This window comes from Syngnathus typhle, linkage group LG10, assembly GCF_033458585.1.
Source record: "Syngnathus typhle isolate RoL2023-S1 ecotype Sweden linkage group LG10, RoL_Styp_1.0, whole genome shotgun sequence".
NCBI classification, from domain to species: domain Eukaryota; kingdom Metazoa; phylum Chordata; class Actinopteri; order Syngnathiformes; family Syngnathidae; genus Syngnathus; species Syngnathus typhle.
The window spans coordinates 8,918,874-9,021,345 of NC_083747.1; the positions used below are offsets into that span (position 1 = coordinate 8,918,874).

The 102,472-nt window shown below is 40.5% G+C and overlaps 8 protein-coding genes across 17 annotated transcripts; 3 read left to right on the top strand and 5 right to left on the bottom strand.

Annotated features, from left to right (window-relative positions):
* Nucleotides 1–3,159: 3,159 nt before the first annotated feature.
* On the top strand, nt 3,160–4,607 carry pou3f2b (POU class 3 homeobox 2b). Its single transcript, XM_061289271.1, is given in 2 exon segments — nt 3,160–3,329; nt 3,331–4,607. Coding segments are annotated over 2 exon segments (1,311 nt in total). The 5' UTR covers nt 3,160–3,260; the 3' UTR covers nt 4,573–4,607.
* Nucleotides 4,608–10,578: 5,971 nt separating this feature from the next.
* Nucleotides 10,579–20,840, bottom strand: fbxl4 (F-box and leucine-rich repeat protein 4). Of its 3 annotated transcripts, none has more exons than XM_061289154.1 (9): nt 20,498–20,840; nt 18,827–19,270; nt 18,238–18,565; nt 17,682–17,926; nt 17,249–17,462; nt 15,334–15,405; nt 14,036–14,160; nt 13,725–13,912; nt 10,579–13,515 (listed from the first exon to the last, which is right to left on the bottom strand). In XM_061289154.1, exons 1-9 carry the CDS (start codon nt 20,512–20,514, stop codon nt 13,352–13,354), a joined length of 1,797 nt encoding a protein of 598 aa, XP_061145138.1. In that variant the 5' UTR covers nt 20,515–20,840; the 3' UTR covers nt 10,579–13,351. The 3 variants fall into 3 exon arrangements, with proteins under 3 accessions (XP_061145138.1, XP_061145136.1, XP_061145137.1); XM_061289152.1 differs by having other exon boundaries at nt 18,827–19,477; XM_061289153.1 differs by lacking the exon at nt 20,498–20,840 and adding an exon at nt 20,330–20,491 and having other exon boundaries at nt 18,827–19,477.
* An 11,258-nt stretch (nt 20,841–32,098) lies between these two features.
* On the bottom strand, nt 32,099–41,480 carry faxcb (failed axon connections homolog, metaxin like GST domain containing b). Its single transcript, XM_061288396.1, has 6 exons — nt 41,221–41,480; nt 39,039–39,174; nt 38,667–38,863; nt 35,354–35,571; nt 34,675–34,791; nt 32,099–34,552 (listed from the first exon to the last, which is right to left on the bottom strand). The coding sequence occupies exons 1-6, from the start codon at nt 41,478–41,480 to the stop codon at nt 34,230–34,232; spliced, it is 1,251 nt and encodes a 416-aa protein (XP_061144380.1). The 3' UTR covers nt 32,099–34,229.
* A 2,632-nt stretch (nt 41,481–44,112) lies between these two features.
* Nucleotides 44,113–48,189, bottom strand: coq3 (coenzyme Q3 methyltransferase). 2 transcript variants are annotated; one of them, XM_061288398.1, is made up of 6 exons: nt 47,932–48,189; nt 47,577–47,714; nt 46,793–46,892; nt 45,563–45,829; nt 45,135–45,196; nt 44,113–44,630 (listed from the first exon to the last, which is right to left on the bottom strand). In XM_061288398.1, exons 1-6 carry the CDS (start codon nt 48,123–48,125, stop codon nt 44,516–44,518), a joined length of 876 nt encoding a protein of 291 aa, XP_061144382.1. In that variant the 5' UTR covers nt 48,126–48,189; the 3' UTR covers nt 44,113–44,515. The 2 variants fall into 2 exon arrangements, with proteins under 2 accessions (XP_061144382.1, XP_061144381.1); XM_061288397.1 differs by having other exon boundaries at nt 45,135–45,294.
* A 1,007-nt stretch (nt 48,190–49,196) lies between these two features.
* On the bottom strand, nt 49,197–56,010 carry pnisr (PNN-interacting serine/arginine-rich protein). 3 transcript variants are annotated; one of them, XM_061288392.1, is made up of 12 exons: nt 55,852–56,009; nt 55,315–55,408; nt 55,060–55,233; nt 53,755–53,999; nt 53,279–53,441; nt 52,770–52,960; nt 52,544–52,681; nt 52,370–52,469; nt 51,781–51,834; nt 51,111–51,305; nt 49,952–51,020; nt 49,197–49,507 (listed from the first exon to the last, which is right to left on the bottom strand). In XM_061288392.1, the coding sequence occupies exons 2-12, from the start codon at nt 55,400–55,402 to the stop codon at nt 49,474–49,476; spliced, it is 2,451 nt and encodes an 816-aa protein (XP_061144376.1). In that variant the 5' UTR covers nt 55,403–55,408; nt 55,852–56,009; the 3' UTR covers nt 49,197–49,473. The 3 variants fall into 3 exon arrangements, with proteins under 3 accessions (XP_061144376.1, XP_061144378.1, XP_061144379.1); XM_061288394.1 differs by having other exon boundaries at nt 55,315–55,422; nt 55,852–56,000; XM_061288395.1 differs by lacking the exons at nt 49,197–49,507; nt 49,952–51,020; nt 51,111–51,305; ... (1 more) ...; nt 52,370–52,469; nt 52,544–52,681 and having other exon boundaries at nt 52,819–52,960; nt 53,819–53,999; nt 55,852–56,010.
* Nucleotides 56,011–57,324: 1,314 nt separating this feature from the next.
* Nucleotides 57,325–75,928, bottom strand: usp45 (ubiquitin specific peptidase 45). 5 transcript variants are annotated; one of them, XM_061289051.1, is made up of 18 exons: nt 75,639–75,928; nt 74,975–75,085; nt 74,571–74,740; nt 74,342–74,442; nt 74,048–74,148; nt 67,898–68,049; nt 66,701–66,796; nt 66,326–66,456; nt 63,114–63,201; nt 61,294–61,375; nt 60,900–60,991; nt 60,735–60,791; nt 60,503–60,613; nt 59,746–60,388; nt 59,529–59,626; nt 59,338–59,424; nt 58,992–59,133; nt 57,325–58,690 (listed from the first exon to the last, which is right to left on the bottom strand). In XM_061289051.1, the coding sequence occupies exons 2-18, from the start codon at nt 75,075–75,077 to the stop codon at nt 58,560–58,562; spliced, it is 2,385 nt and encodes a 794-aa protein (XP_061145035.1). In that variant the 5' UTR covers nt 75,078–75,085; nt 75,639–75,928; the 3' UTR covers nt 57,325–58,559. The 5 variants fall into 5 exon arrangements, 4 of the variants coding, with proteins under 4 accessions (XP_061145035.1, XP_061145034.1, XP_061145033.1 ...); XM_061289050.1 differs by having other exon boundaries at nt 58,992–59,136; XM_061289049.1 differs by having other exon boundaries at nt 59,719–60,388.
* Nucleotides 75,929–76,265: 337 nt separating this feature from the next.
* On the top strand, nt 76,266–78,747 carry tstd3 (thiosulfate sulfurtransferase like domain containing 3; the record flags this gene model as incomplete). The annotated part of the gene is made up of 4 exons (XM_061289059.1): nt 76,266–76,563; nt 76,695–76,868; nt 77,507–77,666; nt 78,222–78,747. Coding segments are annotated over 4 exons (690 nt in total), but the record flags the coding sequence as incomplete, so codon positions are not given.
* A 7,305-nt stretch (nt 78,748–86,052) lies between these two features.
* On the top strand, nt 86,053–91,352 carry prdm13 (PR domain containing 13). Its single transcript, XM_061290164.1, has 4 exons — nt 86,053–86,220; nt 87,331–87,462; nt 87,559–87,679; nt 89,838–91,352. The coding sequence occupies exons 1-4, from the start codon at nt 86,053–86,055 to the stop codon at nt 91,316–91,318; spliced, it is 1,902 nt and encodes a 633-aa protein (XP_061146148.1). The 3' UTR covers nt 91,319–91,352.
* The last annotated feature ends 11,120 nt before the right edge of the window (nt 91,353–102,472 follow it).

A 102,472-nucleotide genomic window follows, 5' to 3' on the forward strand; every position in this document is an offset into this window, starting at 1 on the left:
TTTTCCATCAAAGTGCCGCCATCTGTTTATTCTTAAAGGGGTGGTTTGTTCAATAAGTGAAAGGGATTCCCACGACTTAACACTTGGAAAAGCGGAAAACGTAGTTGGCAAAAGCAGCATAGTGGTATTCACTTGGATCACTGATACTGTTGTATTCCTATTTTATGGTCATAGAATCTTTTTGTGGGATTCCTTTTTTTTTTTGTACCATTTTATTCTCCATTCACTGACCACAACATTAGGTACATCTAAACCAAAATGCCTCTTCAAGCGATGCTTGATTTTGAAAAGTTTAATTTCAGAATATTATTGTAGTTGTAGTTGACAGTAATGTATTACTGCACTGAAACGGTGTTTCTAACAGTTTGGCTAGTCACAATAGAGAGCGAGAGAGAAACTTTTAGAATCATGGCTCAGTATAATTACACAACTGCAAAAATGTATTCTTTTCTGTCAAACGTTTTGTAGGCCTAGGTTGTTGTCGTTTATTAGACTAAGAACTTTGTAACAAATACATTTAAATGTTTATGCGATCTGTGGTTCTCAAGCTTTCAGTGGTGTATCCCCTGTGAAATATTCTTTTCAACCTCATACCGCCAAACTAGCGCAAAGCATTTTTGGATGGGGGAAAAAAGGACTTAAAACAGTGTTATGCCATCATTATCAGATTTATTAAACTATGAAACTCAATTTGTATGGCAGACTCTCTTATATTTGGAAATAAAAAGATACAACAAAAAAAGAAAGAGAAATAGCTTCATTAAAAATAAGGATTTGTTCACATATAAACAAAAATATTATCAACATGGGATCAATATCTGTTCTCAAAAAGAAATGATTCACTTATATTTACATTTTTTCAAATGTTTGGCAGGTGATCCTATAGGTGGAATATGACCATTCTGGTATGGGGAGGACATTTTTAGGATATAATAGCCTGTACTGAATATAAATCATAGTATCAACTTGGATTTTCCTGAAATATTGAGATCAATTAATGCTTATTTTGAAAAGATTGCTACTTTTTAAAGATATTTTCAAATATTACGTACACCCCCTGGAGTGCCTATTTGAGAACTTAAATGTTTCAATTGGCTAATTTATTTTCCTCAAAGTTAGTTTGTCTCATAATTTTATTACAATTTCTTACTACATGATCAAGTTTAATTAAATATTTAATTGTAGTTTTGTCCATTTGAGTAGTTTTTAATTTACATTTTTGTACAAATGAAGAACCTTGTCGATTGATTTATTGATTTCATTTGGGACTTGCCGCTTTTTTGCATACATGTATATAGTGAATTATTGAAGTGTTTTACAATGAAATTGTTGTTTACCTTGGGAGGTGTTGGATTCTTTTTTTTTCTTTTTGCTTTATCTCACTGCAGTGTGAGGAGCAGCTTTGAGGAGGGACATAATCTCTCATCTTTTTGATTTCCTTCTACTTTTCTACCTCTCAGGGCTCCATGCGCTTTCCTTCTCCCTCCTTTATCCCCGTCCAGGCTTTGTTCCCACAGCAGAGAGCCTCTCTAAATAGAGGCTTTTAGATAGAACAGGAGCATTCAGGGAGGGGGAAGGGAGCAACGCCACTGCTGTTGTTTCATTTACGTCTCCCTATGGCAACCAGCAGTGGCGAGCCAGGAATGTCGGCCTCTCCGGACAAAGTCCTGCTCCTGGGGCGGGATGGAAGCCTGCTCCTTCTGTTCCCTCTGCTCTGGACCGGAGGCCTCGGTTTGGACATTAAACTGTCTCTTAATTTATTTTGGTGTGTTTGTGCTTCACTGGGTGATGAGCAGCCAGTTTTCCCACACGCCATTAAACTTGAGTGTTTTGAATGATAGAAGTGCTGAGATTATTTTAAAGATCTCTTTTGGTGACGTAAGGGGGCTCTCACAAGTTTGTTTTTATAACGGTAAACTTGCAGAATGGTGTACAACTAATTTGAGGTCATGTAAATATATTATCAGTCTCATCATCACAGGGAAAGTGTGTTTTTTCTTATTAGACAACAACAGTTAGTTTATACTTTTTCAAATTGAATACAAAACATCCATTTAAATGTTTTTGAAGCTTTTGAAAGTTAAGTAAATAAATAAATAAATAAATAAATAAATAAATAAATAAATAAATAAATAAATAAATACATACATACATACATACATACATACATACATACATACATACATACATACATACATACATACATACATACATACATACATACATACATACTCTGTATATGTTTGCTTAAATGCCAATGACCAGCATTTAATATGTTTGGATAGTTCTTTTTCAAATCAAATACAATTATTCAAACACAAATACAATGAAAACAATTTACCCTGAGGTCCTTTTTCAAACGTTTTAATAATAAGACAACAAATAGTTGTCTGGCCATTACACTTATACGCACATCGCCACAAAGCTATATTTTCAATCACGTATTATATTGTTGTTGTTGTTTTGTCTTAGAAAGATTATAACCTGGAGTTTCCTTTAAGCTATTTACTAATTATAAAACATACATGTAACTTTTTATTGCTTTTTCAAATGACAGCCGGTTTTATTTATTTAGCCGACTGGCATTTAGAAAACATGTACAACAATGGCGCATCTTTAAATAATCCTTTTAGAATTGCAAATATTTCAAGTTTTAATGTCGCATACGTGCTGTTTTGAACCATTTTTAACTACTTTGTCAGTTTGGGACTGAATTGCATCACAAGTTAAACATTCCAAACTTAAATGCAAGGCAACTTGAAAAATGATTCAGTAGCAAAAGCTGCCGTACAGCAATATTTCCTTGAATGCAATATATTAACAAAACTGACTGCTTCTACAAACATTTAACGTGACAATCTACTGTTTATCGACACGATGCAGATCCAAATTAAAGATCTATACGCAAATAGATGAGGATGTTAGACACGCACCATTTACTACATGCTCAACACGACAATATAGTGACAGCGATCGATATCCATCATCAGCACTTTTCTGGAACTAACAGCTACACCTGCGACGTCAGTCATGACAGTGCGTGATAATCCAAGTAAATCAACTCTCTCTTACAGTTGCACTGCCTCTGCCGAAGCCGCCGCTGCGCTGCGCTGCGCTCCGCTCCTCCATGCTGCACTCCAACGCTTTCCTCCACTCAGCCTCCTCTCACACCCCAATCACCAAAGAGAGAAACGCGTTCCCCGCGGCCAATCGGCACGCCGTCGCCCCTAGCAACGACGTCCATCAGTTTGGCACGACCAATGAGCGGGCGGGGCGGAGCGGCGCGGAGATGCAGGTGAGCCTCGGCGTCCACTCGGCAGAGCGCCGGGGAGGGAGCCGCCTGTAGGCAGCAGACGAGAGGATGCGTGCGTCAAATGCGAGCTGGTTCTAATGCGAGCTACCAGTCCGGCTCCGAGCGTCATGGCGACCGCAGCGTCTAACCACTACAGCATCCTCACCTCCAGCGCATCCATCGTGCACTCGGAGCCTGGCAGCATGCAGCAAGCCGCGGCGTACCGGGACGCGCAGAGCCTGTTGCAGAGCGACTACCAGCTGCAGGGCAACGGCCACGCGCTGAGCCACGCTCACCAGTGGATCGCCGCGCTGTCCCACGGGGAGGCGGCCCCGTGGTCATCGGAGCAGGACATTAAACCGGCGGTGCAGAGCGCCCGAGACGACATGCACAACTCCAGCAGCAACCTGCAGCACCAGGCGCGAGCGCCGTCCCACCTGCAGGTGCACCAGGCGGCGCACGGCGGGAACCACCACGACGCCCGGGCATGGAGGACCACCACGGCGGCGCACATTCCCAGCATGGCGACCACCAACGGCCAAAGCTTGATCTACTCGCAGCCGAGCTTCGGCGTCAACGGTCTGATCCCGGGGCCGGGCGGCGGCCAGGGGCTGCACCACCACAACCTACGAGACCCTCACGAGGACCACCACAGTCCGCACCTTAGCGAGCACAGCCATCCGCCGTCCCAGCAGCATCAGCACCAGCACGGACCGAACCACCACCACGACCACTCGGACGAGGACACGCCGACCTCGGACGACTTGGAGCAGTTCGCCAAACAATTCAAGCAGCGCAGGATCAAGCTGGGCTTCACGCAGGCGGACGTGGGGCTCGCTCTAGGGACCTTGTACGGGAATGTGTTCTCCCAGACCACCATTTGCAGGTTTGAGGCCCTGCAACTCAGCTTCAAAAACATGTGCAAGCTGAAGCCTCTGTTGAACAAGTGGCTGGAGGAGGCGGACTCCACTTCAGGCAGCCCGACCAGCCTGGACAAAATCGCCGCACAGGGCAGGAAAAGGAAAAAACGGACCTCGATCGAGGTCAGCGTCAAGGGGGCTTTGGAGAGCCATTTTTTGAAGTGCCCAAAACCCGCAGCGTCGGAAATAATCTCCCTGGCGGACAGTCTGCATTTGGAGAAAGAAGTGGTAAGGGTTTGGTTTTGTAATAGGAGACAGAAAGAGAAACGGATGACGCCTCCTGGAGGAGCTCTGCCGGGGAGCGAGGACGTGTACGGGGACACGCCGCCCCACCACGGGGTCCAAACCCCGGTTCAGTGAGCTCCGCCTCGCATCTTGGAGCGCTCCGACAGGACTTGGCCGAAATTTTGAGTTCTATATAAATCACTGGACTATGAACCGAGTGTTTTATGTATAATGAATAGCAGTGAGTACGTACGTATACACAGAAGGAGAGCAGAAGAGGGGGGACGGGACGACCCCCTTCTCATCTCTCTACAGAGCTCAAGGAACATCAACCTGTGTTTTCTTCTGTTCTGAGGATACCAGCCGAGCACTGTGAGTCCATTCGACGCAGTTTCAAGGTGTAGCCCCCCCATTGTGTCATGGAATTAGAACAACAGAGGGGAGGGCAAAAGGATGCTGTTGTTTTCGACGCCAAACGTGCGCACCCGTTCTTAAACAGCAGAATAGCTTGGCCACTTTATCAACAACACATTATTTCCGTGTGTGGAGAGAAAAAAAAGATAATAATTTGAGAGAGAGAAAAAAGCAAAGGCGTTTTAGATGTGTAGCTCCATGCAGCAGGGATGCTTGCTGCTTGATTGGATGCTGGGGGCCACTAAAGAGTCTAGCTCAGGGTGAGCATCTGTCAGCTTTGCATTCATTTTCTTGCGCGGAGACAGCAGGCCATCCAGCTCCTATTTATTCTACAATAACTGAGGTCAGTCTGTATTTCATCATCCAAAACAAACACGGACCAATGTTACCATTAAGATATTGATGATTATATCTGTGTGGCTCACAGACTAAAACTCATGGCCGTGGCTGTGATCAGCTATCAAGAGGATAATGTCTAGCTTATTATGAATAAAAAAAAAAAAAAAACCAACCCTCGCCTATATTCTCCTTTAGATGCCCAGCTTCCAAAAAGATTTGTTGCGTCATCCGCAGGTCAGGACGGACTCTTACTTTCTATAACATTCACTTTTGTAAATACTGTACTTTAAATGTCATCGTTCCATCTTTCTTTTTTTTTTTTTTTTTTTTTTTTTTACACTGGGGCACTTTTTTAATTATTCAAGAAACAGACTTTTTCAAATCCAGTTTCCTTCGTAATACCTACTGCCTTGTGTTTGTGTATTATTTATGACTCTGCGCATTCGCCGGTGCATTTGAGATATTTTTTTACGTCATGTAAATTCCGTTCAAATCGTTTTAGGAGTTCTATACTACTGCAGAAAAATGTAGATTCAGTTACAGATTCACACGTATGCTTTATGGAATGAATTTTAAAATAAAAACCATTAGTGTTTTTAAAAATTCATCACAAATCACAAGTGGGAGCGACTGAAAATAAGTTAAAAAGAGCAAGTAATTCGTCCCCCCCACACACACACACACAAAAAACATAGGCTATTAATATGACCCCAAAACCAGCATTTGATCAAATTATTATTATTATTATTATTATTATTATTATTATTATTATTATTATTATTATTATTATTATTATTATTATTGCGCTATTTGTTTTCGTTTGTTTCATCTTCACTGTTTTTCATCAGCCTTCTGTTTTATATTTGTATTTGTCTGTTTTTGTAATTTATTCTCGAATGAACTTTGTGGAGGAAACAGGACGATACAGGTAAAAACGAAGTCTTTGGTTTCGTAGGGAACAGTATTTTATTTCAATTTTCACATCTATATGTATATACATCTTTTTGTTCCGTAGATGGACTCTTATTTTATCCTAAAATTTCGAGCATTTCTGAGGGGTGTGTTTTACTCCCCGGAGTTTTTCTTTTAACCCGCGAGAAAGCAGGAAAACCCCTCGTTACGATGAAATGTTTCTTCACCAGCTTTAATCAATCGATTCAAGTCCAAATCCACTGCAAGTTCAAGTTATAAGATTTGGATCTGCTCTGCACCTATCTGCTTTTTTACCTGTTTTTCGGGGATAACAGTTTTTTCTCTTTCCTTTTTTTTCTGCTATTTTTCAGTTTGTTTGTCTGTCAGTTTGTTTGGTTATTGGGGGTTATATGACGTCATATTCACTGGCTGAAACTGGGGTTACAGAGATGGTTAATGTGTGGGTGCTTCATGACTTATATGAACAAACGGACTTGCACATTTTTAAATATGGGGTTGATATTAAACAGCTTTTTTCCAATGTAAGGACTAAATGTGTTTTTCGGTCAAAAGTTAGCTCATTCCTACCTTTATGTAAGGCCAAAGTCTTGAATATTGTTTGTGCTTGTGCACCAGGTTGCTTTTTAAAAACGGACTTTCTCATTATTCTCATTATCAGGCCCGATAGATGGAGATCCAAATGACCCTTTTATCCTTGAAATTAAACAGTACTAAAAAGGCACTAAAATTAAATTTTAGACATTAAACATACCTTAAAACATCAATTGAACGCTTTTGAGGTATTATGGCCGTTCTTTAAAAATGTTGGATGGTTTAATTCCTTCCAAACGCACAATGGGATGTTATTCCAGCCACAAGGCAATACTTTCCCATGAGAAAATAATAATAATACTAATACTAATACTAATACTAATAATAATAATAATAATAATAATAATAATAATAATAATAATAATAATAATAATAATAATAATAATAATAATAATAATAATAATAATAATAATAATAATATCCAGTTCAGGGTTTTGCCCGATGTCAGGTGATAGGCTCCAGCACCCCCCGCGACCCTTAAAAGGATAAGCGGTGTTGAAAATAGATGGATGGAATAATGTTTTTTTTTCCACTGGTCTAGACAAACTGTCAGGAAAGGTGGTTATTTTGCAAGTTTACTTTCAGATCGCACCCAACATACATTGAATTAGTAAGAGTAACAACGTTGACTGGAGTTAATCTGATCAGAAACAAATTAACAAACACGGTTATTAAAATTGCAATAGTTAAACGAATTGACACAAGGATGCCCCAGGTGCGTAAATGCCATCATTTTATACAGACTCAGAAATAATGATGTCTTAAATAGTATTTAATGAACTCATAAAACAATATGACCTTAAATATGACTGTCTGTAAAAAGTTATGTGTTGTGGTTTCTTATTTAGTCTCATTTTCCACCTCAATTGTTTTTAAGGCCTTTTTCTAATTTAAGGCAATTCCAACAGATAGTCATTTTCTTTGAGAATTAATAGTTTCAGTTCACCGATTAAACACGCTTTTTGAACTAGCGTGTCTATAGAGGCTACTGATTTTGTTACAGGTCCGCTATGTGCACCCCTGTTATCCAAAGAGTATACCCGTGCGCCCTTTACATGCTCGCTGTAGCAAACGCAATTAATAGTGCGTCACGTTAATTACACCTTCCTCTTTATTTAGGTGAAATCTCCCATTAGACTTCCAGGGTAGGAAAAGTGCAGTGTTTGTCTTGCTGAGATGGTTTCAAAACATTGTGAAGGAGTAGTTGGTGCTGTAGCGCCACCTACTGATTCTATGTGGCCCTCTAGCTGGCGCTGATGATGCGCGCATTGGAAAGAGTATAGTTACAGAATGTTTACATAAAGCAAACAATATCATCCTAAACATATGAAAAGAAAATCCTGTCGTTTGAATTTTGAGTTTATTCTGAGGGGACAACAATGACAAACTAAATGAATGTAAAACAAACAAACAAGCAAACGGTGCAAAACAACTACATCCAACCCCAAACTATATATAAAATAATTGATGAATGAATAACAATAATATTTATTGTACTTTATAATCCATCCATCCATCCATTTTCTGATAAAACTTAAACAATACACTATGCATCTGTCTTTATAAGGGAAGTAACTGTGACACGATCAGAGCAAATTCATAAAAATCAAAAACTATCAGTTACTTATAATTTCTATATAAATATGTGTATACATATATGGAATTTCATGGTGAATATGACTGATTCTGTATTAACTGCATGATAGCCAAATGCTTTAGTCCTGAAAACTTTGATAGGATGAATGTTATATATCATCAACTAATTGCCTACTAGTCCACAAAGTTGTCCACAAAAGACAACACAATTGAATATTCTCCTCCAAAAGTCTCAGAAGATCATTGGAGACACGTGTATGACACTTTTAGGTTCCAGCTTCTCAACTCTGACACTTTGCAGCATACTTCTTTCAGCCCCAGCTCATCGTAAATTGATTATGTTTTGGCAGTGGCTTGGATCAAGCAGGGAATACTCATCTCTCGCCAAAGACATTTTGACAAGTCAAGGTAAGACAAGTACAAGGATGGAATGAAATTAACTCTGGATTTAGGAGTTGCTGGCATGCTAGAGTTGAACAAGCAGATTTTTTTTTTCCAATTTATTAGGAATACACGGTTGCGAAGTATACGAATGCTGACAAGCACAGTTTAAGGAAAAGAGTCCAAACATGAGCAAAACATAAAGTCTTCTATGGTGCCGCACGATTGCTATTTAATTACTAAATCTAATCTAATGAGTTGAGTAATTATTCAAGCATACAAATCTCTGAAGCAGCTGTCAAGAAATAGCTGATTTTAAGAGAACTGCAATGCATGTTTAGTAGAGTATCTACAGTATCTTTAGTTTTCATTCTAGCTTGGTATTTGTTTTTTGACAAGTGGGAAGATGCACAAAAGTTGGTCAAATCATCCCTTTTTTCGATATCACACAGACACACACACACGTTGTGGAACTCTACTAGGTATTTGACATTGTTGTTGTTCCATCTAGCTCAGACACTGCAGCTAATTACACCCGGCACACTTAAGCACACAAATACGTGCGTGCGTTCATTTGTAAACGAGTTAGCGTTTAATTAGAACTTCACATGAACTTTTCTGATCAGTGGAGCGAATCGTGTCACCCCATCAGTGAGTTATTATTCCGGCTATAATTGCGCGACATGCTCATCTGAGCTCCGATACTTCCAAAACCTCCTGAGACACTGGTGGTCAAGTTAAACCAATCAGAACAGTCAGAGCGTGGTGGATAATAAAAGTCTACACACCCCAGTTCAGATTCCTGTTTTTTGTGGGATACAGAAGATGAGACCAGGACATATAGTAATTTTACTGTGACCTACAACCTGTATAACTGAAATGGAAACTTGTTGAATTTCCCCTTTCGTGATGAAATAACTAAAACTAACTGTAAAAAAAAAAAAATGATTAACTTAAGACTAAAAACAATTTAAAAAATAATAATACTGCAACTAACGATAATCATAGTGAAAATGTTCTTTAGTTCTGTCTTTCATGCTTTATATTTATATCACATATGAGCTTTGGAGTTCATTTTAGCAGTGCTCCATTTATATAGTATTGCTCAACTCTTTATTACTCATATGCACTGTTCCCTCTTGTTCTGTTTTTCTGTGTTTGCTACTCGAACCAGAATTTCCTGAGTAAGTAATCCCAAGGGATAAATAAAGTTGAGTCTAAGTCTTGACTTTCACAAAGTTAAAACAAGATTCCATTTCTCCCCATCACTTAATCTTTTCCTTGACTTACATTTTAGGGTAGGAAGTATGCCTCAAACAGTAGATCCATAGTCATCTCTCACAGCTTTAACAAGTTAAAAGCTAAACAAATAGACTGTGCTTTGGATAAAAGAGCCTCATAACCAAAAGTGAGCGGGGAATCAGGAAAACCTCCACGAATCCTGTCTCCATCCTCACACTGAGCACTGACTGAGGAATAATCATTGGGGAGGCAGCTTAAATTAATACTCCAGTTGAGGCCGCCTCATTCTCTGTCATTAGGGCACATTACAGGGCCACAATATACATCATTAATCCAGGCACAAACAATTAATTAAAAGGCAGTTAAGGAGACAAGCTCGTGTCACTTCTCCCTGCGGTTTTAATGGACTGCAAAACAGCAGAGGACAAAGTGGAAAAAGATCATTCCGCTATTTGCTTCCAGTCAGTCACCCTTGCTAATGGCTGCACATGTCGTAGTTTTTGCGGTGGATACAGAAATGACAGCATCTGCTTGCTCATAAAGCCAGAGAATGGCAAATTGATCATTTACATTACATTTGGATAGGATGACTTCCACTGTTCCACTATTCATGTTTGGATCTTGATAAGAAGTGGACATAGTACATCAGTCATCCATGTGGCTTTTATTTGACTCTTGATTATTGGAAAGTCCCCAGTGTCATCACTACAGCGGTACAATTTTCCCACGAACAAAAACTGGGTTCAAATACTGAACACATTTAAATCAGTCAGTGGTCAGTCAGTGCTAAAACATTAACTAAATAATGAGAGGTTGCCAACAAAATGTATGAGATTACATATGATGTGGCTGTGGGTGGTTGTTATGAGGTAGAACAACAATCCCCCAAAGTTGAGTTGCTGGAAATTATATACATTATGAGTATAATCAATATGTCACACTGGGTTCATAGGAATGGAATCGCACCATTTTCAAAATAATAAAAAAACAACCTGATACATCACAGCTTTGAGTAAAGCTAATTTATCAATATAGTCATTGGTAGTATGCTTGAGTTATATTTGTTGTGCTGATTGGTAGCAAACTTGGTACAAAAACAACATCAGCCCCCAAAATTTACAACTACTAGTGGTCAAAACTGTAGGACAGAAATGTCTTTAGTTAAGACAAACTTCTCTTTGGCAGCTAGGCAACTAAATGTCAGACAGCAGTGAGTGGCAGATCAGAACAAAGTACAAAAGAAAAGAGTGTGTAATCTTAAGAGAAATACTAGCTGTCCTAGTTACTTTATTAATTAGCATGTCATGACTAATGTTGTTTGAACGAAGGTGTCTTTGGTGATGAAACTCAAACAAAGTGAATGGATCAGTTATTCTGACCAGAAATCAATTATCCATGTGTGGGGGGAAATGAGAATCGCTTAAGTAAACGTACAATAACGTGTGTGAGTAAAAATATTTAGATTTGGAACAGATAACAATTGTTAAACTTGTTTCATTCAAAGTAAAATTTCTTAACATAACCGAATTGTTTTCCTTCATGCAAGTCTGTGATTTGATGAAAGAAAGAAAAAAAAGAGAAATATAAATTGAGTTGTTGTAGTTTGGATATCATTGTACCACTTTTCAGTCTTTTTAAACTGAAACGTTTAAATGACCACATTCACAGCAACACTACTGGATAATGATGCCTGACGTTGCATTTCAACTGAATGAAGTCCTTTTTCAAATATGCCATTCTTCCCACAGCATTCACATTTAAAATTAATGAGTACATATATACAATGGATATAAAAAGTGTTGTTTTGTGATGTTAAAAGGATTTATCATTCCAAAATTTCCTCCACCATTAATGTGACCTAACCTTTAAACTCAATTCAAAACAAAAATATTTGACAGAGGGGAAGTGAAAATTGACTACAAAAACAATGTGGTTGCACAAGTTTACTCTCACTTTTGTGGCATGTGGTTTTGTTCAGAATTGCTCAATCACATTCAAACTTGTTGATTATTGTTATGCAAAGTCAAAGTAGATTTTTGAAAATTTTAATTTTGATTCAACACAGCGCTATTCAATCTGTGTTCATGGAGGACTATAGAAATACAAGTACTTACTGATCATTGACTGAATTTACAAACATTTGGTCAATTTTAGATGAAACAAGGTCTCTAAACAAGTAATACATCAAAAGTAATTCTTGATTACTTATTAATGCAATCTCATTGCTGGCGTCGGCCAAAACCTGATGTCTACAAATTTGGTCAAATTCATATTTAAAAAACAAAACAAAAAAAACGTATGTACTTGTTTAACCCAGTGAGGCAATTGAAAACGGTTTCTCATTTACGTCAGTGAATCTATGGTTGACTAGAATTGCAAAAGGTATGTTTGGCAAAATAAAAAAATAAAAAAAGTGGACCTAGAGATTTAGTCAAGAATTATGAACAGTTCCAAATATAGAGGTCTGTTTTAGCACAAAACTTTCTATCTTATGTTATGAAGCTGAAGAGGAACTTGATCTTCCACACATCCAAATCAACTGAAGAATGGCTTCACCAGAGAGAGATTAAGATTCAGTGTCCAGACCTTAAACTGATTGGACATCTGCAGGGGTGATCTGAAGAGGGCTGAGTATGAGATGCCCTTGCAATCTGACGGGTTTGGAGTGTTTTTTGGGAGAGTGGGCAAATATTTCCACATCAAGTTGTGCTCCGCTGATAGATTCCAGGTGCAACTATATGTCCTAAAGGTTTTGAGTTTGATTTTTGATTGAGTTGTGCGGGTTATATGACGCATTAAACGTGGAGAACATCACATCTATTCACATCACCAAAAGCTGGAATTTGGACATCCCTGAGTCTTTTTATATCCACTGCAATAGCATACATGATTCCTGATAACTAAAACAAAGTGGCTAGATGGTACCATCAGAACTGAGGTGTCAACGATGTTTGCACAAGATAATAATGGTCAATTTGAGAAGGCACTGACCAAAGCCCTGATCATTCTTCATAGAACAAGCTGGAGGTCACCATGAAGTTCTGCTGCTGCTTCGCAGCATTTTGTAACAAAGAACTTTTTTTCTTATTTGTCTCGAGTGATGTTTGAGTGACCATCATTTTCTAACTCAAAGGCTTTGTTGTTGGCCTTTTCACAAGTGGTGTTTCACAATCAAGAAATGCAGTTGCTTCACTGTGTCCAAAGATAATTGAGTTTCACATTTTATAGCCCTCTGGAGAGGAGTTTGTGGTTGTTTCTGTTCCATACCAATCCAAAGACCGTCAGCCCCAGTTGGACTGCCTTATTTAGTGACCGCTAATAGAAGATTTTGTGATACTGAAGCGTCTCTCCATCTTCTGCAGTGCATCACTTTGCCTCCTCCGGCTTCAATACAATGAGAAATGAGACCACGCTGCGGTCAATGTGTGAAACTTCTCTTGATTGCTACACTGGGAAAGAGGCTGGATAGCTCTTGCGCTAGCCTTGTGTCTATCTGGGAGCAGAAGGAAACATCCAGGAGACGCAGCTGCGGACACGACTGGAGGAGTTTCTTCAATGAGGCAGCACTCACAAGCCGTGTACCTGACAAGTCACAATGTGGATACCTAGTCAATAAAGTTGTGATCTTAGATTATCTTGATAGAACAGACATGCTCAAGGGGCAGGACATAACCTGCTGCTGTTGAGTCATCACAGCTACGCTCATGTTTAATGAATGATTTGTGTGACCGTGTTGCGTGCCATGTCATGCGCAATGCTTCTTCGGTAATATAGGAAGAAAATCATTTTACCCAGTATGTCTAGATGTTGCAGCAATGGGCAGCAGGAGGCCAACTCCTCGACGTCCGAGTCACGGACTGTACGATTGGCGGTGAGGAAGAGTTTGCGTAAACGTGGTAAGCTGCGGGCAAGGTGCTGGAAACATCCAGTGCTGCTCTGCAGTGTGGGACTCCAGCCCAAGTCCAGTTCCTCTAACATTCTGAGAAGTCACAGATCAAACAAGAAACAGTGGTGCAACTGATTGCACTCCAAATATCACAGCCCACCTCAAGCCAGGTCAGCTTTGAAGTGTTGCTAGGAGTCAGCGATGAATTTCACTTACCTGCAGCCAGAGACAAGCTCATTTAGGCCACGATCTGTCAGGTTTCTGCAGCGCCACAGGTCCAAGGAACAAAGTGAGTGGCAGCGAGCAGCCAGCATACTGGCCACAACATCATAGTCTTCAATCTGTACAGAAACACTTTGAATCAGGGTACATTCAACTATTAGCAAAATAATAAGAACTAGGCACAACTTTAAAACTGACAGACAAACTGAAATGAAAACAAAATTGGTGAGTGAGGCTGCCAATATGCCAGCAGCATCAATAAAAGAACTACAGGAATATTTGGCAAGTAAATTTGGGCACTAAATGTGATGACAAAGTCATACGTCTGGACAGCGACTCGGGACTTGAGACAAAAGAATCATCTTCAAGAGAGAGGATTTGTTTTTTTTTAAAAGAAGACCTAAAATTATGCCTCATATGTTAATGAGAGAAATGTAAAACCTACCGTAATTTTCGGACAATAAGTCGCACCGGAGTATAAGTCGCACCAGCCATAAAATGCCCAAAAAAGTGAAAAAAAAACATATATATGTATATAAGTCGCTCCTGAGTATAAGTCGCCCCCCACCTAAACTATGAAAAAAAACGCGACTTATAGTCCGAAAATTAAGAATTTGCAGAGCACAACCGATGGTAAAAATTAAAAAATATAAAGTTTCATAATTAAAACCAGACTACTGCGGACCACAATGCAATGCATACTTACACTAACATATACACATTAAGCATTATTCTTTACCAAAATGGCATAAAATACATTGATTCTGATACAGGTCATATTTTTACCTGCTTTTGGAAAAGTGTAAGGTCCAGTCCACCTTGTGTATCTAAAGTTAAATATTTTGTATGTGTTTACTGAAAAGTATAAATGAGATCAACAATTTTGTTTCCCCCTCCACAACAAAATCCTTTCAGCTATCCATCTCCTCACAATCCCATTTCTCCTATCCAGGGTCACCGGGAGGTTGGAGACCATCCCTGTGGAGTTTGGCTAAGAATAAAGGTGAACCTGGGATTGGTCAACAGGCCACAGGATTAATATAATTTAACAAAAATGTATTTTATTCTGGTAAACACTCTAGTCTGTCTGTCCATCTGTTTTGTCTATCAAATTATGTCTGTCTGTCCATCTAAATGGAGCATTGCGATAACCGGCCCTTCAATCAAACATCTGTTAATGTATCATGTTATGGAAGTGGTGCTTCCTGTCACAATATTAGAGAAGTTTCCCATTTCACAACTAATAATGGCTTATTCTAATCTATATTGGTGCTTGTTGTGTTTATTCTCACCCTGATACAGCTCCCGAGGTTCAGGTGTTTCAACTCGATGCAGAAAGTCAGGATGCTAAGAATAGCTGTTTGCTACAGAGACAACAAGGAGGGAAAGAGATGTAAAATATATATATATAAACTGTGCACAACCAGAACATAGTTCTATTTCAAGAACCCCTCCAGACAACATAAGATACAAATACAATAACTTACAATCCTGGTTTGAAACTCATTATGCTCCCACAAATTTCTTGCACATGAACTTGTTAATGGACATTCAAAAGATTAAAAATAAACACAGAGATACTTGAGATGAAAATGCACACGGATGCTAAAATATGGTTGAATACTGTCAGGCAATAGTGCAGCAACTGTATGTGAGGATAGCTTTCTTAGCGTTCTTATGCTGGCACATTTATGAACAGTGAAATAGTGTCACTGTACTACGTAGACAAGCTCAACGTAGCCTCTGGCATCTTCGGTGAGCGAGACGTTTATGTATTGAGTGACAAGATCATGACAGCCTGACAACAAACACACTGCTCATTCTGTCTGTCTCGCTGTAAACAACCAGCAGGAAACTGCATGCGCGCCTCCATCCATCCATTGCAGAAACTCCACTCGTGTATACAAGGCTTCGGTAGAAAAACATGACAAAGAAATAAAACCACTAAAATCTAACACCAGAGTCACAACTTTTATCTTTCAGATAATCCAAACATGAACACTGTAGTATATCATCGAGAGTGCCTGTGATCAGTGTTAACTGACTGCTTAAAATCAATCAACCTACTCTGTAACACGTGCCCACATTGAATAAACACATATTTATAAACATAATAAATAATAAACAATAAAAAAACAATGCCTGAGTTGTATACAAAGAGGTAAGTGGTTGTGTTTAGAAGTTCAACACCGACTTAAAAAAGCTACGTTAGCTTTGATGATCCATCAAAACCATATTTGAAGTATTATTGTGGTTGCATTAGCCTCTTTGGCTTTTGCTGTGTGACAACCAGTTTAACCTTTTCCTCTGCTCTGCCTGTTTTAACCATAGTGTACTGACTTGTGAGGCCATGCCACAATGGAGACATAAAGTTCCTCACATATCATACATAGCACAATGGCAGAAAAAAGGACGTTGTTGTTCAAGTGACGTGTCACTCAGCTGTCTATGGCAGAAATCACACCAAAAAATCTTTTGACATCAATAGTGAAAATAAGAGTACATGCCGTATCTTTCGTTTATTTTTTTTTTAACTTGTATGTTAAAAAAAACAACTGTGTTGCATTTTTGAAATAAATTACGTAACTGTTATTGGGAACATTTTATTTGTGCCTCTAACAAAAACATTTTGAACTCTGAAAAACAGATGCTAGGTGGAAGCTTAACTTCAAATGAAATAGCTCACATCTATACGAGTCCAGATGGATGGAAGAGACACATGGAACTCAGAAACTAGAGGTTGCAGACCTGTGCACTAAACAATTCATTTTGTCCATATTATAATAAGGGTAATGGATGGTGATCACGTCCCAAACCGATTTTAATAGCTAGTAAACTAAGAACTTGTATTGATGCTGATCACCAAACTTCGGAGTCACATTAACCAAACCAATTACATATTGAAATAAAATTCACTCCCATTGCTCGCTTTACCGTGAAGTATTTTTGATCAGAGTCTAAAGAGAATAATGAAAAATTGTGGATTTTCCATTTTTGTGTAAGATTGAAAAAAAAAAAGGGTCAAATTAAAGATCGTAGTTTTCTTGATAGAATGCGGCAGATCAAATTCAGGGTTCCATGTTAAAAAAACAAAATATGTACTGTATAACAAAAAGCTGTCTTGCCTGGTCGTGAAGTAATTGCATACAAACAAGGGCCCTTATATATTGTGTAGTGTTTGTGTGTATACGTTCCGACCTCGCTTACCTCAACCTTGGTACGATAAAGCACCAGTCTGCGGAGGCGTGTAAGTTTAGAAATGTGTGTGAAGGCCTGTGGGTGAAGCCGGTCACAGGAGGCCAGGTTCAGCTCTTGCAGCCCTGGACAAGTCTGGGCAAGAACCTCCAAACAGGCCTCATTCAGGAAGTGGCAGCAAGACAGCTCCAGACGCACCAGACTGAGCCCACAGACCTTCATGAAACTGTGTGGGTGGGGGAGGCAGGGGGAAAAAAAACAAGAGATGAAACAAAGCATAGCTGCGATTTTGCCAACTGCTTAACTCGAATCAAGTTTAAGAAGTAACACACATACTGTATTGAAAGTATCATCCAATTTAAAAGGAAGCTCAACTTGTATGCTTTCTTTCTAAACTTTTGCTGTTCAAGGCCATTTTCTTGAGAACTCATGCTGACAGTCTGACCTGCTGAAGCTATTAAGGGTGAGAGCGCCGCGGTTGCCAGTCCAAGAAAGGTTGAGCCTCTGGAGGCGTGTGCAGCGGCTCTGCAGGTATCCCAAGGAGGTGTCACTCAGCCTGGCCCAGTAGGGCTGCAAACTCAGCTGGGTGTACTGCAGCGGGTCACAACAGTGCTGGTGCAGCATCTTACAACTTTGGGCCAGACGGCACAGGTCTGGCAAGGTCAGGTGGCTGAGTATTAGTTGAATGAGCTATGGAGGGGGTGGAGGGGGGGTCAGAGAAGAGGGGAAAAAAATGGAAAAATATTGAGAAGCAAACAAAACACAAACAACAAATATCGAGCAGAGATGAGCGCACAATGGTAATTTTGGATTAATGTCAAAAGGAAAAAAACGCCACAACAAAAAGTGCTGATTGACTTTAATTGGGCATTTCTCAATGATTTATACGGGAGGTATTCTCAAAATCTTTGGGAACGGTTATAAGAGTTATAACCATCAAAGTCAGGATTTAGTTTCAAATAGAATAGAAACCTTTCCTTCATCAGTTCATCATCATTCACCTCATAGGGTAGTTTGTCAAAGTAGCCGTTGCCTGTCCTGCAATCCGGACCCTGTCTGAATGAACCTCCCAGATCAGAAAGATCCTCCTCACTGTCACTCAGATCAATCATGTCGATGACAGGCATTTTGTAGAGCGCGAGCATAGGCCTTTCTTTCACGCCACGTAGGATTACGGCATCCAGCTCAGTATAGTAGTCCAGAAGAGAGCTGTTGACCTCCAGGCGTAGCAGGTTGGTGGGGAAACTGATGTGCTTGATTGTAGGTGAAAACTGGCGAGCCTGGGGTGCCAGCACCTTGGTGGGCTCCCCCGCCCACAACACCTCCCACCTGGATGAGAGACATTAGACGGGAGAAATGATCAACGTTAAAACGGCTGCCAGATTTCTGGAGACGACTGTCTTTGCGATCGTTTATAACCCTGACAAAAAATAAATAAATCAACATTCGGGCCATGGCAATTCTTCATTTCAGTAATTCTCGTAAACAGAGCATACAGTATGTAATTGTCTCAACTGGTAATATTCATAACACAATTACAAATTCTAATTGCGACCGCTCATATTTTCCAAAATCAGATGGTTGCCTCACCTGACATCCGTAGGTTGATTTTGGGAAAAGGGGTTATGTGAGCAGGCCAGAATCTGGACAATAGCCCCAGGGTAATAAGTCTCAAGAACCTCAACAGCTGTAGGGTAAACAGGCTCTTCAAAGCCCAGCTCAATATAATCCTGGCTGTAGAAACCTTTGGGGGTGCGTCGGAAACGTGTTGGAGCGCTGGCACATTGTTCCCACCAAGTTCCATAAGTTCTGAACACCGCAGTCTGTGTAAAGTCCCCAGAGCTGGGGTAGACATTAGGCACACCAGCCAGGTTCCACATAGTGTAGGACATGCTATTCTCACTGCCGTAATGAGAGCTGAAGTCCAAAACCTCCTTGGTGTACTGCTCCACCTCCACACTGACAGGCAATATCGCCCGTTGGCCAGACTCCACTGCTCGTCGACTGGTCAGAGCCTCACCACGAGTCCCACTCCTGGAGCGTCGCCGCAGACAAATATAGTAAAACATGCTCAACAGAGTTAACATAGGGAACTCTAGGCTGTTGGAGGCAGTGGGGAAGAATGAGGACTAGACGAAGGAAGAGCCTGCACCTACTAGAAGCACAATTGCTCTAAGGTGATTTGTAAAAAAAAAGAAAAAAAAAAATTTGTGCAGGTTAGGGCCTGGCTGCATGCATGACCTGTAGGTTAGAGACAAACATTCATGAGTGAGAAGTTCTGATACAGAATATTTCCTGCCTGGATCAACGTAATGCACATTTCTAAATCCTGTTTAGATTTTATTTTACTTAATCACGTTTTGCTGCATGCATGACCTGTAGGTTAGAGACAAACATTCATGAGTGAGTTCTGATACAGAATATTTCCTGCCTGGATCAACATAATGCACATTTCTAAAACCTGTTTTTATTTTATTTTACTTAATCACGTTTTGATTAGGAATGGATCCTCTGTGTATAGTCACTAAGCAGCTCTTTTGTGATGTAATTAATATTGCATTAATAACTGGTTATAGGTTGTAGCAGCACAGAAGGGGAAACAAGTGCACAATACAGTGCACTTGGTGACACATAGTGGTACAATCAATAGTTGTCAAATATAGTGAAACCGTAACTTGTTAAATACCGTAAAGGGCAATTTGATCACGAGTCTCCCTAAAATCGAATTCTGATGATTGGGTTACATTACGAAACAGGTTTTTTTTTTTAGGTTTGTTACCAAATACCAAACGTAGACGATCTTACAAGCAATAAAAATGCAATAATGGTAATAACGCTTGCTGTAATTTGGTATAATTTTTGGCATGCAACGTAACCACAATGCAAAGTCGTTGATCACCATATACAATGTAAAATAAACTGGAATGTATAACAGTGATCACACAGACATTATAAAAGTGTTTTGGCACCACATGTTTATTGTATGCGAAGCAACAAGCATTGGGAGTGTTCGCTTCTTAGTGCCAAGTTGTGTGAAAACAGCTGATGTTAGTTTTTGTGTTAGCTAGCTAGCCTACATTGTTGTTAGCTCACCTTTCAAAACATGGGCAGTTAATCAACAATCAGAGAGAACGGAACACACATGAAAAAAGTACTGTTGAATTTAGATGGATGTATACATTCATTGGGGTGAGGGTAATTATATTTCTTTTCTCAAATCAAAATACATCAAACGTTAGTGCTGCATTCCGGGGACATTACCTTGTGATGCCTTCCATAACGTAGGACACTCCAAACACCCCAAGCACTCGTTATAACCGCAACCTTCACAGTGCCATGGAAAATGTGTAGAATTCACTGATCGTCGATAAATTACATATTTTATACGCAGATCCATATATTAAAATATATCGCATAAGGATACGGGAGAAAATTATTCGTATTGCACTACGAAATAGTTAGCTATTCGAAAGAAATATTATGATGGGGAATCAAACATGTTTCGTTATATTCACATTGTTTAAAATAAGAAACGATTCGAAAGTATCACCCACAACGGCAGGAAGCAACATACTATCGATGACAGCTGAGTTCGAAAAACAAAAGATCAACATCCGGTCGGTTAAAGAAAAGCATTATGGGAGTAGTAGTTTTTCTTGTGCATTAGTTTAATTCCTTGCAGACATTAAAATCCATATTCAAACAAGATAGCTATATATAAATCGCTAAATTGTGTGATAGGTAAGAGCCACTTTGTTATCGTTAGGAATGTGTCTTAAAGCAAATGAAATGAACAGCAAGTACATTTAAGAAAAGTTTTTAAAAAAGTGTATCAACATCTGAGTGTACAAATACTGTAGTCTAAAAAAAACATTTAAAAAGAAATCACACGCTACATTGCAATAAAAGGTTTATCAACATCAAATAGTGTACAAATACTAGTCTAAAAATACACTTAAAAAATCACACTGTAAATTGCAATGAGTTTTGTATTCTACTGTAGATTGCATATTTGAAGCAGAAAAGGCATATGGTATCAAATCTATCACTGCAAGTGACTCTCTTTGGCAATTTGGATGGGAGGAGCCGAAAGCCAACCACTACTATTGTGCTGGAGGAAAACGCTCCATTTACATTTCCACCGTTTAAGACCGAAGACTTTTTAAGACCATTTAAGACTTTTCACATTTTCCCCAGCTCACTGTCTTTTGTGTAAGGTGCAAGATTGAAGGATGAGAGTTTGCCGTGGACCTGAGAATTTGCTCCTGAGGAAGGCTGAAGTCCACCAGCCGTAACTGGAGTGAGAAGATTAACACCCAAGAACACTGCCAACGCGGGAACTGTTGCACTAACATCGCCATGCATCAAATTATTTGAATGACTCGCAATAACCTGGTTCGGGAGTTGGGTTCCAAACGCAAATGCACCGATTATAAATGTAAATGTAAGAAGTCTATGATCTTAGTTTGTGCTCTCTGACAAATATTGTTTTCACCCAGTTTGAAATGTTACTGAGTATGCTCATTTTCATATACTGATTGATTTCCTCCTCTTCTTTGCTTGAAGGAAGTAATTGAGACAATTGTAAATCAACAGCTTCTTCGCTGACGATTGAGTCATTTTCTGTGGTTGGCTCCTCACTCGGGTTGTCATCATCTGGGAGAGAAGCTGTCTCTGAGGACAGATCCGGAGATGGTGACGATGTGAGGGACACTAAAAGATCAGAGCGTGCACTGATTTCTTCAACTGTAACATCTATAATGGTCTTTAAGAACTCTGGTTGAAAGCTGTGGATGCTCTCCACCAGTTCTTGCACACTGAAAGCCTGTCTCACTTTTCCCTGGATTGACAGGACCAAATTGTCTCTTATGGAGTAGGAGAATTGGATTTTGACAGAGGACAATGTCAGTGAGACACGGTCCAACACAGCCTGCGTCACTCCGACGGCCATTTTGCTAAGATATCTGGATGGCATGGTAAAGGGGGTGGTTGGAGGAGGCAACCAAAAGCTCTGCAGGACTTTTGGAAGAACCTTTATCACCATCTCACGTGAACTGAGTAGATCCACACAAGTGGTCTTCTGCTGCTTCAAGCTCTCAGCAAACTGTTGAGCTTTGCGGAGGATCCTATTATGTCTGGAGAATCATAAAAGCAAACATTAATACACATATTTGATGAATACTGCATGTACTTGAGCTGATCAAGGGAGACTCACTTTAAGTAGGGAGGGATCATCGCAGGAGCATCAAGGAGCCTCCTGGCTTCAAAATCAATGTCTCTCATCTTCATGCTGCTGTTCACCTCAAAAACCTGACACACGAACAAGATGCAATGAGAGGCTCCGACAGAATATTTAGGATTTTTGCAAGTTTGGAAAATCAGCATTCTTAAATCAAGCCAAACAGAACAGACTCTATCCCCCACTGCATTGAAGAACATCAGAAATTATAGAACCTTCCAACAAACCTGATCATAACACAAAATGTGTCAACATCAACTTCTGACTATAATTTTCGTGCACAAGATATACATAAGTAATGCAATTAATGGGGGGTATATTTTTGAAAACTGCACTTTGTTCTTGGACAGGTCATCATTTATTTTCTATTCATGATGTGCTAAATCTCTTTTGACTTAACTGTGACTCTTGGACAAAACATCTTTACGTTATTCTCTTGATGGTTTCTGTTCATGTCTACTGACAAATAAACTAAAGCATGTGCAGCAGACAACTGAATGCAAAATGTTGGGAGACTTTTCTTACCAGTTTGGACTCAGCCTCAAAACACTCTTCCACATCGAACTCCCAAAGCCTGCAAATACATGGTGACAGAATATCAGAATCATGCATATTCCCTCTTCTACAACATAAACATGCTAGCATGAGTGCCATGTAGCAGAGGAGTTTATACTAACTTTACTCGAAGTGAATTATTTGTCTCCTCCACCAGCAGGTCAGCCATTGCGTCAGCAGTTACCTCAGATGGGATCAGGTTATTCTGCTGGAGCCTAAAAAGTTCTGCCAAGACTCCTATCTAATAAAAAAAAAAAAGACATTATTTTTCTGCTCATGCTCTTGCTTTTGTATTTTAGTGCAAACTTGATAGCTGGGTCTTACTTGTAGTTTATAGGAGACAGCATTCCAGCAAGTCTGCATTGATTGTTTGTATGCAGGAGTGTCAAAAAACTTCTATAAAGGAAACGAGAAAATACTCATATTAGCACTTTACTCACAGTTTCAAACATACACCTGGATATAGTACATACCATAAGGGGTCTGTAGATCCCAATGCTACCTTCAACAAAATCCATGTTGGCGTTGTATCTCAATCAGGCACTGACTAAACTTTTCTTTCACTAACGTGCGCCGAGAAATGTACGGAAAAGCCCACATGGCAAAGATGCTATTCGTCATAGGTGACGTTCTTTTCTCTTTGATTGTTGCTAGGCAACCCGTTCCGCTGTCGTTTGGCAGGGGCGGAGTTCCTTCCTTATCAATGTGAACGCGTTGATTAAATAACATGGATTGGTTCGTGATTGTCTGATGAGAAACTACTAACAAGATGACTATATTGTTGACCAGATCATATTTTCTGTCTCTGCTAATCAGCAACAAGAAATGCGTCGCTTAAGAATTAGATGCTGTGTCGTTTCTTGGATTAGCTAGCAAGTAGCTGCTACAATTAAAATAACAACACACAACTGCCGTTAGAAACAGCTACAAAGAAAGATAACAATTGCACAAATTCTATATGGCGATCGTTATTTTCACGGTTGATTACATAGAAAAAATATATATACAAGGTTAGAAGGATTTTGCTAGTGTGAGTATTCCCTTTCAATAAAAGAAGTGAATAATAAACCTCACCAAACATGTCATTTGTGTCCATGCTAGTTTTTTTCCCTTTTTTTCTCTTTTTCGATTGGGGATTGGATGGGAACAGCGACCGTGCAAAAAGGTGTTCCTTTTAGGACTGCGCCTGATTGGATAACCTGTCAAGGAAATTGAGCGACTCAGCTGTGTTTTGACGTTTCAGTATATCATACATAACCAATCATTATTTAATAAGCTCACAAAAGTGAATTAGTATGATGAGGAAAAAAGTATTTTATTTTGGGAAACATCAAACTGAAATTGATGAAGAACATGAATGTCTTATCATCCAAATATTATTCTTTCTACTTTCTCATCGTGACATAATTAATAAACAGAGTTTGATGTAGCATATTTGTTGTTAATGACCAAAATCATGCATTTATATAATTCATATGTAAAAAGGGACGTGACAATCAGTAACAACGTTTGATTATTATTCAGATGCTTTTTCTTTTTTTTCCCCTCCATTGATCAATTAATTGTACAATACACACCATGCAACTTGGGGAAAATGTTGACACCTGTGAATTTCCTGTGATTTTCATATGGATGCAGTATTCTTAGATCCTTGATACTCTGCCTCTAATCGTGTATTTCAATGATCAATTGAAGTGAGATTGGGACTAGTGGGCCTATATGCTGATTGACAGGCAGGGCCGTCTGGCATCTTCTCAATGCAGGCATCAGCGAGCAGCAGCAGTTCCACCTCTGACAACACTGTTCTGGTCCACTGTGCTACACATATATAGCACATGGTCGAGCACACTCTAATGCAAATTGTTGGCCACACGCATGGAGATAATGCACATTAACATTCAGATACACACATGCTCTCTTTTCTTTTTTCTTTCTATTTCAGTCAGGCGGCAATGAATCAATATGTTGATGTCCTTCTCCTGTGTCCCAGCAATCAAAGGTCTCTGCTCAACTTTATTTTTTAGTCGCTGGCGATGGGAGGCTGGTTATTGCGAGTATGTCTGAGGACGTGCATCTCTTCCAGCACATGAGGAGTTAGGAGAATGCAGTTCTGTATTTGTTTACACTAAGGTACTTTAGCTGACAACTATTACCACGAGTGCTATTTCTTACCCCTTGTAGGGTGGTTGCTCTGTGGCACCACATGGCCTCTCTCACAAGTCAATCTTGGTACTGATTTGGATTTGAGAAGTGCAGTTGTTGATTAACTGTAAAAGCACTAACCATACATTTCCCATTAACTGTAAAAGCACTAACCATACATTGTCTATTTTCCCCATCATCATTATTATTATTATCATTATTATTATATTATTTTTATTTTTACTCTATGAGTAACAAGATTTGTAAACCATATGGTTTATGATCAATAACACTAAAAGTTCATTTTCATGAGTTATGAAAGGCAAACTATAGGCTTCACTGAAATATAAATGATTGTCATGTTGACTGATTACATTCATCATGTGGGCTCACTCACATGACATCTGACTTGTGATAACAAATATGAACAATTGCAAACTTCTCCACCATTTCAGTGTTAATGACAGAATCTGCAAATATAATTAATGCTGGAAGAAAGCACAGCCAGAGATAGCAGAGAGCAGCTGTCATGTGCTATTGTTTTGCTGCTCGTGTCCTCCAACTGAACTTCACCAGCCAACACATTAATTGCTTTCACAGAATCAGGTATGAGGAAGAGCCATGACCTTGATCTTTCCCCCGGATAAATGATTTTTTTTTTCCCCCAACCTGCTATACATGCAAATATATATAATGTGTTTGAAAGTGTGTGGTGAGGGAAGTAAACAGATTCAGATTGTCTCATTTTCTTGTGTGTTTAGTGGCTGATTAGCTGCCTAATTAAATAGAATGCTCCCAAGTTCAGAAGCAAACAGAGGAGACATCGACCCCACGACTTCTAAGGTACCCTGGGGATCATGTGAACAAAGAGAATAACTACACACTGTCTGATAGAGAACATACATTCCGATTTTGAACAAATACGTCTCATCAGGCCTCGATCTTCTGATGAAGGTTTGAATTGTCCTGTATTCGCTTTTCAGCGCTGATGAATAATAGTAAATGGGCATGAGGAAGTGCATTTGTTTTTCTTTGGCTACTACAGTTATGTGACGACTTGCACAATGCAAAGACTGTTTGAATAATGCTGTTCATCAGTTGGGGGACATCGATTTCATTACACTGGACAAAAAGCATCAAGAGAGATGTATCTGTTTTCTTAGCTTGCTTTGCTCCCGATCCTATCTGAGATAAAAGTTATGCCAATTCAATGTGCCAAATAAAAAACTATGGAAGAAAGACATCAAGTTCCAGAAATTTAGAACATAACAAGCCCACTCTGCAGTCATAAGCCTACCCAAGAAACAAAATACTTTTGTGTGACATCCAAACAGAATGTTTCAAGCGAGCTTGTTTCCAGCTAAATGTTGGAAAGTAAAGAAATGTCTTTATTTTTTTTTAATGGGGGCGGGGTGCGGGATAACTTGGATGATACATGTCTTCTTGTTTGGAGTTACAGAAGAAAATTAAACTAATCTCACGTCTCAGTTAGTTAACGGCATGAGTCTTATTAGGAAGAGGTGAAAAGAAATTAGTGCAGCATTGACATGGTGGGGCCCTAAATGATACTTTTATTTCACCAACACGAATACGATGAACATTATGAGGCATTGCTAGCCCACTCCACTGCTAGCTGTAAACCACAATAACATAATGAAACAATTTCATTAAACTGCAGTGTAAAAACGTGCATGAAAAATGGAAATGCTGCTGTGATTAAAAATGGAAAGCAACGTTTTTTTCTTTTCAAACAAGCATCAAATCCCCCAAAATCTGCTTTCTCTAGATGTAGAAGGAGAACGTTCTACCAAAGAAAGCTGGGGCTAATAAGTGTATGGAACATAATCGTAACGGAAATTAGTTCATAGCTGTCATCTTCTTGATGAAGAAGCCATCAAAATCAAAGTGAATCATTTCATGTAGTAGATTGTGTTTTGGAATTCAAACGGGCAATGCTTCAAAATGACAAATCCCCCCTGTGCAGTGCATGTTGATTGATTCGATCCATGAAAACCTAATAGATTTAGCCCTCTGCGAATTTGGCTCTCATTAACCTCGCAACATTTTCGTCTGAGGATGCATTGGAACCATTTTATCCAGCACTCAAAGGCAATTCACTAGGTGATAAATCCTTTGGCTTATCTGGCTGCAGGTGACAGCACAGCAGAACACCGGACAGGCGAAGCCACAAACACACACATGCACACACGCAAACGCACGCACGCTGTCTGTATGTGCATATTCCACACTCTTTCTTGAAGGGGTTACCATTGTGACCTATGCCTGTAGGGAAAAAAAACGTGTGATCCAACCAGAACCAAAGACATGCTCCTCGACCCGAGTGATCATCCGCAACGGAGAAATCTTCCTCTGAGCCTTCTGCAAAGAGAGGAAAGAAGAAAAGGGAAAAAGGAGAAGAAATCTGAATTCAATTACACAGTGGAAGCCCAGTCCTGCCCTCCGGGAATGATATCAGCACCATTTAAAAGTCTGATTACTCACAAAACCAATAACATTTTGACTCTTTGGTAATGGACCACTAGATTAGAAAATTTAGATTACATTTAACTGCCTGTAGATTCTCATTAAAACGCTACCAACTGGTTAGAAACAATAGGTAATTAAGAGTGTAATGAAGCACAGTAGTGTTAGCACATGGCGGCTGCATGCTATCCTTGTGGGACCCAGTCTTACTTTGCACTTATCCTGCAGCAAAGCTATAACACCTTCTCATTCGGCCAATATGACACATGTAATTAGATTAATGAATTTCGGCGGCGTCTCCTCGGGTTAACTGTGCTCCTTGAGGTGACAGTAAATCAACAGATTATATATTAGGGAGGCCTCCACGCTGGAGACAGGCCAGTGTAAGTTGCTCCCCCGACGGAGGCGCAGCGTTTGGATGGGACGCGACGGAACTTGTGTCAGCTTCACTCCTGTCAAAATCAAATAACTGCACGCAAATATGCTGCAAAACTCCAGATTAAATTTAGCCGAGTGAGACGTATCAAATTAAACATGGCTGACTATTGCAGGGAGAGCACAGTGTGTTGACAAACACAATTGGCTTGTTCCTGTGAAGTGTTGCAACTGGCTGTCACTCTCATGACAACACATATAATGAAAATCAAACTAACAAGTTTACACAAACGTGCTTGATAAGACTTATACAGTGAGAGTGCTAATGTTAAAGGTGGCTGAGGTTGTAGTATAGTTTTAAGGGAAAAAGAACTTCGGATTTCGAACATTTACACAACTTTGTCTATTAAGAACCAGGTGTTGTCCATGTTTTATAGTATAACACTGTCTCCTGTAGGACAAACCCCTAACTGCAGGAGCTTTACCCTTGGAACATGAAGCAAAAGTTATCACAGCATTCAAAAACCAAAATGTTCTTCTTTTGAGTTGTTAACTGTTACTGACTACCTGTAAATGACTTTTGCACTGAATATGTAGAAGCGCAGTAATATTGCTCCTTATGTATACACACTATTTGTGAATCACAAGGGGGAATATGTCTTGAAAACACTCAAACACCTACAACTAGTGTTTGTGCTGGTAAACACTTGAATGTTTGAGCCCAATTCAAACAGAAGAGGACTGAGAAGAAAGAGAGAAGGCGAGCAGATGGCCTGCTGCAGATAGACTTGGTAAGTGCACGGGAGGAGTGCTCTCTGAAGGACGAGCCCTCGTATTGTTGTGGCAGCAAGGGCTGCTTCTGTCACACAGCGTAGCAGGGGTCCCCAAAGACTTGGGTCTTATGGTGTCAGTGTCCCCCCACTGCTACCCCCACCCCGCCAGGGCCCTCATCCACCAGCACTGGCCTATTGTCACTGCTGCTTTTTAATTTCTCAAATGCAATCAAGTGTGACACAACCTGTTTACCGAGCATGTCTGCCACAAGCAAGAGGAGAAAGAGGGAGTGAAAAAAACCAGACACATAAGCCAGGATCTCTGCACAAAATAATCCCCCATAATGCCGGAGAGTTTAAAAAGGCTTTGCCAGCACACCACCGCCCCAAACTCCTTTTGCCACCTCCCTTGGCTCTTATGAAACAGAGGAGGGGGAGATTAAGGGAGGAAAAAAAGAATGGGGCAAATCAGAGAAAGCTGCTATATTGCTCCCACAGTCTTGTTTGGAATATATAATTATTGTTTTTTTAGAGCATAACAATTGGGGTATTTGGGCATAAGCAACTACTAGATAAGATCATGACGAAGGTGAGGATAAAAAGTGCGGCTGGATATGAGCTGCAGTGTAAGAGAAAGGGGGTCAAGACAAAATGACAGATCTATAGTGAGATCATCTTTTTCCGATTAGATATAACCTCATCACAATATTCAGACATTTTTGAGGCCTTGTGCCAAAAAGGAAACTCATTGCCATTTCAGGGCAGGGGGCGATTTTGGCAAGTACTGGCTCTTTAATACAGTATTTGCGACTTGGTCATTTTCATGTCTGGTCTATAGATGGATAAAATGGATAGCTGAATGGATAATGGATATTATAATAATGTGCAAGTGGTCGTAATTGTACCTGGTTACTGTAAGTACGATATAAATGCACAAAACATGCCAACATTAGAATTGTTGGAGACACACACACACACACACACAGCTGACTTGCACTTGCATTTTGCTGAAAAAAATCTTTTTCTGATATTGTTCATTCATAAACAACAGAATGAAAATGTGAAAAACGTTTGGTGAAAATAATTCCAAATTAACTACCTTAATGCCAATATCTAACATTTAGTTGCACAGTTCCGCTTCAATACTACTTCAAAGATAATACTAAAAATAATATAACACTGCTCGAAGCTTAGCAAGCTCTGTTGAGTGTTAATTGCTTTTGGTCCCCTTAGTGGTCAGATGGCCTCAAGCAGGTGCTTCGTTTGCTTTTGCCTTGGCCCAACATGCATGCATGCAGACAAACATACACACAAACTCTTTTCAAAATCGAATAGGCCAGCCAAAGTAATCTGGAATCTTAAAGCTGCAATTAGTTAAGAAAACAGCACTACCTGTTGGTGCCTCACCCCTCTAAGCTCAGGCCATTATGAAGGACTGTGGAGAAACACCTGAGCCTGTAAATTAAATCATTGGCCAATGTCTCAGCCCCATGTGTGTGTGTGTGCGTGTGTGTGTGTGTGTGGGTGTCTGTGTGTCTATGTGTGTGTGTGTGCGTCTTGTATTTGGCCCAAATCGTACAACCGTGTGTGTTGTAGGGCCTCCATTTGTAAAGAGGCTTATTGAGCATATGTGTTGGTATTGTGAGTGTGTGTTGTGGTGTTCCTCCTGCGAGTCCCGGGGCGCACCTGGCAGCGATGTGCACATTCTGGCAAGCAAGCAGCTGGCCCCCGGGCTGGTGAGGGCGTTGCATGGGGATGGGGTTTGAAAAGGGTGCAGGGGTCTTCCACGCACCCCTTCCCACCAGACTTGCATAGTGGGAGGCAGATGGACAGGCCAAAGCCACAGCCAGAGGGCCAAAAGGACCCAAGGGGCCAAGGGAGGTATCTGACTGAGCTGAAAGACAAACACTGGGAAAAAAAAGAAAAATACAACAGAATAATAATATATGGCTGACATTTTGACCCCATGTTTAATCTCTCTCTCTCTCTCTCTCTCTCTCTCTCTCTCTCTCTCGCTCTCTCTCTCTCTCTCTCTCTCTCTCTCTCTCTCTCTCTCTCTCTCTCTCTCTCTCTCTCTCTCTCTCTCTCTCTCTCTCTCTCTCTCTCTCTCTCTCTCTCTCTCTCTCTCTCTCTCTCTCTCTCTCTCTCTCTCTCTCTCTCTCCCTCTCCCTCTCTCTCTCTCTCTCTCTCTCTCAGGTGAGCCAGGCCCTCTCATTCATGCTTCAGTGGTCATTTATTTTTTTTCCTTCTTTTATTCCTCTTCATAAAGTCTGGCAGTAACAGTAAAAGGTCGTGGGAATACAACGGCACAAAAGTCAGAAAATAAATAATTTTAAGCTGTATTGGTAAATATGTACTGTATAGTAGTAGCACTGTAGATGTTATCCACCAGCTCCAGTAGTTCACAGAGTCACAGATGCTCGACTGTTTGTGTGTTGACTCTGTGTAATTTGTTTGCACTAATTTGTTTTGCTCTACCGAGGGAGTTCCCTGGTTTAATTTAGCTTTGTTTACCTCTTTTTGTGGTTCGCTGATCTGTTCAGAGACAGAGACAGAGAGGAGGGTGGGCTCTTCAAAAAAGCCAAATTAAAAAAAAGGAGCCGTGCAGATTGTTTTAAGCTCTGGCAGCCCCTTCAGGCCCAAAGGCCTCGCTCGCAGCTCGCACCTGCTCCGTCCCCGAGGAGCTCGCTACCTGATCCATGGCCCTCGCTTTCTCCTTGCGGGCTACTTGCCCCAAGCGCCTCCTCCTTTTCCTTTCCTTTTTTGCCTCCTTCTCACATCCTTCTCCGTCAGTCCAAGCCGTCTTCTCGCTGCACCCACGACTCTCCTTAACTCCTGAAGTTCCTGTCCTCCTCCTCTGAAACTTCTTGCCACTCCTCTGGCCTCTTCTTGTTCCCACCACCTGCTACTTCTCACCCTTTTCACACCTTCCTTTTGTTTTCAACCAACTTCATCCTCACTGACACCCGCCGACATTCTATTTTAGAGTTATAACATATTTTCTCTTCTTTTTTTAATGATGGCTAATTGTTTAACCGCTTGACATATTTATGCCAGGTGCCCTCCAACCCAGTTTGACAACTTAGCCGAACTTTATATACTCGATTTTGGCTTTGACATGATTGTGTTTCTTCACAAAGTGGCTCTTTCGTTCTGGTGGTGATTGTTATAGCCCCACTTTTTTATAACAGTTGGTCGGTGTTGCACATTTTCAGAGATAGGCAGATAAGGTATTGACTTTTTAAAATCCTTCTTTAAAGTTCTTTCTGTATGTTGCCTTACAAAAGAGAGGACTTTTAAAATTGTCAACGCCTTTTATTGAAATAAGTCAGTCGACCCATTTTCTGACTACACAGCCACAGTGTGATCCATCAGTCTGCTCTACATACTACATGATACACTTTTGCACACATACAGTATTTACATTAAACCAACAGAGATGACACGATTTGAGACGTTTATATGGCTTGGTAGAAAGCAGTCCAAATGGAAGAAAGAGTTTGAAGGGGACAAACCACAGGACAACATGATGGAAGTTGTTGGCCTTTTTTCCTCTGTCCAACTCTTGAACTGGTTCGTATCGAAGGTGGCTTGTCACCATGCGCAAAAGCGTTACACCCTGATTTTGAGTGACACTCAGTCCAAATTCAGTTAGGCTACAAGCCAGGGTTAACATTAAATTAATCCTACAGCTGCATACAATGTAGATGAACTTCTGAGGTGCATACTGTCGCAGTCATTGGCATCAACATGCACCACTGTAAAAATGTTTTCGCCATTTTAACCTAACAAGATTGTTTTAGTTCCTTTTGGAGGGTGAACGCAGTTCTAATGGGCGTTAGATATGAAAGCAGTGCATTATAAAAGAAGCACAATGAGTTACGAATATGCTTGGGATGATTCTTCACGAATGGAAGAGGGCTGAGAAAAAAAAAACGATTATCGGGCAATGAGCATCTTTGTCAGCACACCTCACAATCAGGAACTAGAACCATGTGATTTCTCCCAGCCAGTCAGGGGAGAATAACACAATAATAATATTGAGATATGATAAAGAATGACAATCAAATATATTATGACTTATAGGAAAATATTGCAATGTACATCAGTGATTTCAGGGTTTACATCCAATCATTTTCAGTTTAAAGTGCCCCAAACTGAGGATAAAAACTAAAGGGAAAAAATATGAATAAAGTGGTACGTTGACCCTTTGCGTTTGTCACAAATATTTGAAAGTAGCCTAAAAGTGACAGTCCTCTTACAGTTATTACCTCAGTTTTGCAAGTTAGTTTGGTATCCTGATTACTGCATCCAATGAAGACTTTCCAACAACTGGTCAGTTGATGACATTCACACATCCAGTAACATTCACATCCACACAGAGCAGGTTTTAGTCACAAAAAGCTCTCTGCACAAACTGTTTTATGACTTAAATGCATTGTAATCTGTTTGTTCGGTCCAATTCAACTCAAATGTCCTATTCTCCAAGCTTTCATATACATAAAAAATAAAATAGTGCAAAAAAATAATTTCTCTTTCAAGGTTAAGAAATAAAAGACTAACAAAAATATATATGTATTTGACACATAAGATCTTCTATGAAGAAAAATAAAGCGGCACTGGTGAACTAAAGCGCAAACTTTCAACCATGTTTGATTCAAGCACGGTGGCAGGATTATAGCTGCATTTAGTACTAGTATGAAAGTACTGTTTTGAGTAGGAAAATTGGATATAACTTTCTAAATGGTAGCAACAATGCTATTACGCCTTCTTAATTAATGGCTAGGTGTTATTGCCATCTAGTGGTCATTCTTGTTAACTACAACCACCCTGCTCAACCACTTTGCAAATGACCAAAAGCTCCAATGTAACACATAAAACAAACAAACAAACAAAAATAAAATGCATGGAACAGGCACAGAGATGCTGATCTATTCGTTTCCATTCAACCAGTCAGCAAAGAAGTTCGGTCCTGTTTGTAATTTGACGTAGACATGCAAATACATGTGATATGTAGTCTTTCCATATATAAAAGCCCGCATGAACTAGAATGATAAAATGTTGGAATGAGATTAAGACAACTGGTAAAATGGACGCTGAACTTGCACAAACCCGAGCTGTTTACTTGTTGCTTATCTCCAACACCTTCTTCTGTATCACAAGACCACACAAATAAGGCAGAGACAAAATGCCACCATGACAGTTGTGACATTTTAGGAAAGAACAAACTGGACGGTAAAATGCAAAATTAGTGGTTCAGTTTTGTTACTGTGCATCTCAATACCCACACTGTCCAAAATGGAAGCTGGAACATGTTGGGTATTCAAGAGAGTCTGAACAGCGATTCTGTTGTTCTGCGCTCAGCAGGTTGTGGTGACAGCTGTTCCACTCTCCAATCAGCCTCTTTCTGTCAGCCATCGCCACGTCAAACCTCCAAGTCAGGCATCGCTTCATCCTTGAGCTGGGTTTCATTGTCTGACCCCGTGCCCACATCCGAGTCAAATAGCGAGTGGTCAGAGCCGGGCGTGTGTGCGTGCGTGTGTCCGGCCGAGTGGCTGCTGCCGTCGCTGTCGTCCAAAGTGTCAGTTCTGGAGAAGAGCCCGAAGTCAAGCAGACCAGTCGGCGACGGCGTGCAGCGGCTGCTCTCGCTGTCTCCATCGTAATAAAGATCTTCTACCTCCACAAACCATTCAGGCCAGAACTTCCTTCGCATCCGTTCACAGAACATGGCTAGGTTGATCAGTTCCCCTATGACAACACAAGAGTTCAGTTTGATCTTAAGTAGTACTAGTTCAAAACACAGAAGAACAAAAGTTGCGATTTTTCTTTAATTTTTTTTTTTAATTAATTTAATATTACATCCCACAAACCTTTAATGAGTTGCTCTGGTCGCGTACCAGGCAGTGTCCACATGGCCTGAGCAAGATGTCCAAACACTGTGGCATCTAATGTGGATATCTTGGAGCCCATGAAGTATTTCTTATCACCTATATTTTGTACGGAAGAGACAACCCCATTTACTGTGTCTTCATGTGATTAATACGACCCCTTGTATAACCCCCCGCCCCCAACCCCATTACCCTTGAAAAGCATTTTATTCCCATTTGTGAATAATACCGTAATCAGATTTGTTTGTATCTTTTATTATCAGAGTGAATACTATGAATGAATAAAGTTTCAAAGCACACTAAAAAAGTGTACATGTTTTAAAATCCAAATTCGAAACTTATGCGCTAGTATCATTTTAATTATGTGAAGAACATTGAGTTTGTTGGCAAAACGCTTGTCTGGCCCCACCCTTTAAAATTTGCACTGTGGTGTGTGTCAGAATTGAACCCTGAATAAAAGTAGGACCTCTGTACGCCTCTAATTTTAAAAGGAATCAGAGGAGCCGCTTAAATTGCCCGGGAAGCAGCTTGTGTTCACTCCCACAACGACACATACACCCCTTTCTACAGGTGCTCCTCTACAAAAATACAGAAAGAAAGAAACCTTCACTGCACTTTCCACTAGATTTGGCCTAGAATGCTTAAACTTGTCATCTCCTACCCAGCAGGGTGGCCAGTGTCCTCATGTCCTTCTCCATCAAGGCGTAGACTTCCTCCTTGGAGAAGCGACCGATGCCGTGGCCGTACATCTCCCTGCGTACCATGCTGCCGTTCAGGCGGCTCAGCAGCCATTTTAGTGTGTCGCTAAGAGGCCCACTCATTGCCAGAAGCTTCTGGGTTTCCTCCAAGTTGTCCACCCACTGACAGTAGGCGATCGTCCTGAAAAAACATAACATACACAGTGAAACAAATCCATGCCAAGTTTTATAGATAAACAGATTTTTGACCTGTTCACGTTGGTGCCATAGTAAGTCAAATCATTTCTGAAATTAACTGGATTCACTCTTTCATATACTGAGAATCTCAGGTGCCTCACTGGCGTCCTCTGGTGGAGATGCATCAAAACACCCAATTTCCTTCCTCAGAGGATCTGAGCCCTTTATTAATACAGCATGTGGCTATGTGCTGCATTGTATTCAGAGATTCAACCTTTGCATCCTGTTAACAACACAGCTTTGTATCTGGGAACCACCCTTGACCTAATCAACAGATCAGTGCTTCCTCAGCCCATCAGCTCCGAGTTTGGTTACCTTGTTCAGCTTCATAGCATATTAATAACGGAAAATATCGGTCATGATGAAACACTGCAGTACAACCACAATAATCAACAGTGCTATACAATACCATAGCTTTAGCGCAACCTCATCAATCAGAAAACAGAGAAGCGCTGGTAAATTTGACCACCTATCTAACTTGCTGCTTTGCATGCTGACAGGGATGCTCTAAATTGAAGGGGAGACTTCTAGACTGACAGAAGCAATTGCAGGGAGAGTTTTATTATTTTTCAATGGGACTCAAAATCCCTGTCAGTGCTCCTGCGTGCAGACACTAACAAGATTAAGTCTCTATAAACATACACACCTATACTTCCTCACACAGTCTTTGGATAAAGAGATTAGAGACTGACCTTTTAGTTCAGTCCAACTGGGAGGAGAGACGTTTAGTACAATGGCATCATTCTATAGGTAGTCAGGATAGTCATGATAAGACTATAACGAAACGTCTGGTCTTCTGCTTGCTTGATGAAAATTGGATAAAAGCATCTGGCTTGTTTTACAGTTAGGCTTGATGACTAGAGGGGCCACACACCACTTCCTGTTTATCATCTTCGTCCCTGAGCGTATATGCTGCTCTTTCTTTGCTGATTTGAAAAAGCCAATGAGTGCAAGTTATGTGACCATAATATATATATATATATATAGAAAAAAGGATTTAGCTAAAGGGGCAGTGAGGGTTGTTTTTCTACTCGCTTATGTAATTCATTAGTCCGCTACAAAGGCTGAATCAGTGTGAGTTGAATGTGCGCCCAACTGTTCCGCTTCAAAGAGATGAGTGAGTGTTTTGGAGAAGTAAGACTCAGCCTAAGAGGTTAAATAACGTTTGTATAATCCTATTTCCAAAACGCACATACATTTGCAGCAATGTTCAGAGTCCTATTAAGACTGATAGACATATTTGGGAATCTGGGGGGAATTAAAATAAATAGAAAACTTGGAAATTGCGTGTTTCTTTTAAAATAAAACCGTTTTGCAGAAGGACCTTGGTCACAATGACCAAAATGAATAAATATTCAGTTGGTGTTATATCCTGCACTTTTCAAATGCTGTATTCCATGCATAGTGCACACCGAGTTTTATTTAAGGACTATGCAGAACACATCCCTGCCCAGCATGCAATATTCATCCGTTTTCTGTAGCACATCAGTGCAACGATCCCAGTCATGTACAGCCTGGTTTGTCACTGAGTGAGAACTGAACCAAGTGTGGAAGTCAGGCAAGTGACCCATTACATCATCACTACACCATTTGATCCATCAGGCCACATTCAGATGATGATAAAAGAACCTCTTTAAGTACCACTGACATGTTATAGACATTAAAGATGATCCTTTATCAAACCCAAATTTAATTAAGTCTGAATGTCCAAAATTTCCCAGAACCTTTAAAGCTCAGAAACTCAGCAAACCCAACTAAGACGTAGCCTCAAATTATAAATCAATAGTTAATAGTCCCATTATGAGCAGCAAATATGGCAATTCAATGATATTTAGGAACATAAAATGTGTCCTTGACCAGAAATATAAAAACAGAACGCAATGAGGGTGCAATTAAATTATTTTTCAAAATATTTCAGCCGTTCTTCTTAGCCTGTATCTTGTTACAAAAGCAGCAGCATGCCACAGCACTGCCCTTCCCTGACATCAATAATTCATTCAGGAGGTGAGCATGGAAGTCTAAACACGGAACAGGGTGGACAGAAGAAGCAAGGAATCATAAAATGAGTGAGAGGCACCAAGCAATGACCTCTGTGGATGGGAGGTCACTTTTTGAACATTACTGTACACAACATACACTAGGTACAGTCCAGAGATTATGTCAGGTTGTCGTGAGGCAAAATACTGAGAGGTATGTGTGCCCGTGTGTGTGTGTGTGTATCAGTGGAGCATCTAAGTAATGGAAAAACATTCAAGGCTTCAGTGTGGAAAGTGTGTTCTGATAAATGGAGTCCTTCTCGCTCAGTCAAGGTGGAGTGACTCACCATTGGAACGCTATTGTTCATCTAATTGTGTTTCCTTCATCTTATTACTGTTTTGTCATTCCTATATTTACGTAAAGGTAGATGTAAACAGTTTGAAAGTAACCATGATGCAAAACTGCTGCCCCAAAAAAACAATAATGAGTGCTTGGCAGAAATCAGCTACAGCATTAGGTATATCCACACAATGTAAGAGATTCCAAAACAGGGCCAAAGTTTCCATACTTTAAAGAGGAAGTCAACCCTGAAAAGACCTTTACAATAATATGTTGTATGTGCCCCCATAGTCTAAACATGGCATTCTGATTATTATAGTGTGTGTGGGATATGAGTTAAGTGGCAAATTTCACCCATTTATATCCATTACAGGGAGTGGCCATTTTGCCACTTGATGTCGACTGACAATGACATCACAGTTGTACATCTCAGATCACGGCCGATCACGGCTCAGCTTCAGAAAACTGGTGAGCCGTGATTGGTTGTGACCTGAGACCTGGCAACTGTGATGTCATTGTCAGCCGCCAAGTGGCAAGATGGCTGCCTTTTGAGATGAATAAATACAGGTGGATTTTCCCTGTTTAATAAATCGATGTGTATGTGCATGGAAGTGTAGGTGTAACTTCTCTTCAAATGTTCTTTCATGTTATGAATTTATGATTGGTGATTAATGTGACAACACAGTCATCCTCAAAGCTGCAAAACTACATGGATAGCCTTACCAGTATAGATGTTCTTCAACCATTTTGGTGACCGCTCGAGACACGGCTCTCTCTTCCGGCGTGAGGTTGTGGTTGAGGTTGACCCCCAGTTTCTCTTCCAAGAAGTCAACGATAAACTCGGACCCTGAGACCTGCTCGTAGTTGTACTCCAGCCAAGGCATCTTGCCCTGTGCTGACAGTTTCCCATCAAAATAGTTCTAGGGAGACACACAACAGCGTCTCAGAGGCCATCCATCGTTTCTTTTTTTTTAGCGCTTATCCTCAACAATCCAATTCAACACACATGAAGTCAATAGAATTGTTTACAAACAGCAAATAGTCATTCTGTTTTACAGTCTAATTGTTTTAGGAGCAAAAAGCACAGACGGTTACCTGATAGGGCAGGTCCACCATTCTCAGATAAGTCTCTATTTTGAGGCAGAAAGGTGAGAGGCTGGGAACACCATTCTTTGGTCTGGAGAACTGATGGAGGATGATGGCATCTTTAGAGTCCAACTCCTGCTCCTTCCTGCACACACAGTGAGAATTTGGTCGTCAGATGACGCTCGTCTAATTCTCTTTGTCGTTCCATAATATTGTCCGTCAGTGAGTAAAATCAAACCAAATCAGTTTAATCTATAAACCGATCAATACTTGACTGACTGAGTCATCGCACAGTTTTCAAGAATGGCTGGACATTTCCCGTATCACTCAAGTAATGCAGTCATACACTGAGCACAAATAATGTACTCACTTTTGAGAGTGTTTGGAGGCTGTTTCTTAGCATTGGTGATTTTTTTAATCACTTTACGGTCACCTTTGATGATAATTGTCATGGAATCAAATGCCAACCAACAAAATCTAGACAATTTTAAACAATTTAGAGTCATCCACTAATCTATTTTAGATACAGTTTATTCTGATTAGGGATGCAAGGCCTATTCAAGATGACTTGGGGTTGGCGGGATGACACCCTGGACTTGTCTTCAGTTGGGCACAGATAGAGACAGACACACTCACACTATTATATTTGGGGTATTGAACCCACTCCACAAGGAAGTTAGGTGACTCTTCTAGTGACTCAGTTGCAATACAACTGATTTCGTATTTTTGTGTCTATAAGTGCACTAAAGACTCCTGTACTAAAATCAAGTACCCAAAATATCACAAAGTGTGATACAATGCAGCCCCAGAAAACAATCCTAAACACATTGTCAATCAAAAGAAACCCGATAAATGTAATTAAGTAGGTTTCATTTATATGGCATTTTTCTCCGAAAAGACTCATAACATGCTTCAACAGTTACAATACACTAGTCATACATATTGCTGACATGGAGTGGAATCTCCAGAAGGATCACTTTTCACTGAACCATAAAATGGTTTGTTGATGAGTGATTAATATTGCATAGCTCGAAATATTGACTGTCTACGTATTACTCGGCAGTTTGTGTTCCAACATGAGTTCCTTAAAGGGTTATAACAATGTGTTATCATATTATACTAATTGTGAGCGATGTTGTATGTTTGTTTTGTTTTGTTTTGTTTTAAACAGCTTGTTGTACAGTGAGATGAGTTCATTGGCATATTTCAAATATTTGCTCATAGTCAAAGTGCAAAGCAAAGAAAAATTGACTGAATGAAGGCATGTATAGAAAAAAATAAACCTCGGAAATTCATTCTAATTCTGGCCCCAAAATCAAACTGCTTAAGACCGAAAGAGGATTGTCTGGCTCTGATATTATTGGTTGGTTGATGACAAGAAAATGAACGTAAATTCACTTCTCGCGCTGAGTCGGCTGCCTTTGTGTCTCTGTCCACTGCCCAGTGGTGCTGAAACAGCTCCTCTACCAGTCACACAAACATTGCAGGGTTTATGTTAAGAGATCTGCGACGTGTCATCTTCCGTGCCCTCCACATCGGCTACATTAAATTAAAAACAACAAGAAAAACAGCAATAACAACAACTGCATTACGCCAACATGACATCACATGTCCCAAACAGATGATGCTGGTAGGTTGGCTTCAGCCTCAGTGGGCTGCACGTGATTCTGCGGCAGTTCTTGTGCACGGAATGCAAGGTTAGGATTATTACGGTGGAAGTAGGACCGAGACACTGTTTACACCGGATGCATTTACTCCTCTGAACCAGTCTAGCCCAAAATAATCCCATAATTGCCAGCCTAGCACTCTCCATTAATCTGTGGTATCCCAAGGACTGATCACATCTCATTACACATCTAAAGGGATAGAAAATACTGAACAGTGTATGTGAGGAGTCGCAACAGCGGGGGGGTTCATTAAAGGTCGGACCGATGAGGGCTTCGTTTTAGTCACGCTCAGGTGGCGAATGGGCGGGCACGGGAGATGGCACATGAGCGGACGCGTGATTTATATGTTATTTAAATATATAGATTTCCCTAACTCGTGCCCTTGGAAAGAGGAAGCAGACAGGGAATCCCCAGTGAGTAACAAACAGCGCTTGTGATACGGAAACACTAAATGGTCAGATGGAATAAGTTTCACAAGAGCACTGATGTCCTGGGGGTCAGGAAAGCAGAGCGATCGAGAATACCTGATGGCGAGCAGCTCGTGCAGGAGGTAGGCTGCAGCAGCCAGGAGGGCCCCCCCAGTGATATAAAGGGTCTTCTTCCACCAGGAGTCGGAGCCCAGAGCTGTCATAATGCCACCGTAGTCCTGCAAAGGGAAGGCGATGATATATCCATACAACGACTGCGGCTGCTCGGACACACACAGCCCGAGGGGGAGGCTGTGATTCCGCCCGAGATCCACCACACACGGCCGGGAAGAGGCGAAGCCAGCAGCCCAGTACATCCTCCCTCCGTCGGTCACAACCGGCCCTCTTCCTCGGCGCCTCGCTCCCCGCTAGGCTTCATGTACAAGCCGGTCTACGGCATGATAGCGAGTATGTGTTGGAGGGCTCATATAGTTCCGCAAAACTACCAGGAGTAAATACTTCGATTTCCCTTCTTCTTGATTCTCATCGCCCCCTGACTTCACTTTCCATTGAAGCGTCTGTCATCGTCAAGTTAAGGAGAAGCTTGAGAGATTGGCTTCCGGTACCGTTTTTCCAAAATAATTTTTAATTGAAGTTCATGTGTTGATTTATTGGGAGAAAGTCTCACGCTGCTTATCTTCTAATCCACGCACGAACAAGAATAAATCAGTTATGTAATTTTCTACAGCATACTTGAGAATCTCTAACAGATTTGTAAAGGCCCAAGGAGCTCAAATGAACATATTTGAGATGGACACCACCCTACATTTTAGATTAAACTATGGTGAATGTCAAGACGTATAAAAAAATGTCATTTTAAATACGGACATGAGGTGCAATACTCAATGTATGCAATTTCTTTCTCACAAAGCATTAACTCACTCCAACTTTGACATTACTCAGGTATTATTCAGGTACTATGTTTGTCCGGCAATTCATACAAAGTATAGACTTTCCTCAAATAAATGTCGACTTTATAACAGTACTTTATCCACAATAGCATGTGCAGGGTGAATCAGGTCATTTATAACTTGCTCCTGCAAGTCTTACAATTGCCCCATCTTAACAATTGTCCCTGGTTTTCATTGCCTTTATTTTGGCATAGTACGGTTGAGATCCGGTCGCAGTTTAGCAAATAGCGCCAACTTAACACCACCGGTCTATTGTTTGGTAACGTGGAGGAGCCACCCCACCCTAACGAGCCTGTTCATCCCAGTGAGACCAGTGGCCCACTAGATCAACTCAAACCGGCAGCGTGGATGGTTGGGCCTTATTGTGTTATATGGGCTGTTAAAAGTAGTACATTCTACCAGTGCTAAATAAAATTGTAATTCTAACTCAGGACAAATATTTGAGAAACTGTACATCTAAAATTCATCTTTCATAATTGTTTACTTTTTGATTAAAATTATTGTGGTCTATAGTTTGCTATACTTTAAATGTGTACATTACATGTAATTACTTTATATTCTAACTACTGGCTATACTTTTATTTACTAACTACGGTAGATGTGGATGTTGCTACAAATTCCCTTAAAGCTCTATCTTATGTAATCGGTGAGACAAAGAAACTTCATTGCAGAATGCAAAATTTTAACTTCTGCTGGGTGACATATTTTAAGCAGTAAAGGTCTTATCAAAAAATGTAGTATTGCACTCACTCGGAAGTAGAAGAGGTAATTCATGTTGAAGCTGCCGACCATCGCGCGTTGAGGGAGAACGTTGGCCGGGCATGCCTACAGATGGCTGCGAAGAACTTGCTCAAATAAGATTTCGTCCAGATCCTTCCAACATCGTGGAGGCGCTCAACAGGTGGTGACCTGTCTAAGTCAATAAGATCACCTTTTGGGAGAGCAGCAGGGTGATCTGCGTCGGTGTCCATTGAGTGCCACAACACCCGCGGGTTGAGTGCGCGTGCAGGGGAAAATAATAGTATGAGGTGTCCAAACTTTTTTTTGTTGACAGAAATAATTTCGGGTGATAAAGGCTACTTCGAAATTCATCTTTTATTTACTGAACACACCAGAAAAGAAGAGCGAGGTGTGGAAAAATGTCAACTGTTAGTGTTTAAAATGTCATGAATATTAGTGTGATTTCAAATGTTCTTCTTAAATTGATTTGTATCTTCATCATGAACAAACACAAATTCTAAACACTCATGTATGGTGAAAACAGTTGTGCTCTGTATTTGTAGTGCACATTTTAGAGTGAGCCTTTTATTTTGAGCAGATATGTGAGGTGGATGGATTATTTTGGCAAAGGAGAAGTGCTCCTGTGAATAATATTAGAGTCGAATATGACTTTTGTGTAAATAAAAAGCCTTAACTACTTCAGTATTTATTGAATGCAAGGTTGCATGGCGTGGGTAGCTAGAGTTAAAAAAAAAAAAAAGGCATAGACCTAGTTAAACTTCTGTAAAAACTGTGCTGAGTAGAGAAACTATTGTTGGCAAGCACATCGATGAGACCTTGCAAGGGATTTTGATCCTCATTACAGAAAGTCTTTAAATCTTTCAAGTTTCTTGGCTGCAGTTTGGAAATCCCAAGTTTCTGCTCACTTCACAGATTTTCCTTTATTCTGACATCAAAAGAGAAATGCTTGCGCGCCCTAACCTCAATATGCTTTTCTTTTGTGCGCCACTACTTTTTTTTTTTTTCTCTCCCCTGGATGTAGGTTTTGGGTGGTTGCCATGCTGAAAGATGCACCCATGCCTTGAATTTGATTTTCTTTCTGCATTTTTGACTGATAGTCGGTCAACTACCATAATCTATAACTAACTACAACATTTGGAGATTGAGAACAGCTTATTTAAAAGTGAGCAAACCAATTCAGGAAGGGATGAAATAATAACTTCCCTATTGTATGAGGTTGGATTCCAACAAAATACATTTAGAGCAATTGAAAACAGCTATCACATCACATCTATTCAGACATCAGACAAAACGTGACTTATTTTATGCCATTGCCTTTAGTCGTATTACATAATAGTGGCACGTGAAATGATATCAAGCCTCACCAGCATGTGACTACCCCCTCTTCCCGCTTCCACGCTAAAAATACTCACGCTTGTGGCGGAAAACCCTATTTGGTGTTTGCATTCTCGTCACAAATAACATATTTGGCTCATGTTCAGAATATTCAGTGACTCAAGGAGCTATGAACATTCAAACACCTACAATGTGGAGCTGCAGCTTTTCTTCTGATGAACTCATTTGCATACCTGTCTGCTGCTTAGATGTGCAAACCAGCAACTGGCTCAAAATAACTTGACCAATGTCTAGATGCAGTGGCTCAGCTGTGTGATGCTGTGGAGTTCTCCGGGTTGCCCATTTTGGAGTCTGAGTTAGGCTCCTCAGCCAATTTGACAGCGTGCAGGGCATAATTGATGGCAGTGCTGTTGATCCAGCTCCAGCCTCCTGATGCTGGATTGTACATCATACCTTGGACCGACTGCACCGAGAAACCATCTGATGGAGGAGAAAGTAAAATGAGGGTCAAAGAAGGAAAAAGAGAAGACATGCTGTAAATATGTACGGTTAAATTATGAAAAAGTTGTGCACAATTAATTATTATAATTATACAAATGTTCAAATCAACCAAGATTTCGGAGAAATTAATATTGCTATCTATTATGCTATATTCTACATACGAAGCATTAATCAGAACACCGTGTTTTGACTAGTTGGGCTGCGCAGAAAGGATTTTCAAAAATAAAATGTTTGGACTGACTTCCACTTTAACCTGCACAATTAAATATTTTTAAAAATGACGAGATAGGCAAGGCTCATTTTCACATTAGGTACATCATCACTCATCATAATCACTGTGGTTAACTTGTTTTGAACACATTAACAGTTAGGGATATTAAAGTCGTGATAAAATCAGGATGGAGGAAATACGTCTTCACAGCACTGTTAAGTAAATGCGGGGGCTATGGCTACGCATTTCTGATGCTCCCTCTAGTAACTTACTGGACTCTAGACGGCGCTCCAGATCTACTGGGCTGATGAACTTTTCCCAGTCGTGCGTCCCCCTGGGAACGATACGCATCAGCTGCTCGGCCGCCACAATAGCCAAGGCATATGACAGGTTGGTTTTATTAATGGTGGTGATGAAGAGTGAGCCGCCTGGCTGCATAGGGACAAGATCAAAAGTGGGAAGTGCAGATCGAGACAGATAATCATACGAATAACTACATACATGTAGAAACAATGAAGGGATAATGAAAAGGGAGACTTTCAGTTTGCTTTTGAGACTTGCCAACTGCAATTTGAAAAACAAACTAATAGTATATTCCCATTGAGGCACAGCAGAGGGTACCTTAATAATGTCACCATATGTGCCTCAGGGATGCAGAGCAGTAACTGACTTGAGGGAGCAGCTGGAAGCAAGCGCACACCTTCAGCACGTGGCTGCAGCAGATTGCAAATGTTTCCAGGTCAGCCAGATGTTCCACGACCTCGGACGCTACGATGGCATCAAACAGGACGTCCCCGCGGTCCGTCTCTCCTCCCGCCGCATCTGCCGACAGCTCCTCCAGGGTGCACGCCCGATAGCCGACCCGCTCGCCAAGATCGGGGTCATACGACAAATGCAGCTGTGCCGTGCCAATGCTATCCTCCACTGGGTCGATACCTAACACGCTGGCTCCCAGGCGACCAAGAGGCTGGGAGAGGAATGGAGGAGGTGGAGTGGTACAAAGGAAAGATGTATTATTATTATCATCATTGCATATGGAAATAAAAAAATAAAATAAGAAATTTGCAAAGACACACACTCGATCATATATCCTACTCATGGCTTTCTACAACCACATCAGTTTTGTGTTAAATTTAAACAAGCCCAGACATCACATTGACCAAGTCAATTTGGGCGTAAATTGAGACAAGATAATCATTATTTCCGTATTCTTACTTTTGATGTCATTTTGATGTGTTGTAAGATTTTTCTTATGTGGAATGTGTGCCTTGGCTCAAAAAACGCTAGGAAACATTAGTCAGGAGTGATTAGGATTGCAATTTAGTGCCCCCTAACGGACATAGGCTAAAAATGCAGCCTGGCGTGAACTTAGCCCAAAGCAAGTGTCTAAGACCTAAACTTGATCTTTTGTGATGGGAAGGCTTCCATTGACAAAAACATACAGAGACACTTTCCCAGTTGCATTTGCCACAGACAGACTTTGTGACTTGCTTCCGTGTCGGCATTTAAATGACAGTCTGTGTGAGCCGCATAAATACGGGACCTGATTTTGTCTTTGCGAATCACACCGTGCAGCTAGTACAGCCTCAGCGTGAGTGAAAGCTGAGACAGGCGCTGCGTCTCTACTGAACAGCGATCAACACTAACAAACACATAAACAAATGTAAACGACCGACTGTCCACTCCACCAAACTGAGACCAGTCATGTCAACAGAAAGCGCAAATTAGACGGACGGTTCAATGTTTATTGTTTAGCGTTATATGTCAGGATGAGCAGTGGGTACTGAAAGCACATTCTCACACTGCGACAGACCTTTGTTTTGTCGGACCAGACAATCTGACATACAAGAAAGTCATTTGAACAATTGCGGAAAATTGTGTTGAAGGGACCAGCTCTGCACGCATACACATATATATAAAACGCCACTACCTCAGTGAGCAGGCCGCCTCCACAGCCGACATCCAGAACTCTTAGTCCGGCAAGTGGTTTTCCAGGATGATGTGCTTTGTGCACATTCAGCAGATTATCTCTGATCAGGAAAATGAGAAAAAAATAATTAAAACATGAATGTTATAAGCAAAGACAACAGAAGACTGCAATCTGAAATGGGAAGAATAATTCATTGATTGGTACGCATTCAGTTGATGGAGTGCAAGGGATGAGTCCAAAAGTGCATTCGATCCTTACAGAAGAAAGCACCACAGCGGCATTAACAACATCACAGTAAGAATGGCAGAAGGTGACAACCCTGCAGCAATGGTAAAAATGATGCTGCATCTCATTCAGACATGTCCTCGGGGCAGAAATGCATCAAGCAAATCAGCCACACTCAAAACACGGCCACTGGATCTGTCAGACTGTCACTATGCCGAAACATCAACGGCACCAAAGAGACCATAGTGGGGGTAGAGGAGGAGAGCTGCAATGGCATCTGCGCAGGATGGCTCAAGTCGCGATTATCATGCTCGGCCCCAGCAGCGGATCTTATCAATCAAATCATAAATCAAGTATGCGGTGCCAGGGAAGCTGAAATGCTATTGGCTGCAAATGTGCACATGTGTGGAGGAATCCTGTCATCTTCAATGTGTCTATTATACCACAAGAACAAATGAGCCCCGGTTTAGAGTACTTTAGACATTTAAAAGACTACTTGGCTGAGATGTTGGAAGCAGTGCAATTTAAAATAGATAGTACATAATCTGTACAAACGTACCTTATGAAAGGCACTCTCAGGTCATTCATGGAGTGAAGGGCTCTGAACTCGCCATTTTCATCCCACCACTTGCTGGCCAGTGATCGAAACCTTTTCAGCTCGTCAGGGTCCACTGTGGTTTGGTGGGATGTTCTTGTACTTTGCAGAGGAAAAACACACATGTCACAAATAGGGTTGATCATGACAGCATAAAGTTCTCATATATCAGTATACAATTGGAATTGAGCTTAAAGTTCAAACAAGAGAAACATAAAACCTGCAAAAACTACCATTGCCAGTTGGATCAATCGTGTTTAATGTTTGTTAATATAAGAGATTCTTTGGCATGCAATGCTACACAACTCCTGCACAGTACCTGAGTTGACGGTGCACAGCAGTCTGTTTTGTCCGCTCCGCAACATTCATCTGGAGCCACAGCGTCCGCTGTTGACACACCACAGCCCAACCAGATCGGTACCGACCCATATGTCTCTGGCTAACACCGCATAAGGGCACTGCGTTGCAGCAACGCAACCTAACCACGGTACGGCCAAACTTGTTTGCAAGCATGTTAAATGACAAACAGTACTTGACACTCGAGGCTGACAGGTACTTTAATGATAACTGTTCGGACAGAAACAGCAAACGGTACACAAAGGTTCCCGACTTGCATTATTTGTGCTGACAGGTGTATTTTTTTTTAGCTTTTGTGATGACTGAGTTACTCTAAAAAGTTCGTTTCCTTGCGAATAATTACTTCAGGTTTAAAAAAAAGAGTTGATAAACAGAAAAGTACGCATTAAGTATTAACATCTACGCCACATTGATCATACTGCATTAAAAATCAATTATAGTTTTGATTTTTAAAGTACTATTGTCAGTTTTAAGGTTCCCCTTTCCCAACCCCGAAAAAGATATCTCTTCGGTCTCACTGTAGCATCAGGCTGATAACACTAAACCAGGAGTCACAGGGACCATAAGAAATAATTGCTGAATATTTATTAGGTAATTTTATCCAGGTAATTTGAGCCAATGAGCCTTTTCAGAAATGTGCATTAACATTGTAACCTTTCAATAGCCAAGCAGCAGCAAAAAAAAACCAAACACGCTGATGACTTCTTACCTCTGAAAACATGCAATTAGATGCTTACAATAAAATGTTTCAGTCAGTTCATAGATGAAATACCTGCTTATCAATTTGTTAGAGAAACGCAAGATGTCCAATGCATACTTAAACAGTCGACTTTAGAGATATATGCAATGAAATAAGTGCACTTGAAAAGGTCAATACGTTTTAGGTCCATAATGAAATATCACTCCCAAAGCCAGATACCCCTTAACGTTTTCTAACAGTGCTGCACTTCTTGAGCTGGAGGAGAGGGTGGACAGTGCTTTGCTGAAAAAGCACCTAGGCAGTAGTCAAGAAACGGGTTAGCGTCACTATAGCAACCACTGTTGTCATTTTCTCGAGCAACGACCATTGAGTTTCATGACTTCAAACCTTTACACGTCAAATACTATCAACCAGGATGAATAACGGAACACAAATTCACACCCTTCAACAATCACATCTTTCTTTTTAATTGATGACTGTAATTTCCATGTTAGGTATAGTCAACATTAGAGACCAATGAGGCGAGACAAGGACAAATAGTTTTATTGGACATCGTACAACAACGTTGGGTGGAGAAATCTGTGCATCCTGTTAAGATTTAAAACTATTCGTGTTCATAGTGTCAGCTAAGACTTATGCTTTGCCAATGATACAAGAAAGGACCTCTAACTTCCTCAGACAAACTTTAAAAATAATATATTTACAATGGAGAAAGAATTGTAAAGGGATGACCACCTACACAACTGCCTCTGTAATGAGACAAGCCACTTGAATGGTGGAATTTAGCGGTGGGGAAGCACATCCTCAGTGTCTGCTACGACGATTGGGGGAATTCGACCTGAAAATGGATGCACAAAAACAGATTAATAATTCGCTCATACACTCAGATTAAAAAAAACAAAAAAAAAACATGCAGTATACAGCTATACTGCCTCACCCACCAGATATTCTAAAGTAACAAACACTTTATTCACATATGACTGTTCTGAAAGTCTACCCTGCAAAACATGCTGTCGGACATTATGTGTGGATTCCCTTTGACCTACAAAATGGTCCCCAAAGCTTTCTAGCTTGGTAATGTTTGCAGGGTACACTGCAGAAGAGGCCTGCGCACTGCAACACGGGCCAATGTTGAATCTACACAACTGCATTTCATAGTCAGCTTCCCAAAACATTTGTCCATGATTTAAAGATGTCGGTTAAGATGACTTGGGAGAAATCACAATTAGACATACAATGAGAACACAGAATAGGAATGTAAGAGGAAAAAAATGAATACTACCTTGATCGCGACTTAGACTTGTGTTTGCGGCTTGCCTTCTTACCAGACTTGTGCGATTTTTCCATTGACCGTGAGCGACTACGTTTGGATTTCTTAGATTTCTTTTCCTTACTAAGTTCCGGCGTAGGGGATCTGCTTGAATCGGAGTTGGACAGTCTCTTGCTAGCTTTCGCTGAGCCCTTTTTGCTGGATTTGCTATCCTGCCTGCTGTACTTGTCGCCGTGCGAGTCGGCGTGAGAGTCCGTCTCTCTTCGTTTCTTTAATTTGCCATTTTCCTCACTAACTGAAGGATTGGTCTTTTCTTTAGTCCTTGGTTTCTCCTTCTTTCTTTCGGACTCCTTATCTTTGTCCTTCCTTTTTTTGTCTCTCTCATGGCTACGGCTTCGATCTCGCTTCCTCTCTTCATCTTTGGTGGAGGCCTTCTGTTTGTGTTTGCCACCGTGACTACTGTCCCCGCAATCCCTGCTTCTTCTCCTATCTTTCTCTTCCCTGTCCTTATCTTTCTCCTTTGCCCTGCCCTTGTCTCTGCTGCGACTACGGCTATCCTGGGCCCGGGACTTGTCCCGATCTCTGGATTTGGAAATACTCCGGCGGTTTCTTCGTTCTCTGGAGTCGCTGCGGTCTTTCTTACGGTGTCCCGCTTTTTGCTCCGTGCTGCTTCTCCTCCTGTCGCAAATCTTTTCACTACGACGTCTACGAGAGCTGTTGCTGCGACTACGCCTGCGGGCCTTATGGGAAGAAGATCGACTACGTCTCCTCTTCCTTCGAGGGGAAGAGGATTGCGAGGAACTACGAGAAGATGATGACGAAGATGAAGAGGACGACCGACTGCTGCTGCGGCTGGAGGACGATCGAGAGCTGCTGCTGTGAGCGTCGGCTGGGGAATCGCTACCGCTTCTGCCTAATCTCTCCTTCCCCCTGCCCGAATGCCTTCCCTCACTACTCTCGAGTTCACTACGGGACCTACGCTTTTCTACTAAGGGCTCTGGCTGCCTCTCTTTTCCTTCCTCTGACTGGCCCTCATCATATTCAAGCCTTTCTCTGCTCAATCGTTCCTTCACCATCTCCTCTGTAGAGACAAAAAGTGAAAACGCTCGTTATGAGTATGTAAGGAAACAAGTAAATATAACTGAAGCTTTTGGGGACAATAGCTTCTCACCACGAGCAAGAAGAGCATCCTGAGCCTGTTTTTCTTGGAGCTGTTGCATTTCTCGTTCCTTGCGATAGAAGGCATCCAGCTTCTCCCGGATACGATGGCGCAACTCCTCCTCATCAGTGTCCGAGGATTCTGAGCCTCGAGCGCTGTGGTCGTCCTCCTCAGCACTCTCCTCTGAACCATAGTCACCCAGCCCACCTGCCACAACAGAAGCCCAGTCTTTTAGTGTTGGACAATAATTAACATCAAATTCTTGCATTCCGTATGTGAAACGATAAATTTGAACTCAAAGTTGTCATTTGTAGGGATGCACAAACTGACTGAACAAAAAAACCCGACAGTCATCGGTCCGCTGAACAAAACCGGACCCAAGAGCCGCTTGAAATACAATAACGGTCAGGTTGCTGTCACTTTAACCCAGTGGTCCCCAACCACCAGGCCACGGACCGGTACAAAGTTTTTTTTTCGTGCATCCCTGGCAACTTGTAGATCTTAAGTCTAAACAAATATGTAATTGCATGCTTCAATGATAAAAATGGGGAAAACTAATTTATTATCTTAAGTTAAATATTTGGGCGATTTGTCCTGCCATCTTCTCCCAAACTATATAATTAATTAACGAAATATATTATGTTTCTTCCCTCCCGCCCGCCGTAATAAAACGGATACTCACTGAGACCAGTCAGAGAAGTCAGTGCACTTGACTGTGCCAGCTGTTTTGCAGGAGCTTTGATTCACATCAACAACAGGAACAACATGTTAAAACACATATTGCCATTCTCTCAAAGGCAAGAGTCGCTAGAGAATGGGTGAGGAGGGGGGAGGCGAGGTCACAGATAAAGCACTAGTCACACGAGCTGCCATTGGTAACAGGAGAAAAAAAAATAAAGAAAAAAAAAATGGGAGAAAAGAGAGAGGGTTAACAAACAAACTTCCGTTAGACAATCCACATCAATGCAGTGTGAGGGGAGGGAAAGAACCACTCTGCACTAGTGCATCACATGGCTCCTCTCCGTTGATGGCTGCTGGGCAGCAGGACCTTTAGTGCCATGGACCATGACAGGTTTCAAATGCTCAGCTCTCACTGATGCATTAGCAGAGAATGGTTGGCAATGCCAATTAGATCATATTCCACTTTTTTTATGCCCAGCTGCTGCTACTTTACCGGACATGATAATGGAGCACTTCTTAAGAGTCTGTCCAAATGATAACTGTCTGCGTGAAAAGCAATAATACATTAGCCGGGCAAGATAAGCGCAGACCTCGTGTTGCTTTGCGGTGGACTTCTTTTGCCACATGCTGGATCTCTTCATTGGTGACTTCCAGAAGGATCTCCGTGAGGAGTGTTTTTGTGATGATCATCTTTAAATAGCAAAACAAAAATCCAGTCAGTCGCGCTCTCCCAACTATGACATTATCTGTAATGCAAGACAGACCATTTGGAATTCTTTTTCCTCCTCAGTCATTTCATGCTCACTATCTTCTGCAGGAGGTGACGGGCTCTGTGCAAAAAACTCTTTTTTTACAGGAGGCTTTTCTTCATCATTGTCTTCATTCGCTTCATCATCACTGTCCTGATAAAGACAGAAGAACATAATTTGAACACTTCCTGAACATTTATGACAAAATGTTAATGTCACCTAAAAAATACTGTCTGCTTACAAATTTACTCTTTCGCGGGACACGAGGGCCGTCACCCCCTTCATCCACTTTGTGCTCCTGGTCATCCTCTTTGGACATTTCAGCACGCTCCTTCTCCATTCGCTCCCGCTCCAGTTTCTTCTGATTTTCTCTGTCCCTCTTCTCTAGCCCCTCTCGGATCCAGGCAGGTAGCGTACGCCGTTTCACCGCATCTGGAGGTGGTCACAGGTCCAAATAAGTGTACAACATACTACCACTTGACGCTTGCCATTGGCACTCATGGACATGTATTAATCACTCAATATTGCATTAGTTCATATTCGGTAGTTCGGTTCCCGCAATGAATACTCGTTAGACAATACAAATGTGGAAATTATTTATATTCAAAAATACTAAGAGTAACTCTCTGGAAAATTATTTTGCATTTTCATCTTGGAGTTGTAGCACATAAAGCACGGGGAAGCAACTCCGGTCCTCGAGGGTCGGCGTCCTGCACGTTTTCAATAGCTGTGTCCAAATTTGCAGTTTACCAAGTGGCGGTGGCGCTTCCTGTTTAATAGGAAGCTGGAGAGGGGATCTGGGCCGCTCCCTGAAGCCAGGTGGGCGGGCATCCCGTCTGTTCTGAGGGGGACCCTGCCAGTATGGGGCGTGGAAGCCAGAAGGCGGCGGGGCAAAAGCTGAAGCAGCTCCATGCTGTTAAGAGACAGCACAAAAGAAATCAAAGTTACATTAAATAATCACAGGTCCAAAATGCTGAATGCCGGGTTGGAGTCGTCTTCTCCTGGAATACTAAATATCCAAAATGACTCACGACTGTGCTGGTTATGTTGTTTGGCTCAAAATCTATGAAAAGAAAACCAACCCATGCTGGATTCCTCAACATGCCAATATCCTTTCAATCGCCTCAAGGAGGCAATGACTGATACACCTTAGATGATTGGATCTGGCAATGTTTTCTATGGAAAACCCAAAAGCTTCAACAAATTTCACTGCCTCATCTCCATACCTGATAATCAAACTGGTTTATGGCCATGGGGGCCATGGCGTAGCTGTCGGGCTGTGCCCCATACCCATGGCTGTTCTGGGGGAAACCCCCACGGTGCGCTTCAGAGTTGAACTCTGCACTGTCCTGGCTGTTGCCATCTTCACTGGGGTTCGCAACATCCATCTGAGCTGAGCCAGGCGGAATCCAGGTTTGTTCAGGAGGTGGTGGTGGCGGGCGCGGTGGCCGTTGGCCATGCATTCCCCATTCTGTTCATGATAAAATACTTTATTAATATAAGTGGTAAACCTAGGCAGGTAGAAAAACAAGGGCAGGTGTCTTTGGTGTACACTCCAGAATTAAATAAACGAAAATTTTAACCGCTATTGGAAATCCTGAATATGTTTAATGACACTATACTGATACTGCTATGAGAGAACATAGAGATAGATTCAAATAATACAGTAAACTCAGATACTGTAAGCTGAAAGTGTCTTATGAATCAAATTTACTCCAACAGAAAAATGTCATCACTTCATGAGAATCAAAAAGGATACCTCTTTGGCCCATGTTGAGATCACAAGTACTGTTACAAACAGACAACATTTGAACATGTTCCAAATTTTCTATGGTGGAACAAAATCTTAGTGGCAGCAGCAGTGGAGAGTTCCCTTGGCGGGACACAAAGTCACTAAAGCCTAAAGGTTTTTAAGGGTAAATGTCAACATGAAAGCAGCAGTTTACCTTGTACTTATTTACAGGGCTCAAGACTAACATTTTATTTTTGTAGGCGTAAAATTCTCTTTAACAGATAAAAGAAAAGGATATCATTTTTCAAGATCTGACAGTTCTGTCCAACAGCAACAAATTATAACATATGTGCAGGGTCCACATTAACAGTAACTAACTGTGTTCACTGATGCTAAGTTGTCTGCTTCAGGACAGACTTCATAAATTAATACATGGACAATAACATGCGTTTGCTTTTTGAAGATTTCATATTCAGTATTTTGAGTTGTATCCATTTAAATAAAATAATGGCCATTGATCTTTATACCACGCTGCAGACATTTATTTGCACAGTCAAGATCTTCCCATAAGGATTTGAACAAGATATAAAGTGCACAAAATGTCAAATGTTATATTAATTTAGTAGATTTTACATTAAAGGAAAAGCATGCAAAAAGTAATAATAAGTGATACTCATATAAGCTTAGTGTATTATACCATGAATAGAAAAGGCCACTGCCAGTTCAGGGAGGTTGGTTCACTGGCCAAAAGGTAAAGTGCAAAGTGATTATTGATCTAATTGTGCTCATAGACATGTACCTGGCTGCCACACTCTGCCAAAAGCAGAGTCACCCTGGAAGGACCCACGGTTGCCTTGTGCAGGTTGTTCCAGACCTGGGATGTCCTGTCCATTGGGCTGAATATTAGGTTCTGATCCAGTAGACTCCTTGTGCGCTATCCAAGCTTGTGCAAGGGCAGCCCAGTCTACCTGACCTATGCAGATACATGCATGCAATGAAGGCATACACTTGGTGGTATTCGAGAAATTTATTTAAGTGGAAGGTGCTCACTAACCTGGATCTTGCTGGTGCTGGAATGACTGCATCCACTGCTGCTGACTCAGAGGCCACTGCGGCCAGGGCTGGCCTCCCTGATCCCACATTCCTCTCTAAAAGAGTCAAACTTGATTTACATTTATACCAATCGTCTTGCTGGCAGGACTACAGAGTTGTATGGGACGAGCGTTAGCGTATGCTAAAATTAGCTACAATCGATTGGTTGTGGTTGTAAGGCTACATGAAACGGATCATTAGGGAAAAGCGCATTGTATTAAAGAAATGACTGATTACTAAGCAATTAAAATCACGACAGATAAAATAAACTAAGCAACCCGATACACGTACCTGGGTCGAGATTCTGAAGCCGAGGGGGGGTTAAACAGGCTAACCGGAGCTCGCGAGAGCCAAGCTAAGAATGAAGGCTAAGACGCTGCACTTAGAGCTAGACGGTTGACCATTTTATTTTCCCTCGCGTTCAAATAACGTCTCTAAAGAATGCAATGGCAGAAGCGTAAATCGTGCTTATTTGTGGGTGGGAAACACGTCAACTTACCTTTTCCGAACAATTGCTCTCAGGCGCTGATGATCCAAAATGGCTGCCGTGGGAGAGCAAACCAGTGAGACCGAACGCAAGTTAGTGTTGACTTGTGAGTGAACGATTCCTTCAAAAGAACGACTTTTTTCAGTGAACGAGAGTGAACGAATCACTTCCTACAGTGATTCGTTCTTTTTTTCAGTTCATATTACTTCAACCAGTAGGTGTCGGTAATGCCCATTAAAGCTGGTGCCACCTCGCCGTAAAACAAAACGAAGAAGACAGTGACGTCACTTACCGTTCACGAACGAGTCGTGAGTTGCATTTCCCGTTCACGAACGAACGAATCTGTGAGTGAACGAATCCCTCACTGAGTGAATCACAATTTATGTTCACATGAAAGCCTAAAGAAAAACGCAAGCTTGTTAATATTTCATAATTGGTGTGGTGTAATTTCCAAATATAGTAAAAATTCTACTGAAATTATTTGGGGGCACAACTCCAAATCTATTGAGCTGGAGATACACATTTAATATGAAAATAATTACTCAGTAGTCAGTGGAATAATACAACAATTTGTTGCTATCTGTGACACATGGACGGTGACTGCAGTACTTATTGGTTGCTTTTCTACTCTGAATGTTTTAACATTTCGCTACATAAATGCATACTATTTATTTATTTTGCATACTATTAGTTCGGAGATTTCATGTAACATTGAAGTAAGATTGTGATCTGTGTGTGTGCGTGTGTATATGCTTAGTGAGGAGAAAAGCCTCAGGCACTGCGCAGAGCTTTACATGAAGGGATGTGTTTATGTTGTTATTAATTTGGATATGTGAGATGTGGCGTCAAACTGGGCAAGGCTTACAGAGATGATGGCGTGTATGGTGAGAGCAGCAAAATTTAACCTGCACTGCTGGTCGACAGTGATGAGCCCTACAGCACCAACCCGTTCGTTTCTTACAACTGTCTCAAAAAGGAGAGGGGGGTGTATTTTTGTTAACTGAGATTAACTCATGTCTAATGCATTAGCAGCATTTCCCTCAGCCAAAGGCCATGCCATCTACCCCCGTATTTTAAAAATAGCCAAACATTTCAGAAAATATTTGCTTTTTCATTGGTGGCAGCTTGACAACCTGTTCTAGCGTTGGAGCAGCTTGACTTGTGTGTCACAGCTTGTAGTAACAAGAGGACGCACATGGCAATGTTTGTGGACGTTGCCCTTTTCCTGATTCCACACCCACCTCCTCTTCACCAGCTCTCGACATGTTCCGGAGCAGCTCTGCTTTGCACCTGTCAGGCCACATCAGCAGGCAAGAAAGCTCAAATGTGGCACCATGGGGCACAGACCGACAGAGCGTTTGTTGACACAATTTCAGAGGGGAAAAAAACCCCAGAAAGACAACAATCCCAAGTGCCAAGATAAAATAAAATTTCCATTACGCTCTGGGTTTTACTCAGGATGTTGTGTCGAAAACACAGACATGATTGGAAGATTTGATACATACATTTAATGTAGTTTAGGATGTCACGGTATCAATGCATAGCAAATGTTCATTATTTCAAGATGAAATGTAATACAAACAAGTATTTGATCACGGTAAAACCCTGCATGCCTTAAGCACCATGACCTTGCATTGTTTTTATATTTAAATAAATATATACTGGGTAAAAGTGTATTTATCATACTGTTACAAACTATAATATACATAAATGTCACATATCCATCAGAGCATTTAATTTTGCATCTCTTCCTTTTCACCATGCACATTTCATAACAATAAGCATAGGCACTGAATTTGTGATCATTTTAAATCAAAAGCTCTGAACCTCTTTATTTTACTGTACTGTATATGATAACCAACACCCTTTTGACAAATGTTTAATCAACCACCTTATTTAAAATAGTCAAATTCAATGATCAAAGAATAAGCAATATATTATTTCGAGAGTGGGTAGGCAACTACGATCCTCGAGGGCCGTTGTCCTGCACGTTTTCTATGTCTCCCTGTTGCACGCACCTAGTATGGAGTATTGACTCCATGTGTATTATACTACTATTTTTTGTTTTACTGGTAGTAAGGCTCGAATTCTTAAAGCATCTCATTCCTATGATTCAATTAAACCTGACCAATAGTAATGGTGTAGACATTTCAAGTGTCTGACCACTTGCTACTACAGTAGAGATCAAATACTGTGCAATGAATGCAATCTAGTTAAAACGATACAGTATTTTACATGTGCAACAACACGACTGCCTTAAATAGACAAATGTATACATATATTTTAATTAAATATATGTACTTTCATTTTTCTTTTCGGTTCTGACATAATGGCAAATGTGATGTTTTGATACATTATATTCTTACGCAAAGGGCAGAAATGGATTGTACCACTTTTCTACAACAGTTTTACCAATCCCTTTTATTTTCTGTGTTGCAAGTCAAACAGTACCATAATGTGAACTTTCACTATTATCTCAGGTATTATGATTAAATGACTATATTTTTTCAAATGATAATATTTGATAGCAATATTTCCTAAATTACCATCTGACAGCCTGTGTTATGAACGCTGTTGGAGTCACCCAAACTATCAGTGAGCAAAACACGTTTTTTCATCTAGAGCAGATGGAAAATGAGTATAATCTTTTCCCTTTTCCAATCCTTGAGAAGAGATGACCACATTATACTAGTCAAATTTATGTCCTGCATGAAATTTGTTCACATCATTTCCTCATAGAAGAGCAGATATGCCTGAGAGAGAAGAACTCTGGACTCTGGTACCATTTGGACTGTGGTATCACTGATGTAAAACCACTGGCCCTGGGAACTGCCGCTATAGTCCTTTGCACCTGAAACACAGGATGGAGTTTTAAACAGTAGGCTGTGACACGGTCGAAAGGTTCTCTCAAATCATAGGTTTCTTTATTTGTCCCTATTAGTAAACGGCATTTAACTATGACATGCATTGAACTTTTTCGTTCTTCTAAATGTTTATTATCTTGTCATGTTTTGTATCAATCAATCAATCACTCAATCAATCACTCAATCAATCAATCAATCAATCAACCAATCAATCAATCAATCAATCAATCAATCAATCAATCAATCAATCAATCAATCCGTATGACAACGACACTGCCGAACTCTGACCTGACAACTTCCGGTGATGTTCAGATTTTTTTGGGGGAGCGCGGACTTTTACATATGCAGTGTAGTGACCACCACGCATAGAGCCACTGTGCTCTACAATCCCATACAGGCTGTACAAGACACGGTCGCCATGCACCAGGTTCTGCTAAAGTTGAGGAAATACAATTAGCAGTGAGAAGAATAAGAAAGAAAAGTTGAAAAGAAAGACAAAAAAGTCAAATAGCCCTAAACCACAGTTACACCCAAAGAATATTATTTAAAAAAAATACAGACATGGAGAAAAAGCAAAAATAATGTAGATGAGAGATGAGTGCAGGAGAGATGTAGCTAATGTCGAGATGCATACCTTGCATGATGCTGAGCAAAATGGTGCCAGATCTAAGATTAAAGGAAAATCCACATGGCGGTTCACCTTTCGTAGATTCATTCCAGCCTTTGAAGAGTGAGGATGATTGACTCTCAGACCACAATTTTAAAACATTCACAACTGTACAATAAGGTTTGTGAGAGAAATCAACTATAAAAACAATGACAAACCTGGTGGAAGCGTTTCAAATGCAAAGTGATGACAGGAGGGAGTGAGGAAATGAGCATTTGTTTTCTTGCACTGGTATAGACCTTTTCCACCTTTTTATCTACAACAGCAACAACAGAACAAAGTTAGAATTTAAGCCAACAGATGCAATCGGCCTATTTTAGAACCATTTTAGAATCCTGTGCAGGTAACCTGTGACTTGCTGTGATTTCTGCTCACCAGCTGAGCTGTTCTTGCGCGTCTGCTTTTGTCTGCGTTCAGTGCAGCTCTCACAAAGCAGCTTGTTGTTGCCCATTAGCAGCTCCACTGAGGTAAACTGGTGGAGGCATGACTGGATGGAACATTCCTTGGAGCCGGGATTGTAACTTTGGGAAAGTGCCTGAAATGCCCCCTGGTGGTAAGGTTGGTGGAGCTTCTCTCGGGAGTTTTTTTCCTCTGGTTCTTCCGGAGAGCATCGCAAAGGGGGCGAGCTGTCCCCCGAACTAAGGCCGAGGCTGACTTTTGACAAACTACTTACAAGCGGCTCTACAGTATCCCCTTGCTTGGAAGGGGAGGATGATGAGGTAGAAACCGATACAGCGAAACAATTGACAGTAGGTGTTGGGTGAGATTGGACATGACTGGAGCAGGAGGTATGCGGGACCCACTCGCTCTCCGATGCCTCACTGTCGGCATCATTACTGCTGTCCTGTGGACCGGCACCTCTCTCACTGCTATCTGAGAGGCTTCCACAAGTGGCCACCTTGTGAGTAGAGACCCAGCGGGCCGATCCCCCTGCAATTCCCTCTTCTTCGGGTTGTTCCACGCTGCAGCCTGCGCCCTTTCCATCCATAAAACTGGAAGACCTCCGACCATGATGTTTCTGGAGGGAAAAAACAAAAATGTTTGCATTTGCATTGATAACAATGCAGTTCAAAATCCTATCGTTCTATTTGGATGTCAATGTGTCACGAAAATATTAATAGCAGTGACCCACCTGTCCACTTAGTTTCCTGGTGTTTCTGTTTGTAGTGGAAAGGACAGAAGCGTTTGTTTCCTGTTCCCGACTTCCTTTCACTGGCTTGACACTGTTAGAAGGTTTTGATATCTGTGGCAACAGTGTAACCCATCATCACCATAAAATGTTAATAAACATCTTCATTTGTAAGCATAATTAAGAATCTTCCATTAATAAAATCAATACGTCTAAAAAAGATTAAGCATCTTACCCGTTCCTCTATGATGGGTAAAGAGATGTCTATAAACGCTTCCTTAACCGTTGAAATCTGAAAGACAAATCAGTGTGTAAAGTTACACTCGGAGCAAAGACTCTCTTCTGATTATGTCAATTCTTGATTGGTTTATACACATCACGTTCACCCAGCCACACTTACATGTTCACACTCTTCACACATAATTGTGTTGGTCAGCTCTCCAACAAAGATGCGGTCAACAAAGTTCATCTTTACACCTTCCTTTCCATATGCTGGTGGGAAGAGGAAGTCAATATTTAAATACTATATGATTGCAACATGAAATCCACATTCACCCCTTTAATGTCTCTCCCACATTGTCCCACTTAACTGTGCTACTTGTCTCACATTTTGTCAGTCAGGAGGTAGTCCTTACAGAGCTGTGATCAACATGATCTGCTACTGCATCTTGCAAGTTTTGATTTGTAAATCCCTCTATTTACAGCGAAGCCATCCTGTTTCTATTTAGTAATAGCATGTCCTTAAACGGCCAGTAGATGGCAATATGTTTCTTAGCCATGTCAGTATAATGAACCTTTGACTTGGCGCCTGGTTTCCTCATTTGCTGTTTTCTCAGTGGGATTGTTGAAAGCCCTGAGGATTCCTTCCTTCACCCTCTGGAAAACAAATACAATCAAATGTGATTGCACATGAGATTCCTTGGAGAATTTGAATGAGATATGTTGCAATTTAGCTACCATGCCAGAGTCCTTTTGTATGACTTTACCTTCTTTTAATTACATACTACGTACGTCCATTACAAAAATTTCAACTTTCCTGCATAAGCTCTCCTTGACAGTTTTATTTATTATAAGCATCATTAGTAAAATAATTATTGCCTCTTGTCTGAAACTGTTAAGATGTTTTTTTTCTTTTCTCGTGTGTGTGTGTGTGTGTGTGTGTGGGGGGGGGGGTCTCTCTTCAGAGGGGTCTTCTGATTAAAGATGACATGGTCAGTGAGTTGTTGGTAAGAGAGCCGCGAAGAGGCGCAGCCACAGTAAAGTACCAATCAATACATAATTGGCCATAGTCTAGGTCTATATTTGAGACCAGTCGCCCCCATTGTCCCGGGACCCACGCACTGGACTGGCTATTTAGGTCAAAAAACCTTGTTAATCCTAGTCCAGCCAGTCTCCCCGTCCCACTCAGTCAGTAAAGTGAGACGAGGTTGAAGCTCTCCTAATTAATTACCAGCAACCCCCACCCTTCCCCTCCAAAGTAACAGCATGCATGCTCCCACATGGGTAAGGAGAGGGGGGCTCTGAGGGGGTAGGAAGGGTTCCTGGCAAAAGGGTGTAGGAGTGGAAACAAAAATTAAGATGGGGTGAAGAAGGACAGTCCATGCCCTGAGAGAGTAATAACTACCATCTCAGTTAATTGCTGATAATTGACTGGGGCCAGATTAGCATATTTAGCTCCCTGATACTAATAGCCAATGAACACAAACACTTAGGGCCTCTGAAAGGAATCAAAGGATGGTCACACCCATCTCCTTCTCATGCTCAACGACACAAATTGTGGTATGCATGAAGATTTAATTGCAATGTATGACTCAAATAATTGAAATGTAAAAATAGTATATGTATAAATGACCAGAAACCAATTACAAATTTGTGGAAGAATGTTTGTTGATTTTTGATGTTCTTTGAGCATACGATTTTACTCCAAAATATGTGCTTTATTTTTTCATTTCAAACGCAGAAGCGTAGCTATTATGCCACTGTATTGGTGAACACGCCTGGTTGATTAAATGCATTTGATTACACTGAATAAAGGCTGAACCTCATCCTCTATGCGTCCTTGATTAAATTGGAAAATGGCTGATGAGTGTGTGTGTATGTAGGGTGGGGGTGATGGGTGACCCTCAAGCACAATGGGGCAGCCCCGGAGTTCATTCAGCAGCTGTGGGTTTCCCAAGTTCGCACAATGATTTTGGTTCTGCCACTTGCAAGTCCCTGAAGTGGCACAACTGCAAATGTTCACAAGATTGAATGGGAGCCGAGACAGTGGGGCCTGGGGCTGACCACTAAACACACCCGCTAACTTCCCCTGCTAGGTTCACGTAGCCACTGGTGGGGCAACAGGGAACATCTCAGTCTTCTAAAAAGCGGCTTTGGGTCTGCTAATTGCTCTGTGAAGGGTTGGAGGTGGCAAAGCGTCGTAGCCTCGCAGGCATACACACGCACGCACATGAGCACAGGAGTACACAAAGCAAAACATCAAGATTAAATCTGTATTGTACCAATACTGTACAGTGTGATAACAAAAATCAGCTTTTCTTTCTTTGATAAACAAATATGTATATATATTTTTTTCTCTATCAAAGGAAGGAAAAGTATAAAGGCTCATACTCACTTTAGTTTCCTCTACTCTTATGGAGTCCAGCAAATAGTGAAGGAGTTCCTGGCTGTCCTGTTGTTGATACCCTTTAAAGCGTGATGCCCTAGTTAAAGAAAGAAAAAAAAAAAAAGAGAGAAAAAAGAAAACATGAAATGAAATAAAAGAAACAAAATAAGATGCTGTGATCATTTTTATACATTTTGTAATATTGACAGACTAATCAGCAGTTGTTCATAATATACACGTTCTCTTAGCAAAAATCATGTTGGCTCCATGTTAACTTTTTCCCCCCCCTTGTCGGACAGTCGTATAACCTGAGCATTAACGCCTATTTGGAAAGGCTCTTTTTGCATCCGTCCCCTGGCTGTCCACATTGAACAGATGTGAGGACAGATGTCAGGGGCATATGGGCAGCAAAAAACACAGCCACATCAACCTGTTGGGCCAAAATAGCCACATAACCACAGGACAAGCTGGTATTACATATATGCACAGTACAAAGTCAGAAGCAACACTTGTAGTTGAAGAGAGCAACAGTCCATGTGTTCAATATTTATGGTACACTATGGTAGTCCCTAAAGCATATGCAACACAAAGACCTTGTGGTGAGATGCTTTATTTGAAGGCCAACAACCTGTGCTTCACATAGGTCACTGGCAGAAGATCTAGTGTTGCCCTAAATCAAATGCCCCCACCGTAAAATACGGCGACAATATTTGGTCTTTATCCATGGATTCAAAAGAGATGGGTGGAGGGGTGAAATTTGTGGAGGACACATGTCATTTATTTGCAAGACCTCAATACGAACACCGTTTAATGAAATGCCCTCTTCCTGTGTGATTTGTCCTTCTGCGAGTGCGGGCAGACCAGAGTAAAAGAAGAATATCAGAATCACACAAGGAGAAGGAAAGAAAAAGAAAATGGACAAATTGAAAAAGAAAAGTTAACAATTGGTTTGAATTTGTGGGAAAGAGAAGGTCTGCAAGCTTGTCCCAGTGGAGGGAAGCAGAAGGGCCCTGTAGCGTTGCTCTCAATCTGGCCATCACAAACAGCTGCGGAGCCAACACAATTTATAGCCGGATGAGTTAGTACCAGACACAAGGCCACACAAGCTCATACCCTGAACACACACGTTTGAGCAACATGCACCCGTAAACAAGGCAAAGAATTAGAACTATTCCTACACTAACTCACATGAGGACATAAACACTCCATCACAATATGGTCACCTAAATATGCAAAAAAAAAAAGCTAGATTTTCAGATACAGTACATTTAATAGTGTACTATTCATTTACAAGAGCTGCTCAAAGTAGTGGCCGTCAGCCTGTAGAGATTTAGCCTTCTAATGACCAAGTATAATTCTCTCTCACTCTTCTGGACCTAAAAAAAACAACAAAAAGCTTTCATTGAATAGGTTTTAGTGGGCAGCAGATTGTTGCATGTGCTTCGTATGTTTGCCTCACAGTCCAAAGGCTGAGGCGTTGAATCTCTGTTCAGGTCCAACTCTGGCTCGCTGCCACATTCCCCAAATTCTAAACCTGAAGGCTGAAAAGATTCTATCCAGCTATACTGTATTGTATTTTAATGTATATTGTGTGTATTTTCAGGTTTCACAGTTTTTTTTCATTCACAGATAGAAATATAACTATATTACCAAAAAACGAGAGCTCAATTAAAAAGACTCAACAAGACAATGTATATCATTCCTCTAAATTTAGCAAAAGTAAACAAGCCGCTATTTATTTTAAGCGACTGTGAATATCTTTCTTAGCAAAACTGATAGATATCTTGCTTCCTGCGCAGACAAACATGCCCATCCAGACTGATGTTGTTTATATTTTGTGTGTGTGCGTGCGTGCGTGTATTGCAATAGAGAGAATTCATTGTTGCTCTTGGCTGTTTCCATCAGGGATGTAAGGTTTCCCCTAAAGGATTCTGAATAATATCTTGTAAAGATGAAGGTCTGTTGACATTTACAAAAAATAAACACATAAAGGAGAAAAAAACAAAGCCTTTTTTTTTCTTCCAAGAAAACTAGTATAGTATAGCGTCCTGTACTTTTGCGCTATGCTTACTGTCTGCTGTATGCACACTGGCTCCGTTTTGCTCCTCTTATTTATTGTGTTTTCTGTTTATTTATTATTTATTCTCTACTCTTATTATTTATTGTTTGTGCCTTCTTGTTTTTATATTGTGTCGTTTACTTGTATGTCTATCGTGTAATATGTCTCGTCACCGTGGGATAGAGAAAACGTAATTTTGGTTTCTTTGTGTGTCTTGACAAGTGAAGAGGTTGACAATAAAGCTGACTTTGACTTTGATATTGGTCATCCTAAAATTTGAAATCATCCAAGAGAAAAAAACTGGTTCTTGGTGACGTTTTATTGTATAGCTTGTGCATTATATACAAGGAGCAGGACAAGATAAGATCTACAGCGATTAACTAGACCTCAAACAAAAGTTCAACCTTTTATTTAAAACCCAATTACAATTGAGAATAATCCTACCTTTGTTATAGTTGTATTTCATTCAATACTTGTTTAAATTTACAGTATTGCTAATTGTGCCCAAAAATATGGCGCTTAAAAAATGATTGTTGAGGCTTAACACAATACCTTTCGTTTCAAATGCATGGGAGTGGAATAGATTAGCCCAACGTAAGATTAGTTACATTTGATTGCAATGCTCACTGTCTGAATACACACGGGCTGCGTGAGTGCTGTGGGCTGAAATGGTACCAGGTGAGGTTGCGTGCACACACACGCGTGCATGCATTTGCGCAAAGAACAAATGCACAAGCGCCTGCTCGATGAAAGTTAGGTACCAGAATAAATGTCAAAGCCGCACCAGAGATGTACCTAGTCACCCAGCATCAAACATCCCGGTCACCCACCTGCACAATAGTGCAATACCAAACTCCTGCAACGTACCATGATTAAACAAGAACAAAGCCCAGACCACATTACCACAACATCTAAAACAATAAATGACGGAATAAAAATATTGGAAAAAGACAAAAACTCATACGCCAACCCATGAGTGCTAAACTATAAGTCTGTGGAGGTCTACTATAGTATCATCAAAATAAGTCAGCCATGCAAGCCTAAGACAGATTTATATTGTGATCGTTAAGCTTTAGAAAGAGCACGTAGAAAAGTAGGAGACTGATAAATGATAGTAATAATAATGAAAATAATAATAATAATAATGATAATTGTGCCTTACTTTTGGCAAAGCTGATTAAAAAGGATCTTGGGATTCACTGGACCTTTTCCTGGCTCTTTCATGCACTGAAGGAAGAGAAGCATGGCTGCAGTCAGGGGCTCAGGACTGGGCAGCATTGCTACTAACGGAGCCTGCAAAAAGTCACAAAGTAACAAAAAGTGCTATTATCCTTTATCACTAACATTGAACAAATTCCATTTTTTTCAAGTAACTCCCAAAAATCGATTGGTCTCAGGCTACTGCTGGTTAGAAATATCCACATAGGCTATGAAATATACCAACAAAATAAATAAATATTTGTTATTTACAAACATTTGAAGCAAAGTATGATTTCAATAAAGAAATTCAGTCATGAAGAGAAAATGGTAGCAGTACCAGATTGCTCTCGACTGGTGGGCAGATCCTTAGTTTATACCCTTTCTCCTTCACTTCCTGGATGAGGTCAATGAGCATATGCGTTTGGGACAGATTCTGCAAAAACGAGAATTTTCACATTTCTTATCTTTGACCTTGCAATCACAGGATTATATCCAACTGGATATTTGTTAAAGCATTCTTGGCTTGTTGCAATTCTTCTGGACATTTGTTAAAACATGCATGGCTTGTTGCAATTCTGTAGTCAGTTAAAATATCCATGTGGAATGTTGGACCAATTTAGCAGGATTCGTGGTCATTTTATCATGTGTTGCTTTAAAATGAAGAATGCGTCTTGATTAAGAGTAGTCAGTGTCCCATAAGAGAGAAGCATCTCATCTTCGCTTTCAAAAGATTTGTTTGGTCACATCTTGGCAAAGAACACAGTTGCTATGGAAAAGGCACAATGGAGCAGCCATTGTGAAGGCAGACACGGCTCATCCTCTTAACAATTACATGTTTTCACCAAAAAGATTGCAGTTTTCAAGGAGACAATACAAAAGAAAAAGAGTGTGCGAGAGAGGGAATAGCATTCACACTCACTCGAATTTCAATCAAAGAGGAAGGTCCTAGGGGTGATTAACAAAATGGTGGAAAAAAACAGGTTTATTGTTCAGGAGGCATGTCAGTTTGCAGTGACCATGACACAACCAGAGAGAGACTGGGGAGGGTTGATGGTTGAATTGTATGTGTGGGCAGGTAAACATGTCCAAGTTTGCGTTGCATTTGTCACTGCATTGAATGTATTTCTAAGTGACCTCAAAAGCTGGCCTGTTTATATAAAAAGTCATTGTAAGAGTATGTGTTTACACGTATTGTGCAAACATAAGAAGAAAGCAGGTCATGACAACACAAGATCAAACAAAAATCCATCAAGCTGTGTTTCAATATCACTAACAACTACCACTGTTTTCCTCACACGGTAATCAAGCTGATTTTGTGATAATTATTATGGCAAAAAAGTGTTTGTGTGATTTGTTGCGAGATATAGGTACAGCATAGTATATAAACATTGGACAGTCCCTGATGACTAAAGCTGCAACACGGCATATCATTTCAAGCTTTGCTCTGTGTTGCTCTAATACATTTGATTTTGACCTCTTCAAGTAAATCTTTTCTCAACCCGAGGAGATAGTAGATTGTAGACAATGTACCAACCTGCATAACAGCATTGAAGAAGCAGGTGTTGCCGAGGTTATTGATGCCTTTGACAGGAACCAAGGCACTGTTGATGGCAGAGCTTTTACCTCTTGAGGGTTCGTTATAATCAGAGCGTTCCTCTCTCAGTTTCTGGATTTTGGGGGATGTCGCTAGAACACGAGAACACAAAGTGACATGATTTATTGGCTAGATTAACATGTGAATTTCAAACTTGACTAGGTTCTTCCTTTCTTGCACACACTGACAAAAACAGGTGAGTCATATTTTTTTAAACCCAAACGCTGGACCATCCAAACACTAGTTCATTTGCTCCTGCAAGATCCATTTAACCCTGAAGATAAGTTAAATATTTTACCCAGATTTTGGGTCAAATCTACTACAATTCTGGAAGAAAAATAAATGGAAGAAAAACAGCATATTGGTAACACCTCCCTTCGATTTTGGATTATTATTATTTTTTATAGTAAAAAAGTGTGCGTTAGTATTTACGTTACTCTCATATATGACCTTCTCCTCGAACATATTACATTTTAAGCACTGACCAATTCCACAGATGATTGAAAAAGCAATCCAAAACAAATTAGTGATGAGCTTGCTATTTCCAGGGAATCAGTTTAAGGGAAAGGCCCTAATTCACAATAGTATGGAACTCCATGGGCAATTCACATTCAATGATCATAAGTATAAGAGAATATCACATTGTGCTGTAGTTTTCAAGTTTCAAGTTTTGGCTTCAAGTCCATCTCACGATTACCTCACATTATTGCTGCTCAAATGACGTGGCCTGAAATGAAGTGGAAATTGTTAACTGACTTTCATGGCCCATCCCATAGTTTTTGGGAGTATAGAGGTCCATTTTGTTGTGATGGCACTCTGTTGCAGCACTCCATTGAGTATTGCTAATTACATCTGGCCTGTGCTGGCAACATCTGGGGTTTCCAGCTATTCCATGAAGCCATAAGGGAACGCCCATATGTCAGAACACACAATGTGGAAGTAGGGAAACTGAAGACTTGGATGAGAAAATAAAGTCATTTTCCAGACTGCATTTGACACTGAAAATATATGAATAGTTGAAATGTAGATGACAATTGAACAATAGAGGAAAAAAATGTGTATCTCTTTCTTAATCAGAAACTAATGTCCCTTAAAGGTAAATTAATGTTGCAACTGGAGCACAACTGTGACAAGTCACACAATGACAAAATAACATAAGACATGAGTGAAAAACCAAAAGCCAAACTTAAAAAAAGAATAAAATAAAAGCAAAATTCATACTTAAGCAGATGTGGAATTACACGCATCTGCTATGGTGTGTGTGGAGATGAAGGACACAGTGTCAACAGCCCTGATGCAGCTTGAGTCAGAGAGATCCGACTGGCACTAGCTGAGAGGGAGGAGAGGGACAAGGAAACTAACTGGGCGGAATGGGGATGCCTATGGACACACTCTGCATCTGGGACCATCACCCAAGGTAAACAATGTTCACGGAGCCATCTGGTTGAGACTGGGTGGGGAGGGTGTGTGTATGAGGGAGTGGGGGGCAGCAGAGGACAGTTGAGGGGTGTAGTGGGTGGAGGGAAGGGTTGCAATGAGCACAAGCATATGGAAAAGCAGATTTTTCCTCTCCCTGCAGCAATCAACGATGGCAAATGTCAGCATGCGCTATGTCCACGCTTGACTGTGCTGCACTAAGCACCACCACCTGGCCCTTCTTGCACAGCCAACGAGTATGGGCAACAGTAACAGATCGAGTGGAGGCTTTCCCCAGGGTGGAGAAAAGCACCACGGAACTCAGACTCATCATATGTATGCACGCATGTACACCAACACCTCCTGCACTCCCTACTTGCTGTCACACAGAGACAAACAAATTTTTTATGACGTGGGATCAAATAAATAACACAATGACCTGTAACCACACAAATATTATTCCAGACAAAATGAATTAATCTCACAAAGACATACTCCACATTCCTGTCGAGAGTAAATGCTTCTTTTTTTTTTTCGCTGCAACGGAGGAGCGACAATATTTTCACTCCCTCCCACACTGATCAAGCATCCAAAATAACAGCATACTGTATTTCTCAATTACTGCAAACAATTCATCAAACTAACAGAAAAATGAAAAATAATGTTGAGAGGCTATTCCTATGATTCCTAATATGACCATCTAAACGTTTGGCCAGTCAGTTTTAGGTCTCCATGTTTGCTTTCAGTGGAGCAGAGCAAAGGCAGCTCCCTTCATGCAGAGCAAGCAGTCATGAGGAAGGACGAGCAACACCAAATGTCTTATTAATTCACTAATTTGTTGTGACTACAGGGCATAAAAAGCTTGCTTCCTTGCCATCTGAGGCCAGGCGAGCTCAGTGACATTTTATTTACAGACACATACACATGCCAATATACTAAGTGCAGAGCTTGGTCAAATGAATGCTAAGACATGTGATTTTGCTTACGCTGAATTGTAAAAAAAAAGAAGAATGACCATGAATTTATGAAATAATCTAAGTGAGGTTAGATTTGTATGGCTCATTTGGGAGACGGCATGGCAGTAACCATACAGACAGACAAAAAACAACCCAAAAAAAGTGCACACACTGGCCTACTTTCATGCGCAGTGGTGGGAATTAAGACAGGATCACCCTTGATTACCTCCATGAAAGCCCCACCAGGGAACAAGCATTTTGCTGGCCACTGACTCGTCTCGACAAGTTAAGGACAAAAGCTTGGTGCACATTTTATTTCCGACCTTTTGGTGGTAGAAGCTTTCGCCAAAGGTCACTCAAACTAATACATCAGTCCATGGCACACTTTTCAAAAGTCCATCATGGGTCAAAATAACTGGCACCGGAAAACAGAATTTGAATACCTGAAAACCTTGACACCTACCACCATATTGTGGAAAAGAAATTACTCCTCACATTCTTTTGTGATAGTTAAATTGCTCAGGTATTTGTATTCATCCATTGCCCAGCTATTGTCAATGGAGCGAGTAGCTAGCTGGACACCAGTTTGTCGATCACCGGTAAGATTGAAAGGGCTGGCGCACATAGGCCATCATTGGATTTGTTCCTCCATTTTGTGGAAAGTAGCAACCGGTGTCGCAGGCTGAAAAATGCAGAGGAGACCTATGTAACAACGATTAACTGCTCTGCTTCAACTACGAGAATTGCAACAGAATTTTGGGACAGCTATCGACGAAGCTGTGAGATTCAAAGGAATCATTGTCAGGCATCTTTCTGACAAAAATCTAATTTAAAACTGTTTACACATACATGTTGGCGATCATGTTTTCCTACTGGGCTGTAAAAGTAAAAAAAACACATAACTGACTGAACATGTTATCATAGAGTAATATTCTACATGTCCTGAAAGATACAATAGACCAAATAGGAAAAAAAAAAAACACAAAAGACTGACGAAGCATAATTAAAATTTTTAAAAAAAACACACACACAAATAAAATACCATGTACACAGTTATGAGGAGAGTAATTATTCAGTATCATAGATATCATGACAATAAATTACGGGATTATGGTGGGAAAGATTGTGTGTCTACTTGGAATCCTTTCAATTATTTCACAAAGACAACCCATCTCCATTGTGGGAGAGAGTCTAAGTCCCTGAGGTAAACAGTCCTTTTAGTGGGATTCTGGTACTTGAGCCAAAGACCTTGATGGTAAGAGAGCATAGTTAATCGACTTTTAGTTTTCAATGAGCTGTTGTAACAAATTACTGTGGCTTGTGAAAACACCCATGCTAGGGCTCCTTTGTGATTTGGGGAGTATGGCACAACATCTCTCTCTCTAAAAAAAAAAAACTGGCCTTCAGACTGAAAAGCAATTTTACAAGCTCCTCAACAAATATTTTATACAATTCTGGCTGTCTATTTCTATAGCCATTTGGCCAACGGGTGTGGTACAATTGGATGGTAGGAAAGGTGACTGGTAATTTATAGTCTAAACAGTCGGTAGGCTAATCCGATCAGTTAATAGTTAGTAGTTCAAACATATACTGTAGGTGGGTTACCAAAGATCCACAAATGTCCTTTAACTATATATGCCAAACTTGCTAAGTTAACCATAAAGCTCTAGTGATGAAAAGTTTGCCAACATACTGGAGGATCATAATAGGATACAAAGCAATACAGGAAATTATTTTTAGATTTTGTCAAAGAAATTAAACTTGCCCATTAGCCAAACATCAAAAGACCTTGCAGCCCTACTTGTCTCCGCTGTGCGGTTTATTCTAAAAAAACAAAATGGTGCTCTTTAGTGCCTTAACTGAATAGCACACAATAGATACACATTCTACCTTGAGTTAATTATGTTCTTGACAAACACATTTTATTACACTGTGATTTACAGAGCCTGCACACCCTTTGGGAAAGAGTACATGGCTATTCAGTTTGGGATTCACAATGCAAACTCAGTTTGAAACGGTAGGCAAAGGTGTGATAGCTTACAAACAACTGTTTGCTTTAAATGAAAGTTTTTCTCAACATGGTCTCTAGATGAGAGTTTGTGCACTCCAGCTGTGGAGGGTGATACAATTTCTCGAATTTGATCCGAACTGTGACTCCCACTAGTGCTGCACAAGGGCCCAGAGGTGGCAGAACAGAACAAGGGACAAGCGACCGAGTGGGAAAGACAATGGATAACGGAGCAGAGGCCCGACCTTTCACAGCTGCTCACGTTCTTCAGGGAACCCAGCCGGGAAGCATCACTCAAGCGCCTAATTTCGTTAATGCGTGCAGTCATGCACAATGTACAGAGAGAGTGGATGACTGTTCAATACTACAACTCTTCAGCTGTGGCTGAGAGAGTGAGTCAAGACCAGCCTGGATGTGCATGGCTGGTTAGTCTACAGACACTGGTAACTGGACAAATGGACGTTCAGGGGGCTTAAGTTGAAACTAGTGAGACCACAAGCCATCATACCAAATAATACTTTGGGTTTAAACAAAATAATACAAATGTCCATCAATGCATTTCAATGGGTGTCAATAATAATAAAAAATAAAAAATCTATTCAGGGGCCAGCAAATAGCACTGCTGTAAATATTGTATTTTTATGGCTGTTATTGTAGTCCAAAACATTTTACAATTCTGATGCGATATTATTGCTTTAGGACAAAAAGAATTGGTAGTCAATACTAGGTGATTTATTCAGGTCTGTACACACTTGTGACAATGGGTGCTGCTCATGACTAGCATTTGTCCAAAATGTGGACTGACAAGTGAAGTGACACAGGAATGGGGAAAATCAAGAGAAACTATCACGGTTGGTCTTGGTTGTTGCACATAGCCACCATCACAGCCATCGAGAGGATGATAGGAGCAAGATTTCCTATGCAAGAGCAAGAATGATGCCCTCAGTGTTTGACTTTTTGAGTAGAATGTACAGTGAATGTGATATTACAATTTTAAAAGGTTTATATTGACATACGTTTTATAGCGGGCGTCGCTTAGGTGGTAAAGCAGAGGGCATTCAGTGACCAGAGGGTCGGCAGTTCAAATCCCGCTCCGAGTCATATGTCACGTCCTTGGGAAAGACACTTTGCACACCTTGCTTCGAGTGCTACTCACACTGATGTATGCCTGAGTGTGAAGTGTGGTGGTGGACAGGGAAGGCCGTGGTCCTTATAGTTTACCACCACCAAAGTGAGTGTGAGCACGTGAATAATGTATTCGCTGTACAGCATCTTTGAATGTCCAGGGCTATATAAATCTGAATTAAGATCAGGGGATGTTTGAGAACAATTGTCAGTTTGGTACATGTCGAGCCCTTTGAGACTTGATTATGATTTAGGGCTATTTAAATAAACTTGAATTATTATAATTATTATTATCAACAACCGTTTTGAACCGAGACTGACAATGGTTGCTCCTAAGTAGTGAGTATGTAGGTGAAATTGAGGATTGCTAACAATCTTTACCAGCAGGGGGAGCAGGTATACTGAAGTGCACTTTCATGAGGCCACCTGAATCTGACACATTTAAAACGTTTTAAAAGGTCCTTGCGCTTAATTTCTTGGATTGGTGCCATATTTACATGGTGTACATGAATACATTTAATTTTGATGAGTTTCGCATTGATGAAATGGTAATTAGTTCTAGGAGTTGGGAGACAAACACCTTACCTGACGTTGCCTTGACAGAGTGCTTCTGCAAAAAATCCAGCGTCTGTGCCAAGGCTTTTTTGTTACAGTGAGTGGAGAGCTCCTCATTACATTCAAAACACCTGCAGGGAGTAGTCAGGCAGGAAAATCTCTCAGTGAGCTTCTGTAAGTCAATAATGCTCAAAACCATGACATGCATTGACCGTGACAATGAAGTTTGGCACATATTTTCAATATCACAATTTGCATATTTTGTCATGCTGGTTGATTTTGATCCTGCGTGTACATTTTGTTTGAATTGGGAAGCTTTCTCACCAGGCTTTCCAAGTGCTCAGGCTTATGGTGATGCAATGAGACTCTGGATAAAAAGCTTGGTGGTGCTTGACAGCATGTTCAATCCCTGAGTGGTTACAGACCTGCAAGAAATATGAAAACAATATTACAGAATCAACACATCCATGCACATCGGAAGCTTTGCTTTCATTATTACAGGTGGGCTGCCAAAACCTTAAATTCTCCAATGGGTGTCTGAAGAAATTCTTACTTGGAAACCACATTTGAGGCAAACTAAGATGTCTTGAAATGCTGCTGGTTCACTGTTGATCATGGTTCTTTCCTTCAAGCACTCTGAACACACCAACCACAAGCTGCACAACACAGATTTCTTCACTGAGCTTAAGTCCACAGCCTTTGTCACATGCTGGCAAGTCAACCCTGTTTAAGAAACATAGAACGTTAAAATAAACTTTGCAAACAGCTACAATTTTTTTTATAAAATGATCTGACATCAAATATTATCTTTGATATATTTTTTAGTTGACTTGATGTGATGAGTACATTTGTATGATAGAAACAGAATTTATTCGGTATAAGCGATTTGTGATGATCAGTTATTACAAATATACAAAAAAATACATTGTGTTGAACTGGTCTACTCCAATAACTTACCACTGACTTCATCTGATGATTCGTCATCACGAGGTTTTCGTGGTTTATTTGTCCGCTTCGTCATGTTGGCGGGTGTCGAGGACAGGGGCTCCTTAAGACGCATTTGGAGCTCTGCAGGTTAAGACTTTGACGTTATGACACAAAGCAACCAGTGTCCCTTAACTTGTTCTTTCCCCTTGTCATTAGGACTAGGTGATTAAATTTATCGAGCATTTCAAGTCAGGGTGATTTGTCAACCCCCAACCCCATCTCCATGAACAATGCAATTCTAATGGATTTTACCAATATGATTAAATACAATTCAGTGTCCATTCAAATAAGCTCATTTGCATTCAATGTGACAGTAACACATTGGCTACATTTACATGGACATATTTATGTGGAATAAAAACCTGATCGGATTAAAAATGCTGCATGTACACACCTCATTCGGTATACTCTGACTTGTCCAAGCCCATCCCTATGAGAATGTTATCTCCCCTTAGTCGTAATGTGTGTTCTTCGTTGATAACAAGATAACATTTAATGTATTATACATTGTATGATCATTAAGACAGATTGGAATTAAACTTGTAACAAACAATTTTCTTGCCATAGATGTACTCAGTGACACCTTCCTCGTGACATTCAGAACTCATAAAAACGAAATTAACAGGTAACTCACCTATTTATTTTTTCGATCCAGTGATTGACAGTGTTGGCTAAAACCAGTGATGCTAACGCTCACTGGCTAGCAAACGTTAGCTACAGGCTTTCACCACTAACAATACAATGATCAGAATTGTTTACTTTACTGCGTATACGCTTGGAAACGAGTGTATAGCGAATTAAAGATGGACCCATAAAATAACAATTACACGGGACACATCCTCTGCTCGGGTTAACTAGAGCTTGTAGCATACACTAGCAATATAAACATGTGACGCAGTCGGAAGTAGTATGGCAATCTGTAGTGTTGCATTCAGGTACATCAGGAAACGGCTATTACCAAGACGCTCAATGACGTTCTAACATTAAACTAGGGTTGAGCGGGAAAAGGAATCAAACAAGTCATACATTTGATATGCATTTAATACAAAGACAAAATAAATCAGGTAATTCCAATTTACCAGCAACAGCTATAAGATTGCAGGGTGGCTGCTCTCTTACTGTTATAAATATATATAACTTTGTGATTTAAGACAAGTCAATAACACACCATTTGGCATTTTAGTGCGCACCAAATTAAATGTATGATTTGTCATAGAAGTAAACAAAGAGGTGTTTTGTTCTCTTTTACATTGCGTAAAACCCTCTTGCCCTGTTTTGGTTCTTTGCGGGACCCGTCAACTCCTCATATTCGGCAAGTGCGCATGCTCAGTTAGCTGTTTGTATTGTGCACTTGACAGATTGCGCTATATTTATAATTTGTGTTAAGAAAAATTTCTCTTCTTCCAGACGCTACTTTTTGCACATGGCTTTCCGAGTATGTTTAAAAAGTTCTATAGTCGCCCGCCGATTATTGGGGGACAGTAACTTTCTTCATAGTGCCTTTGTTTCGAGCAGCCGAATCCTCCTACCAGAACCAGTCAACACACGTCTTTACACAAGTGAGTTTTTCTGTTTTGCATTGTTACCAGTTCACTCCGTTTTTACCTGTAGCTGTACTAGTATATAACAAAAACTAACAATTTTGTCTCATGCATACCAATATATGGTAAATTGATTTGTTGTCCTTCAGCTTCAGCGTTGTGGCTCGGTTGCCGAAGATTCGGTTCGGTGCCACAGATCACGGATGTGACCTACGAGCAGTTGAAGAAGATCTTGGTCGGCGGCAAGGCTGTTGTTATCGATGTCAGAGAGCCATGGGAGCTTCGAGAATACGGCTCCATCCCTGGCTCTTTAAACGTTCCCTGTAAGTGTTGATATTCCATAATTGGAAATATTATGACAGAAGCGTGGACCAGAGCCGAGCTTCACCATGTGACGCCTCTGTCGAGGAGTATGGCGCCCCCTTTTATTAACAATTTACTGTACATATGCTTACAAAAGAAGTAAAATTTTAGTCTTAAAATTATAAGATAACATAAATGGAACATTTTCATTTCATGACTGTATCCTATTGTCAAATTATGGGAGTGACTTGTTGCAAGACCTAATCGAACAAACAAAAAAACATCCACATTTTGACAGCTGTTTTTATACCCAGCTAAATGCAATGTGAAAAAGGATAGTGCATAAGAGCGGTGCAGTAATAAGGTTAGAATTGCAGTGATTACAAGTATTAAAAAACATTTTGGCCATAAATCTAAACTATTCAGTAGAAAAACAATAAATGTGGCAGTAACTGAGCGTGCCTTTGTGTCCGATCCAGCAATCCAGTTTATTGTGTGCCATTCGGAACCTCAAAGTGTCATATGTCGGGGCCGTCGGAAACTGACTCACTGTATTTTTTTTGCCTCCTGTCCGTGACTTACCCATAATATGTTTACAACCCAATACTGAAGGTCTCAATACTCCAGCTGTTAAATACTGATGGGGTCATCTTTGCAGTGGGCCAGGTGAACACGGCTCTACAGCTCGATCCAGAGGAGTTCAATGAGAAGTACGGCGGTGAGATGCCCCAGAAGGTGGACAACATTGTGTTCACCTGCCTGGCAGGCATCAGGAGCAAGAATGCATTAGAAATGGCCTCTGAACTCGGATACAAAGAGTAAGACTCCTTCGTATGGTCATAGATTTTGGCAAAACGTCTAGAATTCCTTCTAAAAGGATTACAAGGTCATTTCCTTTGTTTTTGGTGATTATTGAGAAAGAAAGAATATGTGCTTTTGTTTCTGTAATGTGACAGAAAAAATGTTCTTCTTCACTGCAAAATCCAATATGGCCTTCTGATTCTTTTTGCATCTTGTGATATGGGCACGTATGCTTCTTTCAAAATCTTTATTGATGGCGTAACACATGATGGTCACATGACTTCTGAAATCTACAAAACACTTTTTTACCTAGCAATTTACAGGAAAAAAGGATGTACCAAACTAATTGAGAGGATATTCACTTCCTCTTGGGGGAAAAGTGGAAGATCCTCGATGGGCGAAGTCAATCGCCAGATCTTAACCCTATAGCCGCGTTTCACTTTCAGACGAGTAGATTGCTTCACAAACAAAGGAAAATTGAAAGAGACTGCATTCAAATGAAAAATGCAACAGTCTGCTCAAGTTAGTTGGTCATGCATCTATAACCCGCCACTTTTTCCTCATTCTTTCAGAGTTCAGCATTACCCGGGTGGATGGCAAGACTGGGCAAAAAATGAACATCTAAACTGAAGGATTTGCACAGACTCAAGCTTTTTTTGTTGTTGTTGTCTTAATGCTGCAATTTATCTGTAATTTACATACTGTAGGGAATAAGAGTGTAAAAAGATTTTACACTCTTATTACCTACAGTATAGAAATTATTGACTCTTTTCAGATTTTGATTTATTGTCTAAACACATAATACTTGAAATATATATGGATTTTGTTTGATCTATCATTATTGACTAACCATACACTTACCGGTAATATTTACTACTGTTAATTATTAAGTACTGATAGATGACATGCAAACAATGCCAATATCATTACCCTTGACTTGAAAAAATGCAAGCTATTTCCCAATGATGTACTATGCAATGTTGAAAAAAAAGTGTTAAATTAAATACTGTGAACAATTCTACGTTCAAGTTTATCTTCAAGATTTTGTAAACAGATGCTGTAGAACTCATAATTATTAAAGTTTTGATTTACCAGGGAGTTTTTTTCTTTTCAGTCGTGTATATATACTTGATTGAGTTTATTAAAAAATAAATGGTGTGACCCCAGATTACGCACTCTGCAAACCGGAATGAGTCTATTTATGTTTCAGGTTCAATGGTCACTACCAGCAAGCCTCCATGGAATATCCATAAATCCCCCTTTTTGACCTGTCTCAGCAAATGTTTGACCAAGGTCCTTGTTTTCTGAAGAATTAAATGTTACAGAAAGTCCAAAGTCAATAGATAAAACAATCACTGAATGTCATAATTGATTCCATGTAAGAAATCAATTCCCAGCAAATGTTGAAAAATATGCCACGTGACACCCACTGACATCTGATTGTCCACATGCAACATTATAGACTCACACTTTTTGTCTTTTGTTTTTATGTCCAGGTTTTTTTTCCCTCCAAAAAGTCAGATTGTTTGCTGATTAACGATGAAAAAAAGGCGATAAACCTTTGCTAAAGGTTTGATGCAATTAAGCGCTCCTGCTCTCAAACAAGTGTGACAATGGCATAGCTTTCGCTTTGTGACATTGAGTGTACATACTGGCAATGGTCCAATTCATAGATATCAATCTTGGGGGCCTAACGCTGCCATGACTAATTGCTGCCTGCAAAGGATGCCTGTAAGGATTGCGTGCTGTATAATTTCTGATTAAGTGATGCTTTAGGTAACAATAGATAACCCCACTGAGCAGACCCGACCACTATTTTCTCCCCTTATATCACCGTGCCATGTCAACTGTAAAATTCAGACTACAACACCCACCCCCATCTTCTGCCGGCTTATTTCCCCTCAGTGGTAGTTAATTCCATTTTATTTTTTTCTGCATTTCTGCATACTCTTGATTTTAATCTGCCAAAAACAGACCAGACTAATAAGTACTCATTTGTGTCAAATCTTGCCAGGGCTCTTTGTCCCTCCACCGCCCTCATCAGGTCACCCTCCAGCTTCTGCTTGGCATTCAATTAAAGTCCCTCGTCCCATCAGAGCAGATCATGTCAGTTCTGCATCTATACTCCCTCCTCTGACTGGCCAGCGCTTGGTCTTCATGTCTGTCAACTGCCGTTGTGGATCCTCAAAGGTAGTGTGAACCTGCAGGTGAACCCTCATTGTTGATGGATGAAGAGATGGATTATAATTATTCAACCCACATACATACACAGAAACAGAAAATACCACAACTCCTCATCAGAAATATTAGTCAATCTTCACAAGGATCAGGGATGCGTGCCTATAGGTACGATTTTATTTCTGTCTACATGTGGAGCTCCACTGTTTGGGTTCCAAGATCAATTGCTTGAAGGGTGACTGTATAACGTTGCCATGTCGTTCTTATTTGTAGGCCTGTATGACGTAAAACATTTGCATAGATTTATAGATACAAAGTCTTGCATATGAATATTTATCTATTTCTTACCTTGTCAAATGATGGTTAATAATTACTGTAAAAAAATCATAAACAATTCTGTTTCTTGACATTGATAGAATACTAACTATGAATAATAACATCATTAAAGGCAATTTGAGCAAATTTGTCATTTCAGAAGCGTGAATCAAAATGGTAGCAAACCACATCAATCAGCACCAAAGTAGCTCTCTGTGCTCCTTTATGCAGTCAGTGCGTACAATTAGAAATTACTAATAGGGTCATAGTTCACAAAACTGACTTTCACAAGTGTATGTTCATTTCTTGCTCTTTCCATGGGTGACAAAATGAATGTAAATTGTCGCTAATCTCTGAATGCTCTGTGATTAATTGTCAACCAATACAGGAGGTCGTATGTCTTTCATCCAAAATTAACTTGGATGAGCTCCATCTCAGCCATGACCCTGACCAGAATAATTATTGGAAAACATATGCAAGGATAGACACTTGTTAAATGAGCTGGCATACATCTTGAAGCCAGGCTGTTTAACAATTATAACATGCTTCTTTTATGAAAACGTTACCGTTCTCTCTTCATTATGAAAAGGCAAGGATTACACGGTAGAGGGTGACCATTGGAAAAACAAGGATGCCTTCGATGACAGACAGCAAGAAATCCCAAGTGACCCTCTCTCTCACCCTTAAACCTTGACACCTCCATGGTGACCAAACCCCATGTCTGGGTAATGACCTTTGCCCTTGAGCAGATGACCATGCTATGGCATTGACCCTTGAGAGTTAAATATACCTCTGCCTTGCAATGATGACCTAATTTTTAAAGCATTTAAGTGACGTGCACCACCATTTTGCTAGAAATAAACTCATCAGGAGTCATGTTAAGCCCATTTTCCTATGTACATGTGGACAGATGGATGGACAGACGGATAGCTCGATCCATCATTCAAATCTTATATACATTTTTATTTTGCTCATAATCTACTGAGCTAAAGCAAGTATAAAGAAAATAGATACAACTGAGAAAGAGTATGGCAGTTAACCTGACACTTTCTTTAGGGCCAAAGATTCCATCGGTCAAATCTTGTCCTTACAACTGAATGACAGCATACAGCCGTTTCCTGTCCTCATTCCATCCACTTCCACACCTTTTCTTCCTGCTACTGATTGAGAGCGATCGAATTTGGCCAGCAGATGCCAAACATGCTCAGTGTCCTACTTCAGGGGCTTGTAGCAGAGAAATGAAGCATACCAATCCCAGAGAAGCTGAAGGAAGGCAACACATGATAGTCATTTCCAATTTTAATAATGCTGCACAAATGCATGAGTTTAAATTTATGAAATCAGGGTGTCATTGTGAATTGTTTCTGTCTGGCACATGGAGTATCAGTATTGGTTTTGGTTTTAATGGGTCTGTCCACATTGAAGGAGAGTGAAGAAAACTGCATTTAAAGTATGCATTATTCCATATGGGACAAACCTAACACATTTGACACAGATGCAAGAGTTACCATGTATAGACATTTAAGAAACAAAATAAAGGTTAAAGCAAATGGATGGCCCTTTTAATTAGAAAAATGTAAGTGTTTGCATATATACTCATGCTTGGAGGGGACAATTAGTTCGACTGTAGAAATGTCAATCGCCCTCATAATGACGTGCAGTACGATGGTCATGTCATTAGATCACATTTTGTTAAAACGATTTACTACTGTGCATCCAATCTGAAGTGACTGTATGTATACTTGACTAAGGAAATCAGATACATTAGCATTAAATGGTGGAAAGGATGAAATTCATCATGTATTTAATTAACAGCGTCAGTGTGTGCGTGAGCGAGCGGCACTGTTTATCGTTCGTGTGCGCGAGCGCTGACAGCGGAGCTCTCCATGGTGCCTCACAAAATGCCGGCGCTGCAATAGATCAGGGTTAAAATTGAAAAGTGAATAAACAATATATTTCCATCAAAGCGAAAACGAAATTCCTCTTGAATCATTGTGTTTGGATCACCTCAAATTACAGTTTAAAATTTAGCTAATTAATTGAAAAAAAAGAAAACACGATAGAGACTTTTTTTTTTTTACGAAATTATGTAATGATCCTTATTGGTAAGAAGATTTCTGTTACATTTTGGTTCAATTTAAGTGTGACATTTAAAAAATAATGACGTTATATAGCAATGAAGTAACATACAAATTACAAAATAAACTTGCAATTATTTTTTGTTGGCAAATTCAAATCCTAGAATTTCTATTATATGTTTATCTTATTCTATTAATTTATTTTATTTTTTAAAATGCAAGTTGCTGTGACTATTTCTAATTGTGGCCATTTCTGCGTTAATGCAGGCAATACGTAGTCCACCATGAGGACATTTAACAAACAACTATGAAATTTGTGAGATAAAAGCCATAAAACATCGGATCCTTTTCAAGACTATATAGGCCAGTGGGTTGCATGTTAGAAACATGCTCTTTGCCATTAGTTGTTTTGCATAGACTTTTGCTTTGCAGAAACACGCCGCACATTCAACTGGGTCACTAACCTTCATCCCGCGGCAAAAATGCAGTTTTTACCATGAGAAGCGGGAAGGAACTGTGTATTCATCAAGGAGGCAAAAGTTGTGACTCTCTTAGAAACTGGTGATCTTCAGTCACTTTTGTGCATATGCTTTGGTGGCTAAATCCCAATTAGAGTCGGCTGACACGCTGCTCTATTCATGCGCGGCCCTGCCTGCATACATTTGCTGGGGAATGAACGGCTTAAATGGATGTGCCGCTAAATGCGTCGGACACCAGAGAGAATCGGCCTGAGTGACACTTTCTTTCTGAGGCACTCGAGTGAGAAAAGGTATGAATTTATAAGGTACAGCGAAACACATCAATTCACAAGACTTCACACGCCTTTGTCCGAATCTCCTCATGCGAGACAAAGTGAGTTTGAACCCGGAAAATGGGACTGAAAAAGTCCCAGCGCGGAAAGTTTTTAGAGACTGGATTGCCAAAACTTTTGAATAAAACCCACACACGAACAGCCTGTGATATGACTCTAATATGCTTTGCAATATGAATCTGGATTAGAATCGCAATGATGTCACCTGGTGGGAGTCCCATACAAGCTCAATTACTATTCACGGGGGTCGCTAATATCCCACCCGCATTAACGAGATGGCCGGTCCTTGCAGCTTGCTTTTTTCCCTTGTACTCTCAGCAAGGAAACACAACCGGTGCACACAAGAAAATTACAAGTTTTTTTTTTTTTTTTTAAATCTTTGTCCCCGCGTGGCTCAAAGATGCTGTCTGCTGAAAGAGGTGTGACTGATGTATGCGGAGATGTCCACTTCCATGAAGAGAAATAATTAATTTCTTTCATTTTTCACCCCCTCAAAGCCACTTCTAAAACGTGGGAATCTTTCAGAAATAGGCCACACTGCAAAGTGAGACAATGATTGGGCCGTGTTGAATAGAGCCAAACAAAGTTTTATGGGTCGACATAAAAAATGTGTTTTCTTGTGAGCTCACAGGGGTCTTAAATAGTGGGCCATTGAAACCAGTCCAGGAGAGGTGGTGGTGAACCCTTGGCACCGCTCAAGTATAGTCAGCGAGCATGAATGGAGATCCCTGGTGGGGTATTGCTCTAGCCTTGCTTTGCAGACAGGTTGTTCCTCTATATTCATGGCTCATAATGGCCAACCAGTTAAATCAGAGCCCCACCGCTTATAGTAAAACATCCAAAAAGGACTGGCAAGAGTCAAGCTTAGGCGCCCATAAAACCTTCCTCTCCACTTCAAATAATTCAGTTCTTCCCAGGTCGTAATTAAATAGCTTTACAAAGTTGCCACTCTTGATTGACTCCACAATACTGTCGTATAATAAAGATCCGACCATGTAATTAATGTTTCTTTTTCTTGTGGAAAAAAGGGAAGAGACAATACCGCTAGTCAAACCATTTAAATTAATTTAATTTTCCATCCCAATTGCTTCCAAGCCTGCTTTCATGCTTGACACATGCAGTTAGCCTGTGACTTTTCTTGTTGGCTTCTGTGCACAACAGAGTGACTTTTAGTCAGAAAAGTCCTCCCTTGAACAATGCAGGGCTGGATTTAGAGATGGGGATGTAACATGCTTTACAACAGCACACGGCGCGGATGGGAACCGGCGGGACAAAAAAAAAGAAAAAGCGATGCGTTAATAAATAACCCCCCCGCCCCTCCCCTACACAGTCAGGCACTAACATTCCGTATATTGATGAAATTGTTCGCGTGTCTTTGAGTTGACGGTGCGCGCAGGAGGGAGGCGCAATACCGCAGGAGGCCTTCACTTTCACCCACGCATGCACCGAAATCGATGTGCATTGTTTGTTTGATCTACTATCATCTCCAAAGTGATAAAATTCCAGTGATTACCATTTCAATTAAACGCATTTGATTAAAAATTTAATTATTGCTAGGCGTTGTATGACACTTAATTTTGTATTAAAATATTGCTGGCCGTGCGCCAGAATTGACGACACTTGTCGGAGTGGACAGGTCAAATGTTAACATGTTCAAGACCTGAATGGCTCGCCCACAGGTCCTTGTTCTCTTCATTTGTTTGGACTCATCACATGCATTATCAAAGGACCTATGTCAGTAAAAAAAAAAAAAAACTACTGCCGAACCACATGTTGGCGCCTCGTTTTTCCACGCGCTTTCTTTATGGCTTTTATTATTATGCTATGATGGGTAAGTATCTTACGTTGAATAAATAATATTTGTCAGCAGCATTGATGCACTCTTGGTTTTTTTCCTTTACAAAATGCATTTTCTCCTCTTTGCGCAAGACGCAATGCATGAAAATAACGCAACACGTGCTTTGCGTTTTATTTTATTTACATTGTATCAGTGATTAAGGAACTAACATGAATATGATTTTTACCGGAATAATTTCACCCAAAAATATATTCGGCATACATAACGTTTTCCGAAGCTCATTACAAGGGAGACACGTGCCGCAAAATATAAAGTGCGTCTCAAACAGAAAATACAATATGATAATTTGTGCAGGCGAGAATTAGAAAGATGTTGTCTGAGTTTGACCTTTTCTTTCCCCCAACTTCTCCTGCTGCTGGTGCTTCCCTTTCAGTATACCTGCCTGATCTCAAGCCGGCACACGCCGAGAGTCAATAGAAGTTAACAAGTCCTCTAAACTTCCCCGATTCTTTTGTCTAAATGAGGACACAAAGGAGGAGAAGAATACCCCGCTTTGAAGTTTATAAAAAGACTAAAGAATGCTGGCAGAGTAGATTTAAAGTAGCCATTGATTCCTAAAACCTGCCTTGAATGGAGAGAATGGGAAGGGATGAGGATTTATGGTCAAATTATACAGTGGATTTGTCAGTTAAAATATCGGAACTGTCTGGAAGACAAAACCACGTGCTGAGGATTAATGGTTGCTCTGGACCTTTGATTATGCATCCTCTTTTCTCTACCCTTGACAAATTGGATTTTGGGGATGGGAAGGTCGCCTGGTCCTTTGTGTCTCCTGACCAGTTTGGAGCAATTCATTATTCGGCGAGGCGAGGGAAAGTCTCCATGTGACCATGCAGGCCGGTGCGTTGCACTGTCCTCACAGCTGCTGGATTTGCCCAGCGCTCTCACACTCACACGCACGCGCGTGCGCCCGCGCACACGGCTCCGCAAACTCAGGACCACTCTCTTCCCATCTGAGCCACACTAGCATCCCGGGCTGGGGAGGGGGTGGTCAGAGGGTTGGAGGCGGAGGGGGTTACCTTTCCTACACCCATCACTAGAAAAGCGGGGTGCGTAACGCCACCCCTTCACTTTGAGAGCGGATATTGGCCGGTTCTTTTTCTCTCCTCTTCCTCCTTCAACCTTCTTCCCTGCACTCTCTCAATCGGCTTCCATCAGCCTTCATGGTTCTGATCTCACCCCACGCCATGCAAGCCACCCGGGCGTCCACCACCGTCAGTGTGGTTTCAGACTGTGGAATCCCGGCCGGGCTCCGAATAGGTCCGGTCCCTGGCATCTTTAAATTGGGGAAGTACCTGTCGGACCGCAAAGAAGTTGGGCCAAAGAAAAAGGTAACTTCAAAACTGGATGAACTTTTTCATTTAATTTCATTTTTTAGTACGATATATCTTATTTGTAACTTTTGAAAAAAATATCCACGTGCAGCTTTGACTCGCTCATGAAACCCGTGGTCATTCTTTTTTAAAAATTAGTCTACACATCGGAATTCCTTCAAAAAGAAAATAATAACCTTTTAGATTTGTTTGTCAAGTCAATTTTTAAATTATAGGCGAAATATCTGGAAATACTTGATTCATTTTACTGTTGAAATAAAAGAACTGGATTTAGAAATTTTTATAAGACACTGTCAAGATCGATTTCTCTTATTAATCGGTTCGGCCTGTCAGCCAGGAAATAATTGAGCCCAATCAGTGGCCAACTTGTCAGTCTGGGCGTCTACTTAACCGTTCTAATGGGCGAGCTGGCCTGCTGTGTGCGGCTTTCATGCCCTCAGCAGCCTCACATTTCTCTGCCTGGCGGGCCTGTTATTTCGATGAGTTGCTTAATTTTAATGAAATATGGCCACAGCCAAAATGTCATCAGAGCTTGGATGAAAAAAAAAAAAGATTAAAAAATACGTTTCCTAGAGGGGTGCAATTGTGAAATCATTCTCGGACTTTATTTTACATTATATTTGAACAAAAAAGTTAAATTGTCAATCTTATTTATTGAGAAACAATAGTTACCAATTTGCCACTATACATGCATCGAGAGGCTGAGCCAGTTATTGTTGAGGCTGTCAGGGGTGGTGATTGATGCATCTAAATGCGTGGCCCCGGGCTGAGGGCGTTCATCAGGTGCAATCTCCGTGTCAAATGTTACGCTTGAATCTTTAATGTCCTTGAACAGTTTAAAAACGCTCTGACACTCCTCAAATTTGTTTCCCATATCAACTCAATTAGGCCTGTATGTCATTCACTTTAGTAAATTACCAGCGGAGCGGATAAAGACGCATTAACCGTGTTTTGGTCATGCGTGAGCGCAGCACCTCTTGGTTGCCATATTCACACTTAGTGGGAGGAATCTAAATGGATATCAATTTAAAAGTATACAAAACGCATGGGATAAATGTAGGGTAATTGATATTTAAATGTAATCGGCTAATTTCTTGTTTTGATCAGATCCGTTTGGTGCGTGAAGAGTGTGTGGATGAGTCCGGCTGTCCCGTGTCAGACTGGATCGGATACATCCGAGCCGCCAGAAACACGCAAGAACAAAATCTAGAGGCTGTGTCGGACCTACCTGGTGGACAGGTAAATATTAAATCCACGTGTTCTTCATCACGTCCGTTATTTATTTATTTTTCATAAAACGTTTGACACTCCCGTTTGTTTTCCTAATATTCTAAGATATTTTACCGCGTGATGAGAGAAATTCCTGCAGGAGAAGAGCTCAGTGTTTGGTATTCAAACGCTTTGGCCCAATGGTACAACATGCCCACGACGGCCACCCCTACGCACGACGAGAAAGGTAGGCAAAATTCATCCTAAATTTCTTCACAAGTTTGGATTGTATGCATAAAGGATAATTCATAACAGGAAGGAGAAAATCCGTCTCACTATTGCCAAAATATCGGACAAATTAAAGTTCAGTAATGTCTATCGACATTAAAAGGCCCGTCACTGCACTGTTAAAGGCAGCCAATATCAATCTTTCCAGCGCTTTAATCTGGGATGGTAATCAATTAAATATCGTAATTTTCCCGAGGCAATCTTTTTAAAATATTGATTTAAAAGTCTATTTTGGTGAAGTTATTCCGTTTGAAATCCATCACATTTGCGTATTTGCATTACATTTACTTGACAAATTATGTCATTATACAACCACCGCTTTATTGAAAAACAAGATACCCTTGTTAGAAAAAAGAAATAACCTTTAAATAAACTAAACGGAACTATATGTGAGCACCCTCCTGTAAAAATCAATTCTAAAATGAAATGGAACGATATACTTTAACATTTCAAATATGCGTGCCAATTTGTCTACTAAAAGGCACCTTCTTTCTTGCATCCACATTTTTGTATGGTGCTTTGTATTAAGGGATTATTCTAAATCCCTGTGATCTCAACAAAACACCAGCTCATTTGGAGTTAATCCGTTCGAAAATAAATCAAAAGATTATCAAGAACCCACTGCAAACAAATTGCATTAACACACAATGGGTTATATATATTTTTGTAGCCGATCAAATAAATCCGATCAACACCGCAAGCGAGTACAATTAAAAAAAAAATAACACCATGATTGCCGTGTTTGAATTTCGGAAATTAAAGAATGAAAACCTTCATCACATACAAAAAAAAAAAAAAAAACCTGTCCATGTCTCTGCAGCTTCAAAAAAGAAGAGGCTGGTTATTCAGTTGGGGGTTAACGAATGTCACGGTGCCATTAATATTCATTTATTCAAAAGCAAATAAATTCAAAAAACAAGTGCTTCACGGTAAATTAGGTGGGTGCGTTAAGGTATTGTGAGCTAATGAATGCTAACTTTTATGTGGGGTGTATATTGCCCTGATTCTCGGGCCCAGCACACCGCGTGTATTCGCTCGTGGACATACGCTGGCTCCCATTATTAGACGTCAACAGATGGGCCAGCGTCATTGTTTCTACAGACTTGCGATTTCAAGCCACAGCTGCTGTTACTTCCACGGGAAAGAGCCCAGAAAGGAAAAGTAGAACCTTCAATGCATCGCCAGATTGGGCTGGGCGTTTGCTCTTTTGATGGGGTCCGTTAACAATGGCCCGGGTGAGGATTACAAAATCATTACATCTATATCAACCTCTGAATACTCGCCAGGGAGTCATTAAAAAGATGACTCGCCCTGGCTGTCACCCTTTGCATCACCCAAAACCCGATCGGATCTGACTTGTTAAAAGTTCCTTTCAAGGGAAATATATATTTAAGTAATAATGCTATACTAATTAAATTAACTATTTCTTGAGTCCCGTTATATTTTTTTTGTTCTGGCATGTACTGGAGATTGGGAGTGACATCCAATAATTATGTTTATTATTTTGAATGTATTGTAAAACTTCACTGCAGTACATTGGGAGCTGTTTTGACTATTTTGAACTTTCCAGTTCAGCTAAATAAGATAACACAACTTTTAGATTTTTTTTAATGCAATTCAGTTCTGAATGAGCAACAACCACATAAACATTAAGAATAAATTAATCCCTTTTATATGCTGATTGTGTATTATTATTATTATTATTATTATTATTATTATTATTATTATTATTATTATTATTATTATTATTATTATTATTATTATTATTATTATTATTATTATTATTATTATTATTATTATTATTACTAGTAGTATGTTGCTGTAGTCATGTAGATGTTGAGTTAAATTTGTAAATTGTGTTATCGTAGATTATTATCATATCTCATAATACACTAATAATTGGACTCATCATAGCTCATAAAACAATCGTAATTCCTATTGGTTTCAAATCAATTATTTGGACATTTGGAATGATGCATACACACAGGTTCTCAGACTTGGAAACATTTACCAGTGTCTTATGTGTAATGACTGCAATCAATGACACATTATTATTATTATTTTAAATTTTTCATCACAATTGATGTTTAATTAGTCTTTTTTGTTCTTTTGTGCAGGTGAAGAGCGCTACATCTGTTGGTACTGCTGGAGAATCTTTAAATACCCCAACACACTCAAAGCCCACGTGCACTTCCACTGCGCGCTGAGCAATGGGCGCGGGTTCGTGAACAGCGAGCAAGCCAGAGGCACGGAGAACTTCAGCAGATCTCCAAAGTCTGGAGACATCCCCAACACGTCTTGCTCACCCAGGAGCTCTCAGAGCATCTCCTCCATCTCCGACTCCAGCAGGAGGTCACTGACCTCGCCTTTCTTGGGCAAGGCCGGACTGGTGAAAAAGAGTAGCTCAGAGGAGCAGGACAGAGCCCTGGACATGAGCGTCACTTCATCGCGGAACCAAGGACACATGCTCGGCCTTGGCGCAGCATCTTCGATGCTGAGTTCTATGGGCTTCCACCCGGGTGTCCGCTCCGCATTCAAGCCAACAGGCGTCGCGAAGGTCCCAGTGGTTGACGCGCATCGAGAGGATGCCAGCTCCAAGATGGGTGCCTTCGGCAAAGTCATCGGCAACATGAAACCGATGCGAAACATGGTTGGCGAGACGTTAAATGGAAGCGGGAATCCCGCAGCAAAGTGTGCCCCAGGTATAGGTGACGCTCCAAGTATGGTGCCATGTTCCAACGCCATCAGAGGCTTCCCGTTGCTCCCTCATATAGAGGAAACGTCGGCTTTCAAACATGTTGAAAGCCGAGTGCATGCCGGGCTGTCCCCCTCCCGGTACCCGCATATGCACCCGGGACTCCACTTCGAAAGGTTCTCTCTGCCCAACTTCGACGGTGTCAAGGCTTACGGTGGAGACTGTAACATCCCCCTGATGCCCTTCACTGTTTACAACGGAGAGTTTCTGTACAGTTCGCCATATTACCCTCTTAAATTCCACTTCAGCAATCTCCTCAAGTACCCAGAGTCCATGCCCTACTTTGGCGCACCTTCTCTCAGTCAAGACATGCAGGGCACAATCACCAACATTGATCGGGAGATAGCTATGCACACGCAACAGCTGTCTGAAATTGCCAATGAGAAGAACCGCACCAGACTGGACCCCTTGCCCGCAGGCAGCACCAGCAACTCCAACTCCGGCAAACCAAAAAAGGGACACTTATGTCTGTACTGTGGCAAACTGTACTCCAGGAAATATGGCCTGAAAATCCATATGAGGACTCACACCGGCTACAAGCCGCTCAAGTGCAAAGTGTGCTTCAGGCCCTTCGGTGACCCCAGCAACCTGAACAAGCATATTCGGCTCCATGCGGAGGGCAACACCCCCTACAGGTGCGACTTCTGTGGCAAAGTTCTAGTCCGGAGGAGAGATTTGGAGAGACACGTCAAGTCCAGACATCCCGGTCAGAGCGTCAAGAAGCTGGAAGACAAGGCGGGCCTGTTTGACGACGCCGAGCTGAAGAGCGACAATGACAGCGACGTGGACGTCTGCTTTACTGACGACCAAAGTGAGCCTGAATCCAGCAAGAATAACGACTGAGACTCAACTCAAAACAACAATAAAAGACAATGAAAGAAAAAACATGAATATTAGTAAATCTGGCTTTGAATCCTGCCCTCCACTCCTCCAACATTTTATTTATATCCCAATCCTTCACACTTTGGACTGACAGCCAGTTTGATTCCAATTTATTGATATTTTTATTGTCAAAGGGACGTTTCTCGTACTAATACAACACCATAAAGACTGTAAAATAATCAAGTCATGTCATGTCATAGACTCTACAAATGAAACTTGGTGTTTTGAAATGCAAAATGCAGCCAAGGTCGTTTCAGTGTTTGACGCACTGTCGGCTTTCGAAATTCAACAAACTGTTTTAAATATGTCACGACTTTAGCTTGTCTTTTTTTGTAATCTTTTTTGATAAAAGAGGGTCTTTTTTTAAATACATCTTGCTTCACAAAAGGCCTGCTTTTAAACAAGAACACTGCATTTCAACAAAACTGGAAAAATGCCAAATTTGTTATCATTTGTTTACAAGTGACTGGTAAAACGGGCATATTGGCCTACTATTCCCAATAACATTTCCTTTACAGCGACCTCAACTGCACTTTAAGGAAAACATTTAATTGCAACCAAACCGCTGCCTGGTGATTATTATGACAATTAAACCTATTTCCTTTACTTCATTCGATATCCAGCTCCTTGCACCTCTCTAATGAATACACATACTTAAATTTGCACTTTCTCGAGGCACGCTGTTCTTAAAGAAGCAAACAGCTGTTTTTATTTATGGAATTATTTCAGAAAAAAAATGTATAGATCTATGTAAACTATGATATTTCACATTACAGTGTTGTACAAGCGTGTTAATACCTCATTTTGTCAATGAGGACAATATTATATCCTTGTCTTAAATGTGGCTGTCTTTCTTAAATAAATCATACAAGAAATTGTGTATTTCAATCATACGACTTCATATGAGCAATTAAGACCTTTGCAAAAAAAGTTCATAATGACTCATCCATGGATATAAGCGTAAAATTCCCCCAAATGGGAATATGATTTTTAGACAGTTTAAACCTTCCTAAATCAATAATAATAATAATAATAATAATAATAATAATACGTAGTGTTAATAAATGATATTAATTGGTCAATACTCCTTCTACCATTACTCTACTACTACTACACTACTCAAAGCAATTATTACTATCATTCAGTTGGTTAATTGATCAAATAGAGTGACTGACATTGTCGCTTTTATATTTTTATGCATTTTATTTGGTGCTTTCATTTTCACATAATAAAAATACAAGATGCAAGTGAAGCCTTTTAATGTTTAGCGCTGCTTTCATTTCACTTGTTTATGATTAGCCATCAGCCTTCTTTGTTTCCCCTCACAAATAAAGAAAACATCTTGCAATGATGCTGTGAATGCACTTGCCAATGCAGGTGCACAGCATTCCTACATGCCGCAAAAGTGTGACCTTGGTGTATAGTCTGCAACCGTTTGTCTTCAATTTCGAGGCAATCGACAGGTAGTCGTCGTTCCAGCATTGCCATGGTAATAATGGCAGGAGACAAGTCAAAACAACCGATGGATGGGGGGCGGGGGGGGTAATTTATTTTTAACTTAAGTCTTGATAGAACTGATTAGAAACATAAAATAGTTCATTGTTTTATTCCATTCTCGTGTGGATTTGAGCCAAATTCGATCAATATTGACTGATGTACACATTTCACTCTATTCATTAGACCTATAAATACAATAGCAAAACATAATTTTAGGTTGAGGAATTCTATACATTTTGGTCGAGCAGAAACCTAAACTCTAATTAAAACACAAACATCAAATCAATGTAATATTTGAGTTTATCATGAATAATATTTTTCTGCTTGACCAATCAAAGATACCGGCAATACGGGTGCTTTTTCAAAACACTCTGCATCTTTTGACTCTGCTACGCTACTATATGCAGTGATTGCTCTTTGTGACTCTTGTCTGACTTCACCATGCAGGCCTGCATGATGTAATGTAAAGTGATGTGAGTCTGACAAGGATACAGAGTTACGAAGATGATGTTATGATAAAGGATGTGTGACACAGGCATCATTGGCTGCCTGAGCTTGAGTATGATTCAAAATGTGGAAAAAACAAAACACAAAACAAAAAACACCACAATGCTTGCATAGCAGGTAGCACAACCAGCTAGCACTGCCCATTTCAGAGAAGTGAATGAAGATTTTTTGTCATTGTAGCTGAACCTAAACCAGGAACCTCAATATAAATATTTTATGTTGTTTTATGTGTTGAATATGTTGTCAGCAATTTTTGAAGATTTTTTCTTGGCTTGAATTTCTTTTTCTCCAATGCATTTCAACTATAAAGTACTTTAAGGCTGAAGGAGATCCAGGGTTTAATCCGTATGGGAGACATTTTTTTTCTTTGGTGCCTCAATGGAAATAAACTCCCCCCCCCCCCCCCCCCCCCTTAAAATATGGCAGAACATGACCATTTAAAATTTCCATCTCCAGCACTGGAGAACAAATTTGTATCCTTTAATGTAGCAATCGTATCTCCAGTAATGTCAGTCATCCCTCAAATAAATACTGGCTTCAGTTTTTTTTTTTTGCGGCTAATTCTGACTGCAGTGACACATGTTTTGACAGAAAACAAAGTTTTGGTATTTGCCACATTTAGTTTTGGAATTAACAATAAAATGTCTCTTCAACCATTACTTGATGATGAAATGTGCTAACCACCTGTAGTGCAGCACTGTACATTTCTCCTGAACAACAGACTCACTATCATGGTCACTGACCATTGGTCAGACAATTTTGTTTTGGGTATGCCATACCCGCGGACACTAACATTTAACATACATATGCTGTTTTCATAGATAAATGTTGTCAGCAATTATACATGAAAGCAGTTATGTTCAATTTGGTCTTGGGCCAAATGTTTCCTTTTATAAGTTTCAAAACGAACAAATTGTTCTAAACAAAACCAAGAGTATTGAATGGCAAGAGTGATTAAAGTAAATGTACAAAAAAAAAAAAGACCCTTCAGAGTGCATTTCAAGGTTGCACACTGCCCACAACTGGCTATTCCACTGTGATGAAGCATCTCTGACATCAAGACAGTGGATGCCTATCTCTTCACCAGGCCAATGATACTGAGTGACTGGCTATGCTGCAGGTATTTTTGGACATAAACACAGGTAGAGTCATCACGCACAACTGGTCAGACAATTCTTGAAAGATATGGAACAAACGACATGACATCCACACAACATCAAAAGTGCCTGACAGAGTAACAAGGACTGATTTTGCCGCTACTGGCAGTCAGTTCTCCTGGAGCAGGTAAACCAGGTAGGGTAAACACACTGCTGGTTTCCAAAAGTTGCACAGGAGGGAAGAAATACTTGCGGATGTGGAAAAACAGAGAAGGCACCATGAGGGCAAAGTGATGGAAGTTGACATGCATGCACAACTAACTGGAGGGAGGCAAAGAGAAGGACATCAGTAGACAGGAAAATTGACAGCTGTGCATTTGAATCAGTGCATCAACTAACATTTGCTGCCTTTGGAATTGTGCCTGCTCTGCTTCAAAAGGTCAGAGAATTCTTTTTTTTTTTTTTTTAGTTGGCCTGAAAGTTCTTTTTCTTTTTTGCAAGGAAGATTATTAAGCACAGGAGCAGGAATCAGGCAGCGGAAGGAGAAAACGAGATGACAAGTTAGGCTCAGATTGATAAGCGAGCAGAAGCAGTTGATGGATGGACCACAACTTCAGCGGGGTAAGTCCCCGATTTGGTCTCAGTGTGTCAGTTGTGATAGCAGCAGGTAGAAGGTTGGGACTGTGACACACCAGCTGTGGCCCACTGGTACTCACTCCTCCTCCATCCCTCCACCACCTCTGCAACACATACACATGCTAAACAGGCCACTGTCTCTGCAGCCTTCCCACATTCAGCTGCAAATGAGGCCGCTCTGGGCCCCAGCCCTGTCTGTTTGATGTCATGAATAATGAGGGATGAATTTTCATCTGGCCAGGTTTGTGAAAACTATAATATCTATTGTTCGGATCCCTCATACAAAGCAGTCAGGTCTGAGTGCTCAGGAGTCCATTCATGTCCAATTTACAAACATCTACAATTCAAATCTCAACATTAGCAGACTGATTTGTTAAAATCAGCAACTTTAACAGTGCGGCTACATTAGACTACCCATGAACATCAAAAAAACAAACAGTGGCTATACTGTCATTCTAAGAAGAAGCTCATATGCTCAACATGAAACATAGGCCCATCCATTTCATTGTGACTCAAGTGTCTTCTTTCTTTCTCTTTATTTGTTGTTTAGGGACATTAATGAACATTTCAGAAATAGAACGTAACTGCACCCAGTTATAGTCAAAAGACCAATTTCCTGAGGTGGGCATCGTCCGCCCATCCCTGACTTTCCGTCCCTAACCCACATGGGGCTAGCCTGCCCCTCATCACTGAGAGCCAATCGGTGTTGAAAATATAATTTTGAAATCACACACAGGCGCTGCACAACACTGCACACAGCCAAAAATGAATAAAAACAAATAAAATAAAAACAACAGACACACACAAGCACATCGATGTGATTGGTGATCGAAAAACAATACATGTCATTGTGCTCTGTGGGACCAAAATGTATACACTTCTGTTTTAATTTTATTATTATTATTTTTATTTGGCTACATGTCACGTGTGTGGCACCTGGGTGTGACATCCTGGTAAATCTATTCTCGACAGCGATTGGCTGACTCGGACCAACTGGGTGAGATTGAAATAGGGATGAAAAATTCAGTGACAGAGGACGATCCCCACTTCTGCTAATTTCCATTGGTTGTCCCTCCGTCATAAGGAGCATGCCAAATATAAGTCAACAAAAACTATAATAATTTGACGGGAAAGCAAAAGACAATGACTAATACAGACACGATGCAAACACGATTGTTAAAAACAACAATATATATGACTAAAACCCCAACAGGTATTGTTGACAAATTTGGTTCTCAATTAATTATTTCTTTAAATTATGTTTAATTGAGCTTCATGAGATCTTCATCAGATTATATTTGTGATTTATTTGTTTTAGTGAAAACATATGAACAATTTTGGAGAAGTTTAAGGTGTAAATGACAGTCAGGCAGCCAGTTTGCAATGTTTACAATAACCTTTGTAATGTGTGTAGCAACCTCTGAATACTGTACTGTACTGTACTGTAATCTGCCATATTGTACTGTATTGTACTTTACTTAGTGTATGTTCAGCACAGAGTCATTGCCCATAAAAATAGGGACAATTAGGAAAAAAAAATCCCACACGACGCTGGGTAAACTACTAATTTAAGAATAGGCATTAAACAGAGTTTTTTTTGTGGAGGAGGGGATTAACTATTTGACAGTAACACAACATCAGCAACAGAAACAACAACTACAATTACCACTACTTTTGTTCTCCTACTATTAGAGTGGCTAAACATATGTAGCCTGTCAATATGATCCAATTCTAAACCACTGTAAAGTACAACCACAAGAATAATAGCTCAATACAGTAGTATGTAGGTGTCATTGTAGTATATTTGTACTAATGTGGCTGATGCATGTACGCATGCAAAGAAGTTATTTTCCAATTTTCCACCATTTGATGGAAGATGGTCTGGTCTTTATGCTTCAGGACTGTGAAAGTGGCAGGTCTAGTAGCTGCCATTGACTAATTGGCATTCGAGAAGTTGGATTGTATTGAGACCCACGGGCAGCTACAAGCTATTATTGAACCTTAATGAGAAAAACATTTAGCTTGTCAACTTGTTGACATTTCGAAAGAATGTCTTTTTCGGAGACATTTAGATTCACTATTCTGCATATGTTAGGTTGCTGCGAAGATTTCTATTAATACTTGAGCTGAATAAACTCATTCCTCTGACAAGATTTTTATCATTGAGCTGTGTCAATTGTAAAAGTTATACATGCTGTGGTCTATTGATTTTTCCATTACCTTCAGCCTACTAAACAAAGCGAGTGACTGCTAATGCACTTGCCATTATCATTCAGCTTGCTGAACAAGGTCTCTGACGGCCATCCTCTCTTAACTATCCAGAAGGACTAACAATTATTCACGTTTGTATACAGGTTACCTTGTTTAAATAGACACATAAAGGTATATTCATAAAAAAAAAAACAGACATGTAACCATTTTATTATTCTGCTACTCCATGATAGAAAATATAACAGCTGTCTAAATCATATGCCTCATTTCACTTCGACTCCTAAGGTTAATAAACCACTTAACGTGACATTTATTGCAAGTTAAAGAAGCTTTTAGAATGATGAGGGATTTTTTCTATGGGGAACACTATTCAGTAGTTCCTCAATGTATATCAATAGGTCTTTATTTTTTGAATTTATTAAGTAGGCTTTCTTGCTTTTAATTCATACGATGCTAGCTTTCTGTTTGCAGACTGACCTAATAGGTGTCACACACACTGCTCACCGCACTCTCGATTGTAATCGCACAAACAAGTTGCCACGTCTTTTCCCCATTTATCAGTCTCTCCAGTCTCATCCATCCATCCGTCCGTCCGTCCGTCCGTCCGTCCGTCCGTCCGTCCGTCCGTCCGTCCGTCCGTCCGTCAATCCATCCATCCATCCATCCATCCATCCATCCATCCATCCATCCATCCATCCATCCATCCATCCAGCCATCCAGCCATCCATCCAGCCATCCATCCATCCAGCCGCCCATGATCAATCTAATAATCAAATAAAAATCAACCCATTTAACCATTAATTTTTTTTAGCCTTGTCTGTTGATGTAAAAAGTGAAAATAAAATAGTGAGCAGGGGTGTGTAGACTTTTTATTACTGAAACATATAAATCGATATAAGATCATCCATCTAGTCATATCTCTTAGTAGCCTCGTTGATGTTTGGCAGAGTGAATGTGCTTACAAACGCAACCTATTTTTTAATCTTGAGGTGACAATCATTACCAAACACTACAAAGGCCAACTATTTAAACCCTTGCTCTTATTGAAGACTGATTGATATTGACTGAAGATGAGAAGTTAAAAAAAAAACTCAAGAAAGGCAGGAGAAAAAAGAAAAAAAGGAAACAAAAGCCACGATAGACGCTGGGAGAAAACGTGGAGAAGAATAAGAGGACGGATACCCAGAAAGAGGGAGACAGAAAGAACAAGACATGCATTGAGAAAGATGGAGAAGAGGAGGTTCTTTTGGGGTGCAGTGGGCTGTGAGACAGGCCCATTCACTATGATCTAAACACTGCGTCCCACTGCGCATCGGCGCTCTCACCCAGGCAGCCAACATTGGCCACAGACTCAAAAGTTAACCAGTCAACTCCATTACAGTGCAGGGGGCGTGTACAGACCTGCCACACCAAAGCGATCATGCCAGCCAGCCAAGAATATTAATTGCTTTTAAATGAAGTGGAAGTCTCTTTATTGGGTGTCTGGTGTTGGTTTGTTATCTGTGGGGCTGCAAAGGCCCCATTGCGCTTTGGTCTTGCCGCCTTTGAAAGCGAGACTGACTCTTGATGAGGTCATTGATCAGCAGGGGCTGTATACTCCCAGTGGGTTTTTGTGAGTCCTGCCCCTTTAACTACCCCTTTTGTATTCTGTCCATTGAGTCTTCAATGCACTCTGGTCAATAAACATATTTGTTAATGATGTATCCTCCCAAGAGTCGATTTAGTTCAAAGCATATTGTTGCACTGTGCACTATGATATGCGGTAAACCTGCAACTTCAAATAAATGGTGCACAAGTTTTGGGCTACAGAAGAATATAGAGTCAAATGTTAACTGCTCAACAGATTACCAGATTATAGAGTACAATTTCTTTTGTGCTTTTGACTCAAATTTGAACAATAAAACTGTGGATTATCAGATTATTATCTTTTATTATATACCAACTCTCTCTGGATCAGCAAGTCACACTGTTCACGTTAGTTTATTCTTGGAGTTATTTCCTTCACTTGCACTAGCTAGTCTCTTTAGGAGTAGCCATCTTGCAAAAATGACTGCAAAAGCACAGCTCAGGATGCTCGATGAGGCAAAGAAAAATCCTACACAATAACATCTCTGTCAGCGAATTTACAATCAGGTACAACATTAAACAAGAAAGGAAACTATTGGAGAACACCATAGAAAATAATATTGCTACAAAGTTGAGAACCAGGATGTTCTACAGTGGCACTCGTGTGCACAGATCGAACCCAAGTTGAGTTGTTTGAAAGAAATGCTCCACAGCCATGGAGCAAAGCAAGACGGAGCACATCACTATCAAAACCTCATCCATTGCTGTGAATTACAGAAAAAAGGATATCATGGCTTTTGCTGCTTCCTGACTTTAGGTTGCTGTACGTTTTGCCATATAGATGAAAAAAAGAAATCTTACCATCTGTCTGACAACTGAAGTTTGAAAAAATCCTGCAAAAAAAAAAAGGCAAGCAGGACGACATCCCATAAGGCAGAAGTTAATCAACAGCTAAATGGCTTCAGCAGAAGATGAGTCCTGGCCGCAACCTGAGTGAGATAGCAAAGCATGACCACAAACATTAGATTTTTATTGAATTTTGTAGAGAAATATCCCCCCCAAAAAATTCTGACCATTGTGCTGGTCTGATCTGTAACGACAGGAAATATTTGGATTCTTACATAGTTTAGATTTTAGAATGATCATGGAATAATGAAGCTCAATGCAACAACATTGGATGAAAAAAACATAACAAAATACTTCAATGTGCATTTTATACCCGACTAATTTGTCATGACAATATGTTGGTGTTGCAGCTCAAAATCAAAATCGATGTGTCCAACTTTGTGGCCTCGACTGTGATCTGTGTCTGGGCCCTTGCAGGCGGTCAGAAGGACATTAAGTGTCATTTTGTGAGCTGTCTCACTCTCAGAAAGGGGTCCCAGTACCAAACAAAGCCAAAGCCTGCAGCATCTTTCGAGATGAAGACTGAGATTTCACATCCTTGTGAATACGGTTAGATATTAATCCAGCAAAGAGAAGAAAAAACATTCTACAGGTTGCTTTCCAAGCTTCTTTTGTGGGAGCATTTCTTTGTGTTGCAGTCTACCCTCCGAGTGAATAGAATCGTCTACCCCCATTTCCACTTTGTCCATTGAAAAAAAATGGCTTCTAAATACAAGCCATTAGAATATTTGTGCAGATGAGTAATAAGTTATTAGTTGCAATTACTGGTCATCTATTAGCTTGGTATAATAGACTGATTAGGCAGTAGGCCTTTTAACTTCTGAAGAAGTAATTTGAAAGACAGCCTACCTTTGACAAGGCAAAGAAAGGCTGCCTTTATTCAGAACATATCTGGCTATTGTACTAAAAGACATGTTATAATGGGATTACTGGCGACTACAGTGGACTGATAAAATAAATGGTGAATGCATCATTTTGTGTAATTCACAGGTACTGGAGATGAGAAGAATTCGTAGCTAGTGAGAGGACACTTCAAACTGAATGAATAGCGAGTCATATACTCATTACACACCCTACATTTAATGTAACTCATTATATATGGAACATGGTGGGGAAGCCCCCTTGCATTATTGCGGATTAGTTATTCCTTTTAGGTCATATTGAAAATGTATAGAGAGAGTAACATGACATATTGGCATGACATGAGATGTATCACTGACCTTACAAAAAAAGAAGAACTGTCTTCCCAGTGGAGGTAGCACATTTTTTTAGAGGACGACAGATATTTAGGGAAAAAAAAAACATTAAATGGGCTTTTACTTGCAGAGCACTTTTCCACCTTCATAGATCGTCTTCTTGTTCACCTTCTGTTGATTTGGCATTCGGGAGACCTGGGGGTTCAGTACCTTGCTCAAGGACACTTGTCATGGTCACAAGGGCTCCTGATCCGACCCTCAACCCTTAGTTTAGAGACAGTCACTACTCTACCACCTGAGCCATACCACCAAAGTGCTTGTATTCATGGTGCTTAGTGTGTTAGAGTTAGTACAGTGACCCTTATATTCAACCTACTGGTTAGAACAGCTTTAGCACTGTTTCCTCCAAAGGCATGTGTGAGTGTGAAAAGTGTAAAGTGCCTGTTTTTACTAACAGCCATGCTCTTGGACTTTTTATTTTCTTGAATGCGTCCAAGTACCCCCACTCCACAAAGAGTTCATCATAACCTTTCCAGACTCACTTACTGGCTCAAGCAGTTCTCGTGCACTTTGGCAGCAGACACGAGAGGTCTATTGCTTTCTTCTGAAGCCACTTGTCTCCCCTATTATTATCCCAGATCCTACCTAGCATGTTGTTTATTTTAATGTGGTCCTGATGGAGCAGCTGGTAGTGACATGGGCTTGATTATGCTGTTCCCACTGTGACATATTGAAAAGGGGCCAAGGAAGGCGCCTTTGTCCTTTCAGTCTGTGGATGTCAGCCCTGCCTGTTGCACCAGCTCCACGCTGGCGAGCTCCTGTTGAGAAGAGAGAAGGGCAAGTGTGCACAGATACATAATCTTCACACACGTGATCATAATTGTTGGTACCCCCCTGTAAATGAAATACTACTACTACTACCACCACTACTACTACTACTGCTACTACTACTACTACTACTACTAATAATAACAGTGATAGGTGGCATGGCATGGTAGGGCACTGGTTAACATACCCGCCTCACAGTTTTAAGATGCAAGTTTAGGCTCTAGCCTTCCTGTGTGGAGTTTGCATGTTCTCCCCATGCCTGCATGGGTTACCCCCGCTTACTCTGACGGAACATGGTGGGGAATCATGTTGTCTGTTCAAAAAGACGGCAATGGCCAAGACTTCACATTTCATGATGTAATGGTTTAATAAAGCAGTGACATATGGGATAATACATTTGAGATTGTGATGCTCTGGAATAGTATCAAATCTAAAGTTTTACTATTATTGTGAGACAGTTCCTGAATCCTCTTTCTGAAACAATAAGTAAGGGCCAAGGGATAGATAACTAAGATAAAATGCAGTGGTTGCATAACTAAAATCTCAAATGTTGTAAAGTTGTTAGAGTTAAGGTTAAGGCTAGGGCAAAGGTTAAGAACAAAGAAAGGAAGATGCCTTCACTCTTCTTGAGAAGACGCACAACTGTGGGATTCACATGTTTGGGGGAGATG

Coding starts and splice junctions, on each gene's coding strand:
- fbxl4 (XM_061289152.1), bottom strand. CDS start 19,323: ATGTTAACTCTGTTGAGCATGTTTTACTATATTTGTCTGCGGCGACGC. Junction 17,927..18,237: donor TTGACAAACTACCCTATGAG/GTGAATGATGAT, acceptor CCCCCTCCATAG/CTCATTCAACTAATACTCAG. Junction 13,516..13,724: donor GCAACATCTAGACATACTGG/GTAAAATGATTT, acceptor GTGACTTGTCAG/GTACACGGCTTGTGAGTGCT.
- faxcb (XM_061288396.1), bottom strand. CDS start 41,480: ATGTACTGGGCTGCTGGCTTCGCCTCTTCCCGGCCGTGTGTGGTGGAT. Junction 39,175..41,220: donor CACGAGCTGCTCGCCATCAG/GTATTCTCGATC, acceptor CTGTGTGTGCAG/GAAGGAGCAGGAGTTGGACT. Junction 38,864..39,038: donor TGGTGGACCTGCCCTATCAG/GTAACCGTCTGT, acceptor GTGTCTCCCTAG/AACTATTTTGATGGGAAACT.
- coq3 (XM_061288397.1), bottom strand. CDS start 48,125: ATGCTTGCAAACAAGTTTGGCCGTACCGTGGTTAGGTTGCGTTGCTGC. Junction 46,893..47,576: donor CTGAGAGTGCCTTTCATAAG/GTACGTTTGTAC, acceptor TTTCCTGATCAG/AGATAATCTGCTGAATGTGC. Junction 44,631..45,134: donor GGAGCGCCGTCTAGAGTCCA/GTAAGTTACTAG, acceptor CTCCTCCATCAG/ATGGTTTCTCGGTGCAGTCG.
- pnisr (XM_061288392.1), bottom strand. CDS start 55,402: ATGTGGGATCAGGGAGGCCAGCCCTGGCCGCAGTGGCCTCTGAGTCAG. Junction 51,835..52,369: donor CCACCGCAAAGCAACACGAG/GTCTGCGCTTAT, acceptor TGTGAATCAAAG/CTCCTGCAAAACAGCTGGCA. Junction 51,021..51,110: donor GGATGCTCTTCTTGCTCGTG/GTGAGAAGCTAT, acceptor TTGTCTCTACAG/AGGAGATGGTGAAGGAACGA.
- usp45 (XM_061289048.1), bottom strand. CDS start 75,077: ATGCGTCTTAAGGAGCCCCTGTCCTCGACACCCGCCAACATGACGAAG. Junction 74,149..74,341: donor CTGAGCACTTGGAAAGCCTG/GTGAGAAAGCTT, acceptor TACTCCCTGCAG/GTGTTTTGAATGTAATGAGG. Junction 60,792..60,899: donor TGTGTGAAGAGTGTGAACAT/GTAAGTGTGGCT, acceptor TTTGTCTTTCAG/ATTTCAACGGTTAAGGAAGC.
- prdm13 (XM_061290164.1), top strand. CDS start 86,053: ATGGTTCTGATCTCACCCCACGCCATGCAAGCCACCCGGGCGTCCACC. Junction 86,221..87,330: donor AAGTTGGGCCAAAGAAAAAG/GTAACTTCAAAA, acceptor TGTTTTGATCAG/ATCCGTTTGGTGCGTGAAGA. Junction 87,463..87,558: donor CGGACCTACCTGGTGGACAG/GTAAATATTAAA, acceptor TAATATTCTAAG/ATATTTTACCGCGTGATGAG.